Here is a 144179-nt window from a genome sequence, read left to right on the forward strand (position 1 = left end):
CCATCACAGTGAACATCAAGTCTGCATTAGATTTGATCCAAGTTAAATTATTGCAGCCTTATAAACTGGTGTTGCAGTTTGAATAAAGATTGATTTGAATTACCTCATAATTATAATGTAACTTTGACAAAAAATGTAATGCAGACTTGATTGACTGATGACTTCACTGTGATGGATTCCACAACTCAAGCAAGTGACTTCCTTTTCCTCCTTTCCTTCCTCTAAGTGTATTTTAGAGGCTTACCATATGTTTTTGATGTACAATGTTAATCTGAAAAGTAACTACTAATTCTACCTGTCAAATTAAGGTAGTAGAGTAAAAAGTACAGTATTTTCCTCTGATTTGTAGTGGAGTAGAATAATAAAAGCATAAAATGACCTAAAAATTGTACAGTACTTGAGTAAATGTACTTATTTTACCACTGCAGCTACGCAAGCTGTTACCTCAACAGAGTGATGTGGTCAATGTCAACGCATATAATGACTTTGCAGAGCTTTTCGCTGAACCCTCTTACACCATATGGTGACCTTCGCACACTATAGGCCTCTGAGGGATGGCAGAAATGCTGGGTTACACAGACACAGAGGACAACAGAGGTAAATATACATGCAGATGACGGTCCAGGGAAAAGTGCAGAGGATCTGGAGATGGTATGGCTTCAGCAAGAGTACATACAGGAGACGTGAAAGTTTTGTGCAGAATTTTAATGGGTTTATTATCTTCACTACCCTCAAGTGAGTAATAATGTGATATTAAAAAGGAAATAGGCATTTAATGCTGAACAAATGAGTCAGAGATACATGAAGTATAGTATATTATCACACATCCGAACCAAGAGGTTATATTGTCTGCTGCCAGTGGAAACAAGGCTGCTTCAAATGAAAACTCAGTTTTCACTCTCAGTAGACCAATTAAGTAGTAACGTATTCATTTCCACTAGTGCAGTCCTAATAAGAAATGCTAAGACCACAAATGCACATATGTGGTAGCTCTATGATTGGAATATAAGGACGTGAAACAAAAGGACAACCAGCTGGTGTATGAGACATAATGAAAATAAAATGTTAATATGAATTTTTCATGGAGGAATCTGTGTGACAATTGCATACGTGTGCATCTTCCGACTGCAATACATTATTCAACAAGAGCATGTGACTGGAGACCGGGAGTTTATTCTTACATTTCACTTGAGAGAAAAAGCCGAATTTGATGAAATCTATGAATAAAATAATGATATAATCATATATGAATAAGTCAAAGACGGAGTAATTTTCACGTTGAAATCCACAACTGGGATTAAGTTGCTCTAAGTGCTTCCAGGACAACACAGAAGGAAATCTATCCAAAGGAATACAAAATCCCTATATATACTGAGCAGGTTTCCCTGGTGAAAAAACCCCAAAATGAGTGCATTATATAAACCTGCAGAGAGCAGATGCAATATTAAAATAGAGATAAAACACAGATAAAGAGCTCTTAGCAATTAAACAGAAATCCTGATGTATAATAAAACTGAAAGCAATGACGGTAATTATCATTAAACAACACTGATGTTTATCACTTTTTGGTTTACCACATTTCTAATCATCATATATGGTTTCTTTCATTCTCATATTATTTCAATGGCTTTACTACCTGCAGGATTTTATTTGTATCTAACTGTAATTATATGATGGATCTGGGTGTATTTGTGGTTTCATTGCTATAAAAAGTATAAAACTGACAATTTCTCTAAAAGCAATTTTCTGTGTGTGTCTGTCTCTGTTGCACACTCGCACTCCAGCACTGCTACAATCTCCATTGTTCCTACCACCTGCATTTCTGTGGAAACACGTTAAAGGTCATTTTTAGCCCGAGCTTTTGGCAAAAATAGAAATTCTTAAATTGCACTGCTCAAGAGGTGCAACAGTCTTTCTCAGTCAAGTCAATGATAAATACCGCACATACAAAAACGTGTGCCCACTAATTATTAACAGAGACCTTCACATGCTTTTAGTTTAAGTGTTTACATCTGAGATCAGATCAGGACTGTTAATTTTACACCTGAACTTCAACAGAAAAGCTAAAATTATGTTTCTGTTCAGGTTGGAGTTTGTGCTAAAGTACATTCAAAGTGGGTATGTGATAACTGCAAACACCATCTATTTCTGTTGATCTGGTGACACCTGTGCTAACTTGTAGTTCATTTTAATAATGTTTTCTTAGAATTTTCAACGAAAACTGAACATGAGCCAGAAATCTAAAGTCTCCCGGAAACTTTAGCGAGTCTTTTGCAAATGATCGCTTACTCACGGTCTTCCAGGGCAGCAATATTTTATCATTTGAGACGTGTTTTACAAATAAGCATGCAAAAACAAGGTAAATTAGCTAAATTTGGCTAGTGTTTAGCATAAATTATTTTGTTATTGTAACGCTGAACATGAAGGTGTAGCTTGCACTAAAATATTAGCCAAATACAATTTACTTCTTAGTATGTTAAAGCATTTTACAATGTTTATTCATATATTTTTACTGTACATTAAAATCACATTTGGTCGCAGCCAGTGCAAAGTTTAAAGTGTGGACCACAGAATGATATGAAAAATAAACACTGCTAGTTAGCTATACTGTCAATTGTTACAGTGAAAAAAATGGCAGGTTATTGTTAAAAATATAAAAAAATATTACAAATAAATAATTACACACGAGATTTTCCACCACTACCAGCTAATACTGCATCTAATGTCTTTGAAAATAGAATATGTATATTAATATGTGCAACTACATCACAAAGCTTTAGCGGCAAAATTACTAGTGAATGTTGTTTTGTGTTTAACTAAAATTAACTGTACACATCTGCATCTAAAAGCCTTTTCAAAAGGAACTGGAAACTTAAAAGCATGAAGCAAGCAGTTCTGAGTATTTCTGGAAACTTCTGAGGTTTGACAGGCGAACATATTTTCGTAACATTCTCTGGGTTTAGAAGAGCGGCATATAAATCACGTTTTGTAGTGCTTGGGTCAGCGCCATGTCCAGCTGAGGTCTGCATGACCTCCAGTGTCTCCTGCACCTGTTTTCCACATCCCCTTGTGCATCGGCATCTCTTTATATATCCAAGTTCAAAATCAGTCTTCAGGCTATGATCCCCCCTCATCAAAGCAACGCACTTTGGCTCCATCTGCTTTTTGTGTGGTCGTTCTGTCAGTCTCCACATCTTTCTTTCTCTGCTCAGCCCTGTGATGTTTGTCTTACTGTTCAAACTAACCTCTCTTTCTCCCGGCTCCTCTTCCTGTCAGTCATTGCTCTTGGCAATGCGACCAGTCTTCCTCAGGACCGAGTTAAGTTCATTCAGCAGATTAGGCGGAATCATACTTTCCCCACCCTGAACAGGTCTCCTGCTGATGGTCTTAAAGCCGCTCTGAGGAGGAACGGGCAAAGCCATGGGCTGCAAGTGTCTGGATGGGGACGGGGAAGGGAAGCGTTCAGGCAGGAAAACATCCACAGAGGGTCCTCTGTGTGGGACTTCTGGGGCCTTGAGCATGTTGTTGTGCTTCAGGCAGTTGGCTGTGGTGTTTGTCTTGTGGTGGAGAGTGGCATCCTTGGTGGGCCTCGGGTTGCCATCATCAAGAGAAATCCTCCTGTCTGTCAGCTGTGGGCAAATATGGCAAATAAAGATGAATTGCATTAGACTGAATTCAAGTCAACTACAGACAGGGGCAACTGTACCACATGCTTCATGTTAGGAGAGTTCCTTGCACTCAAATGTGCATAGGAAATGTGGGAATAGTCATGATGGAATAAACTCTTTTCACTATTTAACATTATTTAACATTTAACATTTTAAAGCCAAACATAATGGCAGACACATCATATATTTACATATTATTTTTGTCATTGATTTCTCACCTGTTTGCTGGTCACAGCTCCCTCTCTGGAGGATTTGTGATCTGCAGCTTCTTTTGAGTTAACGGTCTTTGAACAGATGTCAGAACCATACTGAAGACACAAAGCCAACAGCAGAAATGAATAGTGCGCTAATAAATATATAAATAATATATATATTTGTGATCGATATTCAATGTGGACAAACAAAGACAGTTCATGTTGATTAATTTCCTTTTTTTCGCTTTAAGTTATGCATGTTTTGTACGGGTACGGACTGTACTTACCTTCTCCAGATGTCACAGTAAAGGGTAATACACATAAGCACACACTCATATAGACATGCTCACAGTAGATTAAGGGAACATGAAGTATCCAGTACTATTTCTTCATTCTTATTAGCAATTTCCATGAGGTTTCCAAAAAAGAACTACTAGCTGCTATCAGCGTACAGCATGTATAGGTTTAAATTTCTGCTTTTGGCCGGACTAACACGAGCATCTGTAAAGACGAGGGAAAGTCAGAGGGTGACGATCCTCTGTTCCATCTCAGCGGTCCGACTGTGTTCTGATCTCTGGCTAAACTTTCTCTTTAACAATGTCTCCCTTTATATCACTGTGACCCCCGGACCTATAGAACTGTCTCTCTTTAACAAATCCTTATTTCATCACTGCTCGGACCTGTCCTTGGACCTTTACACCCCCCCTTCCCCACAACCTTCCAACACTCACCACTACCATCCATTCCACCTTGCTTCAAAATTAGGTCCTCCATCGCTAGTTGCTATGGAAACTATCGGAGCACAATGCTGGCTAACAGGTAAGAGAAAGGAAACCAAGAACAGTGAAGTGCTCTCTGTCTACTTTCTCTCTGCCCTTCCCACAAGTCCTGTGTCCTTCCCACAAGCCCCTGCGTTGGAAGCTGACAATCCTGATATTTAGCGGATTTGGGAGGAGAATCCTAATATTTTTAGCCGGCTCCAGTCTGCTATAGATTTAGTTGTTGCAGAGCTAAGAGCTTCTCTAAAGAGCAGAGGAAAGTCACTGAGCCCACTGAAATAAACACCTTGAAACAACAGACAAAAATTGGCTTCCCCTTTAGATCAATCTCTCCCTGACAGCGTTGCCTTTTAGTTGCTAACCCAAACTAAGGCACTAAAAGGCTTTTACAGTAAGCACCTGTGATAAACAACACTGTGCTGCAGACAGGTTCCCATAAAGGAAGCCGAGTAGAGGGCTAATACTGATGTGCTGAGCATACAATACAGAGCTTTGAAATCTCAGGATACGGTTAAATCTTTCAGTTTAAGGTGAGAGGGATGTTCAAGTTATATCAATTTGCTTGGAAATGAGAAGAAAATAGACACATGCATTTAGTCTAATGAGGAAACAAGACAGTTATTTCACTAAGTAGGTATGAATGTGACAGTGAAAAGTAATGCAGAAAATATGACACATCCATGGCTGTTCTCCCTGTGTTTGCTTTGCCTTGCATTATTTATGTCATATGTGCTGTGTCAGCGGCTGACAACGACAACACTTAGCTGTATCTTGGGGCTAAGTACCACAATGTGATTGTTATGGTCGCCTTGACCTTATTCTCACAGCTTTTCCACATAAAATGATTTATGTTATTGCTGAGTGACCTCGAAAACTTTACAGTTCTTTCCCTGTTTATGTATTTCATCTACCTAACAGCACAATGGAAATGGATGATTGGGGGAAATATGATTTATCATATCTCCTTGTTCTGAGATATGGATTTTAAAAGATGATTTATTCCAGCCATAACAGACTGTATTTTTCATCCAAATAGGGAAGGGAAAAGGAGGGTGCGTCCGCAATGTGTATGACACATTCACTGATATTTCTTGGGTTGCAACAGAAACAGTGAAAAGGTTTATTAGAGAAAGGATACACCTACATCTGCTGCACTCCCAAAGTCAGTGCATGCTCTGCTCATTACATTGCTTCATCAAGCTTTTGCAAGAGTACATTCCTCACGTCTCTGCTGCAAGTCATCTTACCTTCATCCTGATGATGTCCGTCACCCAGCCGACCTGCGCCTCCCTGTTCTCGCAGCAGAAATGCCTGAGGAGGGAAGGCTCTGCCACATCAGTCACTGATTTCCACCTTGTTATTTTCACACTAATTTTAACCAGGTGACTGGATTTGGTGAGTCACAGCGCTGGACACAGTGTCTCCAAGGGGACAGTTCATTGATCACTGTAAATAGACTTGACGATAGGTGGGCTGGCTGCCTTACATAGAATTACATGAATCTGCATGGGTAAAGTATCCCTTTGCAGCAGTGATTAGTGCTGTAAACAACACTCTAGGATGATAGTTTAAATAACCTGTCACCTATTCAGTTTTGTACAGTATTCTGTTTGGTTTTGTTATGTACTGTACTGTACTATACTGTATGTTACTGTATCCTCAAGGCAAATGTATGACTTGTGAATTTGGGCTATATAAATAAAATAAAACTGACAATGTAGCAGGGTGTTTTTATCTTTGGCATTCACTGTAGCACCGAAGGCACTTGTCAAACAATAAATATTCCCTTATTCATTTCATTTTATCTTCTTTTCTGCTGTTTTTTTTACACCCAAATGACAGAAATTTTAAAAAGTGGCCCTGTGTCGGTGTCACATGGTTAACAAGAAAATGTAACTCAAAAAATGGCTACATCCAAGCTAACTAGCCTACAGTCATGCTAGCAGCTCTGTGAGGCTGTACTGTGCCATAGCGTTGCTAAATTAACATCAGCATGCTGACATGCTCACAATAGCTATGCTAACATGTGGATGTTTAACAAGTATGTGTTCACTTAGTTTTGCTAATCAGCACTAAACACACGTCAATCCTTCAAATAAATTAGATATTTCCGTCTGGACCAAAGCACAACCAACATAGATATCCCCATAGCCTAGTTGCTAGAATGGCTATTCTTTTGCGTGGTGTTGTTCCCTCAAAATTTATTGTCAGAAATATTCCCCTCCTATTCAGAGATGTCTCTAAATGAAATAAGTTTATCCTGATAACAGAAATGCAATGAGAGTAGCTTGCTTTTGTCAAGGAATTGCATTTGTCAACTTGCAAGGCAGCTCTTTATGTGTGACAGCAGATAATGGTTTAGAAAGGAGCTACAAATAGAGATTACATTAAAAAGAGAAAATCATTGTGTATTATTTCACTTCCTATGAGTCGACCAGAAAGCAGCCTCTCACCACCACTAATATATTTTAACTGCACTGATGGCCCCTCTACTAACCCACTTGGATCATTACAAAGTGCTTTAACTTCAACTTTTTAACTCTGTGCCACTTGATTCTTTCTGTTTTGGAGATATTTTAAGTGGAGAGGGTAAAAGTCACTCTCATCAATTATTGAACTGGAGAACTTCTGCACGGCACTCACCATTGCTGTTTATCAGTGTAGACAGTGAAGCCCCAGCTGTTAAATGAGAAGGACACGGGTCAGATTTTGTTTCCGCAAACTGTCCTGTACACCAACTTCACTTGAAGACAGAGGTTACGAGCATGTTTTTTTTTTCTGGAAGGACACATGGAATTTTTAAGTATCCAACTGCAGAACTAATCAACAATAAAACAAATTAAAAAAAGAAACTTGTTTGGGAAAGTATTGTTAAAGATAGCAGGAGGTCAAAATCTTTTCATTAAAATGCAAAGAGAAAAAACAAGTTCACTACAAATGCTAAGGTACTAAATAGCGGAATTAATTAAATGAATCAGTGCAGTTCCAGTCCACATGTTTATGCATGGGCAGACTTCAATATGCTCTCGGCCAAAGTGTAGAATACGCAGAGCATGCTGCTCACCTATTAGCCTTAAAGTACATTTTACTGGGAGAGATGCAAGAGATACTGAAACTACTAAAATGTGGAATAATTCTTATACCACAACAGAGTCTGCTGTATGTACATTAAATGATCACATAAGAATACAGTTAATTGTATGATGCTGCAAGCTAAATACAGAGATCTTCTTCCCACACACAAGCTTTCTGTATGCTTAAAAGAAGTTTATATACGTGCATATGTGTGTGTTTCAGTGTGAATTAACCTACACAGAGGCAGCACAAGGTGAAAAGACCACCCTCCTGGAAAATACACCTTCCCTAAAACCCTTCACAGCTATGGCTGAACAGGAGCAGAGAAGTGGGGGAAGAACAAAGTGAAAGAGGGGGCAGAGATAGAGAGCCCGCAGCCTGGAGCACCACTCCTGCGAGTTAAGGCAGCCGATCCAACCCTGCAGTAGGCCGCTCACAGATAGACCTCTGCCTAATGAGGTACTGGAGCGCTGCCTCTCCTAACCCTCTCACTATGACTCTCTCCGTTCTCCTCACCACTCTGTCTTTATTTCTTTATTCACCGTATCACTTCTCCCACAGCCCACTCAACAATATATCTATGATACCACACTATGATACCCCCCTCCCCCCACCCCCCACCCCCATTCTCTCTTCATCTCCCACTGCCTCTCTCTTATCCAGTTTTTCTCCCCTGAAGGACGGCGTAATGCAGACAATCGCTTGCCGGACTCATTTTTCACGCTTCCCCAGACTCCAAATTCCGGCGTGGGGAAAATTATGAGGAATTATAATAGGGTAATGTGGAATATAGGGTTTGGCTTCTCAAAAAAATATCCTCTTTGTTTGACCAACAAGAACTGCTGAGGGTTTGGCATGTGTCATAAATTATAATAATAGAAGATCGTTAAAATAAAACAGTGGAAGATTTTTTTTCTATCCGCAGAAGCAGAGTTTGATAATTTGTATTTGTTAAAGTGCAATTACATTTAATCAATTTCATTACAGTGAAAAATAAGATGGGGTCAGGAGTGGCTTGGGTATCTCCTGGTGACGCAAAACTTACTTGGAGGGAAGAGAAAGGGCAATATATCTTTGGGGAAAAATAGCTCACACACGAACTGTTGCGCACATGCACACAATTAAGGAAAAGCACACTCAGAAAGACAGTGGCAAAGCTAAATAATCACTAGTTCATCTTAATAACACACAGGGGTGGATTTGCTACGAATGTGCAGTGGTTGTTTTGGCACTAATGAGTCACGTTTGACCACATTCATTATGCAGCCACACTAAATTTTTGCACTGGGGAATGTGTTTATTGCATGGAGGGAATGGAAATTCACGCAAATGACCACTGTTGATTGGCCGCTGTGGCAGAGGTGGTCTGTGGTTTAACGTCTAATTTGTGCTTTAGACAAACACAAAAGAACATATATTTAACTTTGACTTCTTCACATATTATGGGTATAACACAGAGAGTGAAAGCTCAGTACCTATTTTGGAAATTTGAAGTTTTTCTTTCAGCCACATATCATAAGAAGACTATGACATGTAGATCAGTGGATGGCGTAACCTGATAAAAAAAAGCTAAAAGGGAGCGAGAGTTATTGCTACTGACAAAATACTGCCTCCATGTATGTATTTTATGCAAAACATGTAAAGAACCAACAAATATCTCCCTGAGAGACCTTTTTAATTTTAGTCGCTGACCTTCATGTTCAGCTTATCATTTACCACCTTTTTCTTTATTATAGCCTTCCGTCTGTGCATGTTGGTAAGTTTCCAACTACATCATGTTTGCTGGTTTCTTCTTTTTTTGCACTCCATTCTGTTTCCCAATTAATGGTCGGCAGTGCATTCAAATGAACTCCAATGCAGCTGTGGTCATTTATACCGACAGTATTAGTGAAAACTGACAACATGCAGCAATGCGAGACATGCGATGAAGATGGTAATGTGGGTAGCTTTAGTAAATCTACTGCAGAGATTTGAGTCCCTCTGTCATTCGAGTACATTCAGATTTAGGAAAAGACATTAGAGATTTAATGTGCGTGTTAGTGCAGTTTACCCAGTTGGAGGTTTGAGCTTTCTCTTCAGTCCCAGGTAACATTTCACAGAGCTGAGCTGGATCACTTTCTCTGCTTTAGTGCCCTGCAAAAGGAAACAAAAACAACCAACAATTGAATATTTTGCATGAATAAATTACTGAAGGAAAAAGCTAAGTAAGACACACACCAGTGCCAATATTTGATGTGTGCAGTGATGTAGTTGGGGGCAAGGAAGAACAACAGGCTTGCTCAGTTGTATTGCAAACGAGTTACGTTTTTAACAGCGAAAACGGCATCCCAAAATATGAGTGCAGAGGACGTTACGGACGCATCCTGGTACACAGCTCCATGAGCAGGAGAACGCAGCTCTCTCCGTCAATATAGCACACTCATTGCTTCAATTGACTACATTTACCATCAACACTGATTGGACATCCACATAAAATGTAAAATTTCCCTTTAACTCGATAAACCACAATAAAATAAAACACCAACAAACCAACTGTGCAGCATCGCAGCACGACAATCAATTTGAATCATTACTAACAAACCTCTTCTTCCAAACAACAAAGAACAAAGTAGAAGAGAACAAAGCCAACAAAATCAAAGTTAGAGCTTGCCTCTGACACCTACACATCACAATCCACCACCCATTCCCTGTTTCATACAACATAATCTGCGCTAAATACAGACCTGGCAGTAATTGCAGAGGCCAAAGAATATCAATTAAATTTCAGCTACACTAATTTCTTTTGCGTTTACGCAGTAATTAGCCACATTCTTATGCAACCTGATATTTAGAAAAGCTTTCAGTGAAAGCCCGCCCCCCCCACACACACAACACCACCTCTCACATTGCCAGAGTTACTGCACTTCCATCAATTATTAACACTTCTTCACACTCCTTTACGAATCCCATGTTTCAACTGCAGAAATGTGCTGAGAAGAAAAGCCCTCCAGGGAACTCGGGCCTGCTGGTCCTTTCTGAAGCACACACTGTGTTCGTCCTCTTTCGAAAAAGAGTGGGAAGTCCGCTGCCATCAGTGTGTTTTATTTTCCTCCTTAATTCAAAGATTTGGATCCCTGAGACGGACATGTCACCAGGGAGATGAAGCAGAGAGAGTTTGGGTGGAGTTCGGTCTATTTGGTTGCAGTTATGTAGGCTCCATTCTAACACGTTTTGTTTTTCTTAAGCAGCTCTATAACCTTTTGAATACCCTCGTGATACAAGGCACTCTCTGTTCACCCGATGCTTTAACTTTGCATGCACCCACAGTGGCAAGTGTTTACAGTAGATGTGGCAGTAGATTAAGCCGGAAATAAAAGTGTACTTACTTTGATATCTCTGTAGAGCAGCAGCTTCTCTGCACGCAGTACAACATATTTGTCCTGGAATTTGTGCCCCGACAGCAGTTTGGAGGATCCATCACTGAACTTCAGATAGTCGCCTTTTATAAACTGCCTTTGGTCTGCTGTAGAACACAATCATCACTGCAAATTTAAAAATCTTGGTCTTGGGACCAACGTAAAAAAGATTTGACGACGTAACCCTGGTTCTGTAAATTTATGATGGACATATCTGCAACTTTTTTTTATCAGATGTACCCCCACAGCCTGTCATATAATAACAAGTACCCCTTCACTGAAAACACTGGTCATGTTCTAATTGTGTTCATTTGAATTGATTTTAAACTGGATGTTTATTTAACAGTATTACTGTAACTGGTTAGGAACTACTGGTATACACTAAACAATATTTTTTTGTCAATCAACATAACATTTAAAAAAACAGTTGCAGTCCTACAATGAACAATGACATGTAACCCGTACACGTGCAAAACAGCACACATACTGCTTAAAAATGTGGCATTAAAAGACAATATTTTTAATGGTTTTGTACCATCGATTGCATACTGCACCTTTCCCATCAGCCACCCTTTTGGCCTCTGAAAACTTCTTTAAAACAAGAAAAGCAGAGCTGGGGCAGTCCAAGGTACTCCACTCCAGGACCTGCTCAAGGATCTTTTCACTGTGGTGCAATGGTCGCTCTGTTTAAAATAAAAAGACCTTGGGTTAGAGGGAGAGGCATGATTGGCAGATAAATCTGCTAGGAAATGGCAATGGTCAAACAAAAATGTCAACCACCAACAACAAAGCCATTCTGTCGTCTGGTCTTACACAAATTAAAACTGCATGAAACAAAATCACAACCTCATAAAATCCATGACTAATTCTAGTTAACCAAATAACAAAATTATGTTGTTGTTCTCCCCATTTTCATCACAGAGCATTTTAAATTATCCCCAGCATATCAGGACCTGATTATAAAAACACACTCATGTGCAAAATAGACCTATTATCTCCTCCTAATTGGTGAACAGGGTACATGCTATCAGCCAACAAAAAATGTAGATAATTTGTGTACCACCACCCCTGCTCTGGTGCCTCCATCTCTACACTCCCCTGTTTTTCATAACCAAAGGAGGTAAAAAGAGCCACAATGGCATAACTTATTCATAACAGTGGGCTTATCTTCTCTCTGGAATCTCTGCAGACCCAGGCCATGGAATTAGTTCCTCATTTCCCAACAAATATTAGCTCCCCTTTTCTGCCTATTGTCCTCGATAACAGTGTTTATCTGTAGCTATCCTCCAAAATGGTTAATTAACGCACTTTCCCTCCCTTCTTTATGGTTTTATGAGCAAAACCTGTCACGCTACCGCCTTCAAAATAGCTTGACTGTTTACTCTTCCACAGACATATTGTCTTGCCATGGAAAATATGCTGAACCGTCAGCAAATATATTCAGTATTCAACACACCTTCATTTTTAGAAGAGGACGGCGTGTCCTCTGTAACTTTGTGAGGAGAAAAACAAACATAAGAGCGCGGTGTAAACTCTCAGTGAACTGATTACAAGTGCACGGGGACCGCCAGCTAAGCAACTTCGCGACAAAGCTCAACTTTGACTTCCCCTTGCTCACCGCTTCCCGTGGTATGATCAAATGCGGGTGTGCGAGGCACGGGGTGCCATCAGTGCATATTAATGCGAGATGAGGTGGGTCAGCTCTCTAGGTCGCTCACGCAAGGAAAGATGAAGGTAATTTATGACATATGATGGTAAAGGATGATTAATTAATGTGCATATCATCAAATTGACGATGCTTGGCTAATTTCTCAGTGTGCCTCCATGTTCACGGACATGAGTTCATTAGAGAGATAGCATAATCTTCTAATCACAAGGTCCGTGGATGAGAGGAGGTGTGATCTTTGTGTGTGCCCTGGATGAGAGTAGCCATTTAAATGGTGATGTGGCGCATCAATCACTCATTTGATATGCTGTAGATGACAGTAGAGAGTTTAGACTTACTACTATGAGATGAGGGATGTGACAGTAACCTTTAATTTAACTTATAAAATAAGGTTCATATTTTACTCCAAAATCCTTTAAACTGGTCTACAGAAAACAGCTTCATTCAGTTAGTTAAATCATGCAGCAGGTACCTGTCATGGTACCATCTAATGATAAGAAAACAAATCTCCAAAATATTCAGTGTGTTTAAAACTGACAGGTCTTTCAGAAGTGCACATGCAATAGTAACTTTTTCCATAATCCACTGGAGTCAGGGCCACAGCTGATAGTAATTAAAGCGGACTGAGACTGGATTGATATATAGTTAGTTTAAATCAGAAACAGAAATGACAAGTACAACCACATTGGCAAAAGCAATCATTTTCAGAGAGATCAGTGTTTAGAAACATAACTGCATTTTTCAGGCTTTCGTGAGTTTAGCACATCAATTAAAGAATGACTTCTTGACTTTTCTGTCTGACAAAAAGGAAGAAACTGAAGATGCTCTTCCACTTGATTAAAATAAAATGCTTGTTTTGTTTTGCCTTTAAAACATATTTCTATTTCAATGGTGATTAAACTGCATCACAGTGCAGGAAGTTCCCTTGGTTTAAGTTGATAGAGGCACCTGTGGAGGGTCCAAGCATTAAGCATGAGAAGTGTGAAATGGGCTATAACAAATTACGTTTTAGTTGCAACAAGCAAATATTGGTGGAATTGAAAAGAAATGAAGAAACCCCAAAACACTGACAGTTAACATTTTGTTAAATCACATGCATTTTAAGCCTTTTTTGGACTGTGACTGTGGAGAGATCGGGAATAACATGCGGCAAAGATCTCCAACCACATGCAAACCAGGGACATTACGGTTCATGATCTGCACCTTCAATTCAATTCAATTCAATTTTATTTATATAGCGTCAAATCACAACAAAGTCATCTCATGACACTTTACCAAATAGAGCAGGTCTAGACCGACTCTTTATAATGTTATTACAGAGACCCAACAGTTCCCACCATGAGCAAGCACTTTGGCGACAGTGGCAAGGAAAAACTTCCTTTTAAGAGGCAGAAACCTCGAGCAGAACCAGACTCTAGGTGGGCGGTCATCTGCTTTCACCTTCTAATCCTAATGAACACTTTGCAGACACTTTAAGTTCAATGTGAAAACTTTTGTGTGCTATGTTGATATAGAACATCATGAAAGTAATGCAGCTAAGGCCCATACGGTTTGATTGAGACCTTTGCTGCATGTCATACCCCTGTTTTCAGGATGCTTTGTGATTTCAATAAATGTCATGTGGTGACTGGAGGGGAACTCTTTAACTGGGAAATCCTGCGTACCCAATTCTCCATTCTCAATGACTTCAAAGGTGGTCCATAGGTCGTCAGCATTAAAGGTGACGTTCTTCATACTCAGCGCAGTTTCTGCAAGCTCCGTGGGCCGCATGCTGGGAGAGACCTACCGCAAACACAACAAAGAAGGAGATACATACATACCTAGGCAAACAACAGAACGAATAAAAAAGAAACAATTGAACAAAGTAAGCACATCCTACATATAAAAGCTCAGATCACAAGCTCTCTGGATCGATATCACTGCCTTCAACCATCTCTCTCTCTGAAGAGCAATTCAACATTTCACATGTAACACTAACTGTACAGATATCTAACTTGAAGCTATGTACATTGTGCACTGATTAAATACTTGCTTCTTTGTCAAGTTATTAGCTGTACCTGAGCAGGACTGAACAAAGCAAATGTGCTACTCCACAGAGAGGGAGCAGAGTATTAAAGTCAAACTGCGCTGCTGAGCGCTCTTCTTTAACCCCATCCCTATTCTCGTGCTGCTGCAGACCTGTGAAAGGAGTCCGTAACCTACAGTGGCCTGCGCGCCTTGTAAAATGCAATTACTCACACAATTAAATCAGACGTTTCTTTGATTAGTTCGCTTTTGATTTATTTCCGTGGCGGTAATCCCATCAGGTTAAACCACAAATGTCTCAGCCCTATTCTATCAACCTCTCCACCTCTCTTTCTACCCACTCTCAGCCCTCATTCCTGCTTCACCTGCCTTCATCCCACACTCCCTCTTTCTTATTTCACCTTACCACCACGACCTATGGGAAAACAGGGCATACACTCACAGACTCACATGCTTGCTGAAAGTACAGATGCACATATTAACACACACACACACACACACACACACACACACACTTATACCTTGATTAAACAGCAGTTCTCTGGCTCTCTCTTTTCCAGGTACACCTCGAAGATCAAGTCCCCAGCTGGAGAGAACTGGGGAGGGAGAAAGAGAGGAATGAAAAAAACAGAGTGAGACAGAGATCAGTTGAATTACAAAAACAATGCAGGTGGATTAATTGGCTTTTCTTCTAAATTCTTCCTCCAGTGTGGCATGAATCTAAATGGAAAAAAGTGAGAGAAATGGTTAAAGGATTTGTGGAAACCAAAGGTGGTTTTCTGAGCTGGAGGCAAACTAAATCCCTGTAGCGTTAATGGAATGCAAACCCCGGCTAAATAAAGAGAACATGTGTGACAAGGTGGAAGCGTAGGTGTGCTGTCAGTTTAAAAGTGTTTTGAAAATACACCTAGAAACATGTTCAGGGGTTATTATGAGAACAGAAACTTAAATTAAAGCAGAGACGCCAAGAGAGAGAGATTGGTTCCCTGTAACATTTTTTATCCAATGTTAAAATCTTTACAAATTGTTGCTTTTCTTTAAATCAAATCTAAAATTATTAGGCTGCAACAACTTTGATTTAGTCATCTACTGTATGTCCATTCATTTCTGTTCAATCAATGTACACTAAACAAAATGTTAAAAGTTTAATACGCCATGAGTACCTGAATTTTCGAAAGCCTTAGGTGAGAATGTCGCTACCACTCTCATGTCTGTGCGTTAAATATGAACCTATAGGCAGGAGGCGATTAGCTTAGCCTAGCAGAAAGACTGTAAGTGGGGGGGAAACAGCTAGCTTGGCTTACGTATTAAACAAACTAGATTCAATGTGTCTCTACTAGCGTTAAGCTTTAGCAGTTTTAAGCTAACCTAAACTTTGGAAAAGGCATTTTTTTTAACTGCTTTAAGCTGTTTTCCCTACTTACAGTCTTTATAATCCCTTATTTCTTTCATTCTGTGAATTTGTAAATTTGTAAATTAGAGTTGTTTTTTAGTTTTAGTAGCTTTTTTACAACAGTCTTTATTGTTTTTATTTATTATATCTTGATTTTCGACTTTTGTCTCTATTACACTATCCTGTATGCTGCTGTAACAATGCAAATTTCCCCGCTGAGGGATTAATAAAGGATTATCTTATTTTATGTGACAGTAAAATAAATTAAGCTAAACTTACGCTAAACTTAAGCAAATCACATCCTTGCTGCAGCTCCATACTTAACGCAAGCACATGAAAGTGGTACCGATCCTCTCATTCTTTGCAAGAAATTGAATAAGTTAGCTAATAAATAAATAAATAAAAACAACTCTACTACTCATCCTTAGAATAGACTTAGACTGATTATGAGAGTAATACTTATTAGAAGTAGTGAAAAACATAAATCAGGATAACCCTCCGGGTGTTGTTTGAGTTTTTCACTTGAAGATAAATAGATGGAAAAAATATTTATTTTAACTAAATGTAACCTATCTTAAACTAAAAAGAAAACTTTTAAGTGGCCTTTCTGCCTGACATTCAGAGGCTCACATTCCCAGTAATATTGCTCTTGTCCAAATCATGGCACCTTTCCTCAGAGTTAGAAAAACAACTAAGTAAGCATGAAAAGGTTTCTTTTCCCCTTGGCTATCTGGAAATTACAGTTACTTTTTCCTTTGTTGTTTTAATGTGCAGGTGAACTGAGGTCCATTATTGGCTTGAGCTGGGAGAACTATCGCATGATAAGAGGGAGGAAGCCACTCCTGTGGCCCTGAAATGACATAGAAATTACAGTCCAATGGAGCGAAAGCTGTAGTTGTGAAAATGTCACGCACAGATACGGGGCCTTTTTGGTTGGCCAAGTACACTTTTCCTCCTTCCCTTTCATTGTTCTGTGGTGGAAGGAAGGCCAGGCACACTTTACAAACATTTTGTCGTATGAAAAAGTAAGACAGGAAATAAAGATGTTGAGAAGCAAGTAAACTGCAACAAAAAGAAGTGCTCAATGGTTTTTTAGGCAATGAATAACAAAAACAGTGATGTTCTATTTGAAATTAAGGCATCTAAGTTTTACCAAAGTCATACTCTCTCTGCACCTGCCCTGGCTGTAAATGCAAGTATTGATTTTAAAGTGCCACTTCTACTTACAAGGCATGACATTGCCTTGGACCTCATTATATCACTGATTTACTTACTCCCCCAGTCTAGCCATACTATCCTCTTGCAGGGCGCAGGCCTCCTTGTCATTCTCTGCCTTTAAAAGGAAACAGATGAGGTCAGACCCTTCACCTGTAGGGCCTGAGCCCTCTGAGACAAGCTTCCTGCAAATGTCAGAAGCACACATTCTCTTGGTATTCAAGTGCTGACCCAAGAGCCATTTGTTCAGCAACATCCTTAAATCCTACCTGTATTTTCCTCCCTGTTTGGCAACATTCATACTGTAGGCTGAATAGTTCAATCTTAATCTTTTGAGTGGAATGTTGGATGGATTCTCATGAAATATGGTACAGACGTTCATTCCCCCCTTGGGATGAATTGTAAGAACTTGGACTTTGACAACTTTTCATCTAGCTTCATCATCAGGTAAAAATTTGGTTTTTGACCAAAAACCTGCAAAACAGACAGCCTCGGCTGTACTTGTACAGTGTGTTTAGTGCAAATTAGCATGTCAGCATGCAAACACTGTGTGCTAAACATCAGCATGTTAGCATTGTCACTGTGAGCATATTAGAAAAAAACAGCTCAGACATTCCTGATTTTGTTGAGTAATTTGCCTCTACGTTTTCACGGCCATCCAGCACCATCTTCACTATTGGCTGTTATTGAAAATACAATGAATGCTGATAAGAAAATGTATTTTTGAAGAAAGCTACACTTTAAACCTTTCCAATAGTCTACTGAATAAAAAGCCACACAAGCACTTTTTATATAAACCTGAGCCACACACCACTAAAAACAAACTGCATGCATACAAAACAATCGCAAGTGCAGATTTTATTGGTCTGTGGGCAGGAAATTTCATATTTCTTTAAGTTGAGAGGTACTAGAAAGCAGCTCTGCATGGAATGGATGAGTATAATGGACATTTCAAGTTACAACTTTTAACTTTCACTTCACTTTAACTTCCAAATCGGTGGTGAAGTTGCCTAGCTTCAATTACTCTGGAGCTTGTGTTCAACTGCCCCTGCAGACATCACTGTAACGCCATGTCTAACTGGTCTCTACAACGAGGCCAGTGAGTGAAATGTTATCATGACTGATAGAAATGATTTGATGGTCCAAACTATGAAGATAAGACCAAGCGGTAACATTTTAATGACTTTAATCAATGTTTAACTTTCCTAAAATGTTAAATCATCCCTAAAATAAGCGGACCCATTATCTCAACAGAGAAATATTCGCCATGCTGACTTGTAATTACACTAAATGATTGTTCTTAATGAAAAATAGTGACTTTTCTATTTTTTCTGCCTTAGTTTTCTAGGTTAAAACCCTAAAACCCTAAAATCCATGTCCATAACCAAAATGTCGTCCCAATTTTCACCTCAGACAGCTTTATAATAGCACTGGCTTTCCACTGAGTAACCCTCCTGCCCCACAGCAGCAGACATGTTCTGAAAGCCTACGGACAAGGTGGAGAGATGGGGGGTGGGGGGCAGAAAGGAGCGGGCATAAACAACTTATTTCAGATTTCAACAACAGCAGCGGCATGTGATTTAATTTTTTCCCCAGTTATCTGAACCAAATGTTTTTCTGGGCTGAGGCATCCAGGCAGAAAGTACCTGCCGTAAAGGTTAACAGGAACAAAGCCCTTTTTCCTCACCCCACCCCCCTCCACATCGCCTTCATTTTTGCCAGAAAAACAGGAAACTTGTTCAAATGAATCCCTGATTTGAGAGACCCTGACGCATGCAGGCAAATCAATACGCGCACGCAAACAAGAACAGAACAGAACACCCGTTGGTGATTTCCATTAGGGTTTCTGCAGGTCGACTTACTGTGGTGTCCTTCTTGTCATTCCAGCGTGTGATGAAACTATTCTCTCTCTCCATCTGTTGCACCCGGTCTTCATTGACCTGTTGGAAACATCACAAAGACACACACACACACACACACACATCAATTCAAACTCAGCCAATGAGAAACTTTCTGATCACAGAAACTACACTTGAGAAACATTAAATTGCTTGATCGAATCATAAAACCATTTTTCGAAGGTAATATTAATTTCAGCACTTACAATACAATACATGGAAGACTAGGTAGACTAGTAAAGTATCATACGCAAACTGTAGAATTGGGCCGTTCAGTTAACACTTCTAAAACCAATTTTGAAGAAGGAAGCTGGCTGTGAGCGTTTGACACAGCTCAGTGCCAAGTGAATACTCTTTTCTTTCACAAAGCTCTGTGTGGGAAATGATATTTTTTATTCAAATTTTTTTTTTTAACATCATTATCATTTTCATAGAACAATTTGCTTTGTTCGAGTTATACGAATGGCAGAGAAGATTGGGGGAGCTGAAAAAAAAAAAAAAACTCACAAACTCGTCGTGTGTGTGTTTAGGCCTGATAATGGGTCCCGTCGACGACATCCAGCACAGAACTGGCGCTTTAATTAGCGAGATGTCTCACTCGTTTTATGTCACAGCTTGTGTATTCACTGCTATTGGGCTCATGATTGGTCGAGCTTAATGGCTATTTGTCATGCGAACGATGGCGTCCCGAACCGATTTGGAGTGAATGCTCCTCCTTTAACGTAAGAACAAGAGGGATCCAGGCGTTCTGCGGGGAATTAGCAGTCGCTCTGTGCTGTGCATCCCATAAGCCAGGCAGCTCTCCAAGGGTAACATTGATCCCACACCCCCGCCCATCCATGTATCAGCAAAGTCAAGCCTATTGTGGAGATTTGGCAACAACAGTTCTTCTCCCCAGATGGTTGAAGTACGAGAGTGGAAATGAAGTCATGCCTGCAGCTTGGTTTAGATATGCAATATGGTAATATGTGAACGCTTTAAATGTTAGAACTTTTTTTTCATCTGTCATTGATTGGAGAGTCTTCTGAAATCAAGCAGGCCGGCTACATTTGACTGCATGTACTACACCTTTCCTACAGTTGTTAGGAGCAGAAATATCTCATGGATGATTTGGTCAATAGAAAACACTTGCTGTTATACATTCTTCCAGTTTCTAGTTCTAAAGAACAGTAGAAGTATTATTCAGCCTGTGAAAACAGTTGTATAACGCCTTTGGTGGATCTGGAGGGAGCGAAAGACGATATAGAGTTGCACGATGGGAAATGTAGGAATCTGCGTTGAGATGGACCCATTCTGTCAGAAAATCTTAGCTTCTTCTGCATTAATTACGTTAACATTACTCTTTTTAATCAGTCTCCCATGAGTCCCCAAACGTCTTTAAACTGCAATAATAGATTGCTTCATTGTAACTTTAAACAGTTATTACAATAAAACTTTAGGATGTGAGAGAAATTATTATTCAAAAGGCAGCTATTTATTATTTAGAGTTGCTTAGAGTCCTTTCTTATTTAAAAGGATTGTATATTAGGACAATTTTTCCACCCTGAGCAGAACATTTTGAAATCTCATGTCCCAGGCCTCAGTGGCCAGATCACAGGCATCTAGATGTTGTTTACACTTTTTGTCAGACGAAACCAGTTTTTAATGATGGCACCATCAATAAAAACTCCTCAAGATTATTATCACAAGATACAATATGAGTATTAATAATCTGTAGTTTCTATTTCTATGCTGTTATATTCAATGAGCATCACATGAAGCATTTACAGCAGATGTACTTAACACATCTTTGTTTAATATATAATAGATGTGTTTAATATAAGAGCATACAAACAAAAACAAAAAAAAAGACTGCTCAGTCAAATGGAAATAAATATGATGTTTCTTTCTCTCTTTTTTTTATCATGAAGTTATATTTTTCTGCTATCAAAATGGCTCCTCATATATAGAACAAACTCAGATTTATAAGGCTGGCCTCATTTCGCCTCAAGCGAAAGATGTCCTGAACAAGGTTCCTTTGGTATTTTTTGCTCTAGGTGACCTGTTTTTTTTAATATCATGTCTGTGTTTTCTGGGTGCAGTTGTGTGCAGAGCACAGTCTGCAAAGACACTGGTTTCAATGTTTGACTGTTGATTGCTGAGCAGAGTAACATCTAACATCTCATTATGTAATGGGTGTTTGTGCCATAAAATTTGGATGTTATCTGAAGACCCGTATCATGTCACCATGCTCAGCTCAGCCCTTTGTCACCCTTCCTTATATGTCTCCCAATCAGTTCATCACCACCATCAACACTGTCAAAGGGCAAAAAACAAATGAATAAATAAATCATTTATTTACTCACGCTGAAGAGCGTAATGTAGTTGCTGATGAGGTCATGGACGACGCTAGTTTCCTGTGGGGTTTGTCCCCGAGTCTGGAACAAGCAGGAGGAGAAGACAGAGGCCAGTTTTTCGCTCGGCATGTGGTTGAGGTGGGAACACTGCTGAATCCTGAATCACACAAAGAAAACATGGTTAAAAGAACCCAAATGTACCTGCACACACACACACAGATCAACACAAACAGCTTCTATCTCTTGCTCACATCTCATAACGCTCTCAGTCTCTCATGCCCACACATACTGTACACTCTCACACACACACACAGATCAGTGAAATGTTAGGCCTCAGTCCAAATTCAGCAAAGGGCCAATTAAGTCTTCTCCAAACAATCTACATCATTAACATAATGCGGCTAAATCACAACCATCCACTGCATGTTTCTGAGGGAGCAATGTGTAATGTGAGGATCAGTGAAAGAGACATCAAGACAGCAGAGTGTTTGTATCTAAATGTAGCTAGAGGTGGAAGAACTAACAGACTTGAGGTGGGGGGAGAAGCTGTAGGACAGAATATGAGTTGTGATGCTAGTTTAATGCTGACACAGTGTTCGTGAATGTGTGCAAGTATTCATTCATTCATTCCAGAGCCGTTGAGTAGATTAAGGATATACCTGCATCCTGTAATGTATTACAAGAAGTAAAGCTGTTATCCAAAAGTGAAAAGACTGAATAATCATTAGCATTATAAGTAAATTACTGCCCTTTAGCCAAAAATAGCACAACTTGTGTCGTGGACTTCATCTGTGTGTTTGCTAATTGCCTGAGTTTTTAATAATGAGCCACTCGTTTGCAAAATGCCAACAAATGGTACAAACAATATGGGATGTATTCATTATTTTCAACCCGAGGACACAGTTGCTTCCGTGACAAAAACAAACAGTCGTTTCCTTTTCAGCTTGCAATTTGAGGGACCTGCCACCATATCCACTCCACATAGCGTACGGGTATCTGACTAAATCAGACTTGATTGGTCAGAAGAAAAGAAAAACACACACACACACACACACACACACACACACACACACACACACACACACACACACACACACACACACACACAACAGAGGGCAGAGTGGGTCATTAGCAGAGCAGAGGGGACAACAGGCTAATCAGCAGGTGACATATCGCAACCTGAGGGCCACTCAGAGCGCAGGACCTTTGAGCCTCCACACTTGTTACGTCTGTGATGCAGTGTGGCATCTGTAGAGCTACACCTCTTACATCAGTCCATGAGTCCAATCAAAAACATGATGAAGACAGGAGGTGTTTAACAATCTTGCTGCATAAAGTATCAAAGTAAAAGTTCTGGTTCTGGAGTAAAATGTCCCCTGTGACTGATGTCACAAGATAATTCTGAGGGGTGGTGAGATGATTAATGGCAGAAAGAAGAAGAAAAAACAAAGTTCTGATTCACAAACTGCTAAAGACTCACAGACATTTGGCATCTTCATGTCCTGTTTTTAAAGTTTTTTAACACTCTTGACCGCATGATTTTCCCCTTCAGGGATAAATAAACTTTATCCTGACAGCGACCTTGACCTTGAAATAGCCTCACTGGTGCAAGCTTAAAATGTGTCTACAGTTTGAAGCGTGTGTGTGTGTATACCTGTACAGATGTTGGAGCAGAGCATCAAGGGTTGACCTGTTTATCTTTGGCAAACTCTCAATGAAAGTGGAGTACTTCTTTACTCTCTGCCTCTCGTCCTTCTCATCTACAAAACCACACAGACGAGAGCTGCTGTAAAAATGGCAAATATAACAAACTATAAACTGAGACGTCACCGAGGACGCATGAGGGAAGTGAGGTCGTTCTGTACCAAATTACTGGAGAAGCAAATTTGAACTTTTTATATTTTTTCATCTGTGATGATGAAATAATGTCTCTACTGCCCAAAAATCTTGAATATCATAACGCTGCAAAGCAAAGACAGAGCATCTCACTAGAATATAATCATACTCCACATGACCTTTGTGTATCTATAGTTTCTGTATCTTTAACACAGACCGCTCACATACCCAGAGCTGTCACCCAGTATGGATAGAGCTCTTTGGTCAACAGTGCATCCTCTGCTTGGGCTAAGAAGCTCTTCAGGGTTTCTGTCACATCGTCCAGCTTGTGCTCCTTCTCCCTCAGCTTCACATTACGGGCATCCCGGGTGAACTCCTCCAGGAGCAGGGCCACTCGACCAGGGTCCCCCGGCCTCTGGTAGACCCCCTCCTGGCACAAACCTGTTTACAAAGCCAAAAAAAACAAGGGGATTGGTTCCTATACCCAAGACTTGTTCGGCTCATTACTTCATGACTTCTGCACACCCTCTAAAGTGTAGTGTCTGCAACAGCAAATGATGTATATGACGTGTATACTTATATAACTGAATACAATTATAGGGCAATAGCCAACCTTATGGATGCTAAGTTGTGGGATTTAACATCATTACATCAGCACATTTGAATCTAAATTGCAGGTGGAATAAAATACTGCATGGTACTGTATATTAACCTTCTGTTCCACTTCACAGTTTCAATCAGAGTTAACTTTCATGCCAGTTCCCCATGAGACTGCATACTACTAATAACGGTATGGTATAAGTCCCCTTTTGCATTTATCATGCATTGATTAAGCAACAGGCACTATGTAATACAGATTTTGTGTATGTGTGTATTTATATTTTGCAAATAACTTCGGGTTCCCACGGTAATAGAACATTTTCTATTTCTTTTAAAATACAGTGAAAAAGAGTGAAGAGATAATGTCATAGCATTATGCTAGACGACATGCAATTCTCATCACGGCGCAGCACACTGGATGAATCAGCTCCTCAAGGGGAAAATCATAATAGTAGTAAAGCAGAACTTTTCTCCAACATAAATATAATGTAACTCACCATATTGGGTGACAAAAGCAATGCAACTGTCAACTATAATAGGGACACCATTTTTAGTCAGCTGTTGGTCGCTGAGAGCCTTGCCATCTGTACCAGCAGCCAGCGTGATGGCAGAGTGCCACAGTGCAAAGTCCATCTTGTTAAAGCCGTGGATGTAAACTGTTCTATTAAAGACAGAGGGAGAGAAAAAAGTAATTATTAATGAAGTACAGCATGATATAATTTCCTGTACCAATATGATCTTTCATATCTATAAGATGTCTTTGGAAAAGCACTGCTAAGTCTTTTCAAAAACAACCAATAAGATTAAAGGAATCCAAAAGCGCATCTACAGAACACACATCTATAAACGACCACCACTTTCCCACGAGGTTTGATCAAAAACACACAAACGAAGAGCAATTAACAGAGTAAACAAAAAAGTCTGGTTGCACTACTCTAAAAGATGTAAGAAACGGTTGGCTTGTGTTGCGTGCCATCTCACCTCGTCTGCAGCAGGCAGTTTAGCAAGGCTTTAATTACCTCGGATGGTTACAGTAGGTAAAGTGCATTCGGACTAACAAGACAAAGGCTAAATCAAAGCTAACAGTGTTGCATAATGTATAGTGTTGTATCACAAATACGTTGCCAATTAGCACACCTTTTTTTTTCCAAAGACTCACATACCTTCTGCCCTCCACCATCAGCAGGACTTGGATCTTGTCCTCGCCCTCCGTGTGTGTGGAGACAGCTGGCAGGGGAGGAAAGGGCAACAAGTTGTTGGACATGCAGGCTCCAAAACTGTGTACATTCAAAGAGCAACATGCAAAGTAATGTGTTGGAGACAGTTTAGGTTTGACATTTGCAGTTGTTCAAACTCTGTCAAATGCATGAGCACTGAGAAGCTTTCGCCATGAAAACTTGAAAGCTGACACATTCATTACCCGTCACTGAAAGGTCTCCGTTCTCAGTATTCATTTTCATTTTTAAGTTGATCACTGATACACTGCACAACATATCTGACTCGTCTTTTCAAACGTGCATACAGTGGAAAGAAAAGTGAAGGAACAGTAGAGTAGTGGAAAATGCCAAATGCATCCAATCGGAGTTGATAGCATTTCCTTGTTATAAAGGAAAACATGAATATAGTTTTTGTGTCACTGACGGTGGTTTAAACAAGAGAGGGAAGTGGGGCATAAACACTAGTGTCAGTGGCCATCAAGCTTTACATAAGGTTGGTCTAAATGCAACCAAATCAGATAGCACTGAGGGAAGTATTTAACACACCGCCAGAAAAAAAAACAAAAAAACAGACAGAGTTTCTGTCATTCTTCATCTGTACAATCAATTTTAGAAAAACAGTGCATTATACAGAAAATCTGCGCTAAGGGACTCAAAAAGCTCTGCCATAATCTCTTCTGAGGTTTCAAACAGCTGCTTGGATCATGGCAACAATCACACACACAACAGAAAAGGTACAAAAAAGATAGGAGTCACAAATCTCCTAGCAACAACATCTGGCACTTTCATCACACTGAAGTTCCCACTGGTTGTGCTCAAATAATGGATATATATACACACAAAAGAAACCAGCAAAAATAGAAGTTTACCTAAATAAACAGTTGGCTTTTGGAGATTGATAGCAAGCTAAATAGTTACCTATACAATAAGTCATTATTAAAATTATTAAAATTATGTAAGATTTTGTAACGTAAGAGTTAGATGATATCACTCTTATGTCTGCACAGTAAATATGAAACTACTGCCAGCGGCCAGTTAGCTTAGCTTAAACCACAACATGATGTTTTTACACTTCGGTTTTTGTCCAGATTAAACAAACTAAATATAACCTGTTAATTAGTGAGCTTTAGAGTTGCTGGTAGGTGGATTTTATGGACAGAGTCAGGCTAGCTGTTTACCCCTGTTTGTAGTAAACAGCTAGCCCAGCTCTTTGTAATTAACTAAGCTAACCAGCTGCTAACTACATTGTATTTTGTTTGTTTAATCCAGACAATAACCAAAGTGTAAAAAGGACACGTTGTGGTTCCCAAATTTAAATTTGAATTATTGGAAGCAACAATCCTAGAGGCATAAAACTGTAAGAAATGCTATCACAATCATCACATCAGAAAAAAACAGTTCTTTCCATTTCCTCTACAATATCCCACAATATGCTCCTTTAGTAAACACATTGATTATTTGCACAAAAAGGAAATTTAATTGAATTGTTGGCACAAGTAAGAGGATTGGTAGAAATATTACATATAAAAGTGATATTTTGGCTAACAAGTCCTTTGTAAAGGCCTTTGTATGTTGAGTTAAACAGCAAAAACAATTTAATCCCCCAAAGTCTCTCAACAAATAATTTGCTTTTTATTTTCTTTGGATCAGAATGAAATACTGTGCCCTTGAAAATCTGCCAAACAAGAGAAGAAAGCAGAGAACTTCAGAGATTGATATTGACTTGAGAGAGGTTTATTAAAAGTGTTATCAGGTAAATGCAAAACACTTGTCATCGTTGTTTGAACAAACACACAGCAATCCTCTTTCATCCATCTTACAGCTCAGTGGGACATTTTTTATTACTTAATATGTTTGTGTGATAAGGAATAAGTGGATAAGAAGGTCCTGTAAGAGATTTTCATGATGTTTTTTCTCTCTAAAAATCAGGGTGATTTAGGGTGCTGGTGCAGATTTTAAGTGGGAGCATTAAGTGTTGTTTATTTTGACGGGTTTATACGATAACCTCATGATATTACAAGCCCTGTTGCCCACATTTGCAGAGACCTGAGTTTAACTTGCAGCAGCGGTTCCTCTGGCTTGAACCAAGTCTCCAATGAACACAACTTCCCGTGTTCATGGGAGGGAAGCAGTTGAGGGATCTCATATTTTAAAGCCAACATTGTTTACATCTAGGGCTACTTGAAAGGAGTTTTCAATATCATACACTTCTTAGCTACACTGGATTGGTTTTATTAACTTTAATGTGTTCCCTCTGTAGCTGTAGACTATCACAATAGGTAAAACGTATTAGTCTGATCAGAATTGGGTACTGGCAGTACCTCAGTTAGTATTAAGTTAACTTCCAAATTAACATGAATCATCATTAACAGTTCTGGCTCCTTCTGAACATGCTAGCTGTGATTGCTATATATCTTAAAAATGATTTAAAATCTAATTTTGCCTTTAAATGAACCTCAGTGTGGACACACTGAAATTTGACTACTAAATATGCTGGACTGCAGTCTTGTGCTGATGCCTATCTTAATTTTTAGATGATTGAGCAGAGCAGTGGGATTACATTTTTTTTCTCTATTTAGCCACAGCCTGAAGAGAAATCCACTGAGAAATGAGTTCAAAGTTAATATACTTATCTTGTTTGAAAACCATTCATTTCAGAAAGTTCTGGGTGGGAAGGCAGATTTGTGCACTGTGACAGGTTAATGATTATCCAACTGTATCTGTCATTCTCCACTCACTTAACTTTGGTTGTAGCTATTTGTGTGGCAGACATCTTGACACAAGATCAATCCTCTCTCAAGTAAACAGCTGAGCCCCCAAGAAGCCATTTTGAAAGGTAGTGCACTCTTTGGGGAACAAGGATTCTTTTTTTTGTATTTTACTTTTGAATTTATTTATTTATATACTACTTTTCAAAAAGAAAGTTACAAAGTGCTTCAGGGCCAAGACAAATTAATCAATAAAATAATTTGAACAATAAGCTAAACACAGTAAAACTTGTCACATAGAGAGGGTTGAGAAAAACAAAATAAACGACAGTCAGCGCAGTTAAGGATAAAATGAATCAAAGCTAAAGATTAGAGTAAGAAAACCCTTTAGTAGGTTTTAAGGAAAGATTTAGAAAGTGATCATAACTGCCTGAAGTCATAAAAAACCAAGAACAGACTGCAACACGCAGTTTGAAGTGCTGCATGTTGGAAAAAGAGTGCTTTTAATTGAAAAGTGTATTTATTAAATCCCTTGCTGCTACACAGGGGCACCTTTCATGCGGTGGTGTCACTGCAGAGAAAATAACAGTTAATCCCATGTCACAGACTGTGATTCCTAAAGGGATCCTTTCAATGCTCCAGAACCTTCCATCCCCTGACAAAACACAGTCCCTTCTGGCGCCGACGGCTCGCCGGCTGTGACAAATATGGTTTGAGAAAGCCAGGAATAAAATTGAGCACCGCTGCAGTTCTTTACCCCGCCCAAGGTGAGAAGATTGGGCGGCACTTTGGATTGGATTAAAAAGACCCGTTGATTCTCCCCTCCTTCTGTCCGCACATCACGGTGGCGCAATCGATCAATCTGCCAAAGTATCTGTGAACTTCCACTGTAAGCGGCAGCTTACCTCCACTGCCTATCCTTTAAATAACTGGTGTTTGCCAGAAATGTGGGGATATTGGCAACATTCCTGTTAGTGGGCAATGGAAAGAATGTTACCATGACACCATCTTCCTGTTAACATGTTTTCACAGCACAGCTCAGAGAAATGCAAATCCTATTGTGGCTGATCCTTGTTTCACGATGCATTATGTAATATTGACCTTTGCTGACCTCAAATGAACAGACCATCTCCTCAGATACAGGCCTGTGGCATCTTCTCACTCTCCTCCAGTCCCCTCAATGGAAGACTAAGCTAGCCAATTAGAGCAGAGATCCAACAGAAATGTGTAATGGTGTGAGAAGCTGAAATGTCCTCTGAAACATCCTTAAGTAGTTATAAATGCGAGTGGTAGGAGGATGTTGTGGATTGCTAGCTTTTTGGAAATTACACAGTACATCAACATGGTGAGACTGAATTTTAAAAAGCAAGAAATCTCAGCAAATTCATCACAGAGTTACTGCAATTGACCAGTGACACTATCAACCATGAATAGATGTGGTCATTTTGGGCGGTGAGATTTTAAAAAGTGATTTATCGCGTATTAAAAGCTCCACTGAAGCTATTTAATCAGGGACTGTTTGCTCGTGTAAACCGTGGCAATTTGGGAAAGAGCTGAGATGAATGTATTCAACAAGAATTAGTTTAAAAAATTGTTTTATTTTATGTATATATTAATGCGAGAGGTCAATCATGCTCAGCTGAGTACGGGCAGTACTTTCTCTGCAAAGTAAATTATTTTCAATGGAGCTGCCACCATCATTGGATTACTCGCAAAGTACCACATTGGCCTGAATATAGATATTATTTCTGAATATTACATTTAAAAAAGTGGGGACTGCACTACGTATGTTCAAGGACTACACATTCAAGTCTTCATAACAGCAGATTTTCTTTTTGAATGAGTGAGCTTGCTCCATTGACAGACTGCTGCATTATGGGCTATGGGTTATGCTGAAAGACAGGACTGTCTTATATCTGTTAAATTTGCTTTTGCTGTTTAACTTTGACACCCAATTTTGCACCCTTTGAAAACCGTCTTGACAGTGCCGAGCTTTGAGGGAATAGAGAGACTTGGACAGTTTAAAATGGAGGAAGCTATTATATGAGCTGTGTCATACCATCCAGTTTTACAAGGAATTGAACTTTGCTAACATATTCTCTGGTGTTAGCACAAGACTGCAAGGAGTCACCATGTCTCCAACCTCCCACCACTGAGAGATGGTGAGAAACAGAAAAATAATAATGCAAATATCCTTACTGAGCTCCTGTAGCTGCTTGAGTTGAAGGACTTCCTCCTCTCCCTCCACATCTCCTGAGCCGAAGTGCAGGGCAGAGCCTTCCAGCATAAACCAGCCTGTCCTCCAGTGGTACAGGTCATGGCCTTCTTTGTAATGCAACCTGCCAATCAACTCACTGTCTTTCTGCACGAGCCCCTCGACTTTAGACGGGACAAAGCACTGTGAGTCACACGCACAAACAGAGAGAGAACAGGCTCAGGTGAATTAAGGACTTTCACATTTCACAGCGTGAAACTTTTTACTGCCACCTCAAAACAAAACACAACAGGTTCTTGTAGGGATAAACCTTTGCTCAGTTTCTGCTCCTCGGCTGAATTATTTCCATTTAGTACACAAAGTACATTTGTTGCCATCCCGCCCGGCTCAGTCTGGCCATTGTTCTGTGATTCAAATTGAACTATGGAGGTGTGGAAGGCCTATGATACAGATGGAGAGACATATGGACTAATGCAGCTATACCTCCCACTATCTATGACTGGGCTGCCTTGGATTAAAGAGATAAAAAAGGGAATAAGGGACATTTTTATGTAGGGTGTTATTACAAGATGTTGTCAGCATGTGGGGGAAGAGATAGTAAGACCACTTGTCTCACTGAAAGAAGCACAGGCAGCGTGGGGCTCACTGAGGACAAAGTGTGCAGCTGTGTGTGTTGCAAAGTAGCAGAAAGTACCGGGTGGATGTGCTGTAGTTCTGTGGCACATTTCTTCTTTGTAACTTTAAGTGAAAAACAAACTTATAAAGGAGGGGAAAAAAAGTGTGTGTGTGTGTGTGTGTGTGTGTGTGTGTGCTGTATGCAAAGTGTGTCACCTTTGTTAGCGCCTGGATCCAGTCATGCTGTGTTTCCTGTGTTTCAGCTCCAACAATCAGTACTCGCTCTGTCTGCAGGTACAGCTCCACGGTAAACACAGCCCTGCCAGAGACACACACCTCACTATTAGATATCTGGAAAGTGTCCTCACAAACACACACACACACACGCACACACACACACAGGAAACAGGCAAAGAAACACTCAAATCTGTGTAAACTTGCAAACATTAAAACATACTTTAACCATACAAGGCAAGCCGGCAAATGAATGTATCATTGTGAATATGTATTATATATTAAATGTAAATATTTTTTGAAACATATTTTTATTTTTTTGTCTATTTATTTATACAGTAGCTTTGCTTACAGCATGCTATAATTAATGTGGTTCAGATATTCAGACTTGAAATTGTCATGCATGTGTTTCTACATGATGTGTGTCGGTCAGTAAGTAAGGAGCTTTCACTCTCCTGGGTACTGTATGGGTATGAAAAAAATATGTATGTGCGCATGAGGTTATACACACACCAAATATATAATCCTTAAAAAAAGAAAAAATGCACTCCCCTGCTCATTCATCCACAAGCACTTGCAGACAAAACCCTTGCTGTCGGAAGCAAAAAGGCAGCTATTAATCTTTGTTGTTCTTTCTCCTCCTGTCGTCTCTGCCTCCCCCCATCTCTCTCTCTCTCTCTGTCAAGGTACAGAGGTTAGAGTACCACTATCTTAATGGTTTGAACACACTGCCACGGCTCCTTCTCCATTGGAGGCTCTAAATGCTACAGCGCTGGGTGTTTAAGGTGGCGTGTCATGGGGGTCACGGCAGCACTGAGTTGCTCTCTTCTCACGTGTGTCAGGGGAACAGGCGAGACATAGGTGTTTGTGTGCCCTCACATGACCCCCCCCCCCCCTTCCCTTTGCCGGCAGGTGTGCAGGCGCTTGTTAGAGGGGCTCCCAGAGGGAGAGCAAGGGAGGGGTTACGGCGATGTGCTGGGCAAATGGTATCGTAAAGAAAGAACAGAGGGAGAAGACAGAGGTATAAAAGATGAGCGCTGCATGATGAGCGCCCCAGAGGGAGGGAGTAGCTGGGGAGAGGACGGAGCGAGGGAAAGTGAGCTAGACATAAAGAGGGTGCAACATGCAGCCATCATCACAATGAATGTGTCTGCGATGTGAAATGCTTTGTGTCTCCTATGATATCCTTCAATATAGATACTTGTTTCCTCTTGCTCTTGTTTTCCTTCTTTCCTTTCTTAATTATTTTATCCAGTATTACACTCCTGCTCTCTCTTCTAACATGTTCATAAGCACACAATAAACCAGGTTACTGGGAGAAGTCAGGTTAAGGCAGGAAATCATGAACTATAATAATCATTATGCTGATCATGTGAATGATCAGTGATCAGATTTCTACCTTACCTAATACTGTAATACTAAACCAAGCTGGCATATTTGAAGTGTATTAATGGCGAAAATGACATTATTAAATAAAAGGCAGACCATAAGTGATGCATCTCTGGTGAAAGAGCTCGGGGTACCACAGCAGAAAACTGAATTTACACCCAAAACCAGACAAAACAATGCGCACCAACACACCAAGGCAGCCATCCGGAGCGCCATCTTGATCTATCAATTAGCAACTAAGCCCTCCAAAAGTCTTTAAAAACTCAGATATTCTTCTTGGTATGTGTGAGAGGAGAAGGGAAAGAGAGTTACAGAGAGAGTGAAATGGTGCAAAAAAAAGCAGCCAAAAAGATATAACAGGAAAACAGCAGAAAGGTTTGTTTCCAAGGTTTTCAGTAGAATTTGAAGGTCAGAATTGACTTAGAAATATTCTTGTCGAAACAGGCGGATGAGTCAAAAATGTCCCTTGGAAACCTCAACTTATCATCAGCCAACACACTCCCTTTGCATTAATTCCTCACGAGTGGGTGTGTAATATTCATACAACTTTAGCAGACGTATGTGTCGGGACCGCGCTATAATTCACGGTGTCCTCTGACACGGTGAAATTACCCAAATGCTGTGTTTAATGGAAGCGACACCTACGGCCTCCTGCAGCTCGGCGATAGGCTGCTGGTGGGAGTGTGTCATCTGCATACGTTAATATTCATGAGCGCCAGACAGTCAAGAGGTGAGGCGTCCCCGCTCTCTCTGCGCGCCGGCATGCTGGGAACGCTGGAAGTTGCGAAGAAGCGAGAGGGAGTGAGGCAAAGTTTAATCTAGTGAAACGTACAGCCATTATGAGTGTTAGCGACAGAGAAATAATAGCCTTTCTGGGGGCGATGCCATGACCTGTAACTGGGATGTATGCGCCAAGCTAAAAGCGGCGCATGTCACTGCTGCTTTGCGCGCACATAATCACCATTGTAACCTGTCATGACTGTTTGTATGTGTCCAGCTCATTCGAAAGGTCATTGTTTTAGCCGGCCAGATGTGTTCCTAATGGCTGTATAAATAACATTTACAAATAAAAGCATTGTTCCCTCTTCATAACATCTGCTGTTGTCATTAAGGACCTGGCTTATGCTTTAATCATAAGCCATTATCAGACTGAAGCACACACACATGAACACACGTACAGTGTGGCCCAATGGGAGCGAGGAGCGGGTGAGCAAGGAAGGATCGAGACATCTGCTTCTTGTTTGTGTGCTTGTAACGCTTCCAGAAGAAATAAAGAAAAAGTTTATTGTCACAGCAACTTTTTTTTTTTAACTGAATCATAATCTGAGAGAGAGTGATAGGGGAGGTGGTAAAGTGAACGGAGGGAGGGCAGTTTGCCTGCATCGCCGCCAAAGCAAACAGGAAATATAGCACTCATAAAGCCCTGATGGGTTCTGTTAAATTGAATAATGCTCAAGTTAAGATTATGCTAATGAGACATATGACGAGGGAGAGAAACTATGCAGGAGCCTGTGTTTACACGTGTGTGTGTGTTTATGTTAAACAGATTGAAGCTCTGTAATATCAGAATTACATGTGCAGTAAATTGTAATTACGCCAACTAAAAGAAAAATAAATCATTTAAAAGGTGTTTTGAGTGTGTATGGCATGTGTGTCCTTAAAGCAGGATGAATTTATAAATTATGATTTCGCAGAGGGGGATGCAAATTAAGCATTCAAAATATGTATGTGTGTGTGGGGCATGTGTGTATGAGAGCACATTTGAATGCTGAGTGTAAATGAAAGCCCCATAACCTGCCTGAGCTGCTGTAAAGTCTGAATGATGTGTAAATTACAACTTAATGCACAGGATGTATATTAATATTAAATGTTATGTATTAATATTCATACTGTAATAACCATAGTAGTCCAATTTTGGTGATTTTTAACTTCAATTCTATATTAAACCATTTGATCCTTTAAAGCTTAGGCAAAGAAAATATTTTCAAAGTCAACTCCATGAAATTAAACAAACGTATCTACAAAGCTGCATTTATGTGTGTGTGTGTGTGTGTGTGTGTGTGTGTGTGTGTGTGTGTGTGTGTGTGTGTGTGTTCATACCCAGCTCCAGTCATCGTCTCTGTAGTGCTGACAGCCAGGCTAACCACCTCAGTGACGTCCACCCTGTTGATGGCCGACAGGCTTCGCTCGCTTTCATAGTAACTCAGAAAGCCGCCCTCCAAAGTACACCAACGGCGTGCCATGTCTGAAACATACACATGTACGCACAAACATACAGGTAAGATAGACCACATACACCGTAAACCAGTGAATTTGCTGCTTAGCTACTTAAACATATGTTGTTTTAGGTTGTTTGAGGACAGTCTCAACTTTGATGTGTCAACATTTCATTAGGATATGACTTGTATCCATTGGCCTCTAATCTTTTAATCTTAACTTCTTAATATTAAATGCAGATCTTAAAGAAAACACCATGTACCTTTACTGAACAGTGCCCCATGTGGTCACTAGGGGAAATTACACTATAATGGAACATTCAATTTCCCTTCTTTTCTTAAGATCCTCTTGAGTCAGTCATTTCATCATTATTAAGTGACCTAAATGAGAGCAAGTGGAGAGGGACCACAAACATGTTTCCTGTTGAGGCAGTGTGTGTTTACTTGTTTTTTGTAATAAAACCCATTCAATGTTCTGTGACATACTAAAATGTAGTGCAACATAAAGTCGCACAAATAGAGATGAGTCACACAGACAGCAGACACTGACTCAGTAATGTCAGTTACACTGCAGTATCTACTTAAAGTTTGCTTAAATTAGCCAACTTTATCCACTACACGCTACTGGTGATACTAGACCAAGTAAGGCTGCAGCAGCAAAACCCCATAGTGTAGTCAATTAAGCAAAAGTGCATTGTATTGCTTAGGAATTTAACCTTTTACTTTTCTTTCAAACGTTTTATAGTCCCACTTTAAGCACCATGTAGTTCAGTTTCAGTATGTGTACAGAGATTAGCAGTCTCCTTTACAAAATGCATCTCCAATATTGTATATTTTGTGAACTGATCTGGTGCATATTAAAGCAATTTATAGTCACTTTCTTTATGCACCCAGAACCCTCCAATATGTCTGCTGCCTCTATTGGATTACCACTGTAGAGCCTGCATTTGCATACTGATAAAATTTAACAAATTGGCTATTGTTTGTGGAGTCAGAAAAAGAAATTAATTAGAGCCTGCAATGTTAGTGATTGGTTTGTGAACAATTAGCACCACTCCAACCCTATTTAACACAGCTAATGACTCTGTACAAGCTAAGACAGCACTACCAAGAAATCGTTTAAAAGTTCGGAGATAAGACACTTTCACACATGGATGGATGTATGGAGATGTGGCAGTGTCATTGGCCTCTGCTTTTCTTCTTCTTCAAAAGGTGCAGTTAACTTAAAAAACAAGTTGTTTTTTATCCAAACCAGGCAGACATAAAGAGATCACACCACCTGAAGGCCAGGATTTCAAGCTAACATCCTTGCAGGATCGACACCCAAGATACAACGCTGGAGAAAAAAAGAACATCCACATTGTAATTAGTAAAAGCAGAGTCTAAAGACGACAGGCAGCAAAAGAAGTCTTGGCATGGAGCGAGGAATACAAACATCTCATTGTTGTAAACCAGAAGATTCAGTTTGTGTCCACAACAAAGTTTTAACTTTATGATTGCAATCAGATGACTTATGGAGTCATGAGGAGACAGCCCCTCTGTCCATTAGAGGACAACCAAGTCAAGCATACTGACTACTGGATGTGAGGGCACACACACACACACACACACACACACACACACACACACACACACACACACACACACACACACACACACACAGAATCAAAACAGTTAAGAGACTCCAAGTGCTGAGCAGATTTCAATCAACAAACATGATCTCAGTGGAAAAGCTGGAAAACACACAACATTGTCTTTCATGATTGTCTGACTGTGCGATTTACATAGCCAATGAGCATGAAGTTCATGAAAACATACCTAATTTTGGATTTTCAAAGTCACCGTGCCATCTGCTTTTTTGTTCCGCAACAAACACACACACAAACAGCCCCCCTCCCCACTGCACCCCCTGTCGCTTGCGACTCCAAAGTTTCCACTGTATTCGTCTCATGAATATGCTAATTATGCATTCCTCTGCCAACTGTGTGTGATGTTTCTGAAGGAACAGATATAGTTCCAATAAAAAAAGGAAGTGTCTACAACTGGCTGTTAAAAGAAAAAGGATGTGATAAGCATTGGAAAGGAGGATGTCAGTTTTGCTCTCTTCACCCCGGCACTGCCTCTCTGTATGGCTCTTTCTGACTTTTTCTTTGTCTTTTCTGTCTCAACAAAACTATTTGGACACGATTCTGGAAACAGCTTTAAAACTGCAAAACGACTAATATCTTGTTGCTTGGTGTGGCATTTAAAAAATACTGTTCGTCTGACCCCATTTTTCTCCGAGAAGAAAAAAATAATTCCAGCAGCTGAAGAATCATCATCATCTTTATCTGAAACCAACCGTGCATGGAGCAGTTTTGTGTGTGTGTGTGTGTGTGTGTGTGTGTGTGTGTGTGGGAGACAGAGAGAGTGACTGATTCTGGTATTTAAAGTCATTACCAATCCAGTCTATCTGATAGGACGCATTGTTGTCTTGGAGACAGAAACGATCGTGAGGCACTTCACTTCCGCAGCTAATGTGTCCCAGGATTGCTAAGATTCTGCAGAAAATGTCATGTCCATCATTTCCCACTGGAGAGAATTAAAGTTCTTGTTTCGTGCTATATTTTCCTGTAATTTCGCCTTTCTTCCCTCCGTCCCTCCTCTAATAGGCTAATAACTAAATGGCTTCATTTGTACCATCTGAAACCCTCACACAATCATCTTCTTAAAAGGGACACTTGATTTCCTAACTGAAGTCAATTGCTATCATAAGCTGCTAGAAAGCTGTAATGCCATTGATTCTCTAGACAATTTGCTTTATAATGGTTCCTGCAGTTGTAGAGGTTATTAGGGAGTCTAGGTTGTGTATGAACCGATGTACTGGCAAATACAAACAGGTTTTGTCTAGGGTAATGGTGCCCACAAGATAAATCTGAAGGGTCATTTCAGACCACACAAAATTCTATTTGTTTTATGCATGTCTTTAATCTTTGCTTTTTCTAGCCAAGCTAAGGGCATGGCTGTACAGACGGCAAAGTCGGTCAGTCAGTTGGTCTGGACTGAAATATCTCAACAATTATTGGATTGATTGCGAGGAAATTTTGTATAGACGTTCATGGTCCTTAGAGGATGAATCCTATGGACTTTGGTGATCCTGACTTTTCCTCTAACACCACCATGAGGTCGACATGTTTGATCTTTAGTGAAATATTTAGTAAAATTTGGTTCAAAAACAACTATTGGATGGATTGCCATGAAGTCCAGAGGATGACGCCAATTTTTTATTAAGCACAATCATCAGTGCAAAACTTAAATTTGTCCAATACTTTGATTTATCTATCTAACAGTTCTGAGAGGACCCAAGATGATAAACATATTTCTGCTACACAAAATTATGTCTCTTCTTCATTTCTCTTTTTTGTTGTACATTTCTGGATAATTTTATCTCTTTCGTCCTAAAATCATTAAAATTTAAAAAAAAAATCACTCTTTGATTGAACTTGTCACAGGCAGTAGACTTCCAGTGATGAGGGGTCGCAGGAGACATTTCTTCATTTTGAGGGTTCACAAGCCAAAACGGTTGGGAACCTCTGGTCAAGGGCATGTAAAATCCCAAAGGGTAGAGAACTTGAAATATGTATATGAGGGGACTTGAATGTCCTAATACATCAGAAATATTAATAGATCTCATTTTGATGTTGGCACATGTGGCATCCGGTCTCCTTGAACGGACAACGTCTGACAAAATCTTTTATCAAAAATGTTTTTAATTTCCTCTCAAGTCCAAGGAGAAAGACATTAAAAATCCCACTGTGAATCTGGGAGGCAAATTGCTACGGGATCCTGGGTCCAGAGAGTGTGAACACGTGAATCGACCATCCTGTTTCTGAAGAATTATCCTAATAATGCCCAGCACACCAGCGGGAACAGATACCCACATAAGGCCTTAACATGCTGAGGAAACCGAGGGTTGGGAAAGGAGAGGGATTAAAGGGGGGGGGGGGGGGGGGGGGGGGGGCAAAAGGTGTTGAGAGACTACACGTGTTTGACAAATGTAATTTCAGATACAGTTATCTCTTTTGAGTTTGAATTGTGAGTGAATATAAGGGATTTGGTAGATTCATGAAAAGACAGAAGAGGAATTAGACGTTTTCATGGAGGCCTGAAAGTAAAATAATAACTCAAACCAGACAGACAGTTGTACCGATATGACCCAAGATATAACACTTGCTAGTGTGGCTGCCATTTCAGTACCAGCAGTGTATAGTTGAATGAAACTGTTCAGCTATGTTAGAATTTGTGGTACAAGTTAGTTCCTAACACAGCAGTGAATGCCTTCGGATCCCTTCAAGATATTCCACCAGGAAACTGGCTTCATCAAAAACCTGCACATCACCGAATCGCAAGCATCCTTCTTTGTTTGTGGCTCAGCATTTCCTTTGCGAGTGGGATACCACTAGCTTCTACACAAGCTCCAGCGCAATGGGGGGAACAATAGTGCTTGATTTACAATCAAGCAGCTGCGTCCACTGCCAGCTGTTCCCCACACACACAGCAATGGCCCCGTGGCCCAGCCGTTCTCCACGGGAGTCCGCAACCAGCCGCCAGAGACAACGCTAGCGGAAGCCAACCGTGGTACATGCCTCCACCAGCTAAATTGGGCCAATTAGCTTGTACGCCAAGAGTGCTCCCCGCATAGCATTTTCCAGAGGAAATGTGGTATGTGGAATCTCTCTCTCTCTTTTTTTCTCCACCTCCTCTCTCACTTCAGCAATTTACAGAATTCACTAAATGCTCCAAGTATGCCAGACGAGCAGGTTGATTAGACTAATGAAGTCATCAATGCGGCAATTAAACTGTCTTATTGTTCATTGACTGAATGGACGCTACGGAAAAAACTGACTGTGTGTCAAGCTTTATTTTTAACTGCAGTCCTCCAGATTTACCCAATGTCCCCCTAAACTTTTTATCGACATTGCACAGACCCATTTCAGTATGCATCGAAAAAAGCAGGCCGTGCCCCTTTCCACTGAATCACCCTCGTCCCTCCCTCACTCTCCCACCTCTCCCCCTTCCGCCAATCTTCTGCCTATCTCACCATCAGACTAAAATATCTGTGATGAAGACATCTGCTGGACAGCTTGTCAGGGGGCTGGAAATGGAAATCGAGAAACTGAAGGGATCTGAACGATCTGTCTGTGCCAGAATTACAGCCCACTTCATTACAGGGAGGAATGGACAGATATGGCATAAGATAAAGAAAAAAAAACACTATCTGCCATGTATTTCTGGCCTAAGCAACAGCAGGACTCACTCATTTAGGCAAGCAGAGGCACGGTAATATGAGCAAAGATATTCTGGAAAGCATATTAGATTAAGACAAATAGTTTAAATAGGCTTTGTGTTCTCCTCATAAAATATAAAACTGAATAACATAAATGTGACTGCTTAGAAATTCCAATCATTTAACATCCTTTGAAAGCCAATTCTTAACATAAACCATAAAGAAGATTTGGTTTATTATCACAAACTTGACTCCAGCTTTGTAGATGCAAGTAATTGAATGTTCATATGGGCTCAGATTTGTGTCCTCAATAAAACCGTTAACATAATTCTCCTTCTCTCTCTATCTCCATCCCCCTCTCTCGTCTCTCCACAGCACCTCCCCTCCCTCGTCTCTCTCCGTCAGTTGTGACTTACTGTTGCGGGCAAAAACAGAGCGCAGCTGATGAGGAAAAGACCAAACTAATCAGAAATTAAGGGTGCCATTTCCCTGCTGCCACTCACCATTTCAGACAGTAACTGCCTACTGTCTCTCTTTTCCTCCCAAGCCTCTCATGAGCACACAGACACACACACAGACGCACACAAAGCATGTACACACTCCTTAATGTGGAAGTAGCATGAGTCACTCGTCTACCCATTTAGGGGGGAGACTTCATTTACGCTAGAATCAACTCTGTAAACTTGATATGGAGCGGAGCTCAACAGAACAGCTAATAAAGTGGTGCCACACTGGAGAATAAACCAGTTCAACCTTGATTTTAGCACAAATAAAACAAGGAATATTGTTTTTCTAAACCTAATTTATATTCCCAGCAGCATCTAGGCTAAACACGTTTTTCTGTTTTTGCTAAATGCTAAGCAGTGCAGTATTTTATTTCATTATGGTGGACTGGCACAATGATCTCCCATGCCACCTGTCAGGGCCATTACCAAAATTGCTAGCCAAATTAATTTATGTTGTACTCTGAATTTAGCTCCAATCAGTGGAAGCATGAAAGCCTATTGGAGTCGTCTCCAGACAAAAAAAAAGTTAAGATGCTGTGGCAGAGTGCTTTTATTAAGCCCTGAGAACAACCTATGAATTATTAAGAACTTGGGTGTATCTATAGACCATCAAACCATTAGCCTAGGAGCGAAAGGCATCCTGGAGTACATTCAAAAATACCTCATCCCTCCGTGCTCACAAAGTCCTGACAGCGCTTCCCCATGATTGAAGAAGTTGGAATGCATTGAGTTTTAAACCCAACCCCCCTGAATTTTTCAACAGCTGCAGCTGCAGTTAAAGCGCCATTAAAGCACAAAAGCCAAACTTGTACGGCTCTCCATAATAGATGAAATAAAACAAGGTATTTATCGGCCGAAATATTACGAGCACTTATCTGAGGGGAGACAACTCTGGAGTGGTGCGGTGTCTGTAAGTGGTACAGAACACACAACACTGACTAAAATGGATCTTGACAAAATGGACACCTGTAGTGTTACTCCATCTCAAGCAGGAGCTCACTGTACTGTAGGTGGAGCAACAAACCACACACAGCCAACAGCGTTCCTTTTCTACTTACTTTAACATGAGGGACTTATTTAAAGCTGCTCTAACAAATATCATTATATCCACACAATGGCTAAAATAACTTCTTGTAATGTAAAAAGCGTTGTTCATACTGATAATTATCACCCAACTCTCCAACTACTCAGCTCTATGGAGCGTTTTTGTGTTTTTTCAGCTCACGTTTTGGTTTTACTGCCCGCAACTTTACTGTTTTTGGTTCACTCTCATCAACATTGTTTCCAGTTGCAGCCAGCTGTTTTCAGCTCTGATGAACCTAGTGTCCACTACCTGACTAGCACTAAACAGCAAAGTTAGCGCCGAGCTGGTTGACATAGCGGAGCATTTAGCAGCTAATGAGCCAGATATTTCTCAGAGGAGCAGAAACCAAAAACAGAGATAAAATGACTGTGAATATTGGACAGGCAAGGGGGGCAGTAACATGACTCCAAATTAATGCCAGTGTTGCTCTGTATCTGCTGGATGTGAAAATAGGCAACTGTTTGCTGACATTGCTAAAAGCAGATTGGCAAGACCCAATCTGGGTAATCATATTTTAAAACAGGCATATTTAAAACCTGTCTGATCATCTCACCACTCATGTTTCTTGACCTACCTGACTTCATTGTAGTGAGGTCGCTATGTTCCCAGATCTCAGCAATTACTTTGGTGAGTACAATATTATCATAACCACCAGAAATGACGGCTAACCACTATGAAATTAAGACCAATTTTGCAATAGATTATAATTATCTTTAAGCAAATTAAATGGAAATGAATTCCATTTGTACATTTGATGAGAATTTCAATTGACACTGGTGAGAACCCCCCCATCTCCTCTAAGGGGCAATTTCCCAGACCTCAGCCCTGTTCATTAGCCAGCATGTACAACCACCAATGAGAGCAGAGCGTGTGTGGGTGTGGGGTGATGGAAATGGAGATGGATGTCTTGCCCAAGACATAGGAGATTCAGCTCATTCAAGTGGCAGGTACCTGCAAGCTGTCATCCCCACGCGGACACCTTCTTTCCCCCGCATTTCTCCTCCAACCCTCCCCACTCTCCACTCTGCTCATCCACCTTCTGAATAACCCCGTTCCCCAGGGGCAGCATCCAAAGCCGGCTCCTTCTCCTAATTACCCATGGGCCCCAAGAATCGCTCCAGCTGTTTGGAGAAGTGGGACCACTGCAGAGCAGGAGGTGCAGCAGCAGCCGAGGAGTTTGGGTGTGAAACGGAGCCTGATTAAAAGTTTTAAACTGCCTTGGAAGACAGAAGAGGGAGAATTCAGAAGTTTTGGAGGTAGCATCTCTCAGGTAGATTCAGATAGGATTTGTACCAAAATGATTTTATTTGTTTTTATTTAAATGTTTTTAACCTGGCCCTAATTCACCCTGTACTTCCGTAGTGCATTCACTGCTGGGTCGTCTAAGAACATCCTTCTGTCTGACAAGTATTCCCAGAGGAACGATGCAGAACGCATTTAAAACACAGATTCATTGATCGTTTTGACTGGACTGTTTGGTGTACGGATTAAACGATTGGCAGTTTGACAACTGACAGACTGACACTGATTGATCGATCAGCACTTAACTGGAGTAGACCTCTGACAAACCCGCAGTTTAAATTGCTTACAAATGGATTGATTGGCCCTGCTGGGGGTTTGCAAAACAGCATTTACGCTCACCATCTCTTCCGTGGCGGTCCAGCGTTGTCTTGGCGGGGCCAGAGGAGATGTAGAGGAAGCCGTCCATGAAGAGGGAAGCGTCAGACAAGGAGGTGTTCTCCGACCACTGCTCGAGTCTGGGGAAATCTACAAGGGGGGAGAGATACAGTAGATGAGCAAGGAAGCAGTGTTACTCAAATAATGTAATGGTGGCAGTGCACCATTGATCCCCAGTGAATCCTAGCATAGCGTCTAATGAAAACGCTTAAGCTGACCTTGATGGGTTAAGTCTCAGAGAGCTCAGAATGCTTAATTTGGAAAACAAAATTTTGTAGAATGATAATGCAATATCTTCACATCATCACAAGACTTCATTGAGAAACTCTAATCATCAACCATGGTAGTAAATCAAGTATGCAATCCCACATTGGCACTTTGTGGGACATATACACTATATTGCCAAAAGTATTCACTCACCCATCCAAATAATTGAAATCAGGTGTTCCAATCACTTCCATGGCCACAGGTGTATAAAATCATGCACCAAGGCATGCAGACTGTTTCTACAAACATTTGTGAAAGAATGGGTCGCTCTCAGGAGCTCAGTGAATTCCAGCGTGGTACTGTGATAGGATGCCACCTGTGCAACAAGTCCAGTCGTGAAATTTCCTCGCTCCTAAATATTCCACAGTCAACTGTCAGTGGTATTATAACAAGGTGGAAGCGATTGGGAACGACAGCAACTCAGCCACCAAGTGGTAGGCCACGTAAAATGACGGAGCGGGGTCAGCGGATGCTGAGGCGCATAGTGCGCAGAGGTCGCCAACTTTCTGCAGAGTCAATCGCTACAGACCTCCAAACTTCATGTGGCCTTCAGATTAGCAGAACAGTGCGTAGAGAGCTTCATGGAATGGGTTTCCATGGCCGAGCAGCTGCATCCAAGCCATACATCACCAAGTGCGATGCAAAGCGATGCAGTGGTGTAAAGCACACCGCCACTGGACTCTAGAGCAGTGGAGACGCTTTCTCTGGAGTGACGAATCGCGCTTCACCATCTGGCGATCTGATGGACGAGTCTGGGTTTGACGGTTGCCAGGAGAACGGTACTTGTCTGACTGCATTGTGCCAAGTGTAAAGTTTGATGGAGGGGGGATTATGGTGTGGGGTTGTTTTTCAGGAGCTGGGCTTGGCCCCTTAGTTCCAGTGAAAGGAACTGAATGCTTCAGCATACCAAGAGATTTTGGACAATTCCATGCTCCCAACTTTGTGGGAAAAGTTTGGGGATGGCCACTTCCTGTTCCAACATGACTGTGCACCAGTGCACAAAGCAAGGTCCATAAAGACATGGATGAGAGAGTTTGGTGTGGATGAACTTGACTGGCCTGCACAGAGTCCTGACCTCAACCCGATAGAACACCTTTGGGATGAATTAGAGCGGAGACTGAGAGCCAGGCCTTCTCGTCCAACATCAGTGTGTGACCTCACAAATGTGCTCGGGAAGAATGGTCAAAAATTCCCATAAACACACTCCTAAACCTTGTGGAAAGCCTTCCCAGAAGAGTTGAAGCTGTTATAGCTGCAAAGGGTGGACTGACGTCATATTAAACCCTATGGATTAAGAATGGGATGTCACTTAAATTCATATGCGAGTCAAGGCAGGTGAGCCAATACTTTTGGCAATATAGTGTATATATTATCTAGATATTATCGGTCAAGATGTCCAGCTTCCATCACATGTCGGTCATCGTCGTTATATCATACTATTGTCGGTTTGGATTTGGAACATGGGAATGTTTTCAGATCAAGATAGCGCTAATCCCAGATGTGATTCTATCTTTATATCCCACTCTTATTCACGTACAGTCCCTAAAAAGATTGGATTCATGACTCAATGATGGCATGCTTCCCCATTGCTGAAGCACCCTTGAGCAGGACACTGAATCCCTACCAGCTTCATGGTTGCTGTTCTTGAACCTGAGCTCTGACCTTTATGTGGGGAGCATTTCCCTGTGGGCATCAACGAAACTGCACAGTATTATCCATTTTTCTCACAAGCAGCATAAAACATGATTATACAAACTACTGTTTATTTAGTCTTGACTTTGTCACACGGTTGTTCTCTGGCAAAGTCAAAGATAAGGTGATCTGAGAGCATTTCAAGGCACAAACCTGCATGTACTGTATCTGTTAAAGATGAGGTTTCGCTCTTCATCTTTGTCCATTTAAATTAGAAGCCTTCCTCCCTCATTTTTCCCCCTTTTCTTCTAAACTCCCTCTACTCATCCTTTCCTGCTTGCTTTAAGAGCTCCCCACATTCAACCTTATCAAATTCAATTAGCTTCAATTCTGAGGTTCAATTTTCAGCCGGGGCCTTGGCAATATCTTACAGATTTTATCTTCACTACCTCCAGCTCTCTCATCAAGCAAGGTAAAACAACTTTAATTGAAACCACTTTTAATTGAAGCGACATTTCCACCCTTTACTGACACCCACCGATGCCTCATCTCAGGGCCGCGTATCATCCACAGAGAAAAACAATCAGTTAATTTGACAAGACAGCTTCCTCTGAATGTGTGTGGATTGTGTCAAACTAATTCATTGTGTTCACACGCACATGAATACTCTTTGAATTACAGTGAAAAAATATATTAACATATTATTGTAAAAAAAAAATGGAATAAAATGGACATCTTATATCACATGTAAGCATTTAAATGAAATGCTTTTTGAAGCCTAATCTTACTAAATGATGATGACATGAAAGTAAAACCCCATTATGAATAACTTTTGTCAACCGTCAGAGATGTTGCCATACTATTTACACTGTGGCATCTATCCCTTTAATATCTCTTGGTGAAGCTATTGTGGGCCAGTGAGCTGGACTGCTTTATGGTCATATTGTATTTCTAAATGATTTTTGCATCAATTATATCAGGTACCATTATTTTACAGATACTTAATTCAATGGATTAGTCAACAACAGTTTCACAACAATTTCTCACATGATTTTACAGAAAATGTATCATACTACTATATATATATATATACACACATATATATACATATACATACATATACATATATATATATATATATATCGAAGTAAGTACGTTTTTTAGTTTTGGTGCATGGAAAAATCTGACATCACCTTTTTAAAACACAGATCTGCCTACTTCAAACCAGTGAGAATAAATAATGAGTAATAATACATTAATATTTGACCCAATTGCTTATAGTTGGAAGCTGATTTAAAAAATGTTTTCAGGGCCTTTACAGACTAAGCATAAGCACTGTTGCACTGACATCAAAGGTTTTAAAGGTATAAAGCTGTTGAACCAGCAAAAACACCCATGAAGTATTCCAGCATTGTACTACGGTGCAACACTGCATCCCAGCTGTACTGGTGCAGAGAATTTACTCATCACTAGGCAGCGCAAGCAAGATTATTTGAGTGTAGTCAGTGTTGTTATGTAAAAATTTGTTTTCAGGATGGCATCTATTGATGAACTCATGAATGTTTTTGTCACACATGGACTGATCAAATCAGGGTAGGCTGGCTTTAAAAGTTCCTCATACCAACTCTGAACTTACACCTTCTTACTGGAACAAACTGTTAACCTAATTAAAGTTACAGACACTCATTCCTCTGAGGTTGTACTTACTGATATCTTTAGCACAACTTGTGAATGTGTTAATTAGTGTGACTCTTTGTGCGGCGACTGCTTTGTGTGACTGTCATGTTGTGACGTTGTAAAACAACTTGTTCTCAGGTCAGGTGGTAAAATTGATCTTGAACTCAACGAGAAATCATTAAATGACAATTGATTTCCAACATGGTTGGTAAATGAAAAAAACACCCAACAGTATCTGGCATGATGACAGTATTTTTATGCATTGTAGCCATTTCTAACAATGCAATATATTTTTGATGCAGAGCCAATCAGGAGCGGAGTGATGTAGCCCGGGTCACCTTAGTTAGCAACATCTGGGATGTAGCTTTGAATATAAAACTGAGAATGTGTCCGCCAATAGCAGCGACATAAATACAAGGAATCTGACAGAATTCAATCACCAAACTGCAGGGTCTATCACGCACGCACACACAATTTCCCAACCACTCAGGTTGAGAGAATGTAAATAAGCCAGTGGCTTGATGCTGTATCAGTTGTAACAAGGCTCTCTCTGTGAGCCTTCGAAACAGTCCCTGTGGGCCCCTAAAGCTGGACTCTGTTAAGATGGGACTGTGATGTCTGTGGGGGCGGCAGTTGAGAAGTCTGGCCTGTGCTGATTGGCTCAGTCCCCAGTGAAGGGAGGTGACATGACAGAGTGCTCAATTAGCCATCTGGTCGCCCACGGCAACGGTCACAAAGTGGTCCCCGACAAGCAGTGGACAGTGGGGTAATCAGAGGCAGCAGCTCGCGCACACACACAAAGATAGTGAAGCCACACACAGTAAATGATGGCACAAATGGCTCACATATGCAAGGCAAGCATAGATAATATGTAGAAGTTAGCTAAAGAGCAAAAAAATAGAGGCCAGAAGACTAAATTTAAAAGACAAAGTAATTCACATGATTATAGAAATGAAACGTATCTATTTATTGAGCTATTTATCCAGAGGCCACACACACATACACAAGCACTTTTTAGCCAAAAGCACTTCTCTTCAATTTTAAAACCATCCACACACACACACACACACACACACACACACACACACACGCACACACACACACACACACTCCAGCAGGGGAGAAACGCCTTAATTAAAAAAAACTCTGAGCAGCTGGTTGTGACCTCCTGACCCTCTAACAGTCCAGTGTTCAGCGTGTGTATTAGTTAAAAACATAAACAACGTCAACAAGGGCCGGAGAAACTGGCAGAGCCTTTGCGATGTTGCTAACAACAGTGTGGAATGGAGACCCAAGATGAATCAGGGCCTCTGATTTAGTGTTTGTGTATTTGTGTGTGTGCTGGTGTTCATCTTTTTATTATCCACACAGAAAGCCTGCTGGATAAATTTTTAATGTGCCGCGAGATTCAGAGATTCGAGGCGTCAGGGATGCTAGGGTGGCAACAATAAAACTTCTTTGCCTCCAAATCCGTGGTGTGTCATTTAAGAAGAAGCAGAATGATGTCAACAGTAAGAGGCATCGCTGTTAAGCTTGGTTTTACAGTACAATGGCCTCCTGGGTGGAATGAAGAGCCGCCATAAAACACAATTTACATGTTTACATTGCTCTGTTTACAGTTTAGGCATTAGCTAATGCCTTCATCCAGAGATTTACAGGGGGATAGCTGGCAGCGGTTCACTGTCTTGCTATTTAGTGCAGAAATCAAAATTGCAACTTTAAAGCCACTAGAATTTATATGAGTTTAGTTTTAGTTCTAATGGTATAAGTTTGTAGAAAAGTATGACAATAATGGCACTGCTTTCTTCCAGTGTCTGCATTGATACTATCACTGGGAGGCACCAAAGCATGGAATTCTACACATAGCTGCTTTAAAGCTGCATTAATTAATATCTTTTATTAACAATGGGTCAAATGAAAGGTGTCTTATAGTGACAAACTCCACAGAGAATTATCACCCAACTATGCAGTTCCCTTCAGCTATACTGAGCTTTTTAGCATCTTTCAGCTCATTGTTTTGGTTTACAGGCCCGCGGCTTTACTGTTTTAGTTCAAATTTGAAATGTCAATTAATCGAAAAAGGAACTGGTAGGTTTGTATTTTGTATGAACATATCCAGCGTGTCAGTGTATTGGTAGCAATGCCAAGTGGCGAGTGGAGCTCAGTTGTAAATGTTATGCACCTGCTGCATTTAAGAACCAATTACCAACTTGTCTTTGCAGTCCCACAGGCACCAGTGGCACCAGCACAGAGAGTGACCAATCCAAAGACTGAAAGTTGTTGTGTTAATAGACTGTGCTCGTCCAAACCGGTCCTCTGCGTCGTCCATTTAAGCCACAGACCTGGATGTTAAAGCAACGCTGGCAGCACCATCAGTGCTGTATACCTGCTAAATTAGCCAGCAAGATGTGGGCAATGGACACATTTTGGGATTTATAATGCTCATTTTGGTGAAAAGGGAATTTACATTTACAGTCAGTCCATGAGTTGATGCTTTTATCAAGAATGACTTCCAATTTAATGTAGAGGCTGTGTGCAGACACTGATTATTGAGGGAATTTCAAACCCACAACTGTCCACTTGCAGATTTGTGTACTTATCCACTGAGACTGGGTATTAGCATTCAAAAAAGTGGTACACTGATAAAAGTACAGTATCCACAGTATTTGGTGTCTGGTGTCATATCCATCACCATGCTCACAATGGCAAGTGACAGGACAGACACCGGTGACAGCACGGTTAGACATGAGTTCTGCCAAAACAGATCATCTTGAGAAATATTTGACGTTGGCAGTGTGTGTTCATTTTTAAAATTTTGCTTAACTGCTGCCAAGGGTGTTGTCTTTAACATTGTCTCTTTAGCACAACTTGTCACCAAAGGGAAATCACTTATTGCAAACGTTTTAGAATCTTATTGGGGTCCAGTGATGAAAACAAAACTTGAAGGAGGACCTCATACAATATACAGGTTTTTCATAGTTTACTTTTCATTTATGTGGCCTATGTAGCCTCTTGAGTGTAACGTATGGGAATACACTGGACACAAAAAATGATAAAGGAACCTAAAAATATACAAGAAATCACCGCAGTGGAAGCCTTTGACTATAAGGGATAGATCCATCATTGAAGCTGCCCTCGGGGGTTCCTAAAATGCAAAGAGACACTGCCTCGGAGAGCTGCCATTGGCTTTTTTTAATGGAATCTGGGATGGGGATATGTAAATGAACATGCTCCTACGGTATCTCAGGGTGCTTTGGGACGAGCAGGTGCGGGCGGGACAACGAGGTCCGTCGAGGCCCACACTCATGCACTCACAGATACGCAGAAAGAAGAAGCTAATGAAGTGGCAATGCTCTGCCATCAGTGGCTGTCCTGACAGTGGAGCTACAAATGAGCCGCTGTGGAGGGAAGGGACAGCGGAGAGGTTCTGGGAAAAGCAGGCAGACAGCTTTGTTTTGATGCACTATATCCAGGGGAAATGGAGGGCTTTCCTATTTTTATTTTTCACAAACTGGGAGCATGATTCATACTGCGAAGAGACGCAGCGGCAATGTTTTCTTCACACTATGAGATACTCCAATTTAGACTTTAGTGTCTGACGATTGTTTATTGCTGGCTTATTCCAGTCTCCCACCAGGGGGATAGTGAATTTGGTAGAGAACCATGTTTGTCATCATTTCATTCAATGTAGTTTCTGGTTTAAAGAGCCATGTTGTGGTTGAATGAAGGCCTGAAGTGCACCTTTGTAGTGGATGTGTTTATAAGATAAAATAAAAGGAGTTCTACTCACACAGCACACAGCCACATAATGCCAGCAGACAGTAGACACTGCAAACAAATTAAATACCTACTGTATATATATATATATATATATATATATATATATATATCTGTCCTCATGTTACCTCGGATGTCTGCATCCATTGTCTTGTCGGAACTCTAAAACAACTCTGAACCCTGTTTTGTCCTCGATATCGGCTGCAATCTGGCTCCTTTTATTCTTCCCTCTGTCAACACCACGCTATGCTGTCATATGGGTATTGAATTGTTCCCAGTTTCTGCCAGACATAACACTGCGCACAGCAACTGAAAAAGTTCGATTTCTGTTTAATCAAAATTCTTTTTCTGCAAACTCTGGGGGCTGAATGAACAAAAAAAGACAATGCAGATGCCACTGTGCACAGCTTTGTGTGATGCGACAATGTGTCCGGCAGTAGGAAAACGTCAAATAGGGAATTTGGACAGTGTTTTGTGCGGAGACTTAATCTTTTCAGCACACCATAATAGTCTATTTCTTCACAGTAGTGTCACAAATCATATTTATAGATAACCCTGCTAGAAACGATGGCCGTGTAACTCAGCCAGGTGATCGGTTCAAAAAACTTTGGTCACATGAGATCTAAGGAGCAGCACAGTCTGTGCTCTCAGCCTTTTATTTTTACTCCTCGACTGAATGTGTTGTCACCTGTACAGTAGTGTTGAAAGAACACACGCGCTGTAAATTACACATACTTTTGGGATCCGTCAACACACTATTAGGCCTCATAACATGCTGTACAAAAGTACGTCATGGCTGTGCATAGTGATACAAAGCTGTAGCTTCTACTGGGGGTTACAGAATATCGGCCATTTAATGATGATTCAGTCAAGTTTGGAAACAAATGCCAATCATGAAGCTGTGGGCATTAGGTTTGTGAATGAGTGCTGTCGGATTGATTGATATATTAATAAACATTGTCTTTAAACCTCATGTGAGGCCAGTATCACACAACCATATCACCAGACAGAACATTGATATGAGATAATTTTGCACCCCATATTATGTTAAATCATTGCAGGATCTGATCAGTTGTCAGTTTTGCACGTGTAAAGATATTTAGCCTGTGATGTAAACAAGATGCCATCTTTAATGTGGCATGTGACCCTGGGTTAACACCATGTGTCATTTTTAGGAGCAGCTTCCTTGTGGCCACTCTGCCATATAGTCCCAACTTGCCAAGTGCTGCACTGACTGTTGTCCCTGAGGCAAGATCTCCATTGCGGCCAAGGAACACTGTAGATCTGTCAGAGTGGCAGTTGGGTTCTTGGTAACCTCCCTGACCTAGGTCCTTGTTGCCTGCAGTAGTTGGTCTTTTTAGTTGGACATCTGTCTCTACAGGAAGAGTCTGGTTAGGTCCACATTTGTCTGTTTGTTAATGATGGAGCCCTACAACTTCCAGACACATAATGAGCATATAGAGACTGCCTGTATGCTACACATTTCAGATGGACAATACCACGCGCGAGAATGTGTGTGTCCATCTGTCAAGGTAGATGTGTGTCTTCTGGCACACCTCACCTCCAAGTAATGGCCATCACCATGGTGACCAGGTGACCCATGCTAGCAATTAGGAGTCCCTAACAGGCTCGGTGCCGGCGAGTGTGCACAGATGCAGCGCATACATTATGTAAAATACAGTCCCCGAGAAAGCCTCTCCGCGGCCGCAGCCGACGGCCTCTGTCGCTCCTTTAATCTAATACATTCTTATCATCAGCCCCGTGTGGAACCACACAAACAAAAACACACCCGTCATGAGGAAGCCACAGAACACAGCACATCTGTGCCGTGCCTCCGACGCCGGGAACATGAGGTGGGTAATACAAAGGAGAGTGAGGAAGAGAGAGAGAACTTTTTATTTAAAACGCCAGCTTCAAATTTGTGGGTTTTTCTGCCTTCATTTCCTATTCATGGCAGTGGAAAAAAAAACTCCCACTGTGCTTTTATAAACATGGCGGCACAGCGGTGAGTACGGGTTTTAAACATGATTGGCTTGTTAAAGTATAAAGACAATGGGCTGAATATATGTGGCGCCGGTGGTTGTAAAAGTCCAACTCGCACACCTAGTTTAAAGGCCGTTTCACAGATTTATGCGAGTGTGTCAGCTCTTTTTTTAAGTCTGACCAGGAGAATATATGAGCTATTCTGTTTCATGGCTACTTTCTGTGGTCCAGCATCTCACCTGGGTTGAGCACTGGCCATGAGAAAGTGTTCTAGCTGGAACTCTTTTTCCTTTTGTTATTGAATGAAAGAAAATAATTGTGGAAAAAATATACACTCAGATGTTCTGGACAAACACACGCTTTTCCAAAACCATAAAACCAAGAGCCAAACTCTAAGAAGTTGATTCAGCAGTGTGTTTGTCTGCTCTAATGTATTATGATACAATACTTACAGTACTGTACCATGATACGAGGGCTAACTAGCGCTATCCTGAAATAGAAGAACAGTGCTGATGTTTTATTTCCATGTCTTCTCCATGGATCATAAAGTGGTGAGGATGTTATCTTAACTCACAGAGTTAAAACACATAAACTAGCTAGCTACAGCTGATAAAATCTGGTAGCAACATTTGTCATTTCAGGTAACAAAACTGGCTAGAAAGTAAAAATCTGCTTCTGTGTGAAATCCCAGACCCTTTCTTTCAAAGGAATTTCAAGTTATGAACCTTGACGGGCAGCAACAGCAACTTAAGGGGGGACCCATTGGTGCTTACCAGAGAGTTTGTTCTGATGCAGGAATTCCATCTGTAGCCTCTGTCCAGCACGTTGGGCCAAAAGATACGGGGTGGAGAAGGTTGGATCCCCGGTGGCGCACATAACATCTGCCCCACTGAACACCAGCGCCATGGTCTGCAGAATGTCAGGCAACACCACAGCTGCACACAGTGCCTGTACGCACACAAAAGAGCACATGAGGAGATTCTCTGTACTGTGCCTTCGCTTGGTCTACTATGGGTCCCTTGAGGTCTCAACACCATTTATAAAATCCTTCAATAATGTATGTGTATGATAATACTGTATCTGTAACTTGTAACTCGGATTCTTAAGGCTGATTTTTAGTGGCCACAAATCTTATTCATGCAAGTGCACTTGTCACTTAAAGTTTCCAAGTGTGATAGACTAATAAAAGACAGAATAAGTGCAGTCGCGGCTCATTGCATTTCTGAGTAGCTTTCTATAGCTGGATTAATACCTTTAAAAATTTCACATCCCAGACAATGAACCAGTGACAATCCCTGGAAAAGTGAGTATGGTCTCACTTCCTTGTGTAGGAGGAGAAGCTTGATGTCGCTCCGTGTGTCTGTGTGTGCATGGCAGGTTGATAGAGGACAAAGAGTCTATAAAGCGGCGTCAGAAAACCATATAAAGTTTAGAATTGAGTTCCGCCCGCTGAGCTCAAAAGAGAAGTTAAAATAAGATCAAACTTTAATACTCCTTGTGGGAATCATTAAATCTCTAATCCCTGTGAAAAAAGGAATATAGCAAATAAGAACAGGACAAATGGGCCATATTAAATATAATGAAACTAACAATTTGGAAGAAGAGAAATGTGGGAATAAAGGCATGAATAACAATGAACTGAGCAAACAACCAACCAAACAACAGCAGAGCACACTAAGGAAGGGGAAATACATGGAGTGGATATACTGTTTGAAAGCATGCACACATCATGTATACAATATGAAACTGACAAATAAGACATGTAATACACAATATAACAATATGACAATTTAAAGAAATGAGGAATGTGAATACGCTTGTACTGCACACAATTTAATGATGATGTTAAGCATGGCATGTCTTGTAAAATATGCAATTATATCGTATGTAGAAGAAAACACACTGGGTTGTGTGTGTTACCTTTCAAGCACCACTATAATTTTATGTGACATATAACATACAAAATGCATTGAACTCTAAACTGCCAGGTATAAAATATATATTATAACCGTAATGTAAGAAATCTACGTTACAGTGTCCATAATCATACAGTATGTCAAACACATTATACAATGCTTAACAAATTTATTAGACCACCTGTCATAAAAATTAGAAAACACAAATATTTTAGAAATCTGTCAAAAACTTGTTTCAAACTAAAAATTGTATTGTTATTTATTAGGCAAATAACACACTGGAACAACTAAATAGTCCTTATTCACATATATTAACCAAAAATCTTAATATTTTGTATGACCTCCTTTGGTCCTGATAACAGCTTGCATTCTTGCAACCACAAAACAAATTTTTCTGTTCAGGAATGCAAGTGAATAACTGTAATTTGGCATCTCAATCAAAAAATAATAATGTGCTTTACTATTTTTTTCTGCTTTTTTGTAAAACACTAAATTTGAGAATTCATGGATAACAACAATAATTATATTTTAGCATTAAAGATATCATTTTGATTAAAGAGCTTGGCTTGCACATCCTGGTGGATTAACCATTACAGAAACATCAAATATTTTGGTAATCAGCAATACTGTTAATTTAGGGCAGCGGTGGCAAACACCTTACACTGGGTGGTGGTCTAATAAATTTGTTAAGCACTGTATGTTCATATACAAAGTAAGCGTATATCACCATTAGTCCCAATAACACTTGTTAAAGGAAAGCAATACTTCTGCTCATTCCTGTTTTAAACAAATGAGAAACTACAACAAAAAAAATGGTCTAATTTTCAACTTAAAGGGCATTTTCATAAAATAGAGACAGATTAATAAAAGAATATATACATCCTGACTTTTAAGCCCCTAAAATGAGTCAAGCTTAAAAATGCTGGATCCAACACTTTCCATAATGCTTCATTAGACCTTCTCTTTCCCTTTAAATTATCTTTCGATCTTCCATGCCCCCAGTTTATGGCGCAGGTTCTCTTTCAAATAAGTGTCAAGCCTAAATCACACCTAATTTTCTTAGACTTTAGAAAGCGCAGACAGAGCGACAGAAGATATCTATAACTGAGTAGTACTCTTCATGACAAATAAACAGACCCTTTTGTATTAAATACGTGGAGTCGCCCTTTAAGATTAAAAAAACTGCTGCCTGCCTGTTAAACAAACTTTTGCTCCTACAAACACATGATGTTGAACTCCTCCTTTAATGGGAGCAGAAAACCATACTTGTCTAGCCATGCCGACACGCTTTGTTGAAACTATTCACCTGTTTCAGACGGTGAGGCAGCTAAGAGAAGCAAGATAAAAGAGTCAGAAGAATATAGTCAGACCGAGGAAAATATATTCTCTCACTGTCTGTCTCTTCCTATCAGTCCAGTCAATTGATGTGACATTGTGCACGATGACCCGCAACAAAGTGGATCAACAGAGGAGTCGAGTGGCAAATAGCGGAATTTCAACGAGCAACCTCTCCTTTCATCGGACTTGGACCGAGTCAGTAAGCTGCATCGATCTGTCACAAACAAGCAAGATCCGTCTGAAAGTGAGGCACGGTGAGGCTGCGCATATACACACAGGCAAAGTACACACACAAACAAAGTACCTGTCAATATAACCTGCCCACCCACACAAAGGACCTGCACTGGGATAAAGAAATCTAAGTATGTGTGTGCTCCAAGGTCTCGCATTAATTTATTTCTATGTACACAGTTTCTGCAAAAAAGATATGATTAGTTTATTCACTTGCTGTCTTTGTCTTTGTCTCTCTCGCACTCACACACACACACACACTCACACACAAGACAGGGTCAGATTATGGCAAAATAGTCCCATGCAACCTGGCCTTATTCTGTATCGTCTCTGGAAATGACCTTCCGTGTCATAGCAATTACTGCAGCCACTAGAGGGTTTATGTGTGTCTGCGTGTGCGAGTGTGTGTGTAATGATATAAGAAGGTCCTTTGACACCCCCCCACCCGCTCTCTAGGTCATGTGGCCTGCGGAGACTCTGGTGGAGGTCACTGGGATATGAGCTTCTAATGGGGAACATGGGACTAAGAAACGGAGAGAGCGGGTTACAGAGAGGGCATGAAATGAGGAAGCCGGATGCAGAACGAAAACATCTTAACAGAATAAGCATTCATGCTTGAGATTATGTAAGAGACATATTGATGCAGGCAGGTATAAATCACTTCACTACCTTTTTATTCTTATTTCATTACTTGAATTGACACTTTAAACGGTAATTTATTGCATGTGCCGAGTGAGTTTCATGACCCCTGGGCCCATAAAACGTGTTCAAATGCCATCTCATGATCTTAAAATCGCATGAATGTCAATGAGGAAATTGCTAGTATTATTGTCTTTGTTCCAGAGAAGACTCCCACAGGAATAGGTTTTATATAGCTTTTATTTTTTTGTATTCATACTTATGTTACAGTAAGTAAGTGTGACATAGAACTGGAGCAACGTGTCCAATGAGATTAGACTCAGTGTCCTTGTTTATGTTAAAAATACATTTTTTGTATTTTGTTTTATAGGTTGCTTGTGATTTATTACTTTATGTTGAGATAAGTGGGACTGTTTTAAAGAGTTTGTATTATTTAAACACACATACACACATATGTTGAGTCACGGTGTGTATAATGGCTCTATGACACATTGATCCCTATCAAATCTGTTGAGCCCATTTATAAAAGCAGACCAGACAGAGAGAAAGCAAACACAACCACCCACTTGCACCTTTTTCCTTTCTCACTATCTTTCTCTCATGCACACACACACACACACACACACACACACACACACACACACACACACACACACACACACACACACACACACACACACACACACACACACACACACACACACACACACACACACACACTTCTCCGATGGCCAAACCCTTTTAGGCAGCCACACTCTCTGTGTCTGTCACACTTCCTCTCCTACACCACTCTGCAATAAAAACTGTAACAGCAAATTCACACATCCTTAGTGGAGCAGCACACATGTTCACACATATGTACACACCACACACTCCCAGACACACACGCAAAAGCCAGCAAAGCCGCAATAAAACCAACCCAAGCGTTTCTGTTGTGGATCCTAATCCACTTTTCCACTTAGCTAGCTAGTATATCTCTTCCTTACTTTCCCCTCTCATTCCCTCTTTCTCTCTACATTTCCATCCCTCTCTTTTCTCCTCGAGAAAACAATACAAGGAGGCTGATCTGCGTAAATGCTGACGCAGGTGGAAACTTGGCTGTTTGGAAGCTCAGTGCTTGGTGCTTTTAAGACCCTCCCTTTAAGAGGGAGCCAAAAAACAGGCGCTTTTTTTTGCCAGAGCAATAAACCCCAAACCACAAACTGGCAGAGAAGGCCTTAGCACCAACGTGCTTACACTTGAGATCGATGAGACTTCCCCTTTGGCATTCTTAGACTTATAGTGCAGTTTTACTGACGGTCAAAAGGTCAGGAAAATATGGGCTCTTTCAGGCACAGTGGATTTAGCCAACCGAGTATGCTATGCATCATGCTTCTTTGAAGTACAGATGAAGCTATTGTAGGTGCCCACTTATCACTGCATGGTTGGTGAACTTCTGCTGCACTTTGCTCCAACCTCAACAGAAAAACAGTTAGGTAACTAGATATATAAAAAACACATTCAAGATCTAAAACATTTATTTCTTGATGTGTTACTTCACACTATGCAGCTGGTAGGACATAACACTGCAAACTCTGGCAAATAACCTGGACAGCTAGTACATCTAAAGATATGCTGGTTGTTTTTTGCTAGGCATTTTTATGCTAGCTAAGACGGCTAGCCAGACATAACACTGCTAACTCTAACCTCAAAAACCTTGAAGCGTAGTCCTGAGCAGAGTGGTCGAATAACTTAATAACTGACTGAACGGGTGGATGAGCTCGTCCCTGTACTTCGGTGGCGTGCTGTGCCTGGAGCAGATGACCTGCTGGGGGCATGGCTGATTGCGGTGACTGTATAGCTGTGACATCACAACCTTACGGAAGTCCTGACGGTTCCTTTAAAAAGGCACAATTTCTGAATACGGGCTGTGTGCATTTCTCCATTGACTTGGGACCTTTAAGTACATATTATCAGAGCTTTAAAGCTAAATATGGCACAATTACAAAACACAACTAAATAAACTTTTCCAAAGGCCCCCACAACAGCAGATGATTTCCAGTCAGGTATACACATTGAATCTAATATTGGATAAATCCATTGTATTCTTATTCTCGATATGAAATGAGTACAACTTCCAGGTATAGAATGCAGCACTCAAAAATACAAAAATAACTTCTGGCACAAGTCAACAGGCTGATGTAGTCAGTGTGTTCGAGGCGACACTTAAAAATGCAGTCAATGAAACAGTAACCCTAACTTTAATGTTGAGGATAACTTGACAGGGCAGTGAGGGAGTCGGCAAGTTGTCAAGCTACTGTACTTGTACCACATCTGCTCTACTTGTTTACAGAGAAACGCAGAGAAAGGTGCATGCTGTTGTAGTAAATGAGCAAACAAGTTTGGCATATGGTTGGAAAGGTGCTTATAGCAAATGTAGAATCAAAGAAAATGTATTTTCTCCTCCTTAGTACTTGGCAAGAAGCGATATTCATTGGCCAGTAAAATAAGATAAGGACACCTCCTAAGTCTTAATGTATGAATAAAAACAAAAAATAGTGGCTCAATACCTCAAAACATAGTTTCTCTCTAACATCCATTTTGAGCATTACCTGGTTGAGCTCTTCCAGGTTATGGAAGCCCTCCAGGACCCTCCGGTACTTCCTCTCCCTGTACTTCCTGCGGATGAACGTGGCGCGCTGCTCCGTCGAGGCCCCGGCGTAGAGCTCCTCCTCCAAGGGAAGATTAGCAGCCCAGAAACTGTTAGCATTCTTGTTCCCCACCTCCAGGAAGAGCTGAGGGTTTAACAGACATAGAGAGGGGGACAAACACGGGTGAGAATAATTTGTAGAGCTATTAGTAGGATGTGAATTTAACATCTGCCACAGAATCGACGTATAGTTTGTCTTGGCAATTTAAGACTCAGCCTGTGTATAAACAGTATACAGTACATTTCTGTGTGAGTAAATGTACTCGTCTGAACAACCTATACATTGAACATTGGTTCAGTTTAATGAATAACTTTTTGTTTTTGTTTATTAGGTCTTCACTTTGTGTTTTACTTTAGTTTATAAGAGCTTTGAAGGAAAGCAAAAAAACAGTAGTTCATTTTAAGACACCGACTACCACAAATCCAGTTGAAGAAGTGTTGAAAATTGCAAAAGTGGTCAAATAGGAGTCATGTTAAACCCTTTTGACACTACATTGGATTATGTTGTGCAAAAGAAAAAATCACATCCAGTGAGAATCTATGTTGTTCTAAAAACAGCATAGTGTATGTACCTCCACTAGCGCATTGCTCCAGATACTGCAGTCCAACTTCAAGCTCCGCACTTTGGAAATACTTGGGCCAAGCGAGCGGTGCTGCCCTGGTACACAAAAAGACATAGACACCAACATGAGTTCACAGATACACAAACACAAAAAAAAAAATCACACAACAGTTGGGGTTATGAAAGCTTTCTCAATTAGATATATTCAGAAATGCACGGCTGTCAGGCTACGCTTTCAGTTCCTGAAAGGTTCACATGAAAAAAAACAAAAATTAAGATCTACATATATGCACAGAAATCACCACAGTGTGCACACTAACACACACCAACCTGTCAGCCATGGAATAAACAGGCAGTTACAAGACGGAGAAACAGAACATGACTGGAAGCTCATTCTCTCACTCACAACAGACATATTTAGTCCCCTCAGCACTCCTAATTGGAAATGAAAGCACAGAACGAGGGCCATTAATTGCTAATGAATCATGAGTAATTCATTGTGTTTGTGGGTCGGCCTGTTTATTTGGGTGAACGAGAGGCTTCTGGGGTTGCTTATGGCCAAAGACAGCGCATACATGCATAATACATCTGGCAGAAACACGCTGTATGTGTGAATGTGAATCATTGTCCTGTGTGTAAAGGCGGATAATTTTAGATTTAGATTTGGCATGATCTCATTATGGTCTTCTGTGCTCAAGTAGAGCAGCTGTGAATGAAAATGTGGGGCCATGAGCTGTGAAAAGGCTGTCTTGACACAAATCTAGATGCCGGAAATCATTTAATTATTTGTCACCTCAGAAATTAAAATTAGAAACTAGCCAGCAAATAATTTTTGATAACTAGTGATCATTATCGCAACCAGAATGTTATTCCTGAAGAAATTAGCACTCTCTACAGTTTAACAAAGATCTAGGAGCAATTGAGTCTGCTGGTTTAAACTGATTCAGTAGTTGGTTAAATGTTTTATAATAATTAAATGCTTCTGTCCATGTTGGTCTGTTCTCAGAGATACTGTATATGTTTTAGCTGAGCCCTGCGACTACATTTAGAGGGGATTTCCATCCTCCCCAAGGTTATCTTAAATACTTTGTGGGAAAAGTTCACATTGAAGTGTCAAGTGTGGATGCATCAGTGTGGTCAGATAGTCCCAAAAGTCACATTGAAAAGAGAGGAATGATCGCTGTCTTTGAAACCACATGGGTCCAGCTTGACAAATAAAGGCCAAAGAGCAAGATTCTGTCACTTTTGCCTGTGATGGAGTGAAAATATTTCACTCCAGGCGCCTGCTGCATTGCTACAGCCACACTCCATCCGCTGAGCCATACAGCACCACAGGACCATTTTCACTTGTGTCAGGGTAATGAAGCTGAAGAAAGTGTGCATGCGCACGTGCCACATGGTACATGGTGTGATCTTCCCGTATAAATAGCCTGTTGTAAATGTCTTCATCTTTTCGATGGAACCAAAACACCACACAAAAGGGCATTCCCATCACAGCAGCTCTCACAAAAAAATGTGTCCAACCCGCAAAGGATTTCAGCCCCAATTAAAAACTTTCCCAGCGACAGTTCATGGATCACATTTCCAACCCCCTGTACTTGTGTGCCATTTTCCCCTCACTCAATAACGAGTCAGAAGGAAACAAAGCAGAACAATGAGCACTGCATTTGTGGGTTACCATGGCAACTGTTGCCAGCAGACGTGTCCACAAGTTGCACAATGGTTTCAAAGAGTTTATTGCAATGATATGTGTGGAGAGGGGCATCCCAATCTTTGGTGTAATGTCATTTCCTCTGGTTGGTCGGGTTGTATAGTGGCAGAAAGGGCAAAGAGAAGGAACAAAAGAAACAATGTAGAAAGAGGGACAGCTTCATTTATTGGGGAAGTAAAGTTGAGGAATCTGGGTTTGACCAGTATATAGGGTCGGAACGAGGGCTTATGTCCTGGGTTAACCATCAAAGAGAAACACCTGGGGAACTGGAGTTAGCAGCTAACTGCTGCTCACAGGGGCTTGTAGTTTGAAAATGAAATGTAACGTAATGAAAACGTTCTATTTGCGTTCTCACTTTCTAATAGAAAGAGAAGAGAAAAATGGGAGTAAATGCAAATGAGCCGATCATAAATTTGTGTCTCTTAAAGTAATTAAAAAAAACAGACATGGTTATAGTGAAGAGTGTTTTTTTTCACCCAGGTGATGATTATGTTTTTGATCAGTTTCACCTGTTTTTGAATGTTCACAATAAACACTGATTATCTTTTTTTCATAAAAAACGGAAAATAACAATCCTTCAAGTCTGCGCAAACAAAAGACAAAATATGAATAGTCTGTAGCTCCACTTCAAAGAGTGAAGATACAGACGATTAAAATTCATTCCGTCTTGGAGCAAAAAGAGGAAAGCCAATGTGGGATCATTTTCACCATTAGCCTTCTCATTACTTTTTTCCCCTCTTTCTCTTGTTCAGCATTTCTCTTTATTGTCCATGACATGAGAGCGCTAATTAAAAGCGCGAGCAGTCATTGGTATTCCAAATGGACCACCGCCTAATTTAAGGAGAGCACAGTGTGAGGACAGCTTCCTCGTTGCTGATATTCACCCTCTCTCTCCCAGCGTGTCGACAAAATGTAATATTAAACACTCCTGCAAATGAAATCATTTAAGGGTGTTTGAAAAGGGATGTTGGATATCTGATGCGTACCAATTACATGGGCTTTGCAGAGGTGAGGTGAAGAATCGCATTAAAACTTATGACTCTGAGAGAAATCTCAGGCCTGGAGAAGATCTGGAAGGGGAAGAAAAGTGTATAGGAGCACGCAAGAGGGGGAAAAAAAACTACACACCAGCCAGACATCCCTCTACATCAAGCATGGCTGCAGCTTCTCTCTAATCATGTTTAGCGGGTCAAGAAGCAGTTTGGGATCCCCCAAGTTCTCGCCCGTGGCTTAATCTTTGTTGTCATTTCATCTGAGCCATCCAGCATTGCCAAATAGATTAGAGAGTCCAGAGGCCAGACGCCAACTCCCATAAGTGGCTTATCACCTGAGAACTAATTCCAAAAGAGCCTCTGGGTCAGAGTACATACTCACACAGACACAAACAGACCACAGGCCACACATACAGAGGAAGAATTGAGTGCTAACAAGCTTTTTTTTTACTTTAGCATGTTTTTGAGTCTTTTCACATCCTTTCTTTTGGTTTCTCTATATAAATGTTTTGCTATAACTTCAGAAAGAGTAAATAAAATTCATTAATATGAGCAAGATGTGTGTTTGGCTTGTGACTCTTTATAGCCAGGCAGTTGTTACGCATTCATGATCCTAAGTAAAATTCAAGTTAATCTCTCCAAGTAAGATGCAAAGATTCGAGATAAGGGTAAGGGTAGGGTAAAATAGTACTGTATAGACACATGGTTCAACTGACACCCTTACAATAATTATTATATTATATATTACTAGCATAATCTAGAGAGTCTAGTCAGTGCAAAGCAGATCAGCTGAATTTTTTAATTTTTTTTATTTATTTTTTTCACAGGCAAGCGCCGAATAAAATGTATATGTTAATACAAACATATATATGTATATAAGAATTAATGAATATTTACTTTAAATTCCCTTGGAAACCAAACACTGAACCTAATGCAATTAACTAAATCCTAACCAAAATAACAGTCTCAGAACTTTGTCTCTATTTCTTTCGTGTTTTTCCAGGAAACTTCAGGAAATTACAAACACACAAAGTTTCTTTCCTGTCTTGTTCATCATCGTGCAATTCTGGGGTTCCTACTCGCGGATGGGGAACCACTGCTTTTATCATATAAAAAGATGTTTTGACATGCTGCCTGCTTCCATTCACACAATGCTGTGTGTGGGCAGGTGTTCACATGTGGAGGGGCTGTTTATCAGAGTGCACTATATGTACAGTATATTGTTTTTCCGTGTGTGTGCCTACATCCACCAAGTGTGTGTGTGTGTCCCCTACCTGCACACTTCTTACAGATGACCACACCCAGATTGATAGACGCCCACTCCGGCTGCGGGGCGCGACAGTCGGCACAGCTCCTGTTGGCCTCGTTGAACCAGATCTTCTCTGCCACTTCATAGTCGGAGAGTGTCTCAGCGATCGATTCTTGGACTGCTTCAATCCACTCCTCCTTCTCCCGTTCTGACTCGGCGGTGAAGCTGCAACAATTGATTTTTTGCCCCCACCCCAACACATGCCTCACTGTTATTGATTTGATTTGAGAGAGCAATTAAACAGCATAGTATAGCTTGGCAGGGTTACGGGGGTGTGCAGTATTTGGAGTAGTTTTTGGGGGTTGCTGAGTGTGTATGCCTATGTGTGATTGCAATAGATTTGGTGAAATTGATAGGGGAGCGGGAAGAGGGGGTGTCGGGGCAGGTAAATCAATCTGTCTCACCTTGCACCACTAAAATCTGTAAAGTTCTAATGTAGTATACGTTTTCAGGATATTTCTACGTTAGACTCAAGAAAGTTGACAGATGGTGATTATGGTGAAAAGATTATAAACATAACACATTTACAGCTTGACTATACATTTAAAAATGCATGTTTAACACTCAGTCAACACACTTGTTCCACCAGGACACACATTAAGAGTCAATTTGAAAGTGAGCGACTGAAAAAACGTAAAGCACTGAGGTAAGCTTGGTAATAAAGGTGCAGATATAGACTAAAAGGTTTCATTTCAATACAGCAAAAGCATTGCCACATGAAGACAGTTTGGATTCTAACTGCATGAAGTGGTGGAAACCCCACTTGTTCAACAATTATAGAGGCTACTTAGTTTTAGTTGAAATTCGGATGGATTTTAAATATGAGAATACATCTTTACATGTAATGATCTTTTCTTTCTTCGAGCAGCTCTGCAGTCACAGCAATAATTTTCCTGTCTTCAGTCTGCACATGTGTTCATGTAGAAACCCAATGAGAAACCTAGTGACGTGTACAACAACCAAGAAATCAACTTTTCTCCAGGAGAAATCTAGCTGGAGGAACCAGGTTTCTCTAATCCTCTACCCCAATTAAGGAATTTAAGTTTCTCGTATTCATGTCATTTTACAAATCAGGTTATTGCAGAAAGCGGACTGTAACCCAAGAGCGTTCAGCACTCTGAATTATATTCTAGACACCAGTTTGGTGTGAAGGAACTTGACTGGCCTGCACAGAGCCCTGATCTTAACCCCGTCCAGCACCTTTGAGATGAACTGGAACGCCGACTGCGATCCAAGACTTATTGCCCGACATCAGTGCCTGACCTCACTCATGCTCTTGTGGCTGAACAGGAGCAAATTCCTGCAGCCTTCCCAGAAGAGTGGTGGCAGTAATGTCCACACATCTTTGGGAATAAAGTATATATTGGAAGAGCAGGTTTAAATCATGTCATCACATCTGCTTATTAAACTGATGCAATCAGCCACATTTAGAACACATAATTCATGTATATAATATACACCACACACACACACACACACACATACAGTACAGTAAGTACTTTTAAAGCTCCCAAATTGGACGTCTTTCAGTACAGTCACTCACCTGTCGCTCAATCCATCTATGTCTTACTCATTAGTTTTCCAGAATGAAGAGATCTTTTTGGAAACCACACACACACACACACACACACACACACAAGCACATACATGAGTGATGGGATATGTCTATCACTGTCTAACAAGTACTTATAAAGATACCTCGCAGGGACAGACAGCACAGGTTTCTGATGGAAAGGATGGTGTGAGTATTTTGAGGAAGTTGCTGAATGTACTGAGAAACTCAAAATTAGCTAAATGTCTCATAAGTGTATGTAACAAGCAGTCTGTGCGCATGTGTGAGCTTGTGCGACAGAGAATTGAGAGGAAAAGGAGAGAGACAGAGACTCCTAGCTTGACTGAAAGAAGCACTTAGAAAGGAGAAATGGGACCACTGGTCTCCATGGCAACCTGTGTAAAGTAAGACGGAAGATGAGGGGGAAGGAGACGATGGGAAGGGGGAGGCTTTTGCCCGGAGCAGAGGATGTGCACCGGGCCAGCCTCGCCCAAGTAACCCAGCAGAGATCGATAGGCTGATTGGGTTCAGCCATTCTGTGCCCACCGGTCTCTGCCCGGGGCCCGTCTAAAGACATGACTGCTCAAAACGTCTGCTGAACTACAACGTGGCCTCCAAAACCACAGAGGAGCAAAGGGAGGCAGGAGGCAGCGCCAGAGTATGTGGAGGTCCCCAAACCGCAGAGTTTTAGATGTCAAGTGAAGGCAGGTCTCAGGAGAGGCTGCAAAATAGACTACAGCTTTAAAAGACAACAGGTGGTAAAAAGGAAAATATGAAATAAAGAATTATAAAAGGAAATTTGAATTAAACACCTAAGATTATATCAAAGTAAACCTCAAAGAATTCCTCCAAACCACTGAAAAATGAACAGAAATGTAAGAGGAGTAGGAGTAAAATTACTATGTTTTACAAGCTAACAATAATTAAATTGTCTGATTATAAATTTAGATATAACTAAGCTGTTATGCAAGCAATGTTTTTCATTAAAATTACCACTTTCAAGTAATCTCATGTGTTGTTGAAACATGTCAATCACCGTCACAACCACAGGCTTCAGGCGCCATCATGTCTTCCCCTGCCACAAACTACAGCTCTCATGTTATTCCACGCTGCTCCCATGTAATGTGGAAAGTTATCAAAGCTGAAAGTAAACTAAAAGAACCCTATAATGCCAGCTGTATCATATTGTATCAAACAACTGAGTTACAACCTGTTATGTTACAGTAATTCATTCATTCTTTAAAGGAATAGTTTGACATATTTTGAAAAACACGTATTCACTTTCTTGTCATTACTTATATAAGACGATCAATACCACTCTCATGTCTTTCTGTTAAATATAAGCCAGGAGATGGTTAGCTTTGCTTAGCATAAAGAAACAAGGGCAAACAGCTAGCCTGGCTCTGTCCAAAGGTGAGGAAATCAGCCCAATCATTTCATGGCAGGAGGCAGTGACTTCCTGGAACCTTGTCAATGTGAGGATGACAGGCAACCAGCAGAGACTTCAGGAAGTCACTGCTCCCAGCCAAGAAATAGTCCACCACATAATAATATAATAAATGAGATAATAATAAATAAAATAATAATCCCCTGCAAAACCACAATTTTTATTTTTTACACTTTGTTTTTTGTACGGATTTAACAAACAAAATATAACGTGAGAGCCAGGCTAGCTGTTTCCCCTTGTTTCCAGTCTTTATGCTAAGCTAAGCCACTTATCTCCTGTAGCTTTCCGTTCTTCTCATCTAACTCTTGGCAAGAAAGTGAATAAGTGTATTTCCCGAAATGTCGAACTATTCCATTAAAAAAGCACATCTAAAATTCAAATTCAATTGGCCTACATGACCTTCATGGTCTGAGTTGGAAATACTGCTTTTGGACCTAATATCAGTCCCCACTCATGAAAATGTATTTTTTATAAAACGTCAAATGACAATTCAAATTGGGAAATCCAATTTTGATATGTGTATTACTCCCACTGGTGTCTTTTATCCTATTTGCTGTTTAAGGCATTTATGTTCTGTGACCCTACATACTACATGTGAGTGAGGAAATCAAATTTTTCTTCATGAATGATGAATGGGCATCCAGCTCCTTTTGCATGCATCCATAATGTACATAATGGTAAGAGAGTCAAATATAAAGTGGACATTTGTGTTGAAAATTATATGTTAAATTTCTTTGAAAATTCAGGTGACATGCCAACTAGTCATTCTCAGTTGCATTTATTACTGAGAGAACAAAGTGCTTTGATATGTGGATAATCAATACGGCCTCTATAAAGACCTTGTGAAATCAACAGATCACAGTGCGCTTCTAAAAATCGGCCACAAAAACAGTCCTGTACAGACCCTACACACAAGGTCAAATATATCTCAAAATGGGATTCCAATTTTGAATGCCAGTCACTGGCACCACTAAATAAATGTTGGCTTCACAGCGACAGCCAAAAGATAAAAAAGAAATGAGTTATTCCAATCCAAAGTTAAAGTTGGAAAACTATATAATATATATATAATATTTGCTTCACGGACAGGAGCGACCAGAAATTCTTTCAGGTTACATATGGGCATATAAGTAGTTTTAAGATGGACTTTTTAAAGATTTTTTTTTTTCGCTGCCACCTTGATACAATGGAGTTGTAAGTACCAGACAAAGAGAGAACAAACCAGACAACTGTGGATTTCCTTCAATGTGCCCTTGAGCTGGGCATTTATCTGCAGCTTTACTTTAGTAGAAGTGCTTTCTGATCCCAAAGTTTTTCTATTCTCCAAAGTTGAGTGTCTTTGCTCGGCAACATCTCCTCTCTGCCTCATTGTCATTCTCTCTACTCATAAAAGTCGTCTATTGCATCTACCACAGCAGTCTGAACGCTCTGTCCATTTAATGGCAGCAAAACAATGGAAAAGCCAAAGTGAGTCTCCACAGCTTAAAGTGATTAGATGAGTTTCTCACTAATCCCCACCTTGAGCAGGTAGGAGAACGCTCCCAGGGCTACCAATCGATTTGATCCACACACACACACACACACACACACACACACACACACACACACACACACACACACACACACACACACACACACACACACACACACACACACAGCCTTTCAGCAATCACCTCATCAAAACAATTCAGGAGACCTGAGCTCATTTTGATTCCACCTCTTTTTTTTGTTTCACACAAAATGGCAATTACGTCCAGCGTATTAACGAAGCTGCCAAACGATGGGACCATTAAGGGAGCTGACACAAACAGATCGATCGGACATACAACCGACAGGTAGAAGAATGAGGGGGGAAAACAAATCTTTACACAAGGCAACAGGCAAAAAAGGAAGGGGTAAAAAAAAAAATGAGGAGAAAATAGTGAACAAGCGCACAAAAACAAACAAGCCATGCTTTGTCCAGGCAGCTGTGACGGTTGTATTCTAAATGGGCTATTACAGCACAAACAAGTAGCACGCTCATTGATTGTAGGCCCTCAGGGACTGGAGTCACCTGAAAGACTTTGTGCCCTGCAGAGGCAGAGAAACCTGCATGAAGATCCCAGAAGAGATCTCACAAAAAGATTCAGGTCAATAATTACTGATTTTTGTACAGGACCCTGGTCTCATGTAGCATGTTTAATGCAGTGACCAATGAGTCTACGATGTGTGTGGTGAGAGACTTGACTGGAGAACACAGAGTGACGCCGAACTTATGAGAAGATTCTCTTTGCCTCATTAGAGCCGAGTCTTAACTTTGTGACACGCCTGCTCATTAGTTTCACAACAAAACATTTTGTAAAGGTTAAAAGTGTATAGGTTTGTTTTAGCTGACAATGAAAGTGAATTTCACTGAATAATTTAAAGTAACTAACTGAATTTGTAACTTTTATTTGTGACTTTCAGGTCACATTCATACCTGTAGTTCGGATAGGTGGCCCAGAATTTTTTTTTTCATATTTGTTGACAAGATTGTCCATACTGTATTTATGTTGGTCTATTCTGTACATGCATCTATCGTATGTCTGTCTGTCCTGGGAGAGGGATCCCTTCTCTGTTGCTCTTCCTGAGGTTTCTTCCATTTTTACACGTAAAGGTTTTTTTGGGGGAGTTTTTCCTTATCTGAATTGAGGCTCTATGGACATAGGGTGTCATGTTCACATGGACTTTACAGCACTTTACAAACAAACCAAGAGCTGCAAACATGAAGTCATGGACTGCCAGGTAACTCACTGACTGTCATCCTGCATCTTCAGTGTTTTGCGTGGAACTAACTACCGAACAACTACCCAATGAGCGGTTCTCACATGCTTAAATTTCTTTGTGTTTGAAGAAACTGAACACAAAGCAACTGATCCACAGATTTGAACCAGAGCCAACAAACTAAAGGTTTGAAAAGACCCTTAGTCACGGCCACAAATCCACCAAGCCAAACTGGAGGTGTGAAAGAACAACTGGGGCTTTGTTTGTGGCGTAAAAACAAAATGGACCAACCCGAGGATTTTATGAGATTCCTCTTTCCATAAACTTCAACTAAACCATCTGCTGATCGTGAATCGATCTTATAAGTGATCTGTATAAGCAGTTTGTGTCCATGATGCCATGTTGCGCTTGAGCTCTATTCGATGTACTTTGGCAGTTTCTCAGTAAGTAGTTCAGTCAAACGTAGCAGAACTAACAGGACTGGATCAAACAAACCAAACTACAGGTGTGAACGTGACCTTAGTGAAGATTATAGAACCTTTGAATCTCAACAATTACTTTGGTTCCAATTAGGTTCAAAATAATTAGCAAGAACTTTCATTTTTCTGTTGATAATTTGTTCACTTGACCTTTGTTGTTTATTTTTTAATAGCAATGCAGCTGATTTTAACTTTAAAATACATAGTGGTTTTATATTTGCACATTTAACTGAAAAGAAGGGGAAAATAGAAGGCAGTTAAGTTTTGAAAAAAGTTTTGTTATTTTAAAGCCTTGAGAGCATTCTGGTTTGAATTAATCCTACAGCTCTCCAGGTAAGAAGAAAAACCATAGTCATAAAAAAACATTAAGAAAAGGCCAATCTGATAGGACTATGTGAATATTCTTTCACCACACAAGTACCCTAAACTCTTAACGCACTGTGAGACTCTTAATACCTTACATGTGTAAGTGCAGATTAAACAAAATGCTTGCCCTCGCCTTTTAGCTGTGAATATGGACGCTTTAGGAGATATGATTATTGAGATTAGGACACAGTGTAGCAAGAGGCTTAGTGTATGTGAAGGGCATTTCCTCAACTATATGCTTAAAATGAGATGATAAGACAGTGAGATTTGTTTCAGGAAGGAATATGAATGAAGTTTTGACATCCTTTCTGCTTCCTCCAGCAAGATTTTAAACAAAGGTGGAGGTGTATTACAGTGGCAACCTGTTGAATACACCATTCTTAGGGGCCTGTAATCACGGAGAGATTCCTTCACATAGCATTCGTCTTTTAGATGATGAAAAAAGCAATAAGAAACAGAGTATCTGTCGAGGTAAGAGTTGTAAGATCAAACCGAAAGAGCGCACTTTTCTCTCTCTCATAGATACAAAGATACATCATACTTCACATGCAGTCTAGCATGAAGGGCTCTTTGTTGTGGGAGAAGGGGGCAAGAAAAGACTCAGATAAACATATACATGCATGCAAAGGTACACACTGCATACACATTTGAGTCCAGACTTACCAGAAGTTCTTGAAGGGAGTGTTGATTTCAAAGCCCCTGCGGTCCACGTCTCTTATATTAGCAGCAGTCAGTTCCACTTCAGCAATAGCCAGGCCCGCTTTATAGTCCTGCAAAAACAGGAAGTGAGAGATGGAGATCCGTAGATTTAATATGAATTAACTGTGAGGTTGTTACAGCAAAGCCACATCGAATCATCAACAATTAATGGCTTTGTTTTTTTCTCTCATTACGACAGTACTTTTATTATTTTGAACTTCGGAGAAAGCCAGGCTAGCTGTTCCCCCCATGCTAAACTAATGTAATGAACTCCTAGCTTCAGCTACAGACACACTGACACGATAGTGGTATCAATCTTCTAACTAACTCTTGGCAAGAAAGCAAATAAGTGTATTTCTCCCAAAATGTCGAACTATTCCTTTAAGTTAAATGTAAGACAAAACATGTTCTGGAAATTCTGGAGCAGTTTTACTCAAACTAAAACACTTTTTCATTCACCACCAGAAGCCATTTTGCTGACAACAGTGGGAAACAGCTAGCTATCTGAAGGTAGCAAAATCCACCAACAACAACATCTAAAGCTCACTAATTAACACTTCATATCTTATTTGTTCAATCAGTGCAAAACCCAAATTGTTGTTCTTACACTTTGGTTTTTGTAAGGATTAAACAAATGAGTTATAATGACTTAATTTTAGAGCTTTACAGGTGCTGATGGGAAGGTGTCGTTATCTTTGGACATAGCCAGGCTAGCTGTTTCCCCTTGTTTCCAGGCTTAATGCTAAGATAACCAGGAAATGGAAATGGTACTGGACGCTGAAAATAGTTTGTGACAGACCAATAACACAATGAACAGTCATCAGCTTTTTCTCCTTCTCACCAATGACGCACAAGCCAAATCTGTGCGAGCCGTGCGTGTGTGCCAGTGTTAAAGAGAAACAGAAAGTGTGTATACCTGCATGAAAAAGCAAAACCCTTGTGAGAGGCAAAGGTGCATCTGGGGAATCCAAACAACCCAAGCTTTCAGCCTCGATGTATTCTGAGGCCCATTTCAGAAATAGGGGTTAGATGCAGAGGCACAGTTTTCATAAGCTCCACTATAACTCTGCGTCACACCGCGCCCCTCCCTCCTCCACTTCACCCACAACACTCACAGCGGTTTAGACCATTTTCTATAGCCTTGAGCTCTAAGCTGAGACAGAAAAACAGACAAAGGAAGTGCACCTACACCCACACACATAGGCACAACATCAAAATAGAGCGTCCAAAATTACAATACAGAAAAACACACACTTTACTCCACAAACGTGAGTCAAAAGATGGGGGAGAGAAAGACAGCGAGAACATAAAGGAAGGGGAAAGAAAGGAGAAAGTATAAGCGAAAGAAGGTCTTGGTAATCCTTCCTGAGTGTGGGTGAGACGGGTGAGGGGTCAGCTGAGCAGTTGACAGAAAGAAAGTGAGAATGTGTGTGTGTAGAAAGAGCCAGAACAAAACAGGACCGGCGCCAACGCTCCTCAACAGCGATTTACAAAACGCCGCCTTAGCGAGCAGCGCTAAATGCTGCCATGCTGTGCCAGCTTTAAAGCATGTGTGTTTTCTGCGAACTAACTTCGCCAGCAAAACAATTTACACTAATTACACCAAACAAAGAGGAGAAAATGAATCGACACCATCTTTGTTGATTGGGCGCTTTTTGGGAATACATGGCCTAGCAGGGCAAAGACGCGTGTGTTTATGTATGTGCGTGAGAGCGCTGCCATGTCTCTTGCTGAATTCTTCAGCTAATTAGCTACAAACTTCTCAGCGCAGCCAAATTTTTGCAGATTGCAACACAAGGAGGAAGTCATTTAAATATTTGCATGCTACACGATTTCCAACCTGTCTTTCAGTATTGTGTGGGTTGGTTCAATTGGGGCTAATCTTCATTTGACCATCATTAGCCCCAATTAGACTACTTCAAACAAATTTAGAGGACTGTGGTGAAAAACTCAAGCAATTATCCTCCAGTTCTGCACAATGATATTGGGACAGGGCGAGTGGAATAAAAACACAGCAACAGGCTAGTATGGAGAAGTTAGACCCTACAGAGCATTTTGAGTAATTAAGACAGGGTGACACAAGAGATAGACAGAGAAAGATAAAGAAAAGAGAAGGCGCAAGAGAGCATGAGTGAGACTGAAGTGAATTTGCTGTATGGCCAGGTCCTAATTGAGCTAAAAGTTTTGACGTGAGGGCTCGAAAGCAGCAGGAACTTGTCTCCCTATCCTATCAATTATAACACCGTACAGTCATCGCTCTTTTAAATTCAGTATGTTCCGAGGTTTGAAGATGCATGACGCTCTAATGAGAGTGCGGGCATATATGGAGTTTAAGCTAATTCAAAGCTCATTCTCTCTAACCATTCAAGAATCTCAATGCAACGTGCAGCTGTAATTCAAACACAGATGGACAAACGGTTTACACGTATTACCATTAAATTACCCTCTTTCACACTATGGAGGAGGAAGGCGTCTGTAATGCAAGCGCAAATACATGCGTGAGGATTCCCGCCTGTCTGAATGTATGTGTGTGTGTCTGTGCTGAGAGGGCAAAGCAGTCACCTATACCTAATGACCCTCATCCCTCTCAGGCAGCCAATTAGAGCGCTGGGTGTTCGCGGCCGTCCAGCCCTCGCCACTCGTTACCTACCCAATATGTGCCGTGGCCTCCTGCCCTCTCCAATTAATTCACCAAGGATGGAGGGAAGGAGGGATGGGGAGAGGAAGGAAAGGCATTAGAGGTAAAAATAACTCACCCAATTACAACAGCCAAGGGGTAGGTGGCAATAATGGCGCTTATGGGGGGGAAAGGGCCCTCAGGCAAATGCTCGTACGCATGTGTGATTTTATGCTCTTTTTGTCCACATACCATATTACATAAAGCATTTCAAAGAACTTCATCTTAACATCAACTTAAAGAGTAAAAAAAAAATCTATTCAAATCAAGAAAACACAACAAAATTCCCGCAAAGTGTGTGAGAAAATGGATTTCTCTCACACATGAATAACCTTAACCTGGTAAGTGCTGCGCAAAGGCCCACTCTGAATATTCAAGCCATGCATCCAATTATAATTTCTTTCAAAGCTTTCCAACCTCTTATTGTGTGAGTCAGTCACTCCACAGCGCCGAGCTGCTTTAAAAGAAGTCAGACGAGCAAAGGCAGCCTCTAGTTCTATCTCCAATTCCATGTCCACTCAGCTGCTTAAGATGCTCTAAAAGCAAGCAGGCAAAGGCCGACTCGCGGAGATAGGTGGAGTTGAAAGAGCACACACTTGATGGAGGACAAAAGACTTATTTTAAACATCAGAGACAGAGACAGAGAGGCCAAGGACGGCGAGGAGCTATGGACGATCATAGAGGATCAAAAAGAGAAGCGGAAAAAGACAAATCATTTGGTTGAATATACGGAGACAAAAGCAACTTCAGTTAAGGCAAAAACAAAAATTTAAATTCTGAAAACATTTCTGAAAGTCATGTATTGAAGTGAGGAGAGGTTTTACACCGCGTTAGTCTGTCAGTCATTTGGCAGAAAATATTTCAGAAAACTTCACTGTGCATGTGGAACACACACTATAAAGACTTCATGAGTCTGACTGCTGCTTCAGTGTGAGGGTGGCTGAGTTGGTCAAGAGTAGGTTTAGCAAAACAAAAAGGTCCTGAGGTTGGGTTTCTAATCCCAAATGAGCCAATTTAGCACCAACCTGGCTGATTCAAAGCACGAATCACATGCTTGTTCAGATAAAACTTCTGATCCGATTTAATATTTACAGATGCACTAACCAATATTTTTTAGCCATGCTAGCAACATGGCTCTAGGGGTGGCAGCATCGGTCAGCCTGCCCACCACCAGACTGAAATATCTCAACAACATTTGGACGGATTGCCGTGAAATTCTGCACAGACCATGATGGTCAGCAGAGGATAATTCCTACTGACTCTGGCGATTCCCTGACTTTTCCTCTGCACTCACCACATACAGTAGTTCAACAAGAGTAGTTTAAATTAGCTGACTATCTTTTAGCTGTATCAGGTAGGCAAAAAAGAAACAAAACTCATTACAAGAGGAGGGCCTCGGTGAAACGAGACTCACTCTTGTGTCTCAAATTCGACAAAACGGACTTGCAGTCTCGGGATGATGTTAATTGTTACAAAGAAGATCTTGAGAAGCGCAAATGAGAAAGAGATTTAATTAAAGCGGAGATTAATTAAATCCTCAGTCTCGCTGTTATTGTATACTCAGAGTGCCTTTCTCACCAGAGAAGGCTCTACTGTATGTGGAACTTATGCTAAGTAGGAATTAAAGCGAGAGAAAAACATTTCCAGTGAGTGTTTTCGCTTCAACCGAGATTTCACCAGCATAACTGGGTTCGAATAAGCTAGTAGGAAGCTAAATTACATACAGGATGACAGCAAGAAAGATGATCATCCAACGATCAATCAGTCCTTCAGCTACCAGAGTGAACACGAACCAGAGAACACTTGTGATGTATGAGATGATAAGACGTGAAACAACTTACTCTGGTTGTACCCATCTGCCTATGCAACTCATGACACAGAGATCTCTCTCAGAGTAAACCTGTGTGTGTGTGTGTGACACACTTTGCACACTGTCTGACTTTCTTTACCTTGGTGTTTAAATGACCTTAAACACAGCTTCATCACAGGGCTTACGGTCCGTGAGAAATGGGGTAGGGGCGGTGAAGGAGGAGCTGGGAGGATGATGTTTCCAATAGCTCGTTCATCATGTTAGATTAAATACTCCACTCCACTGAACTTGAACGGGGCAACGGTCTACCTCCCTCCCTGCACTCCTGCTCTCCATCACACTCTCCTTTTTCTTACAAACCACCAACGCTCGTTTCTCACTCATGCGACCTCTGCACCGAAGCGCTCCCTCCATCCCTTTCACTTCATCTTTCCACTTCTATCTCTTTGTGCCCGTCTCTTATTCTCTTGCCTTTCAGTCGTTGTCTCCCTTCCTCTCCACAAAAATGCACAGCCGCTGCATTTATGCCGGGGATTTAGCTTGTAAGCTGAAATAATACAATTAATTTGCTCTCTCACTCTGATTCTCTCTTTCCCTCCGTTTCTCCTGCTGTCTCAGATCAAGGAAGTGGAAATGTGCTGACATGGAGTGATACCCAAAAGAGAATTCTAACAAAGATGTTTGTTCACGCTAATGAAGAAAATAATGAAAGGCAAACAACAAAACTAAAAGAGCGAGCAAAACGAAATGAGAACTAAGGAGGGATGGGGATGAGTCGAATGCGTGTAGCATTATCAAATATGCACACAAATACGTGTGAGGCACTTTAAGAAATAGTATCACTGCGTACGAGGTATCTTTCCATCTCAGATAAGATATCTTGCTGCAGGGACAGGAGTAGGCAGAGAACAGAGTCTCTGTACGTGAGCAGGGACTATCAGGGCTTAATTGGACTCACATCAAATAAGAAAGACTCTAGAGAAACTGTGAGTAAGAGAAAACTTATCTCTTCTTTATTCTCTCGTTAAGGGGAGATGTGAGTTATCAAAAAGAGTGAATTTGTCTGAAAGAATATATTGTAAATACACAATAATACTAACTAAGTCGGCTGCTTAAAGGACCCCACTGACTTTTTGGTCAAGTGTCAACAAGAAATGATCTCTGAAACGGATACAAAGCCCTATAAGTAAGCATGCTAATACTTTAGCAGTATGTAAGAGGGGAACTCCACTCATTATGCACATGAATATCAGTTTACTAGTCATGAGTATTTCTACTGCTACTACAAGTCAGACAAATGTACTTAAAGGAATAGTTCAACATTATGCCGAGTTACACAAGTACACAATCAATAACTACAGACTGCTTGAAATTGAAACAGGCTCAAACCTAAATATAAACCCAACATATCGATGTATGCATTCACCAAACAGCAAAGGCTGTTTACCATTCACCAATGAACTACAAACAACACTGAAAGACTAAAACACAATTACTGAATGGATGAATGGAAAGACAACTTTGCTAATCTTAGATGCTTGCCGCTAATCAAAAGAATCGTCCCAATTCCATCTGCTAATAAGGTTTTGCTTCCACTAACTATATATTATATAACAATAATATATTCACTATACATTCATTCTTTCCCCACATCTTTTCCAGATTGCTCTGCACTGGTCGTAATTGTATTTGAGTGTCTGATCAACAAAGTTTACAGCTGACTTGTAAGTAAGGTGGCTACACCCAGTCATTGCTTGTACCCACCAAATATAGAGTGCAGTATATCTCAGTGAAGCAGTTTTTTACACATATATATATATTTACTTACATTCCTTCCTTACAAATTCCATTACGCATTACGCATTCATGAGCATCTCTATATCTTTCATGAACATCTTCATCTCTGCCTCATCTGCTCTGAATAGGCTGTGATTATTATCTTCCTTTTAAACAGGAAGCTGTCATCCTGTAGAGAGGAAGTCCCGGCGGTGTTGGAAGTACCTGTTCTGTTTTGCAGAGCCTGACTTTACTCCCCGCCAGGGACACCAGCACTCTGCCTTTGTAACCGCGGAGCTCCAGCAAGCCTCGCTTGTTTGTGGAGGAGGGGTGGGGGAGGCTGTCGGAGCGCTTCTGGGAGCCGCAGGCGGGGGGGCGCGTGGCCGTCTGAAGAGTTTCCATCCACTCCTGGCGCTCCCCTGTGGACACGTGCATGAGTGAGAGACAGAAACAGAGAAAAAGAGAGGTGGATGGTGCATGTGGATACAAGTATGAGTGTGTGAAAGAGAGCAAAAGAGAAAGAAATCAAGAAAGGCCAGAAAGAGACAAAGAGAGATCAGGGCATCTTAAAGTCTTTGAATCATACTGTTAATTCATCATTTTTGCTTCCCTTCAGTGAGTTACACTGGCTTGTTGGCTGCTAAACCCCTGTTGCATACTGATACAGAAGATTCCAGTCTAAAAAGTAATTGAAACACAGGATGAGCTACAATTGGTGAAAATTAACTTAGCCCCTGGAAAAAGAATATCCTGCAAAGCTGAAAAGTGCCAAGTCTAGCACTAGAGATATAGATAGCTGCTACTCTGAGATATGCAAAGCCTCAGGCAAGATGTGAACGGGGTAATTTGAGTCAAACACACCACCTAATTAAAATATATAATTAAAAAAATATAGGTTCTAATTAGACGCAGCGACAGTTCTGTGAATCCACTATTTTGTCTCAACCTGGAGAACAAAAGAGCAAAGTCACAGGAAGGTGTGAAAATATTTCAAGGAGCAGTTTATTTCAGCTGTAAAGGAGTATCACTGTAATTTGATGTGACACAAGTGTCTTTAGAGCAACTGACTGTTCGCTATGTCCTGTCAAGCTTTAAGTTATCAGACGGCACATGTGCAGTTTACAATTATAATGACGGCAGATTTACCACTTGAAATTCGTAGTAATTTTTGAAACTATGGATCCTTGATTTCAGACAGACAGACAAAAGTTCTCATTTCAAGCCGTCAACCATCCTCACCAGGTAATGATGTAAAGGACATAAGACACAGCATTGTTCTTGTATTGCAGTGTAGAGCCAGTCAGTCCTAGGATTATAGTATGTAAAAGTTATGTAAATTAAAAGTACGTAAATAACCCTGTTTGGCTGCTTAGCTAACACATTTATTTCTAAACCATATGTTTTCATGTTTAACATTACAAGAGAAAAGGCTTTTAGGATGAAAACTAACTGATGAGTCCAGAAAAACGGTGTCAAGGGTAACAAATTGGACAGAGCTGCTAATGCTGGGGAAATATTACACAGTGGATAGGCTAGTTGTGACCCAGACTTTTCTTTTAAAGTGACCTGCAACCTCACAAATGAAGTCTTGGTCTTGGAAGTAACACTAGGTTACTACTGTAGGTACAAAGCTAGTTTGCCTGACTTGCTAACGTTTGCGGTTTACATTATAGGAGACTTAGATTTTTGCTCTGTTCTTGGTTTAAAGAAAGGCACCACCATCCAAACTTTTTCTATGCAGCGTATTACCACTACAGCCCCACATGTATGGATAAATCCAAACGTTGACTGGCCTGCGATGCCAATGGAGAATGCCTGTTCAGAGGATTGTCCTATAACTGGCACTTCAAAAATGATTTGTCCTTGGACAGGACACTGAATCTCCAACTTATTGTAAATCACCCTGGATTACCGCACAGCTAAATGGCTCAAGCGTAGCACAATGCATCATGTTCCATCCAGGGTTTACATTCAAACGATGTACACTCAAAAGACCTCTCAGATATCTCCCTCTACAAGTTTTCAAACGAACATAAAAGAAGACATGAAACTGGCGCTGTAAAGCCCATTCCCCTACCGCCCAAGACATTGTGCTATCAAAGCCAGCAAAGTGGAAACGCAAGAGATACCAGAGGATTGTAAACACTCAAGCGCACACACACACACATACACAGCACAGGTCCAAAGCAGCACCCACTGTGGTAACTGTTCAATACAAGAAAAAGACTAAGGAAAAGAAATCCAAAAACTCTGTAAACTGATATGAAAACTAGCAGTTGGGATGGACCTGTAAATCTGAGCACAGGCAACAACTCACCCTCTTTTCTAAAAAAGAAATCATAAGGGAACAACACTTTTAAAAAGAAAATGCACATCAATTCAAACCTGTGCGACTATCAACTCATCATCCAAAAACTAAAAAAACAATACCCCTGACAGAATGACACGTCTCTGAAATACACAAAGTGACACTCTCAGAACAACAGTGAACATTTGTGTGGTCAGAAGGGGTCATCACACCCCCTTTTTCAGGAAAATGTATTTTTGGATACCCATGAAGCAAACAACAAATGGATGGAGGATCTTGTGAATGTTCCCCAAAAAGAGAACTCCATGTCTGCACTTTCAAATGGTTCTTGTGTGTTTTATTAAAATGTTCAGGGCACAGAGGACAAGCCTTTCCTTGGCGTAATGACTCCTCAGTTTCCTTTTATTATCCATTATTATGCTTATTATGGGCCAGTTCTCTGCCAAAAGAGGAAAGACCTCCGACACACAAATCATGTCACTAAAATCAATGGTACTATTAGCTGTGTAGGCTAAGGAAGCATGAGGAAATGTTTGTGGGAGGTTAACAAATTATGCTGTTGAAGCATGCCAATTTAAGTATAGAGAGAATAATTGCTTTGTGATACCTTATTGATCTCTACAATGGAAAAATGTGTCTTTTCACTTTCTTTCCACAGCTGACATAGACAACAAAAAGGCCTGGAGCTGGTAGGGACCGAGTGTCTTGCTCAAAGCACCTCAGAGTGATGCAACAAAGAACTCCATGTACCGGACTGGTGAAAAGGGGATTCATTGGACATCTCATTACCTGGATGACTAAGATAAATGCACACATATTTAGCTTATAGCCAATGACATAAATAACTGGGAGTAAATATGACATCCTCCTCTTGCAATACTCCATTCCTTGTGTCCTTTTAAGCCAGCATCAATCACAGCTGCCACCACAGCACGATCCTGATCGAGTAAATCGTGTATGCACCAAGTTGGAAGTCAGCTTCACATCCTGGAAAAAAACACTCACACAGAATACAGTGATGGCTTAGGATGTCTTTCTTTTGTCAAACTGACCAGAGTATAAACATTTGCTATGATTACTTGTCTGGTTTTTAAGTATAATTAAGTCTTTTTCTACAAAAAATCAGCTGCAGGTGCTTCTGGTGGTCGTTACCAATTTTCTCCTAAACCACCTCCTACAACTGTGGAAATATATCAAGGAAAGAATAACCGAAGCAACAGCAATTAGAGCCAGAAATATGGCTTCATTATGTGTTTGTCAGCTACTCAAATGTCTCAAAACTCACATTTCATACCAACCAAACAATTAATCAAGAAAATAATCATCAGATTAATGAATAATGAAAATCATAGTTGCTACTACGCTTCACAGAGTGTCTACTCCTTTCGAGAGCAGGTGCTTGTTACTGGGCGGCTCATCATGCTGCTTCTAGCATTGATGTTATCTCTCTATTTGGGTCTGTTTGGGTTGACTGCATTTTGGATCCGGTCTAATTATCCTCAAGTCTACTTGGTTCAGGTCTGACTGTCTCTTCTTTTTTTTTTTTAAATAATTAACACAGCAGTTCAGACATTTCCATTGGGTAATTTCAGGGTGAAAATCTTAATCAGATACAAATATCAGCTGATATTCGAATGAAAACCATTGAGTATCGCTGTGCATGTGTGTTACCTGTATTATTTGAAGAGAACCTCTACTTTTTTTCTCCTTGCTGTCTAGTTCGACAGAGCCAACTGTGAGCTTGTGTTACCCTCAGAGTGACCTGCTGGTGTGTCCTCACAGCACTCTCCCTCTGCAGGGTGACAGAGGGAGGATGGCATTCTCAGCGACATGTCAATCATTTCGTGGCCACTGTCAGCCTGACATTGTCCTAAATTGACCTTAATTAGCCTCTTGACTCTGACTTTCTGACCCCCCGCAGCCTTCGCGCACATGTGCCTGTCTTTGACCTTGCATGCGAACACATCCACCAACGTCTCCACTTCTGAGGGAAAGTTTCTCCTACTCCTACACACACGCACTACCCCACCCTTAGCTCCCAAATACTGTATCCGCTGCCTGGTCCCAAACTCAGCCCTGGTCTGGCTACCCCCCCAGATTCTTATGAATTTACAAAGAGCTGGTATCAATAATGAATGGCCTACTCAATTATTGACTGCTCTTTACATCACTAGGCTTTACTGTTCCGTTCCCACCCTGCTTTCTGAGTTCCATTACCTGTCCTGAGCTCACTTATTTGCCTGTTCATTTATTCAGGGCCTTCCTACCTCCCTCCACTCTCCTCTTCGCCGAAGCTGTCAATCTGAGCACGGGAGGGAGGGCTGGAGCGAGGAAGGAGGTGGGAGGATTGAGAGGAACTCGAGAGGAGCAGCGAGACAGTGGCATGCCTATACGCCTGCGTGCGCAGCATATGTGCATCTGACTTGTGTGCCTGGATGTGTCTTGCATATGATTGAGTATATGTTTTTGTTTGTTTGTGCACACACAGTCTCGCACAGTCTATTGCGCTTGCCAAAATTATTTTCACTCAGTGTGCAAACATGCCCTCACCTCTGCATGCATATAAAAAGAATGCACAGCTCCTCTCCGCCACTAAAACCCGACAGCCACATCTAGCTTCATTGCCTGTTCAGGGATATATGTATAGCCGTGTGTTTGAAAGACTATTCCACTTTACTTTGGAGAGAGACGGGGAGAGCGGCAGATAACCCTCATTGAAAGTGGATGAGATGAGAGCCAGGTCCAGTCAGCGCTCAACAGAGAACTAAGAAGGCGCCTACGCAGTCTCCGTCAACAGGAAAAAATAAAATACACAAAGCAGAGGGATTGTGGCCATTTGCTTTGTTTTCTCTCATTTCAATCCTTCCACCGCAACATACATGCTCAACACAGAATTAAACATTTACATTACTCTTCAATGTTTAATCTACAGTATGTTCATCATATATTACTGTATTTTATATTGTTGGATGAATCTTACTTAAAATGTGAGCCTGGCCAACACATTGACATGGATAATAATGCAGACTAGAAAGATACTGTATCTTTGAGATTATTTAGATTCACGTTTATTTACAATTTAATTTAAAAGCTGCACTTGACTTTGTATACTGTGAAAGGTGTCACACTACAAGTGTCCACAGATAATTATCAGCAGATCCAACTCAGCCGGTGTTTCAGCGTCTTTCAGCCCATTGTTTTGGATTTACAGCTCACAACTTGTTGTGTTTTGGTTCAGTCTCACCACTCTCATCAACCGAAGCAGGCAGCTGTTTTCAGTAGAAAAAAAACTGTGAGCTACCTGCACAGCACAAACAAAGTTAGCAGCTAGCTACTGAATACAGTAGAGCTTTTAGCTGCTGAAGAGCCCGATATCTATCTGCAGACCAAAACAGAGCTAAAAGGAGAGTGAATATTGGACAAACACAATGAAAGAAAAATGTGTACTACAGTTTATACAACTTTCCTCCCACTCTATGTCCTCCTAAGTTTATATTTCTGCCATCATTCTCTCTGTGGCCTGTTCCCAGCCATTTTGTTGTTCCCCCTACTTATTCTCTACATCGCTCTCTAACTCTCTTTCCTGTCATCTCAAACAAAACCAACATGTGTTAGGAGCAGGCTTGTGGAGAGGCAAAAGCATCAGAATACAAATCATCGACATTTTTTTTTACACCATGAATCCCATCTTTTCTCTTGTAGCGTATTTGTCTGCATCCCCTCCACACCTCTCCTTCTTGTCCTGACCGTTTTCCATCACTCTCTGGCGTGTCTCTTCCTGCCAAACTCTGGCTTTCTTCTCCCCCATTGCTGCCACTATTCCCCGCATCACCCCCCTCATCTCTTTTCTTCCCTCCTTCTCTCCCCCTGCCTGCCTTCCTTCCTCCTTCCATCTCTCCTCTCTCAAGCTGACAGTACCTGAGGGAAGAGGCCACCTGCGGACCAAGTGGAGAATCAGCCGACAGCTGTGTGCACACTCTCTCCGGTGGCCTTCAATTATTCACTCACTTCTCCCTACTCCTTTCCCCCTCCCCATCTTCACTCTGCCCTTTTCATCTCTCCCTGCCATCTCTGCCTTTACCTCTCTGTTGCTTCTTCACACCGAGATTGCGTGTCTGCCTCTCTCCATCCCTGTTATTCCCTCGTTTAAGCCCTTCCTTCCCTCGTTTCTCCCATCCCCTTCTTCTAATGTCCCTCCTGGATGCCTTTAACACTCTCGCACACTCCTCTGACCATCACTCCACTATTTTCTCCCCCCCTCTCTCCCCAACTGCATCAGCCCAGCAGCTCCTTACCTCCACTTCACTAACCAACTCCTTCTTTCCCACTGTCTCCTCATGTCTCCCTCTTTCTCATGTGTTTCCCCTAAGATTGATGACTCTCCGCCACAAGGCGAGTGGGCCTGTTTAAAGATGCATGAGGTGATGAGGCCAAGTTTTCTCCTCCTCCTCCTCCTCCTCTCTCTCTTTCTCTCTCTCTTGTCCTCTCCATCTCTCTTCCCGACCCTGTCTTTCTGACGGCAGCAGCCACCTCTGCGAGAAGCTTCCCACCGATCCCAGGCGGTCAGAGGCCACCTCCAAAAATCAGACAGCCTCCTCCCCTCCTAGCTCTTGTCAGGACGGCTGAGTGTGACGTATGACGATCAGCTAGCAGACAGTGTGATAAATGACACCGCAGAGGACCCGCGACTCATAAACGGACAAAAAAAGCTGGCAGTCATCGATATGATGATGCACTGAATCGACAGGGAGAGGAGGGAGGATCGCTCAGTGCTCAGTGTGGTGAAAATAGATGAAAAAAAATTTAAAGGGAAAGTTGTTGGCTACATTGCTTTTTTATAAACCAGGGTGATGCAAAATTGTATGAAACTGATGTTTTTTAGCTGATCTATAATTGATAAATAGCATTATTCCACCAAGCATTATACACTTAAGCAGTATCATAACAACAGTGGTTGCTGACCAACACACAACCAAGAAAAAAGGCCTTCATTCACATGCATGTATTGTGTTTGCTATAAACTGTGAGATTATTTAGTGTCTAAAACAATGTAGTAGAAGAATCACGTACAGTAGTTTAAGGTGTAGTTACGAGTACTTGAGAGTGCAATTATGTAGTTAGTTAGTACTACAGGCATAGATTTTTAGCTTGTATCCAATTCATCCACTGCTGTCTAGAAGGGCTGTTTTTGGCTGAAATGGTGGTGCAAACACTCAATACTCTGGTATAGAAGTAAAAGTAAGGGTAAAGCTGAAAGCTGTAATTGATTTATATTTTGGCAGCTTTGGGGCAGCAAACAAAAGCTATAAAAACGCACTATTAACACTTTATAAAGTTTTCTAACTCAACACTAGGCAATAAACAACCAGCTGAACTTATCAAGAGCAATGAGCAGATGCTCTATACAAATGATGAATAGGTCAACTATTGACTATTATATTCCTAGCTCAACAGATGTCAATAACTTGCATTGAGGTCTCAATGATCTGGTCGATAAAGATCCCTCTACCATGTTCTCAAATATTCACACTGTGCCACACAATGAGTCAAAGGTTTCTCGACGCCATAACCACGCAGAGATCCAATCTCACTTGTCCACGTGAATCAAAGGGCGGCCAGCATCTGACCCCAGAAACAGACCCTCTATTAGTGAATGAGCAGTTTGACCTGCGCCACCTAATAGACTGCCATCAAGCAGGCAGGAGGTAAGGAGCGGAAAGTGTCTCTTTCCCCTCTCATTAAGGCCGACACAGACAAAGCTTCCAGCTGAAAGACGATAAGACGAGACAACTCTTACTCCGTTTTGGCTGATAGAGGGATGAGGAGAGGAAGGAAGAATGAGACTATTAAAAAGGACAGTTCCTGGGAGATTTGAGAATTTGTTCATTTTTTAAACACACTCCCTTTAGATTGACTTAATAACATAGGTTCAGACAGGGACATGAAGTCATTACTGCCACCAAGATCTCCCTAAGCACCATAGTACACACCCATACCCCTGCCTCCCAGACTGGAAGCAGTGAGAAACAACTAGCCTGCTCTCTCCAAAGTAAAAAAAAAAAAAAATAGTTGGCAGTTTTAAATCTGTTGTTTACATGTTAATATGTACATGCTGAACAAACAAGCTTTAACATGTTAATTAGTTAGTTTTAGAGATGTTTGGTGTATTTTTTAACTTTGGACAGAGCCAGGCTAACCGTGTCAGTACAGTCTTCTTCCAGTCTTTACAGTCAGCACGTCCTGAATCCAGCTCTGTATTTAACACGCAACATTAGATTAAACAGAGATCGTAACAGAGGCTGAAACAAACAAGATATAACGTGTTAATTAGTAAGCTTTAGATCTAGGCTAGCTGTTTGCAGGCTTAATGCTAAACCAGGCAAACCGACTGCTGGCAGTCGCTTCATATTCGCCACACAGACATGACAGTGATATCAATCAAGAAGAGAGAAAGCAAACAAGTGTCTTTCCTAAAATGTCAGATTGAGCACAGTCACTGTGCCCAGTTGTTGTTTGTTAGCTAATGCTTTAGCAAGTGACTCCCGCTAAAACCACAAACTTTCAAAATATAACATGTTAATTACTGATCTTTCCAGATTATGGGAGCTGTACTTTTTTTTAATCAGACAGAGTCAAGAGAGTTTTAGCTTACCTCCATTTTTTATGCTAAGCTAGGCTAAACACCCCATCTCTGTACACAGACATGAGACTGATCTTCTCATATAAAGAAAGAAAATTTCCCAAAACGTAGAACTATTTCTTTACATATAGGTCTCTTGCAAATCGATTTCGAGTGATGTAAGAAATGGCAGAGAGAAAACTGCATGTGAAAAAAAGAGACAAAAATAGAGAAAGCACAAGATTACAACATGGGCATTTAGAGAGAGTGAGGTAAGAATGAGAGAGATGAGAACGAGACAAACGGAAAGGGAGGGGGGAGAGGGAACAGGACAGACAGAGGCAGAGAAACGAGGGAGAACGAGAGAGAAAAACAAGGCCAGACAGGGAATCAGACGGTCATAGCGACAGAGGCAGGCTGGTAAGCAGAGAGAACAGAAAGCAAAATGCAGAACAAAAAAAAAAAAAGCAAAGGATGCACTTGTTGTACCTTCTCTTTCAGCCCTGAATATGAAGGTCCGAAGGGTGGTGACTACCTCAAACTTGTTGTCCCCCAGTCCTCGCACCTGTCTGATAGCACTGGCCAGGATCATACCTTTGGAGTACATCTCCTAAACAGAGAGACAGACAGATGAGAGTGCTGCCAAAAACACACAAACCATATACTAAGGTATATAAACACAAACAGAAAAATGTGCAGCTTCACGCATGCTAATAATGTTATGGAATTGTTGCTTATTCCCGTCATCTGCATCCGTAGACCCGCAATTACTGTGTTCCAGCGCATTGTTTGCATCAATAGATGAGTTATTCTGAGTTGTATTACCGTCGGCTAGGATCGCATTCAATTTGAAACGCCACTGATAAACATCCACATCAAGCTAGAGCCATAACCCATCAATACAGCATCAAATTTATTTGCAGAAATAGCTTCCCTGTTCCCTTTCAAACAGTAACTTTGATAAACGGCACAGAGCTCTAGGACAAGAAGCATTTAAAGCTGCTGCAGGAATACAAACAGGAAACTCATACTATACGTTTTCATATGGGCTGCATACTGTTAAGCATTAACATAAATAACTCACGTTATAGACTTGAAATATGTGTTATTTGAACTACAGGTGCAGGAAGCGGCCAAAGTGAAGAGCATGGCACTAAAGAAGCCCAAATACAAGAATAACACACAGAGTCATTTTGGGTGTTAGGAGACATCATAAAACAAATCTACAAGCTGAAAACAAACTTCTCAAAAGAGACAGGCACGCTGTACTGGGGGGATTTGGGTAAAGCACAGGAAGTGCTTGTTAGGTAAAGTGGGATCGGGCTGTGTGTGTGTATATTTTCATTACCCATGTTTCCTCCCAGCAGCTCTAGTGGAGGCATCCAAATAAGGAGGATGTTGCACTGGAGGTTTCATGACCCTCTTTACAGCCTCCCTTGACAATGGCAATTAAAGTACTGGGTCATTGTCAATATGAAAAGGAGACAGAAGGAGCAAAAAAAAAAAAAGAAAAGAAAAAAAAAGAAAAGAAATCAAACGTCAATATTATCACTTCTAAAGAAGCAAGGACAGAATGGTACCGCCATCAAATCAGTATTCACACCATGATGTGGTGAGTATAATAGAGAAATGCCCTTAAAGTAGTTGGAAAAAGCTGGAACATCTCAGATTGTAAAAGAGTGAACTGGAGGACAGTACATTACGCCTCTGTAGCGGCGTGAAAATCACTGGGTTATAAAAAAGGGGAAAAAAAGGGGGTCGTTGCAGACATTGCATTATTCATGTCGATAATGTCATTATCATTGCAAAGTATGAAAAAAGAAAAACAGACATGTCTCTCTTTTCTCTCGGCGCTCTTCAACTGGCCTGACCTGAATTTTGATTCTCTGCAGTCCTGTGCACAACATAATGGCTTGTGGTGATCGCCACACACAATACTGTACATTTGCTCTACTGTACCCGAAGACACAGAGTGCGAAGTAAGCAAAGGAAGAGTGAACCAAGGAAGAAAAGGAAGTGAACTTCTGACTCCCTCTCGCCATTCTTAATTAAGCCGGTGACCTTGCCATCCACAAAAGCCTATTTCTAGAGACCATACAGCCAAAAATACACCAGCCGGCACAGTCAGTTATGGAGAGCGGGGGGCGGAGGGAAGGATGGATGGAGGGAGCATGAAAATCTAAAAAGAAAAAAAAAAGAGGTTTGTGTGAAAGGCCAAGGAGAGGACTGAGAGGAAGAAAATAGAATGAGCATGGAGAGATACAATGGGAAAGAAGATAAAAACAAAAGGGAAGAGGCCACAGAGGCAATACATATTCAAGAAGAAAAAGCAGCTGGGGCAGAGGAAGGGTAGGCGTGTGGGAAAAAGACTGACATGTAGAAATGAAGATGCCTAAGAGGGTCAGGGAGGGGTCCTTCTCATATTAAAGCAGGATGTTAACAATGGCAATAAGTGGCTCAACCTAATTACCGACAACCAGCCTTGTGCATTTCTCTCCCCAGGAGTTTCACACCAATATCTCCCTCTTTCTCTCTCTAAATTTAGACAGAAGTTAAAGGAAGGTGAGGAAAGGAGAAACTAAGTGTGTGTGTGTGTGTGTGTGTGTGTGTGTGTGTGTGTGTGTGTGTGTGTGTGTGTGGATGAATTAGCTTGGTGGCTGTGTGCTGATAATTATACCCCAAGTATGGGTTAACGGTAATTAATTGTTTTAATTCTGCTTTCGGGGTCATGAAGGAGAGAGTTGTTTAACTGCGAGTTGTGCATCTGTAAATACTCTGACGGCAGAGTCACCGGAGAGACGATGAAAAACAAGCGGTCAGTGTGAAGACGGTGGATTCAGACACAACGCCACGCATTGCAGCCGCCCACACACACACACACACACACACACACGTGTAGTGTTTATAGACTAATCTCAAGAGGACGGACTGCCAAGGATGCAATGAGGCCTAACTATCTCTTCTTTCTCCAATAACAAACACACCTGACTGGCCTCCCTCTGCCAGAGATCTCCTCCACACTCATTTCCCCTCACTCCGACCTCCTCCCTTCACCTCCCTCCCTCACTCCCACGTTCTCTCATTCTCGCCGTGCCCAGATCACTACCTCTCATTCTACCCTCCCAACATTTGTCAACCTATGTCATTTTCCAATGTAATTTCTTTTGTGTTTTTTTTGTGGAACTGCCCATCCAGCGTCTCTTTTCTTTTCAAAAACAACCCGGTAAACTTCAGGAAACAATTAAGGCAGAGCAATGGAGCTAAAGCCTACAATAATGGAGGCACCGTGGAGGGAGGAGGGTAAAGAGGGTGGAAAGAGTTTTACCACCAGCATGGAGTTAAGGTTCTGGCATCTCCACAGCAGTGGGTTTTTTTAAATGGAGGCATGAGGACACCAGCTGGTTGTAGCAGAAAACTGCACCTTTGAGAAAATGCTTGTGGGCAACAATATATCCTCACAGTACTCCCTGTTCCACCAAGTGGGGAGCCTTAAGGATTTTAAAGATGTTGCTTCCGGCACAGAGCTGTTTTGAGGCAGGTCTAAGTTAAATAACAAGTCTTCATAAAGTTAGTCAGTTGCACAACTTTCAGGTCTCTTGTCATTTCAACCCTTTGTCAATATGTTTTTTTACATAATAATTGAAGTCTGATAATCAAATACTGAAACCTGGTACAGTCTTATTTATCAGTCTTATTTGTTCTTTATTGTTACAGGATTTTATGAGATCAATAATTGTGACTTTTGGCTTCTCAAGTCACGTCTTTAGGGATTTTGGATTGGCTCAAGTCCAAGTAGGAGGTTTAGTGTTAAGCTTAAACCTGCACCATTTGATATTTGGGGGGGAAACCAAAACAATGAGCTGAAAGAAGCTAAAAAACTTAGCATAGTTGGATGACTATTCTCTGTGGGTTCGCCACTAAAAGCACCATCTTACACTTTACACATAGTCATTTAATACTTTGTTAATTAAAAAAATATTGATAATTGCAGCTTTGAGGAAAAATGTTGAAACCAAGCCTAAATAAAAGAAAATGACAGAAGAAACACTTGTGCGTTACAGTAAGCGTCAGACATCTTGGGAAGACACAGGAGGGTGAAAGCAGAGGAGCTTTCAGGCTTGGCGAGAGAGAGAGCTTTGCAGCGTCAGACAGATAGACAATCAGGCAGACTGATACACTCAGACTGATCCCCGATCCTAAAACCTCATCTCCCCTTTGGCCTTCTATTCAGCCCCCCCCCCCCCCCTCTATCCTCTCATCCCTTCATCCCTTCCAGCCATCCTCCTCCCTTCCTCCCCTCACTACCCTGAAGCCAGGCTTTGGACTGTTTTCACAAACACACTCACACATGCACACAGACACACAAGACACCACATCGGGACCCTAAAGACTACATCTCAGGACCAAAGCGGTCTCCCAAGTCAATCCCGGTGTTGACGAAATCAGGCGAAAGGAGTGATTGATGAGACAGCTCGGATACAACGCTGCAGAGAGGGAGAAGTGAGACCGAGGATCTCGCTACTCTCCCACGCCACCTCCGCTACCCCGATGATGACATCACCGCGGCCAGAGACCTTCAAGCTGCGACTGTGATTAAGTGCGATTAGTTCTGTCTGGGGCTGACAGATCCCAGAGGATTTTAAACTACAAAAGAATTTTTGGGAGTGTTGAAAGTTTTAGAAAGAGAACAAGCATGAGAATGTTTCAGTGAGTAGGCATTTTTTATTATTGTATACGGATGGTAAAGATTGTACATGATAAACTGATTAAACCAAACTATGTGATTTTTACGATTTGAGACAAAAGGCCAAAAGAGTCCAAACGGATTTGAATCTCGTGCTCCTGAGCTGTCTCCAATGCTACGACAGTTTTCAAACATGCTTGATTTTATGGTAGCCCAAAACAAGATGCGTTTGTAGTCAGTGTTGTTAGTTTGTTAGTGACATTCTTGCTCGATTTGGCAACTTTTACGACCCATTTATCAACTTCTTTAAAAAACAAACAAAAACAGCCTTTACCGACAAATTTAGCGACTTTATGAGCAGACCTCAGGATGAATTGATTATGACTTTGTAACTTTGAAATAAATTTGTGGATCAACTGACTTTGACTCTAGCGCCATCATCTGGTTAACATTTTAAAGTAAGACGTTACAGCACTTTGAATTTACTTCATATTTGTAAGGATGTGTTGTTTCCTTTTTTTCTTTTTACATAGTCTCACTTTAATGTGTTCAATACTTTGGTTTATGAGCAAATATCTGTAAAACTGGCCTTGTTATCCTCCTCAGCTGCATGTTAATGTTAGCAATGCAAACATGCTGAACTAAAATGGTTAACATGGTAAACACCAGTATGTTAGCATTGTCATTGTGGACATTTTGTTACAGTAGCTCGGTGACGTTAGCATTTACCTCAAATGCGTACAGCTCCAGGTTTTGATGTATACATGTGATTATTATAGCAGCGTATTATGTAGAACGTAAATCAATATGTGATGACATCTTAAATATCTAAATTATACTATCTAGCGATATTCAGCAACTGTTGGGCTTTAGCTACTTTCCACTGAAAATAGTTAGCAAAACTGCTTCTAGTTGGAGCCCCTGGGACATAGAAGATGAATAGTAGTGCAATGACAATGCAACAAGTCACTGGGGACGGGGAAGGAGGGAGGCAGCAAATTATCCCACGGAGTGACGGCTTGGTTCTTTTTGTTGGATACTGCGCTTATTCGCTCGAGTCCTTGACTCTCCAAATGGAATAATCCTATAATCAATAGACCTGGTCTGAGATCAACTGTGTAGGTTTTGCACCCCTATGTCAACATGACAACAATATAGGATGAAAAATGACTTGTAATGTGAGCAGTACAGCAATTTGTAGTATGTACTGGGTGTAACAGCACACACATACATGTATCTGCACTGTGAGGGAAAGCACGACACCAACTCGTATTTCACTTTCTGACATAAAGTGGTGCTGAGAGACTTCCTGTCTGTCCATGCAATCTTGTTCTGCCCCCGCGCTCACCCTGTGGAGGTGGCACTGGGTGGCACGCGGGGTGGTACGGGGCCTCAGCTGGCTGCACAAAGCAGGGATGACAGAGAGATTGTACTCGACCTCTCCGCTCACCCGAAACATGATGAAGCCCTCTGCTTTCTCAGAGGGGAGAGTCACATTGGCAGGATGACTTTAAAAAGACTAAACAACAATCCCTATTCCCTCTCACACACACACACATACAAAGGCAAACTTTCATCTTTCCAAAACCTGCCGTGCCTACGCCGACAGTGACACAGAGTGTAAAGTGCTGACTCGCTGGCCTCCCTGCCGATTCCAGCTCTGCTGGCGACGGAGCGTGTCCTGATAAATAAAGCAACAAATGCAATGGAACGAGAAAACGAGGGGAAAGAGAGAGAGACAGAGGGAGCGAGCGAGCATGGAGGGCTATAATTAGTAAGTGATTAACGAGCAGGCTTCAGACAGGTCCCACATCATTGATTGTGATGTTGTGCAATGCTGCTGCAGCGAAAAGGAGCTGGCCCTGGGAAGGGGCACTGAGGTCACGCTCACACACACACACACACACACACACACACACACAGAAATGTGTTTGTTCTTAGTGCAGGATACATCCAACGGTCATTAGCAAGAACATGAAGGTAAAAGCACATTATGTCAGATAGGTTATGGCCGCATGAGACTCACTTGAGAACATTTCATACAGTAAAAGTCTTTTTTTAAATACCAGGATTCATGCAAGTTTTAGCTCCTCAAATACAATAAAGGTACATTAGAAATAAATAAAGTACATTTCTGCTTTCAACAGTTTTAGTTTTTAAATGTATTTTTTCTTCCTTTCCAGGAAACCAAACCTGTTCAGTATAATGAAATGTAGAGTTGGGTAATTGATCACAATAAAGAGTACAATTCAGTGTTACATCATTGTTGCGTGACAGTGCTGTTTAAGAGCAGATTGATTTGCAAAGTCTGCTCTGCATTACCTCTAGGGCTGGGCATCGAACCTCAATACTGTTTGACTACTGACTAAAACGTGTCTGTAGCATTAAGTATTGAAGAGTAAAGTTGGCATTGAGTGCTTAATCAGATACTTGTTTTCTACTCTTTGAAGTACTCTTTAAATTTGAAACATTTTAAACATCACCCAGCCTTAGTAACCTCACAACAATGATATAATGTTCGAAAAAAATCAATGCCGACTTGATATGTACTGGATTACATAACTCTAATTAATGGAAGCCAATGCAAAAATACACACAAAATTCGAACACTTTTTTTGGTTTGCAAAAAAAGGCACTTGTAATGTAAAGTGTAGTGGTTTGAAGCAAAGGGGTTAAAAAGTGCAAAATCACAGGTATGGTCATTAAAAATCTAAATTTCAAGCATTCAGTCATCTTATTTGTTTGGCTCAATTGATAACGGCTGTTGTCTTCATTCAAAGGGTGCAGTTGCAAATGTTGGTGCAATCCAAAACGTTTGTGACATAAAAACAACAGTGTCCAGACTAAACAGGAGGTGGTTAAACTGCCATCTTGCCTGCATCTTTGTCTGCCTTCTCTCCAGTGTCTGCTTTTTCGACTCTCATACTCTCACCCCACCCTCTTTCGCCCCCACCATCCTTCCCTCTCTCTGACGATAGGGCAGGCAATGCTAAGCGAAATTTCAAACTCAGCTGTCAGACAGAAGGAGAATGAAGAGAGGTGCAGTGAGGGAGAAATGCTGAGGGAGGCAAAAAGAGAGGAGAGTCTTCCTCTCCCTCCCCTCTCCCTCTTTCTTTCCCGGGAAACTGGTCAGGTGCCAACATCAATGTACTTTGCTGTATGGCTGGGCGGGCACAGAGAGTGCTGGCCTGTCATGCATGGCGTAATGTCGCTCTGTCCTTGCCCCCATTCTTTACCCTGCCAAGCTAATGATGATGATGATGACAATGAGAAGGTGGAGGAGGAGAAAGAGAAAGGAACACTTAGAACTTGGCTCAACCGCTCGTGGTATATTTTTCTGTAATGGAGCGATGGAGTTGTCATCGCCAGCGTGCACGTGGAGGATGTGGGTGTGTCAGCAGGAAGTGGGAGGAGAGAAGGGATGTGTAGACATGCGAAAGGTTTCAGGCTTTAGAACTAGCGTGTACGAGTGCATGTGTATTTCTCTCACTCACCTTGTCACTGTTGTAGTAGGCCAGACTCTCGCCATCAAATCTCACCCACCTCCTTTGAAAAACACAATTTCTGCAACGAGAAGAAGAGGTGCAAATTCAATCCATCTGGCTCATTTAAGCAAACAAAACCATCAAGACGGTGGGCCAGTAACTAAATCTGCTCTTAACAGGTACTCATATTTCATCAAGAGTGCCATTGATTCATTAATGTCAAGAGTTGTATCAACAGCTGTCAATTAGCATAATCAAAACAAATGGCCACTTTTCGATTTGAATATTCAACAGCCCCAAGGGCAGCTTGCCAAACGTATGCATATCAGGTAGTGAAGGAGAATATAAAATGGAAGTTAATGATTGATAGCTCTGGTTTTGAGCAACAGTGACGCATGTGGCACCAAGAGACTTTGGAAAGAAAATGCAGTTTTGCCAGAAAAAAACTCATGAAAGCCTCTCAATACTACAAGGTTAGCCCCAATTTCCTCTCCTTTCCTTTCAATGGTGCTATGCATTATGGATGGCTTCAGGCTTCTGTATCTAATACCACTTGTCAGTTTTAAATGGTCATCAAAGACAGAAGACACACAGAAAACAGTGCAGAATATAAAGGGTCTGCAAAGAAACAGGAAACAGTGGCTGGCTGTGGTACTGGCTGTGCTTGCCATTTGACAGGAAATGGCATGAGGCACATCTTGGTTAGTTGGGCTGAAAGGTTTTGAAAAGGAGAACATGTGCTGATCTTCATAGGGGATGAATATTAATTACGTTCACCATTCAATGTGGAGCTGCAGTAAAACATGAGGACTTCAAGTAGACTAATTTATCATCACATCAGATAAAGAAGAATTTCTGATGTCTGATAATCTGAACTGAGTCTCTAATCACAAACATAATCTTCAGCAGGACTGTAACCTACCCTTGAGGCGAAAGTTTGTCTAGCCAACCCACTCTGAGCATCTGATGTTTGGGAGCTCCATAGAAGCATGCGTATGGAGAAATATCAGGCAGTGCATTTCTGGTCGCATCCCAAAGAGTGTCCACAGGCTCCGAGTAGAGGTCACACTCCACCATGATTAAAGACCCATCCTTAGGGCCAGAAGCAGCTGGAGCCTCAGGGGTCACTGCAAAACTTTGGTCCAAAGCGGCTCGCAGCAAAATGCTGGCACACTCGTCCACTGTTGAGTATTCGTCTTTGAAGGGGTCTGGGATAGTTGGAGCAGTAGGAGCAGTATCCTTGGACTCTTTCCATTTAGGCATCTTTTTTCTGTAGGAGCATGGATGACGTTAAAGGAACAGTTTGACCATTTGGGAAAAGTCAGATGAGAAGATATCACCACGTCTGTACTTAAGTATGTAGTTAGAGCCAGGAGGCGATTATCTTAGCTTGGCAAAACACCTGGGAGCAGGGAGAACCAACTAGCCTGACTCTGTCCGAAATTCAAAAATTCACCTGCCAGAACCTTTTAAGCTCATCATTATCCATACATAAAATGTCAAAAGGACATGTTTTATTTTGTATTTTACGTTTGGGTATGCATTAAACTAACACCGTGGTAATTTTGAGGTGCTAGTAGGTTTATTTTTTAACTTTGGACACAGCCAAGCTAGCCGTTTCCCCCCGCCTCCAGTCATTATGCTGAGCAAAGCTAATGGCCTCCTGACTCCAGCTCATGAAAGTGGTATTGATCACATCTAACTGCCGGCATGAAAGTGAATAAGCGGTTTTAATGTTTAATTATTGCCCAAAAGTCACCCTGACTACTCTCTTATATTTATGATTTACAATGCAGAAAAATTGCATCTATATTGTGGCTACATCTTTTTAAGCCACAAATCTGCATCTGAATATTCAGCGTGGTGCTGAATCAGACTAACTTGAAAATATGCACGTACAAAAGTTGAATAATTCTGTGGCTAGAGCTCAATGAGTTTGCAACCAGATTAACATGTGGCTGTTTCTTCTTTCAGCTGCAAACATGATAAAATCTGATCAATTTATTCAATGTGCTACATTGAGAATAGTAACCACCAAAACTTAATCAATGGTCAGTAGTTCTCTTCCTCAGCATCTGAATGTGGTGAGTGTGGGACCGCAGTATTACATCAGCATACCATACCTCTGCTTCTTCTGTTTCATCTTGTCCTTAAAACCCTTCTGTAACCCTCCTTTAGCGCAATGGTCCTATAAAGCACCAAAGAGATTAGAATCAGATGAAAAGAAAGTGTCCATCTTTCAGTCAGACACTGTTATCATGTTGGTGCACTAAGCTATGTTAACTTTAGTGGCTAGGTGACATTTCTATTAACCTCAGGGGGCAAACTGAAACAAGCACATTTTCCACTCTGCTATGTGTCCATGGTGACAACACTAACACTGAGAGGGAAGTTTGGTGTGCAGACTGTGGCTGAAACACAGCTGATAGTGTTGAAGATCTGAGAAATGTCTGTTCCTCTTTGGTAAGCTGCAACTCACTGTCCACACATGGGAGTGTACACTGTCTTACCGGAGTGCTTTCAGGGTTGTTGTACAGGAACATTTCTCCGTAGGGAGCAATGGGCGTCAAGGTTCTTTGAAGTGGAGCTAAAAAGGACACAGAGACACCACAATAGTGGTTTTGTCATGGCATTGAAACTTGCAGAACACAGAGCGAAGGCCTAAACATGGTGCATGAAAGAAAGGAGCTTAACAGGATTGTTCCCGTTAAATTCTAAGTCACGCAGATGTTATAGTGCCCTTTGATTAAACAAACTCATTGATCTGAATAAATGTGCCAATCCTTGATCCATGTAAGCAGTAAACCAATTAAATTTTGTTTTAGCATGCCTATCTCTCTGCCTCGGCCTTTTCCTTGCCCAACTGGGAGTATGATCCTCCTTAGTCTGTCTCAAACAGACTGAGTCTCTGCCAAGGCCATTTCTCCATCTCAGGCTCCTGCAGGGACCGTGGTCGGTGGTCGAATGAAGCGAAGACGAAGAAGAAGAGCGACTCTGGCCAGACACTATTAGTCTGGAGACCCGGGGCCACCCTGCGTGGGCCACTGCCTGTCACTGTGAAAAATGACACCACCCTCTCCTGAGGATTGTGAGGGCCAGAAGACGCCGCCACGGGGCTAGACACACACATAGACACTGGTGGAGGAGCAGATATGCACGCAGACGGTGGCGTACAAAGATCGAAACACCCTCAGACACATTAAGATGCCTTAAGACAAGCACAGACATAAAAGGATGGACAGTCAAATAAGTACACACACACACACTTACGGCGATACAGATGTGAATGTACTACTTTTTAAAGCTTTGCAGACACACTTCCAAACAATGCAGGCGATTACAGGAGGACACAAAGGGCATGTAATGGGCTTTATGAAGGGGTCAGTTTACTTGATGATAGAATCCACTCCAACACAGCCGCCCTCTCGACGGACAGGCTTGGTGGGCAGATAGCGACCATCAATCATCATCTATCAGCCGACCTTCAGGCCACTCGCGATTCTCTCCGAGGGCCCACCGGACGCTACTGTACTCAATTCCTGTCTGATTCAGTCTATTCTTCCCTCGCTGGCTCTGTTGCCGGCTTCTGCCTTTGTTTCTCTCAGTCGGCCACGCTGCTTCTTTATCAGCTCCTGACCAGACTCTCTCTCAAGTCGCAGTCTGGGAAGCGACCTAGATGCCGCCATCAGTTCGGAGTTAGTGAGGAGATTGATTTTGTTCTGAATGAAGCCTCTGTTCTTTTAAGTCCGGGAGTTACAGGTCAGTCTGTTATTATCACTCCTCTTGTGCCACACTGAGCATGGAGGACGCACAACTGCCACCATCTGAATTCAAATGAGTCACCAGACAAGTTATTATTTCAGTCACTGCTTCCCTGAATTTACTAGTAAATAGTCCAAGAATAATACAAGTCAAGAGTGTTTTTTCTTTACTTTTATTGCTATTTTGTATTACATTTATCACGTTACCACAGTTGATGTTACTATATTTTTTATTTTATTTAAGAAAATACAAACTTGAGCAAATACTAAAAGTAATCTAAAGTAATATAAAATTCCCATCAGCCTCAGCTGTACTTTCTGTTTAGTGCTAACTAGCTAATCTTAGCATGCTAAGATGGTGAACATAATGTTCCTGCTTAACATTTGCATTTTAGCACTGCCATTGTGATGATGTTAGCATGCTATTGTTAGCATTTACCACAGACTCACAGAGCCATCATAATCGATTACCCTAGCAATTATTTATGTGATGAATTGTCTGACCAACAGTCCCCAATTCACAATAATATTAAAACAAGAGAAATGGCAAATTCTCATATCAGAAAAGCTAAAGTTTGGTTAATTAATATTCTATCAGGACAGAAAAGGACATAGATATACATATCTTATATGTATGGCCATGATTTGCATGTTACATCTTGCTCATTTAGAAGCCAAAATCCTTCGTTGCATAGTTGAAAACTGGTGTTTCTTCCACTTCTGGCTATTGAAGTTGGCAGATTCAGAAATATTCAGGGCAGTTTGTGTGAGCTGTGTGATTTTGGAAGAAGTGGAAAGGGACTACCATTTTTTTCTTTTGTATTATACATACTATGATGATTTAAGAGTGTAAAATTTCAATGAAATAATATTCTGGTGTTGTCTCAACATGGTTTATTCAATTAGTGTTTATTCTCATTTCTCCAGTATAATAAAGTTTTTTAATTGATTTATGAATTTTGTTGTTGGCATGACGGTGTGGAAATCTAAATGTGAAAATGCACAGGCAGATTTCTAGATCCAGCGAGTGTGCAGGCTGGGCGTAGCTATAAGCATGGCACAATAATAAAAACTTGAATAGTTCAGCAGTTGTTCATACTGCCTCTTGTTCGTTCTGAAGTGTAACTGGGCACTAAAAATAAAGTCCTGCTGTTAGTGTAATGTGTGTTCACCAAGTTCATGCCTGTCAACACCACAGCACTGTCACAGAAACAAATACCCCACACACTTACAGAGTTTAAAAAGGGAAGTGCATTAAACAGACCGGAGTATGTGTGCTTCATGATCAAAGGCCTTAAAATGTAGACCTACAACTGCAATTATACCTATTTTTTTAATCATCAAATAATTCGCCTAGTCTGATGTGTGGCTGCAGAGCTGCTGAGGAAGCGCTAGACAGACAAGTGTTTTCTCAATGACATTTTTCTTGTGAATGAAACTTATTTTTAAGATGAGGTGTCAGGGTGTTAATTAATATTCCGACAGTCTCCAATAGCGAGTTTTGATTGAATACAGTCATTCTGTGAGACGACACTGCGCATTTTTTTCCCCCAAGTTTTGGATCTCATCTCGGAATAAACTCTTCAAATATGCTCGGGTAAAATAATATGTCAAATAACGCCTTGCTAGACCTTGCTGTGAAGGGAGATTTAGCTTGCTAGGCGAGCTCCCCGTTTCCCTGCTCTGGGACCGTCTTGGCTCCCTCTCTTCCTCTGTCTCTCAGCCTGTTTTGCATCCATCTCCTCTTCCTTCCTCCCAAACCACTTCACTGTCTTGCCTTTCACTCTAGTCTCACTCCCTGTCTTGTTCCATACAGAGAAAAAGTTGGAAAAACAAGGCCTACCAAGAGACTGCTGCAGTAAAGGAACACGGAACAAGGAAGGATGTGGAAGCCCCAAAAAGAAAAAAAAAAGCAGCGTGAGGGGAGATTACGTGTAGAAAACGGACAGAAAACTGTTGATATTCTGCAGATGACTGCAAGAGAAAATGTCACAATGTGGTCAGATATGCTTGGAAGGTGTTTAACACACATTCATGCAGACTGTCGTCACAGAAAAGCGTCATATGATCCTGAGAGAACGCGTCTACCTCAGCCCAGAAAGCAGCTCACGTAGTGTCTCGTCAGAAGAGACACGAGGGTCGACTAAGCCCAGTAAATCCAGCAAGGGAGGAGGAAAAATTCAAAACATATTTGTACTGGTTGTACTACAAGCCTGTGTGTTGTTAGCAAAGTTAAACAAATTCTAAAAAACTTTGGAGAGCCAGGCGACAGGAATACACACTAGGGTCTCGCTGAGGGACAAGATGTGAGAGAGCATATTCCCTGTGAGATGTGCGCTTGAAACGGGGGCGACGCTGTTTCCCGCGACACAGCCACCGAACACCCCCACCCCACCCCACCCACGCACTACCCTCATCTCCTCTCCCTTCTTTCATCCGGGCAAACAACAGCATCGCTGACTCTACTGCCGAATGAAATATTCATGGCAGAGATGAAGCGGATGCAGCTGAAAGACTGTGTACCTTTCTGTATGCTGTTTGCACCGGTGGGACCCTCTGAGCCCGTTAGGTGTTCAGGGCTGGTTGTTTGCGCCGGTGGTGCGCTCCTGAGGAGGAAGCAAAATCAGTGGATTAGAACTACCAATACAGCACGTGGGAAAAACAGGTAGCATCATTTAGACGTAAAGACCTACACAATAGAGATGAGGAACTCTGAAAGTTAGTTTTGCAGTTCTAAAGTTTGACAATGTGTAGTATGAGGGGTGTTTATATACGTGGAATGCAGAATTGAATATAAAATTAGAGGCCTCAGGTTCTCCATCACTATGTATCTGAGTGTAAAGAGAGAAAGTCTTGTTTTCATATTCATTCATGTCATGGTAGTGTGCAAATTCATTTCTCCAGGTGCTTTTCACCTTGTTCTTAACTTGTTTGATTAGTTCTCAAAAACTTTCCTCAAGTCAAACTTTATGCTTTAAGGAATAGTTCAACATTTGCTTTCTTGCTGAGAGTTAGGTGAGAAGATTGATCCACTCTCACTACTGGACAGTAAATACGAAGCTACCGCCAGCAGCCGGTTAGCTTAGCAGAAAGACTGGGGGAACAGCTCGCCTGGTTTCATTTATTTTAAAAATCCTGTAAAATAAAAGTTGGACGTTTTGGGAAATACGCTTATTCACTTTTTTGTCAAGAGTTAGATGAGAAGATCAGGTCTCATGTTTGTTGAGCTACCAACAGCTTAACAAAATCTGCCTATTAACACCCCTAAAGCTCACAAATCAACAAGTTACATCTTGCTTATTTTAAACAAAAACCAAAGCATAACATGCCCTCCTCCACCACCACTCTCTCTGTCCATACAGTCAATTTGAAGCTACCACCAGCAGCAATTAGCTTAGCTTACCAAAACGGCTAGCCTGATAGACATTTATACTTTGTTTGTCCTATATCTGTTTATATGTGCTTTGATGTTACTTTGTCTGCTCTTTGTAATGTATAACATCATAACTTGCCCAGGGAATGCAGATGAAAATTAGATTGTTGGCTAAATCTGACAGGTTTACATCATCTTGATGTTAACTGATGTGTGTTGTCCATGATAAATAAATAATAAAGGAAAGTACAGTAATTTTTTTTTGTGCAGATTGAACAAATTCATAAATTTGTTTCTTATGGACAGAACCAGGATGGCTGTTTCGCCCTGTTTCCAGTCTTTATGCTACAGTAAGCTAAGTTAAGCGGCTGCTGGAGATAGCTTCATATTTACAGTATAGACCTGAGAGTGGTATCAATTTTCTAAACAAACTCTCAGTCAAGTGAATAAGCACAGTTCCCAAAATGTTGAACTAAGTACCTGTCTTGAAGTGGCAGCATGGTCTGATTGGGGATTTTAGGGACAGGCCGGTGCCTTAGCCGGTAGGAACGAGTGAACCGTGGACCTCCAGGAACCTTAAAACTGGACTGTGCCTCATAGATGGAGTTTTCCACCATTTCACCACAAAAACCCCCATGGTCTTCAGTGAGCGCTGAGTGCAGGACTTCAGCAGGACAGGGGATGGACTCAGTGCTGGACATCTCCCAGTCTGAGGGCATTTCAGAAATGGAGAAGGACTCACAGCTGCTGCTGCTGCTGCTGCTGCTGCTGCAAGAGGACATGGATGGAGGGATGTAGGTGTGTTCAGACATGGATGTTTGGATGTTCTGGGGATTGCGTGGGGTCGGTTGAGGCGGGCGGAGGTATCTGCTCTCTGGGACATCCTCAGTTTCTGTTCCAAGTCCTACTCCCGGAGGCAAAGTTTGTCTCCCCTCCATATCATACTCTGTGCTCTCCTTTGGCTGAGAGTGATGACATGAAGTGCCCCTCTTTTTATCCTTGAGGAAGATGTGTCTCGGGTGTGGCACAGGCTTTCGGCGCCTCCCGTTCTCTATCCCTTCCTCTTCCTCATCCTCTTCCTCTCCACCGCTCTGCTGCTTCACCCCTAGTGCTTCCAAACTCCGGAGGATGCGCCTACGATGACCTGTTGGAAGCACTTTAAGCTCCAGGAGGTGCTCATCTGTGAGGTCTTTGCAGTCTTCCAGTGCTTGATAGCCTCCTTGCTGGAAACATGAGGTATACTGGGACAGACGGAGGGTCGACAGCCACTCCACGATCTCTTGGGTAGGCTCTGGAGGCTCCAACATGATGCAGTAGTCTCACCTCTGCCACATCAGGAAGAACTTCAGAAGATGTCGTAGTCCAGCTTTAAACTATAGACACAAAAATGCTGTAAGAGGCTGCAAGTGCTGTTACACAGAATTTAATCTTTGCATGACTCTCTTAAAGTATTTATTGAAAACATCGCTTAGGCTCTAACGATGCATGTATTTTTCTACATGCCAAAATGTGGATATTGATTTTGTCTTAGAGGCAAGCTCTGCAGGTGGAAATTTAATGGTTGAATTTTACCTATAAATATCACTTTGGCGATATTATTAGACTCTAGCTGTGGAAGCATGACCAAAGTGAAAAAAGGTTGTGGTTTTGATTTCAGTCACTGTGACAGGCAAAGAGACATGCCAGCAAACAAAACCAAACTTAAATTTGCAACACTCCTGGATGAAATAGCAGGAAGCAGCAATAGCTATGAGGAAATAGCATGCACATCATAGCGTGGCTCTATGGTGAGGTTTTGGTAAGAGACTTACCTTCTTAAGCTCTGACATAATTAATGGAATAATACATAAATTCAATTTCTGCAGAAAGGCCAACTGACATCTTTGTCCTTTCTTTGCAGCACTTACCACAGCAGAGTTTAAAAATCCAAGCTTTACATCACAGCTCAGTGGCCTGGCAACAATAACCCTGCTCATGGAAAGATATTGTTAAATGTCTGTCCCCGGATGCTTTCACACAAAGTCCAAGCACCGATGAATTGTGTGGCAAACCTGCTCTCTAACTGTCTATCTCTGTCTCTCTCTCTCTCACACACACACACACACACACACTTTAAACTCACAGGAAGATCATCATCCACATCTTGCCATGTCCACTTCTCTTTTGGGTTGCAAACCTACAGTACACAGGGGACGTGAAGCGTTACTTCTGCTTTCAAGTAAACACGATCTTGTGGCATACGCATGTGTATACATTGAGTGCTTAATATGCAAGCAGCTCATAGTAGGAACACGAACAGAAAATGACCTTTATATTCTATAACCTGGTGAGAATATAGCATGTCTTCCCCTCTCGTGTATTTTTACACAACAATCTGATATGATAGTTGTGTAAAAACTGAAGAGGCCTTCTCTTCATCTTCTGCGCACGAACACCTCGCCATAGCTGCTACATTTTTAGCACTGAGCACACACATAGGGGCCAAATTAGTCCATTCGTCCAAGTCACAGCTCCACACATGACTGTATTGAGCCCTCACAACTGAGGCCCTATACAGTCTATCAGACCTGCCCAGCTGTGTACTGCAGTGTTAACATGCAGGGACCTGTATTGGCTCACGGCCAGCGCAGGCACACGCCAAAGCTTGCTCGCACATTTGACCTGGCCTGCTCCACATCTCTGCCTTTTTAGCACCTAAACACCCACTCACACAATGTGCACACACATACGAAACGTCACACCACAGAGCCCACACATTCAGCAAACATTATTAACGGCTGGATATATGAGGTTTGATCCACAGCTACTGGCCGGTGTGGAAGCCCACAGTGTGTGTAGATCAATAGCAGAGGGCAAAAACAGAACTTGACAAGATAAACAGCTTGCCCATGCCACATAGGTATGAGAACATATGAATCAAGATACAACTGGAGGCGACAAACACAAGCTCATAAAGAATATACACAACTCACTGGCATACAATAGGCAATTTATTATAGCAAGATGTTGTTTTCTCTACAAAACTGAAATCGTGGCTGCCAGCACAGGAGAGGTGTGTGCCGTTACACCCAGTAAGTTAGGCAGTGCCTTCTACAACACCTCAGGTACAAGGGGTGAGTCACAGCACGCACACCAACACACACACACCTACCTCACATACTTCTGCATTCCCCTCAGCCAACCAGCTTTGAACAAAGTCCAATTTGCGTCCCCTTCCTGGTTTATGAAAAAAGAAAATACCTGCTTTGCAATGTGTACTCCCTGTTTGAATATTGTAAACTCAACCACAATATTAAGTGTTTCGAGGATACTGTCACACAGGCATGTCATTATTAAAGAATGTCGTTTAAAAATGTAGTGAAACCATTTTTTTTTAAAGCTTTCACTTCACAAATTGTGCTCAGTTGTTTGGGCAGAAGTGTGTTCTCATTGAAAGCAGACAGAAACAACACCAGTGAGGTTCGCACGTGTGACTTACCTACTGGAAAAAAAAGATATTGCACCACTTTGAATATAATGTAACTGACGCCAATTAAAGTTTTAGTGGCGCAGTTTTACTTCACCTTCTTATTACACCTGTTTTAATGTGCCTAAATTACCGGTACGTGATACAAAGCTCTTCCAGCTCTGACGCATTAAAAAAAAAAGCGACTTTATTTCAGCCTCGAGCCCACTTTAGTCGGCTTTTTGATAAGTAAACACAACGCTTGAAGTCACGGTGTTGACGTAACACGTTGCCGTGCGTCCGGTTGTTGGGAAGGCTTAACTTACCTGCGGGTTAAGAACGGGAGGAAACCTCGGGCATCATGCGCACAGCCTTCGCGCTCTCGCCGTGTCCAGTTTCTATCACGTAAAAACGCCGCACACAGTCTCTGTTGGCTGTCGCGAGTCCTCACAGCGTGCTTTCAGACACTCGTCTGTTTCCGTCCGCTGCCCGTTCAGCCGCTGAGAGGCACTACACGCCCATTTCAGCAGCGGTGCGAGTTGCACAAGTGCTGTCCTCACCTTACTTTCAGTTGTTCTCCCTAAAAGCTCCGAAGCTGCACACTGTAATACTTCACTTACTGTTGTTGTTGTTGTTGTTGCAAGTTGTCAGAGAGGTCAGTCTCTTTGGTTCCAAGTAAGCCTGTTCTTTTCTACAATAAAAAGTGTGCTTGCATGCGATAAACAGCAAAGTGGAGGCACTTGTGATGTTTTGCTGGGAACACTTGCATGTCCCAGCTTGATCCCAAGCCCCCTGGCTACACATTCAACACAGACAGGAATGCAGCAGGCAGCCTGGTACACTTAATGAAGCGAGTCCTCAGGAATACAGTAACATGTTATGTTTCTTTATTCGTCATCTATCATTATTTATAATGTTAGATTAGTTTTAATGGGGCGGTAGAATGCAGTACAACTTTGAATGTAGACTGTGTATTCTGTATAACATTTGGCAGTGATGCACAAAAACACTAAGATTATTTAATTAATCTTAATTAGCAATTTAATTATTGACAAACTTGAACTTAAGTTTCAAGTTTAAGTTTGTTATTCAAACTGTTAAAAAGTTTAAATAAAATAGAATTTCTAACATAAATAACATTTCTTATATTAGATAAAACATAAAAGCTTTCTTCAACAGTTCACCCCCACTATCATTAATATAACATTGTATTTTATGTTATATTTGTAATTAAATATTTTATTGTGTATTTCCTCCACCACTGACGGACATTATTACTGCTAATAAAATAAAAAGTGATAAAATAAGTAATAAAATATCAGGGTACAGTCTGCAGAATCCGCCACATGATGGTGACAGAGTGCTGCAGTACACTGTAATGTCACAGCAAAAATAGGCCTCTCTCACTGAAGACATGTTGACGTGTCACAGTGGGAAATAACAAAATGAATGATGGCTGAATTCCATTTGGATGCTTCAGTTTCAGGGTCCTGGTATTGTGCATCCCGACTCACACTGTCACAGCGCCATGTCTTACTGGGACACTTGAATAGAACAGAGACGTTATTAATGTTATTAGTACCAGCGGTGCTTTACTGACTATGACAAATCAAAATGTCTGCCGTGAAAAAGACCTATAGAGACCACATAAATAAAGATATTCAACCAAAATGGTTTATAATTTAGAATAATAATAATAATCAAATAGATTTGCATATTTTCTGGTAAATATACTGATTTTTAAGTGGTCTTATTTGCCTGTTGTGATCATCTAAATCCAACTACAGTAATGCAATTCTCCATGTGATTTAACTTCGACTTAGACTGACCTTTTGTCAATCCATCCATTTTCTAAACTCATGTCCTGTTTACCTAAGTGCATTTACTCAAACACTTCTTGCACTTTAGTATTTTCATTTTAAACTACTTTTTACTGCTACTTTTCAGAGGTTAACACTGTACTTTTTACTCCACAATATTTCTTTAAAACTCACAGCTGCTAATTACTTTTACATGCAAAACTTTTACTTAAGTGACATATTTTATATTTTCAATGCAGGACTTTTACATGTAATGCCGCATTGTTAGACAATTGTATTACTTAAGTAAACAATCTGATTACTTGCTCTACCACAAATGTCTTTTGTGGAAATTCCACAGGAAACCCACAAAATGACACTCCACACAGTGTCTATATACATATGCCTTCAAGTGCCATTTCCGGTATTAAAATAAAAACAGTATGCAAAATTCATCACTGAGTAACTTCCTGATGTTTCTTTTGAATGATTCAGGAGTGGGTGATGTTAAAGAGCTGACGTCTTCTACTGTCTGGACATACAAGTAGTAAAATGAGTGACAGAAGAATAGAAGAGAGGGATGAGATGTCTGGAGGACAGCACTCTGTCTTCCTGTGAATCTTTTGCTCTGTGGCTCCTCTTTTGTCCCCACCTGCCACGCCTCCAGGGTCGCCTTGGCAACATGTTTTACTGCTGGCAGCCATATAAATACAGCATTGGCTCCTAAACTAGGAAAACTGTGCACAGTAACAGTCAATGCCAAGGACACAGCGAAAAAGGGGGCTTCAGCTTCAAATATAAAAGGAGGTACACAAGGGAATGGATGTATTTTTTGTGAATATTTGATATTATTCACTAAAATTTCATTAAAGGAGTGAATTGCTTTTGCCATATGCAACACAGGCTGAAAAAAAGGGCACAAAACAGGACAAATTAGATCGATTTTCAGCACAGCATGGATGCAAATCGGCATGTGAATAAGGAGATGGATGAAGCTGAGTCTCTTCATGGCAGGAGGAGGGAGGACAGTCTCCTCAATGCGTTGACTGAAACTATTCGGGGGCTTGAAGCTGTCAGACGCTGCAGAGATCATCATAATGGAACGGTGGGTGGGAAGAGATGCACAGGAGAAGAACCAGGTAGAGGCGGAGGAGAGGGAATACAGAGAGGGAGCGAAGAAGGGATGCTCAGTCCAGAAGACGGCGTGAAGGGAAATGAAGAGAGAGGAGGAAATGTTTATGAAGAGCGGGAGGAGAAAGAGTGCAAGCAGAAAGTTCTAGGAGTGCTGAGGGAGCTGAGTGTTTTCCATTCAGACAGAGTGACAGCGTGGAGAGAAGTTCTCAGAGACTGTGCCCACATGGTCGCCAAGTCTCCACCAGGGGGCAGTGATCAGCAACATCCATCTACAACAAGTATGTGAGTCGGCATCACTGATGCATGTCTTTCTCAGCCTTTTTGAGAAGGTATAAGGAACTAGAAAATGCTAAGTTTTGCTAAATGTGCAGTTGAAACATTTGAAACTGTTCTATATTAACATGTTGAGTCTTAGGAGCCTTTGAAATGACATGGGAGTAAAAGCAAAAGTTGAAGCTGTTAAAGTGTCGGCTAATTATTAGCAGGAAAGTGAGTTGAAGTGTCAAAGTATGTAGAAATACTATATATTATACTAGTGTGTAAAATGCAACTACACTTTTTTGAATCAGCAGTTGTGTGGTAGTCTTTTAAGAAACTAAAATTAGCCCTCAAAAAATGCAGTTTGTGAAGTAAAAGTTATATTTTATTGTTGTTATTTACAACACAATTGCCTGTGTTCTATATGTGTTTTGTTTCAGATACAGAATTTAAAGTCACACCTTGTTCAGATTCAATCAGTGATACTTTTCTGAGTGTTGGGGAGGACATAAAAAACATTACGGACAAACTGAACACAATCATAACTAAGCTGGACGAAGAAATCCTCAAATTATGTGCAGATGAGGCCTCAACTGTGGATGCATCACTTCAAGAGACCAGAGATCCTCAAGCATCAGAGCAACCTGAAGATGAAAACTATCACCTGAACTCCCAGGATCCCCTTGAATTTGACCCTGGGCATGAACAGGACGTTAAAGATGGAGACGATCAAAGTCATGCAATGCCATCACTAGACACTGAACAAACATCAGGCTCCAGATTCAGCAGTTCTGACTGCAGCGATGTGGAAGAGACAGGGAAAGAAATAGCGGTCAAAGGTCAAGGGAGTGATAATGAGGACCAGACAGATTTCCTGGAGGAGACAAATGACAAGGGCAAAGAGGAGACAAAGATAGAATGGATCACAGTAGGGTACGTTTACAAAGTCATCACCTTTACCACCTCAACATAGAGTTTCCCCCTGTTGTTTCCCTTTAAGACAGTCAAAATCATTTAGTGAAATATTAAAACCCAAGAGTTTGTGTTTTTTATGGCTACATCATTCCATCATAATTCTAGCTGTCTTGTGCATCATTTTATACCCATTTTCTCAATATTCAGCCAGTGATAGTTGTCCTTATCTGGGACATGGGGCCAGCTTGCAAGTCTGGACATGATTTGACCCCCCCCCCCCTTCATTTCTCCTGCTCACTGATACAGAAGCAAACTCTCTGCAATGGTTTATCACGAGGTGCACGCGTTTTGACCACCTGGCCTCCCCATGGCCGGCTATTTCACACAGTTTGCTGTCAGGTCAATGCTCACATTTGTATAAAAGCCAAACAAATCAGGAATATTCAGATCAGTGGGAGAAGCAAAGTCTGGGAGAAGCTGATATGGAAATGTGTGTGCTCCAGCATTTCAGAAATGTTTAAGATGGTAGCTTAAAGATGATAATAATTATGACGACAATATTTCTACTACTCAAGAGCAAAGATAAACACTGTCATATTAATGATGCAGGGAGCAAAATGTGCAATTTGAAGCCGTTCTTCAGTTTTTCAGTTTGTTCTTTAAAATCTCATCTGTCCATCATGAGCTTTGTATATGTGTCTATTACTAAATCTATTCCAAAATGATTTCTAGGCTCACTGGTCAACAGGAGGATGGCCATTCAGATGTACCAGACGCATGCTTTATCAGAGCACCCACGGGTGCGGCTGAAGTCCTGACATGTGAGGTGGCCGACACCCTGAGCTGCCTGATGGTGACTGGCTCGGAGGAGCTGGTCAGCAGAGTGATCAGGGTCCAAATTCAGGACGGAGCGAAATTCCACTTCCCCGTGATCGTGGTTGTGCCTTTCTGCGCACGTTACCGTGGCAACTACAGGGATGTTTCTGTGAAGATAGTTGATGGGGAGAGGAGGGCAAGCTACGTCACTCCTGTAACAGCAGAGGGCACGTATGGAGGGCAGAGGGTAAAGTGCTCTTTTACTTACAGTATGTTTTAAAGACACTAACTTTTATTTCATTGTCTGAAATGCCTGAGATACATTAGCCCTTTTTCAAGACAGAACCACCCATTGTTTGAGAGTTTGAGAGTGGGCATGATTTCTGGAAAAAGCTATACATTTGTTTTTGTGCATCCAGGGTTCGTTTTAATTGGTAAAATGATGACTGCAGTTTTGAGGTCGGTAATAGCTTGATTTAGACAAGGGCCGACTGCATAGATAATTGTATCATCTGCATAAAAACGAATTTATATTGTTTATAAAAGAATAGAACAGGTGCTAATATAGAGCCCTGTGGTGCACCTTTTCTGATCTTTAGGACTTTGAATTTGCAATTATCAACATAAACAGTGTTATGTCTGAAATCTCTGAACCAAGCTAGTACATCTTTCTGAAACCAATTAGCTTTAATCTATGTAAAAACAGAAGCAAATGCAGCTCCACAATGTTGCTCAAGGGAAGCAATAACAACTGACACTGCTGTAATTGTACTGTGTCCTGACCTAAAGTCAGATTGAACATCAGGGAGAATATTGTTTACTGTCAGAAACTGTTATTTATGAGTTTATAAATTATTCAAATACGTTGACCAAAATAGATTATTTCATTTTTGCTTTGTTTGTCTTTGCCAGGGCTCATTTGCAGAGGTGAGGGTGTACTCCCTGGGCTTGTTTGCAGTAGTTTCCTGTCTAAAAAGAGAAAATTACACAGTTCCCACAAAGGGTTTGTCACTCAAATTACCCATGGACCCCCGAATAAGTCTGAACTACCTCCCAGGATCCTTCACTGCTCCAGTAATGGCACAAACCATGGTATGGAGATGATGATTTGATCACTATCCATCTGTTCCCCAATTTACTTTTAATGCAAGCATGCTATAACAACAATCATAGGTTTACTCAACTGATTTGTTGTGTACTGAGGGCTGTTTGGGATTGAGAAGTGGGTAAAAACATCTTTGTAAATCTGAGATCCAGCCTTGGAGAAAGTAGGAAAAAAATGAGGTAAAAACAGAGACACGGTAATGGAAAGAGGGACATAAAAAGCAAGCTAGAGAAGAAGAAACAGATACAGTGCATCCGGAAAGTATTCACGGCGCTTCACTTTTTCCACATTTTGTTATGTTACACCCTTATTCCAAAATGGATTAAATTAATTTTTTTCCTCAAAATTCTACACACAACACCCCATAATGACAATGTGAAAAAAGTTTTTTTGAAATTTTTGCAAATTTATTAAAAATAAAAAACTAAGAAATCACATGTACATAAGTATTCACAGCCTTTGCCATAAAGCTCAAAATTGAGCTCAGGTGCATCCTGTTTCCACTGATCATCCTTGAGATGTTTCTGCAGCTTAATTGGAGTCCACCTGTGGTAAATTCAGTTGATTGGACATGATTTGGAAAGGCACACACCTGTCTATATAAGGTCCCACAGTTGACAGTGCATGTCAGAGCACAAACCAAGCATGAAGTCAAAGGAATTGTCTGTAGACCTCCGAGACAGGATTGTCTCGAGGCACAAATCTGGGGAAGGTTACAGAAAAATTTCTGCTGCTTTGAAGGTCCCAATGAGCACAGTGGCCTCCATCATCCGTAAGTGGAAGAAGTTCGGAACCACCAGGACTCTTCCTAGAGCTGGCCGGCCATCTAAACTGAGTAATCGGGGGAGAAGGGCCTTAGTCAGGGAGGTGACCAAGAACCCGATGGTCACTCTGTCAGAGCTCCAGAGTTCCTCTGTGGAGAGAGGAGAACCTTCCAGAAGGACAACCATCTCTGCAGCAATCCACCAATCAGGCCTGTATGGTAGAGTGGCCAGACGGAAGCCACTCCTTAGTAAAAGGCACATAGCAGCCCGCCTGGAGTTTGCCAAAAGGCACCTGAAGGACTCTCAGACCATGAGAAACAAAATTCTCTGGTCTGATGAGACAAAGATTGAACTCTTTGGTGTGAATGCCAGGCGTCACGTTTGGAGGAAACCAGGCACCGCTCATCACCAGGCCAATACCATCCCTACAGTGAAGCATGGTGGTGGCAGCATCATGCTGTGGGGATGTTTTTCAGCGGCAGGAACTGGGAGACTAGTCAGGATAGAGGGAAAGATGAATGCAGCAAAGTACAGAGACATCCTGGATGAAAACCTGCTCCAGAGCGCTCTTGACCTCAGACTGGGGCGACGGTTTATCTTTCAGCAGGACAACGACCCTAAGCACACAGCCAAGATATCAAAGGAGTGGCTTCAGGACAACTCTGTGAATGTCCTTGAGTGGCCCAGCCAGAGCCCAGACTTGAATCCGATTGAACATCTCTGGAGAGATCTGAAAATGGCTGTGCACCGACGCTTCCCATCCAACCTGATGGAGCTTGAGAGGTGCTGCAAAGAGGAATGGGTGAAACTGCCCAAAGATAGGTGTGCCAAGCTTGTGGCATCATATTCAAAAAGACTTGAGGCTGTAATTGCTGCCAAAGGTGCATCAACAAAGTATTGAGCAAAGGCTGTGAATACTTATGTACATGTGATTTCTCAGGTTTTTTATTTTTAATAAATTTGCAAAAATCTCAAATAAACTTTTTTCACGTTGTCATTATGGGGTGTTGTGTGTAGAATTTTGAGGAAAAAAATGAATTTAATCCATTTTGGTATAAGGCTGCAACATAACAAAATGTGGAAAAAGTGAAGCGCTGTGAATACTTTCCGGATGCACTGTAGACTGCTTATAATTCACAGACTGGAGTTTTCACAGATGTTTGCTGTGAGGTAGAAAAATAAACAGCTGTGGCTGATATTTGAATTGACTTCCGAGTCCAGTCGTCTGTCAACTAACTTCACCACAGCAGTTTGTCGCTTGATCTTACGTCAAAAAACAACAGCTCCCCCTCTGCATGTCCCTCTTTGATAAACAGCATGCTGTCGGCAAAACAAAAGTGTGGAGGCAAAAAAAAAAACAGATTTCCATATCACACAGCACCTCCGTCCAAACTGCTGCCTAAATAATGCAGAACAGCTGTTTTCCTCATCTGCCTCAGATCCAGCCCCTAGATGCAGTCCTCCTGGCGGCCGTCAAGTCCAGGAGTGATGCCTATCACTCGGCAGTGTCTACAAGCCCACTACTCTACCTCATCCACCCATCCTCTCAGCCCCTGAGAAGACCCCTCACCCTGACCCTTCCCTGTCCCCCGAACCCTGAAAAGAGGAGGCACGCTAGGGGACAAGGGGAGGAGCAAGACCACCAAACTAGTGCCTCTCCACCATGGGATCAACCTGCTTCCCACAGAAGGAGGTGAGTTCAGTGTGGCCTCTTTGGCAATCCCCTGACTTTTCCTTTAGCGCCACCATGAGGTTGTGGTTTTCAGTGAAACATCTCAACAACTATTGAATGGATTTCCATTAAATTTGGTACAGACATTCACGTCCCCCATTGGGATGAATTGTAGTAACTTTGACTTCATCTAGCGCCATCATCAGGTCACATTGCACCTGTTTAACATCAACATGTTAGCGTCGTCATTGTGAACATGTTATTACATTAATGCTAGCATAGCTGTAGACTCTTCGTCTTGTTATAAAGATGTCTTGTTTTTAATGTTTCTGTCAGGATCCTGGGTGCCTCTGTGAAGTCTAAGGAGATCTCCAATGAGCTGCTGATTGTTCTGGGTTCAAGAGACAGACAGTGGAGCATCCTGGACAAAGTCACAGTCAGGAACCAGCAAAACGGACTGGTGTCCTTTGAGCTGACAGAGAACTTTGACAGGTTTGAAACATAATGTCTTCTTCTCTTAAAATCATTATTCATTCAAGTTCAAATGGCTGAAAAAACATAAACAGAAAAACATAATTCAAGAAGGATGCGCGCACACAGTACTAGCCCACTAAATCATACACAATCAAAATAAGAGACTGTGTACACTTGAAAGCAAATGAGGGAAAGTGTGTTTACGTTGTTTCTTAGAAATATTAGTGGAGGGAGATGATTTTATGGGGGTGGCTCTATGACATTTGATTATGTCCTTTATCAAACACAGATCAGATAGAAGTTTTAGAGCTTGGCTGGAGTGCATCAGGTTTTCCTACAGTTTTATGGCAACAGGAGCACAGATATACAGAACATATTTAGAGCCAAGATCACATAGTGCTCTGTGGATAGATATTAGAATGGTAGATTCAATTTTAAAGCTAACAAGGAGCCACAGCGGGGAGGCAAGAGAAAAGGTAATATGGTCTTCTGATCTTGTTGGAAGCCTTGCTGCAGAGGACCAGCCGGAGGCTGCAAAAAGAGACTTGGGTGAAAATAGTGAGAGTTATAGAAAATTAGATGTGAAAGCCTGGATTATTTTCTCCAGGTTGGATACAGACGAAAAGGTCCTCATTTTAGAAATTATTCAGAGTTGAATCACAGCCATTTTATTTTCTCTTTTTTTGTCAGCAAACCTCAGTGCTGAGTCCATTATCTCTCTGAACATTGTATATAGTTGAACTTGCATGGATCTTGAGTACGATAGCAAGGAAAGTAGAGTTTCCATTCATCATCCAGCATTTAGTTACCTCAATACAGTCAGGACAGGATGTTTTAGGTATTGTGAAATCTGTTATCTATTTGGATCTTTAAGTATCTAAACATCTACCATGAAGATACCAAATCATTCTATGCTACTGTGTTGCACGTCTTTATCGGTCTCAAAAATAAGACTCAAAAAAGACAAACTGCTGGTTATAACAAAATGGGCCATTTAAAAATCTTTATTACGAGTGTATTTATGACTGCAGCACTCAGAGGATATGGTGCTGTACCTTCCAGCCAAAACAGATCACAGCACAAACTGCAATATGAGGCAGAAACATCCAAAGAAGGACTACAGACAGCGCAGACAAGAACAAGGTCAGACCCGTAGGCTCATTTGTAGCATGATTTATGGCAGATTCAGTGCTGCTTTGTCGAGTTTGTCCACCCAGTAGAAGAAAAATCTGAAAAAATACAATATTTGATCAAAAGAAGACCTTTAACAATATCCTACAAATACATGAGCTGTGTTGTGATGCCAAACTGTAATAATCCTCTCTCTTACCACATCTCCTTGTGCCCGTGCCTTGCTGCTAAAGTCGATCAACCACTGCAGTGGATTTGAAGGATTGTAGCTTCTCAGCTTGCTGCTGTTGTTCCCTATGAACAGCATCAGAATGGGCTGGCTGCTCACACCACAAATGAGGATGTAATAAATCCTGCATCTGACCACAGAACAGGAAATACTCTCAGGCATCACTGACAAATTGAAATGAAGCCAAAATAGTTTTCCTTTGACTGTGTACCTTTTCGCTGAGATGCAGTTTGCGGAGGTCGACTCCGGGTTTGTCGGCTTCTCTGGGGACACAGCAAACCAGCATAAAACCTTGAAATCAGGAGTTCCTTGCAATGTTGTTCTTATCATATCAAGGAGGCTGTTGAAACTGGAACACACATAGAGGCCAGTAAACAATGTTTGATGAAAACAGGACTGGAAGTTTCCCAAAAAAATGAATGAACATTCTTTGTTTATGAGAGTAGGGATGAGTAACTCTCTTCAACACCTGTCAGTGAAATGCAGCCTCTCTAGTTTTGGTTTTGATATGGAGTTAGCCTGCAAGATACAGAAAAAAACATTACTAAATAATTACAATGACAATGACATTTTGACAAGAAGCGTGTGTTGTTCTTTAGTTGAACAGTTTCAGGTTTCTCACAACATGTATTTGGTATCGCAGGCCCATCAGCCCGATGAGAGTGTTTGACAGGCGCAGCAGGTTAGCAGGGTGCTGGGCCGTCCTGACAGCCACATCTACACACTGACTACCAGCAGTGACTGTCACCAGGAGTCCTCCCACCACATAGAGGAGGTGGAAAACATTGCCCCTGGCCACAGACAGAGAGAGAAGCTGAAAATTAGGGAGTGTGGATTTGCATATTTGAATACAACAGTTCTTTTTTTTTGAAAATCACAGATCCTTACTTGTGGACAATTAGCTCTGGTGGAAACTTCAACATGAAGGGGTTTGTAATGGAACAACTCTGGCGCTGGAGATGCTAGAATAGGAAACATTACCGCTTTAGAATAATTTGAGATACTTATATTACATGTTTGAGATATTTAAGGTTGGTTTTACTCCTCCCACATATTGTTTTCTATTTTCAGTGGAACTCGCAGCACTGGCACCTTCAAGAGCAGGAGGTGCTTATGGAAGCCTAACAAAGCTGTTTTTGTTACCTCTCACAAAATACAAAGACAAAACCTATTTTGTACTTTGTTTTTTGTAAGGGACCATGTACAATTATAAACAAACATGTTGCCATTTGATGTATTGTACCAGAGTCATCTTAAAGCTAATTAAATCACACACACAATAACAGAAAAACACTGTGCAAACAGGACAGTACACATTCAGTAATGTGCACAGCCGTACAGACATCTAGAAGTACTCACCACTCATACAACTACTTCTCCACCTCTCCGGGGGTTTATGCCTTCATGTTCAGTCTAAAGGCACAGCACGATAAGAAAAGACACGTGGAACACCACAGCTAACCAGACTTAGAGCGAGCTTTTCTCTACATAAGGGGTTTAAGAAAGGCAGTATGGATAAAGGGGGGCCTAAATGCTTTCAATTCCAGGCTGTAGCATTTCTATGTCAGAACAGAAGTACATGGTAAAAATGTTAAGTAATCTCTAAAGTCATAGGCATAGATTGCCTTTCTGTTTTAAGTCTAAAATATTCAATTATGAATATTAGATCTAGTTGTAAATTGTGAACTGTTCCTTTAATAAGGATGGATTCTCGTTATTTCTCTCCTGTGCTGGAAGTCTCTTCGTCTTTCTTATCTAAAACAGACTCCTCAGGGAATAATAAAGGTACAGTGGGTAATATGAATTCTTTATTCTGTCTTTAAGTGTATTAAGTCTGTATTCAGGCCATAGACGGTATATGAAGAGGCCCACGATCTCTTCCCTCTATTCAATGACAATCTAATCTCTCCGCTGAGCTTCTTTACTTTGCTTCTGTCTCTGACTGTCTGCTTCACCTGTCCCTCCCCTCAGACTGCTGGTGGTGCGTCTCCTCTCTCCGCTGCAGCCCTGCCACCTCACCTGCCTGGCAGAGGAGCTGGAGGAGTCGGTCTGCCGCCACGCAGTCACCGTCGTCCTCCAGCGTAGACGGGACGAGCCTCACGCCGTCCTGGTGGCTGCTCTGCCCAGCAGGGACCTCGGCTGGGAGCTGTCCAAACTGCGAGCCCAGGGCTACGGCGGCCTCCCGGAGACCTCGTCGGAGATCTCCTTGTGTGAGGGAGACCAGCTTCTCCTCCGTTTCAGTGGCAACATCACCTCCACAGGTTGGGTGTTGAGGTTGACTTACTGACTAAAAAAGTCCCATATCGTAAGAAAAACTGATAAAAGAAACTAGAAGCTCATAATGTGAGGACTACTTGTACCACCTTTCTCCTGATTGGCCATTGCTATGAGTCTGATGGCCTGTCAACATAATGGCTGATTTTGGTTCAGTTTGTTGGGGTGACAACATCCTGTCAGGGTTCAGTCTGATGAAAGATATGTGTTGAAATATTAAGTAATGAACAAGCTACAGGTAACTAATCACAGGAGTTTGTATGTCCATGTTTGACAATAGGAACTCGAAACAGCCAACACAATGTCCCACACGAGCAAATCACCTTCCACAGTCAGCAGAAGAATCACCTCTTGGTGCATCTAGCGGAAGTGGACCCATTTGGGAACTACAGCTCGCCCCACTACAAGGGCACGGCCATGTTTTATAAGGTCACCAGAGGTCAGCTGGAATGGCGAGGTGACAGACCAGTCCCAACGGAGACGAAGCTCCTGGGAGATCCCGTCTGTAAGCTGTCTCTGACTTTACCCAAGGTGCAGAAGCACTCGCAAGCAATTCCACATTACATTTAAAAAGTTGACCTTCACAATAAAAGACTGTTCTGACTTTTTACTCTGTTTCATTTCAGAAAGTGAGAACCATTAATCGGCCCATCATAGCTCGGGTGAAGTTATGCGAGGAGACAGGTGGGTGGCATTTTCTGCTTTAATATGTTTTTATCTATCGTTTGTTCCTTCAGGGTGAAGTGTTGCATTGCTGTGGTGCTGAAAATTTCAACCTGTAAATGGCAAATGGCCTCATTTTGAAATACTATTATTCTACTTTTTCATAATTTGAGGGCAGCAACCTGCTTTGTTTTGTCTTGTCTCAAGATTTCAGAGTAGTTTTTAAACATTTAAAGGCTGAATGATTTTCTCAGGTTACATCTCCATAATGACTACTTTTACCTTTGATAGTACATTTGTAATTTAAAATTAACAAAGTATTTAGTTTTACACCACTGAAGAGTTTGGTTATACGTAAAGTGTTACAGTTGAACACAATTTTCACCCAGTGCTAAAAATAAAATCTTCCCAGATTCAAATGTTCCCAAACAAGCTGTTAGTGTTGAAAATATAAATAACTTCACTTTAAAGCAAATTCTCTCCCTTCATCTCTTGCCGACCATCCAGACTCCCTGTCAGACTCTCTTCTTCTCTGGCTGTCCGGGGAGCTTTCAGAGGAGGAGGTAGCCCTTCTGGTTCTCTCCCTGCGTCTCCGTCGTAGCGCCGCCCAGCTGGTGAAGCTCCGGGCTGGGGACAGCCTGTCCACCCAAGCCTTCCATGTCCTGGCCATGTGGAGGAGGGGGCTGCCCGCTGCCACACACCAACCCAAGATCTCTCAGCTGGCTCACTGCTTAGCCAAGAGCGGCAGGTCGGACCTGGCCAGAGAGCTGCTGCTGCGACAGGCTGCAGCCACCAGGCAGGGCTCGCTGAAACAAGGAAGCTTAAAAAGTAAAAATCACACTGCTTTTTAATTGCTGCTTTTAGTCAGAGCATGTGTGCCTGCAAATGAGTTGGCGGTAGTGTTCTGTTTGATCCACAAGGGGTCAGCATTGGACTGTGAGATGCCGGACTCTCTTCCAGACTTGAGTCGATTATGTTGATGATTTATGACTAAGCCAACCAAGTGATTTTTATCGGTCTGAAGACTTAATATTATCCAGTTAAAAAGAAATATCTGAAATTAATTAATCACATTTTGTAAAGCAAATGTCTTTTTCTCTGCTTTCTTGTCCTGTCAATAGTTTAATGACCCCTTATATTTGCCTTGTGACCCCTTGGAGGGGGTCCCAAATCCCAGGCTGGGAACCAGTGGTGAGGGCAAAAATAGCTGCAGGTCACCACATAAGACACTGAGTGAGACATTCAGACAATCAAGGTCAAGCATTACAAAGTATATTTAGTTTAGCCATTTGTAATTGACACATATTATGTGTTATAATGCAATAAATCTCAACAATCTCAATCTCAAGCAGAGAGAATTATCTGCAGCCACGACTTGAGAATTAAATAAGAAAACAAATGTCGTTACATATAGTTTCTTGTATGTAGTGAAGATACCTGAACACACACTGTACATGTTAGCCTGTATGTGTTACCACACTTTACAACTTACTTTTTTTCAGGTTATTTTTACATTTAAACTTTTAATGGAAGCATTAATCTCTGACAGCGCCTTCACATTCTGACTTTATTTTGTAGTTTGTCTCCACAGACAGGTAGGTGATTTACATGACCAGTCAGCCATCGCTTCTCCCGGTGTAAACAAACGCTGACACTGAGCTGTGACCTCTTTTCAGCTCCCTGACACCTTCTGACATCTTTAAGACTTGACAGTGTCTGGTGACGATAACTGATTGGACAACAAAGGCTTGCTTCACAGCATAATAAGGCACATTTATGTTTTTGATGAGATTTGGAAAAACTTGGAAGATGTATATATTATTTGTGTATTTGTAATATTTTTATAGGTATGCCTTTAAAATAAAAAATGCCGATGTTCACAAATCCTCTGCATATTTTAATGTGTGTAAACTCTAAAGTGTTCATTTAGTAGCCATTATAAATATATCACATTATCTTTACCATCGCATGGAGTTTTCCCTAGTTGTCATGGAACTGACGATTCGCTAAAACCCTCCCTCGAACAGTGACCGTCAAATCATAGCTTGGCAACCGTAGGCATGTCGAACCTGTCAAGCTTTACATTTCATTTGGAGGATGGTATCTTTTTTTAGCATTTCAAAAAACAAAAACACAAGTGCACACGTGGATTAAACAGTGTGTCTGCTCTAATGTTAGCTGCAATCTTTAGCTGCTGGAGTTTGAGGATGTTGACTTTTTGCCTGGATCATGCAGTTTTACTCTTCAAGCACGATATCATGTAACTGTTAACCATCAAGCACCAACTCCATCTGATGATGAAGATCGTGTGAGAAGATGCAGCTACTACATGGACCTTGTGGTGAGATTCTCTCAACTATCCTGTTCCATCTAAAAATCCCATTTGAAGTGGGTTTATATAGCGCTACGGTGAATCCCTCCTATAACTAAACTGTGGGCGTCACAAGTGTGCTCCGTCTTTTTAATGACATTCACCGGGTTTTCTTTCTCATCCGTCTTCAGAGCCTCACGCTCCAGCTGCGTGACATTCTGCAGGCCCTGAGCTGAAACAAGGGGTAATGATAGATGCCATGTGTCCAGGTGGGGGGTAGGGGGACACCCCGTAGAGACAGAGGAGACCACCCAGTGCTGCAAACTGGGGAGACGGTTAATGAAGTATGAAATGGTAACAGGTGTAGCTGATGGATTAAACAGGATGATCGCTCCTGCTCCTTCTGTGTCACTTACTGACAAAAACTGTCTCCTCTATTCATTAACCTTTCCTCTCCCCTTTATTCCTGCCCTTCTATTGTTCCTCTGCTCCACACTTAGGTGGAAGTATTGCTCTCATATTTCTCTTTCAAACGCTTTGCAATCCTTCTTTGCTATAATCCCCCCACTTTTCTTCCCTCTTCCCCTTCGGTGTGATTCTAAAGGACACGTGTGGCATCGCTAGCAGGAGAGTTTTGTGCTTCGAGTGTGTGTGTGTGTGTGTGTGTGTGTGTGCCAGAGGGGGGTATCATTAGTGTGGCACAGGGCCATCAAACATGCACACACACATTGAGGGCTTCGCTAGAGGTAAATGTCACAGAGGGGGCTCCCACAGCGCCAGGAAATCGTTTCCTCTCTCATTTTGTCCCCCTTCTCTCCTCCTCTACATTATTGAAAAGGCCACGCAGCATGACACTCTGGGAGGTTGCCCGTCGTCCGGTGGGGGAGGATACAGAGGTCTGATGAGGTGAAGAATTCCCACGGAGTGCCAGCATAAAGAGATTCTGATTAAACTCTCATCTGTTTCATCATTCATTTCATCATCTTCTTCTTATTCTTTGTTCGGAGCGCTCTGACTTTTTTTTTCTCTTCTTCGCAGGAATCCTCGCTGCCTTGATCAGTCGCTGCTCTCACACTTTTTTGAGCTGTCAAGGTAAAACAGTCGGCTGTGATTGAGATGGATGAACATATTCACTGTCACAGCTCATCTTGAGAGTATTCAGAGCGTAGCGTTCTCACATGAAAACCTGAGATTTGCTGTTAAATTGCCTGTTAGCATAAAAGTGTCGGAAGGCCAAATTAGTTGTCTGAGTCTATCCGTTTGCTGTATGGCTGATTATTTTTGATTCAAGGCTGATTTAATTACCCAGGCTCTTGTTTACTCATTTAGGCAATCATACACACCATACTGCCTCACAGTCATTTACATCTAAGCACAGCCGAATCCTCGTTAAGATTAAATGTTAAGATGCCGGAAAAAAACAGATCACATATACTGTTTATTGGTTGCAGTCTCTAAGCAACACAGTCAAAATTATGCCTACACATAAAAAGATTTCATATGATCAACAAATACTGCAAATTACTTTCTTAACTTCTATTCTTCCACATACAGTAAATATGAAGCTGCAGCTAGCAGCCACTTAGCATAATTTAGGACACAGACAGGAAGTTACTGCACACAACCAAGAAATACTCTTAGCACACGACTCCCTGTAAAAGTGCAAGTTGTTGTTTTTACACTTTTGTGTTAAGTGTTAATGGATGAGCTTTAGACGAGCTGGTAGTACGCAGATATGTTACCTTTGGACAGAGACCGGCTAGCTGTTTCCCCCTGCTTCCAGTCTTTGTGCTAAGCTAAGCTAACTGGCTGACAGCAAATAAGCGTATTTCTTTAATAATAATTTAGTTTGCACATTTACTTTTACTTCACTTTATTCTAATAGCGAGAGTCATTTTATACCTGAAGCAATTCAGGTTTAGCAAGAACATCATATACTGTGATGAAAGAAAAAAATACTTTATATGTACCGAAGGTTAAAAAAAACAAACAGATGTAGAGCCAACAAATCTGTTTCAAATCAGAATAGACATGTATTTCAAAATGTATCCCGGAACACCCGATGGTCCTGTGGGTGATCCGGGTCACTGTGCGACGCTGAACCCTGTGATGAGTGAAAAATGGAGACAGCTCCTGTGTGGCTGCCCATTCATACCAAAACAAGGATGGATCAAATCTCAGGGGTGATTCTCTGACTCACACCCTTGCCCTTACTCCATCCCACTAGTGTGTGTGTGTGTGTGTGTGTGTGTGGGAGGCAAATAGATAGAGAGCGAGTCCTCTCAGGTGTACTGCTCAGTGGCCCATGACAAACTCTTCATTTGTCCCTCATTTCAGCGGCAGACAGGGCAGCTGGGCTGAGTGTCGGTGGCCTGAAATGGCCCAGAGTTTCCGTCGCGAAGAGCAGACCCTGAATCACATTCAGTGTTTTTATATTAACAATGAATACATGGTAAATGGTAAATGATCTCGCTTATATAACGCTTTTCAAGTCTCATTTGAGTCTCATTCACACACATTCACACACCAATGGCGACCGAGCTGCCGTGCAAGGTGCTGGTCTCCATCGGGAGCAACTTAGGGTTCAGTGTCTTGCTCAATAACATGACTACTATCAACTACGGAGCATCATAGCGATTCTCCAATCATTGTTTTGGTTTCACGGCTGTGACTTTACTGTCTTGATTCACTTTCACTGCTCTCACAGTGAAAAGAGACAGATATTTCCCTCAGGAGTTGGTGGAAACCAAAACAGAGCTAAAAGAGAGTGAATGTTGAACATTCATCACTCCAAATAAATACTAAAGTTCCTCTGTGTCTGCTGGATGCGTAAAAAGATCAATTCTTATGGTTTTAAGTGCAGAAATAGTCACTAAGAAGTTTCAAAATTATCTGTTAAATTCAGGCCTCTGTCATTTAGAGGACGGCATGAAATATAAAAGTGGAATATAGTTTCTGCAGATGGCCTGTTTACAACTGAGAGAAATCAATAAACCCCTAAAACTAATTTCACTACATCATGGAAGATGTTTAAGCTTTTCTATTTGCTCCTTTATTTAAAAAACTCTCCTATCTGAGGAAGTTACTCCAGAGCGTAGTTGTTAGCTAGTGTTAAGTGAGGTCATCTTTACTTGTTAGCTAACAAACTAGTTTTTGAAGTATAAGACTTTTTCTTGGTAATTTTGACCACAGTGTCAGGCGAGCTGGGCAAACTGACAGCTGTCACATAACTACAACAGCAGCGCCATCCTTTTTAGAGTCAAAACTAATCTAAAATCTGCTCATGCAGCAGCATAACACAACAGAGACTGAATGGCGCTGAGCATTAGAGCTTGGGACCAAGATATAAAGGACATTGTTGAGGATTTTGTACAATGCCAAGCTCATTGGATGTGGTTTTTAAAGATAAGCCAGTGCTTTTTCAAGGGAATTTGGGGTTTCTGATTGGCCACTGTGCCAACCTGTTTGAGCCAAATTCTAGCTGAGTTGCTGTCGACTTTGTTTTTGATCAGATACTGGCAAAGCTGGCAGCCCCATTAATATAAACATGAAATACATTTTGTGATGTGGTTCGAAATCCTGCAACAGCGTGCAGCTTTGTGTCTGATGTGTTGTTCTTCTGACCCATGAAAAACCGAAATTTTTTAGTTTTCCTTTTGGGTTGGTCCACGACTTTAAAGTGTACGCTCACATGCACACAAAGCAATAATCACACAGATGTGATACCAACAATGTCCATGTCCTTGCTGACCATTTCCTGATGGAATTAAATTGGTATTGTTTACTCTAGAAATCCTCCAGGAGAGGGTGAGATGTTGTGAGATGGAGCAGGAGAGAAAAAAGGTGAAAAAAGGTTGGGATGATGGAGGGAGAAACGGAGGGAGCAGCAGCAGCAAGGGTGAAGAGGTGTCAGAGGAGTGACGGAGGAAGGAATAAACAGGAGCGAGGGGATGAGAAAAGGAGCAGAGCGGACGAGAAGGTGCGACATGATGGGAGAGGGTGGAACGTGAGGGGAGGGGAAGGTGTAACAACAGAGCGTGTGTCCACTGGTGTGTGAAACCGGCCTGACATCTGGAGTGTGTGTGTGTGTTTGTGTGTATGCAAGCGTGATCGCAAGGCGGGGAGAGTCACGGAGACTGGCTCGATTTCTCCTTCACACACAAAAAAACACAAACACCTCTAGTTTGGCTGAGAGGATCTTTTCAGGGTTGGAAGGTCAAAAAGACTACATTGCTCGGCCTCCCATGACAGTTATGTTTCACGCATACAGAGCACTGTGCACACACAAACACACACAACACTTAAACTACACAATGCCTTCCCATTTCTGATTTTTTACAGAAACTTGTTGCGTCATCTGTCTTATTGGATTCATCTTTTTCATCTTCCCTACTCAGAGAAGAAAGGAGTCATTTTGCTCTGTCACACTAATGCTCCGGTGTCTGTGGCGGTTTTAAGCTGACAAACCCTGCAGCTCCAGACACTTTGCTTTAATTTGGGTGCAAAACTCAATACCTCATTTGATATAACTGTCAGACTACCTATCCTGAACTATGACATTTATTGAATTGGTTACAGAAATTCCTACATTTCTTGAGTTTCCTGCTCAGAAAGCTTCTTATCTCTTTTCATTGCTAAAAGCCATGGATGGACACTCAAGCTGGCAACTTATATAGCGTATAAACGGACTTAAGAATTGATTTGCAACTCATTGTCTTAAGTAATTATCATACTAAAGATTGCTAAGATACTGCTAACATCTCCACACAAGCAAAGCTGTTGTTGACTTTTCTAACCCTTTTCTTATTCCTAGACATTATTCCCCCGTCTGTGTGAATGAATGATTTAAAACACACTGGTGGCTCTGTTTCATAGGATGTTTACATGTTGTAATTATTGATACCTCTGGATTCTGGGACTCAGGAATGATTCCAGGGTTTTTCTAAAGACCAGATTGGGTTCATAATAACAAATATCCTTAAGTATGTACACTTCCTAATAAAATCATGTTATGCAGCATCAGTATGTTCATTCCCAAGCCAATCATAACCTTTGTGTAAAGTATATATACCCTGCATGTTCATCTTTCAGTATGTCCCCTCCCTACCACCTCTAGTAATGAAGAGTTCACCTGGCTTCACATCAAGTTCATTTCACCCACGTTCTGCAGATTCATCCATTATGAAATGTCAATGTTTTGCCACTGCTAGGGTTTACAATAATTTATCCCGTGCCATAAATAAATAATTCTGCAGTTACTCTGTATTATCTCGTTGCTGTCTCCACATTGAAACTTGAGTTGTTATGTACTGTTGCTACGCAGACCAAAGTACGCCTGAGAATATCCCAAAGGACAAATCGTCCAGCACGGCGCTGTTGAGTGAGGTAATTATTCTCTGTGAGTTTGTCACTACTATTGACCCCTTTCACATTATATGTTGTCATTTGATCCACTCTTTATGTAAATATCCCTCAACAGATGGTTTAAAGCTGCTACAATAAATATGTTTTGTGTATAGACATGAAGAACCATACGTCCTTTTTAAGGAGACAAAATCACTGAGTAGCAGAAGGGAGAGACAGAAAATGAGAATGTTGTTGACGTGAGAATGAAGACATTTCTCTGTCTGATGCCCTCTGATCCCTTTTCTTCATGTCTCTGTCTCTGTGTCTCCCCTAGCTTTCACCTGTCCATCATTAACTGATGTCCCAGTTATGTCCCATGAGCCAGGGCGGGCATTTCTGCATGCTGAGAGGTGCTGATCACACACCTGCACGCGATACACAGTACATTGCAACAAGTTTAGTCTTATTGGCCTTTGACTCTTTTGGATGAATCTTCAGAGATGTTATTGAAAGGAAATACTGCATATGACTTAAAAATGGAGGAAACTGTCTCCCTTCATGCAGGAATGTTTCACAATCCAAAAACAAGATTTGAAAGCCTCAGAGCTAGAGTAGATGGCAGATGATGTTTTTAGCAGTGTGGAGGTCTCACAGGTCCCTCTTATGTTTAACAACCAGCCGCCCTCTCTCATCTCACTAATTCCACTCATCCTCCTTAGATGCCGCAATGCAGATGACCCTCGCAGTCAAGTTGTCTCATTTCCTTCAACATGTGGCCCCTGACATGGAGATGATGTAAAAGCATTACGGTTTCTGAAAAGATTGGATTTCTAAAAAACTCCCTTCCGTCACGATCATATTGTTCCACTTTAAAGTTGATGTGTAATCTTAATATTTATTTTCCCCCATTGATTTTAGACTTTAGACCTGTAAACACACTGCAGATATTGCTTTGGTCAGCTGTAGATACAGTGTAGACATGCACACACTCACATTTAAAATCAGTTAAGTGCATAGTGTAAGCAGATACCTTTGACGGTATGTTTACCGTTATTGTGTTGCTGACCCTGGTGGCATGACACACTATGATGCACATCCTCCTGTGACAGGAGAGAAAAAGAGAGAATAACAAAAGATCACCATCACAATGTGAGACAAACATGCCACACTTCTCTCAGCAGACAATAATTTTTACCATTTTTTCTCCAACAACTGGAGGCAATAATGTGGCTTCCTGGTCACAGTGCAATACATCCAAACATCAAAATGGGTTTGACCATGTTTAGAAAAGCTATATTCTCGTTGTACTGCAACATGGGGCCCCAGTGTTTGACTACATAAGCAATGTTTATGCATTTGTTCCTTGGCAGTGGTCACCAACCGTTTCCACTTCTCATGGCCAAGATCTAGCATTAAATGGTAAATGGTAAATTCTTTGTGTTAGCCAAAAGACTTCCTTCTGACGCAGCCTTTCTTTTGTCTGTGAATTTGGTGAAGGGCAACTGTTGGGTCTTCAACGCCGACTTCAACTTGGCCACTTTGCTGGAGCACCGAGCGCTTTTTGGTAGAACGTCGTCTTTGAATTTTGGGTGGTCTGTGGTCTGTGGTGAGATGGCGCTCCAGGTTACCTTTGTTTTTTCCAGAGCAGTAGCTTGGTGACAAAGATCAACAAGATTGCGACCAACGGGTTGTGGACCCATGCTCTATGGCAAAGTAGAGTGTTACGCAGCTACGGATATTTTAGCAGCAGTCCATTTAAAATCCTGGGTTCATTCTGCCCAGGGCACTCGTTTCATATAGCCATTTACATAACATGAGCATCTTGTGAGTCTCTCCACTGAACAACAGCCTGCCTGGTTGGCTGACCTCTCCCTGGCCTCTGATCTTTACGGCTTGGCCAGCACTCAGCACAGCGGTTGCAAAGAGAGATGAAACAAGCCTGCAAATATTCACAGTCGGTGCTGCTGATAGACACGTGGCCATGAAATGTTGAGTGCCTATATAGTCTGCACTAGAGCTAGGTATATCTGCTGTGTTCCACAGAGGGCAACTGTACAGCATAGCTTTAAGCATCTCAGCAAAATGTTAAAGCCAAGAGTCATTTTCAAAACTGCGAAAACAAGCCTAATTTTCTTGGGCCAGCATTTATGTCTGACCAAATTCAGTTTATTGTAATGAAACCACAATAAAATTGCTCTCAGAGATGTCTCTAAATATTCATCACCATGCCACAGAGCTTCCAGCACCAAGGACATGTGAATTAATTTTGCTGTGCCACTTTAAAATCAAATATAGTGAAGTCAATTTTATTTACAGCTGAGAATCTCAGACTTTTCCAAGAGGGCTTCACACAACACCGTGCATCTTTCAACCCACGATTCAGATGAGGAAAAGACTATTCAAAGAGAAAACTGAGGAAGAGCGAATGAGGAGGAACCCTTCTACCGGTACAGAAAGTCAATATAGGTGTCGTATACACAAAAAGACAGAAGCAGCAGTAGTAGAATCACAATATGAAGAAACACAGTGAATATATTAAGTTAATAAAGTTCACGCAAACAAAGTTCATGGAAAAGTTTGACATTTTGGGAAATACGCTTCTTGCCGAGAGTTAGATGAGAACATTGACACCACTCTCGTGTTTGTGCGTTCAGTGTGGAGCTAGAGCCAGAAGCTTTTAGCATAGCTTACCATAAAGACCAGAAGCAGGGGGAAACAGCTAGCCTAGCTAAAGCTAAACAAATTAGCACATGTCACTCTTTGCAAGAAAGAGAATAAAACTATTTCTTTAAATGAATTTTAAGTGTGATAGTGTCGATGTTCAGGCAGAGTTTATGGTGTAACCAGGCAAAACCAGCAAACGTGTTAGCAAAGCAGCTTTTACGTAGCCACAGATTTAACACATTTGCTTGGTAATTTCCCTCCTCCATTTTGGGTGGAAATGAAAATGATGCCTAACTCTAATTATTATGGTGGTGGTAATCGGTTACATGCTCATAAGGGTTAAATAATCGATGCTATTTTGTGTGTGTGCTCACGCATGGTGCAGGCAAACCGATGTGCATGTGTGTGTGTGTGTGTTTGTTAGACTAAATGCCACAGTTGAGATGTTAATAGCTGCGGGCTACCGCGCAGCAAGCATAGTAGTAGTAACAGTAAATATTCACATCATAATCATCTTAATGAGCAGTGGCACCAGAGCAATTTGGAAGTGCTGTAAGGTCTCTCTCTCCTTCGGTCTGATTATCCAACACTTTCACTTTTCATGCTTTTTTTTGTGTGTGTGTCCAGTCCCTTGCTCTGCCAAATGCCTTTCATTTCTCTTCTCTTAAGAGCATCAAAGTGGTCTTTACATTTGAGAAAACGGTGTGAGAATACACATCATATATCTTGGACAGACAGAGACAGAAATCCATGAGCAAACACACACACACACACACACACACACACTCACACACACATCTAGCCTGGTGATCATGAGCAAACATGAAAGGAAATGAAGCATGTTGTGTTATCTCAAGGTCAAAGCCACCACATTATCATAATCTTCAGCCCCTGTGTGTTTGTCTGTGTATGTGTGCGTGTGTTTACATACTGTTATTCAGATTCATTTCAGATTCATTTGACCAGTAATCTTGCAACAACGGCAAACACATACAGCAGCAGCTAGTCTGTTATTAAGGCTGACTGGTTGTTTCATCTCAACTTCACTTCCAGTCTGCTTTTCGTCACTGCAGCGGCAGGTTGGGATTCAGGATGATTAAACAGGTTTATTTTTACATGAAAACACTCCCTTGTAAGGCGTTAAAAGACTATTCTGATTCAATCTGACTTGGATCTTGTTTCTGTGGGTTTAGTCATCATTTATATCCGTTATGACACACGTGAGAACATGCAAGAAACTGCTGAGATCACAGGGATGCTGCAACTTTGCAAAGAGAGTCGAAAAATGGAAAGAAACACAAGCAGTCAGCTGGTGTAAGGGTTAAGAGTTAAGGTGCTGACTATGAACCAGACCTGTCTGTTTCCAGTCCAGTTGTTCCCCATCTCACTCTGCCATCGTTTCCTGTAATCTACAACTACTTACAACTGTGGACTGTGTAATAGTATCATAAAATGGCCAAAATGCATGAATTAAAAAAATTCTGTTGAAATGAGGGATTATTGTCGACTTTTTGTGCGCGCTCACTTTTAGATTTACACAGTGGTAGATAATCTGGTTTATAACAATGTTCTCAGAACACAGCAATTACTTTAGTGAGAACAATGTTGTCATAATTGATGGAAATCATGGCCAAACCTGTAAAAACTAAATAGAGCTGCAACTACCAGTCCACGATTTCCTAAAGCCCATGCCGATGTCTTCAAATTACTGTTATTGTCAAAAACACAAAGATTTTCTTATTTGCCATCACATAAGACAAAGAAAAGAAACACACTCATACAATTTGATTAATTGACAAAAAAAATCTCTACGCCAGAATGAACCTACAACATTCTTTATATCTGCTTCACTTCCCTCATGATGCAGTACAGGACACTTCCATGAAGCTACAGCCATCACTTTAATAATAGAAGTTCACAGAAAAGTTGTTGAGCTTCACAGCCTTGTCTTCAATGGTTCTGAACAGACAAAATTGCAGAGATTTTCCAAGAAAATGAACCCAACGCCCTTTAGAAGTGTCTCCATTATGGCTCGATAGTGTACTCAGTAACCCCAGAATCTCTCAATTAAATATCCTCTCACAGTCCAAGAAAATGGAGCCGCTCCAAAGAAAAAGTCTCCTATCATTTCCTTCCCATGTGCTTCTGCAACATGCAAACAAATGACACCAAACCCGAGGCACAACTGATGGAGATTAGACGAGAAGTACTGTATGTGTGGATTCTGTCCTACAGCTGTGAAGCCATAAATAAATAGACCAGACAGTGAAAGAGTTAAAGGGATTTCTTCCTGAAGTCAGCCAGATGGATGATCAAGTTAACTGGCTTGATTGAGAAAAGTCATGTCTGCTTAGTGTCTCCTATAAGCACAGACATATGCTTCCTCATCTGCAATTGGCAGTGGTTACTATCCTGTGTGTGTGTGTGTGTGTGTTTGCATACAGTATGAGTGTGTGTCAACAGTACACGTAGTAGCATGTTTGCTCATGTGCGAGTATTGCATTTGTAATCACACAGACTGTATTGGTGTATGTGTGTGTATATTTGTGCATATGTAAGTGTGATCTGGGGTGTTTGAGAGTTTGTGTGTGTGTGTGTGTGTGTGTGTGTGTGTGTGTGTGTGTGTGAGAGACGGATGGAAAGTGGATGTGTGTTTCTGTACGTGCATGTGTGTGTGTGTGTGTGTGTGTGTGCCTGCTTTCTGCCAGCACCATTTGGCATTTCTCAAACAGCTGTCAGCTTCAGCCAAAGTGTTTCAGCTGACTGATCCTTAAACTGGGCCAATAAGTTCCCACACAAAACCCCACACTCCCTGCGCATGGACACTTTGGGTATATTGCTGCATCTATCTCAACACATCACTCTCCATGCTGCCATCCATTACTCTCTCTAACCATCCACACTTTCCCCACTCTGCTCCTGTTTTTTTCTACCTTTCTCTCCTCTCCCACTTTGTATTTTGCTTTTAGACTGCTCAGTTATGTGAAATATTTCTTGTGAAATAATTCTGTAGAACTTTTCATGACAGCAAACCTAGTTTTTGGTGTTATTTATGGCCAGCATTTTTTCAGAAATGGGCATGAAATGTATTTACATTCAGTAATTACTTCCCTATATAGTAGTTTTAATTGTTAGTGGCAGAGTCCGCCATTCCCGCACGTAGTGCAGTAGACAGAAAATAGTTCCTACATGAAACTGCTCACAACAAGGTTTCATAGGTCATGGTTTCAGGAAAGAGATTGCTGTTGAGTTTTTCAAATGTATTTTTTGGGCGTTTTGTGCATCATTGTGCGATTTTGTTTCATTACATTTATATTATATAACGCAGACATCTATACGACTGAGATCTCCAAAATTCGACAACTCACACCGAAACAATCTAGATGGATAAATATAAATAAATATATTTATAGGTAAAAGGTAAAATATCTATTTTTGATTTGGGGGTGAACTGTCCCTTCAAGGATTACAACTTTAATGTGGACCCAAAATAAATAAATCAAATTAATATTTCTGGTAACTTGATGTAAGAATTTCATTCTTTTAGGCAACAATTTGTCTGTGATTTGTGTTTTTCCACATTTCCAGTGTGTGCAACTGTATGAATGGTGTATGAGCATGTATGGGAATCTACAGTACACATGCCCATGCCTTTGAATCTTTGAAAGAGTGTGTGTGTGTGTGTGTGTGTGTGTGTGTGTGTGTGTGTGTGTCAGTGCTGGAGGCGAGAAGCATGACGGAGCTGAACCATACAGCATCTCCTCTGGTCCCACCCCCTGCCCTCCAACTACCCCCAAGGACGGCCAGCCCATTACAGTAATTAACTAGAGAGGGGGTTGATGGGATGGAAAGAAAGAAAAAAAGAAAGAAAGAAAGAAAGAAAGAAAGAAAGAAAAAGGGTTGAGATAGAGAAGGAGGTATGAGAGCTAGAGAAAGTGGTTTTGAGTGAGAGAGGAAAGAGAGATGGAGGTTAGGTTTGGGAGAGAGACAGTGGGGGGGGGGGGGGGGGGGCTTTTTCTGCAGAGGCAGCAAGTGGGTGGGGGCTGTTGCCTTCCTGCCTGCCGTTAATCCCTGAGTGACTTTCACTGCGTACAGTAAGCAGTGCAGCGCAGGCCAGAGCCCCCGCAAATTAATCTAGCAAAGAGCCTGGGATGTGGCCGCACTGAACCCCCCGTTTTACAACCCCACCCCCTCCCCCCCTGCTTAAAGACTTGGGAAAAAGGGAGGGAGGCCTGTGGGAGGAAAAGGAAGAGAGAGAGAGAGAGAGAGAAAGCGAGAGAGAGGGAGATAAGCTGCTGCTGTATTGTCCAGTGAGTGGAGGAAAAATGTGGAGGATAGAAGGCAAAGGGGACAAATGAGCGGAGGAGGGAATGGCAGGAGTGGTTGAGTAAGAAAGGGGGGGGAGGGAGAGGGAGAGGGGGGAGAGATAAGGAAGACAGTGGACTATTTAAAGCGCAGCAAAAGATGACCGTGTGCCCTCGCTCCAGTGACATCATCAGGGACATGGTGATGTCACTGACTGTGGGGTGCTTTTCTGTCGCTCTGTCATGATGTCATTGTCCTCCAGCTTTAGCCTAACATCATTACAAACAGACGTGGGCGTTGCATCTTAAAAAGGTCCTGTGTGATTCACTTCTTGTGAATTTGCCTCATGATGTTTTCCATATACATGTGGTTGAAGTTCATATTATATATTTCTTAAAGGAATAGTTCAGTTTTGGGAAATATGCTTATTTGCTGTTTTTAAAAGTGAGATAAGAAGACAGATATCAGTCTCATGTCTGTGTGCAAAGCAGGAGTCATGTTGATCTTAGCTTAGCATGAAGACTGGAGGCAGGGGAAGACAGCTAGCCTAGCTCTGTCTGCACCATTAACTTTAAAGCTTGCTTTTTTAAGAGATGCTTGTTTAGTAACGACAATTTGTAGGCTCTGGAGCTACACCCCTGTTTCTAGTCTTTATGCTAAGCTAGGCTAAACACGTCCTGACTCTAGCTCCATCACATTACTCTAAACTCTAAATAAATCTTCTAAACTATAATCCTGTGTGTGCTCTTATTATATGACAAACATATATGTATATAAAAATCCCTTTCTTCTCTCTGCCTCTAAAACATTAAAATGTTTTTGATGACTCACCTTGAATTTGGGGATCTATACCTCTCACAGTGCCATTGTTTAAAGCAGACATTTTTGACCACTTGGGGGCAGCACAACAAGCTGTAAACACAACATTTCTTTATATACAAATATAGTTTGCGGCACAAACATGAGCTTGATTGCAAGGTTCTTGTCTTAGGAAATAAGTGTTGAACTATCCCTTTATCCCTCTGCTGGTCCTCAGCTGATAGGCAGCACCAGCTCCTCTAGTTAACATGATGCTTGAGTGTCCAATTTAAAAAAAAAAAAGCCTAAATGGAAGATATTAATCAGTAGTTTAGGGAGCTGAGCCAACCAGAGCAGGTTGTTGTCTGAAAATCTGAATTCTCATAGAAATAACCCTTTGATAATTTTGTTAACTGGGGTGCATTTCATCTATATCATGTACTTGAATCACAATGAGTCTGAATCTGGCTCATGACCTTTATCACATGCCATCCTCTCTCTCTCGCTCTCTCTCTCTCTCTCTCTCTCTCTCTCACTTTTTTTCCCTTTACTCTTCACTGTTTAACAGAGCAGCTCACATGGAAGAAATCTACAAGAAAAAAGAGACTTATTAGCTGTTATTCTGATGATTGCACCTTGACCGTGACAGCTTGCTGCACTGGCCTTGATGAAAATAAAAGCTTTGTACAGTGTGATGGTGGCTGCCACAAGGTTGCATCTTTTGAGGAATGAGGCAGCGGCTGCAGAGCTTTGTAGCCGCATCAGCTCACTAAAAAGAGAGTGGGTGGTGCTTTCTAAGACGGAGTTTAGCTTAATCCTCATCCTCTACTCTTCTTCTGCTGCTGCTGCTGCCTCCAGGGTGTCCAGGCAGAACCGGCCCATTTTTTTCCACCCCTCACCAGTTTGTTTATCCTACCTGCAGCCTCCATTTTAGTGTCAGCAAAGAACGGCCACAACTAATTGATTAGAGCTACACTGTACAGAGATGGGAGAACTCACCCATCTATCCTCTCATTCTTTTCTCTCCTCACACTCTTTTTTCCCCCAATTCCCCTCCTCTTTTGTCACAAATCTTTGTCCCATTCACTTCCATTACCAACCACATTTTTTTGTCTCCCTCCAATCTCCCCAATCAGCTCATATATCTTTATCTGTGGCAGCTGCTAGTCTTCCTCATGGGGAGCACAATAACCAACCACCATATTGTTACGGCCAACCGAGGAACAATGATGAACGATGATAATACCAAACAACCTCCCCAATATCCTCTTTCATTTAGTAAGCTGCCCCGAGGCCAACAGGCGCTTATTGAGCTCCGTTCTACAGCGTTTAGCCTCGGGGGCCCGCACGCCTCGCCTGCAGTGGGGCTTGATTGACCTGATATCTCAAGAAGATGCCCGGCAGTTCTCTCATTTGCGACCGCTGCTCGTTTTGCGCTCGTGCTGATTGCCGGACCGAGCGCAGCGGGGGTGAGCGAGGGGTCGGTGTTTGTTTTATCCGACCATGAGAGCAAATGTGGGAGTGCCGTGAGCCGGACGAATCAGCGGAAAAATCACATCGAGAAAATCATGCGCCCCACATCTCAACTTCACACACACAGACACAGCTCACAGCTGCCTGTAGGCTCATGTTATCAGACGTGAAACTGTGCACATGTAAGAGATAGGCTAGCCCGGAGCGAAGAGTGCACTGACCGAAAGAAAATATCTCCAGCACCATCACACCCATGCCAAATTGTGTTTCCTCTCCTGCTACCTCTTGTTTTTCTCTTCCATTCACTTTATTCTTTCAATGTTTTAATCCTACAAACTCCAAAACACAATTTTTTTCATGTTTTAATTAATGCGATTAATAACCTCTATGAGAAACAAACTTGCTTTTGCAAAACTTTCCTGGTATCAAGCTAAGTTGAAATGCAAATCTGAAAATTACTTTGATAATCATGGCCGTTTAAAGACTCTGAAAATAAGTAGATGTCATTTGATGATCAAGGTGTTGGAGTGAGAACGCTATTGTAAAAATGTTCTTCAGACTTGGAAAGAAGTCTACACTCCACTATAGTGCAATTTCCTGTCCCTGTGTGAACAAAATAGTGGTTTATTTCCTAAAAAGCATTTAAAGGTGTTAAAGAATTAGCTTTACATCTTCAAACAAGGAGAGTAAACATGTTCTTGTACAGTGCTAAATGACAAGGTTATACATTGAAAAAGAAAAATACAAGGCCAAGATAATCATTACAAAACAAAAGTCGAATGCAGTGCCATTCAGTTCCACTGAAAACCTTTTGTTTCTCTCACAGCTACTACTTTATGTCAATGCACACATAATCAATAATGCACTTAACTAAGTAAAAGAGAGTTAAAATCCCTTCTCACAGCTGTGCTGACCATCTCTCAATATTCTTGCAATAACCATGACCTTTTAGCTTGTTTTCACTTTCCTTTATTGTTTTCTGGGTCTAGGAAAAAGAAAAAACTGTCAGATGGCTCCACTGTTCCATAAGGTTACATTTTGAATAGGCTGAATTCATGCACTCATTAAACAGACAAACAAAAAACCTCAAGGGCAAAAGGGAATTATTTACACATTGGCCTAAATGAATATGTAGTTCTCTCTTTGTGGTGTTGTTTATCCAGGACTGTCGAGTCAAAACAGAATAACTTTTTAAGCTAATAGACTTTTTCCTTATTATTTGCCATAAAACAGATTTCAGCACCTGACAGCTAAGAAAATGATTTATACAGGAAATAATTCAAATGCAAATGGTGTGTTTTGAAAGTCATAATGTCAGATCTTCCTCGCTAAAATGTGATTCTTCGGACGACAAACATTACTAGCTTTACCAAATCTCTTAAAGCAAAAGTTCAACATTTTGGGAAATTGAGGAAATATTGGAAAATATTATTTTCTTTCTTGTAGGGGGAAATGGCTAGCCTGGCTCTGGCCAAAGGAAAACAATCCGTCTACCAGCATGTCTAACCCCCCATAAAACCACAATGTGTCATTTTTACACTTCGAGTTTGGTACGGATTCAACAAACAAGATATAACGGGCTAATTAGTGAGCTTTAGAGGTGCTGGTCGGTGGATTTTGTACCTTTGGACTGCTGCTCCTTTGGAGAGTGGTATTGATCTTCTCATCTAACTCTCAGCAAGAAAGCAAATAAAAGTTTTTCACATGTCGAACTACTCTTGTTTTTGCTTTGCCAAGTCAATACAGCAATACAGATCTACAACGTATTGTGTAGGAAATGAAGCAGCGTGTATATGTTGTCCTGTAGTCAACATCATCAGTGCATTGAACTCATTGAGTCGACCTGGATCACCTTGAACAACCTAAACTGTAATTGCAAAGACCAAGACTCAAGTCCATTTTGACAGCTGTCAATGGCTTTGTACAACAGAGTGGCATTACACAATAACTGAGGACCAGGTGTCAACAGTTCCACCCGAGTTCCCCCAGCAAGCACTCAAGACTAATTACACCTGAAAATTGTCTCCACAGAACCGATTAGCCACCACTGACACCACTTGAAGCGTCCGGTGTCACTGGGTCGAAACTGTAGCCAATCACAAACCATGAACTATTATTATGAAAGTCATGAACATATATAATCAAATATTCAACAAAATATCCTGTCGAAGAGGTTTTCTGAGTGTTTTTCTGGTAGCAGGAAGGTGCATAGTGGGGGGAGCTGGATAAATGGGTGATGTGGAGAAGAAAGAAAGAGGCCCTGGATGGGTTTGTGTGCTCTAATTGGCTCCTCTGGCTTTCACCTTCACAGGTCATGGAGTCTGAGCAGAGTGTAGTGGTGTGGATGGCCGAGGCCAAAAGGTGATATGTTACTCTGTGTGCTCTGCGCCTGTGTGTCTGTTCGTATCCGCGGCTATGACTTTGTGCATGTGTGAGTGTGTGCACACGAGCGATTTTCTTTTATTGAACTCCAAGGTTTTGGTTTTTCCACTGTTCTGATAAAAGTGGGAGTATGAGAGGAAAACAAAACAAATGGAAGCGAGAAGGAAGGGGAAAAAAAGCTCCGTAATTTGCTGGCTGCTCTACTAATTGAGCTACCACAGCACTTCCCAAGAGGCTGGTCGGCTAGGAGACTGGATGGATTGATACGAATGCACGCTCACACACAAATACAGGAAAAAGAGAGAGGCGCACACACACACACACACACACACACACACACACAGAAAGGAAATGCCTCAGACAAGCTTTCATCTGTTGTTTTCTTCGACAAATTCGATTAAGTTGTGCACAGGCAAAACAGAAGGGATGGTGGCCGGCTCTTAAAAGCTTCAAGAAAGCCAGCAGCGCCTCACCGAGTGCTGTTTTATTAGTCCACAAAGATGCATCTCAATGAGATTTCCTTCGCTGTCTGTGAGACGTTTATTTCTTATGTTTGACGGGTTTTTCTGTGCATTTCAAATGGGGGTGTTGTGTGTAAACTGGTCCCCAACATCAAAGGACCTCGAGGCAAAGAATGACTTCAAAAAGGTTACGACATGCACCCACACTCACTATCTCCTGCTTCTGCCTGAACACTGTGGCAGTGTGCAGGAATTAGTCAAATACTAAAACCACTGAAGAGAGCATGAGAGAGAGAGAGAGAGACAGAGAGAGAGAGACCTCAAGCTTTACGCAAGCAAATAAATCTCTGTATTGTTGTTATTAATCCTGTGTCAAACAGGAAAGCTCCGGCATCATCTGGAGAGGCAAATAGGCGCTTTTCCGTCGCAGCTTTGCATCTCAATGCGGACGATCCCCACACACACAGCGCCCCTCAGATTAGCACATCATTTAGGATTTTTAATGACACCCTAAGGCGCTACCATACTTTTTCTTATGATGATGAGGCACATATTTTATCTCTGCCCATATACAGTCCGCCCACATGAAATAATGGATGTTTTAATGCTGTAAATGTGGGTTTGCTTTACATTAGGTGGTGTCCTAATTGTCCAAACTACTCGTCCATAATGTCCTGATCTGAATGATGTGAACAAAACCAAGTTAGAACCGTGAATTTCATGTTAGCAGTAGTTTTTTGAATGCTGACCTCTAATAGCAAGTACTGTAGTGGAGAAAGACAGATTAAAGAAATGCTGAATGAGAGCTTGCATCGAGTTACAGAAGCTAACAGAGGCTAACAGAGGCTAGCAGCTAGCCCGGACGTGTCGCCATGACTTTGGCTCTCTTTAGCCCAGGGTGCTAATTAAGACAGTGGACGTAAAATCACAGTTGAGACTCGTGGAAAGCTGCCACACTTTTTTGCATGATGAACACTTATATGTCTTACCATTTAGACTGGGTCCACATGAAATAAGCAGATGTTTTAATGCTGTGAATGTGTTTTTACAGAAGGAGGCAGCCAAAATGTCCTAATAGAGATTCAATTTGACCTGGGACTTTTAAACCTTTTCTCTTTCTCCTGTCACGTTTCTCCTGGCATCCAGCTAAAGAGGCATTTAAACTAGCAAAACCCTCATTTTGGAAGCACTAAAGCCCCATTCTTCTTTGATCAGACAGTGAAAAGGGCCGTCTGTCAGGAATGTTTTTGCTCACGATTCAACCACTTCTTAATCTCTCCTCCTACATGAATCCAGCAGAGTGTTATTGGTTTTACAGAAATAATGAAAAAAAAAACCTCATCAGCATTAAATTATTGTCTCACATTCTTGGGCTAATTTAGCTTTTAGCCACTAGCATGAATAGCCCAGGATGCTAATTAACAATGTGGAAAAGCAAGCTCCCACACATTTGCAGAGCTTAATCTCTGACTTAATTCCTCCAATTGAACAAATTGCTTGTCCAACGGTTTTTCATATGAGCAGATTAGCAAACAGTCAATGAGGCACTGCGCTATTAGCCACAACAATGTACTGTGTGTTGCTTGATTGGAGAACATTAAGTTGGCTGGCAAACAGTTCAAGACGTAATTAACACAACTACCGGCCGGCAATTCATTCCTGAATTAGCAGAAATGAAACGGAGCTCGCCAGACATTCAATAACAGACGGGACGGTGAAATATTACAGCCTGACAAAATAACTGAGTTGACCTTTAATCTAGCATCCCCACATGATTATCCTGCTTCATAACTGGCCAATTCACTCCTTTGGTCTCCATCATACATCATTACATTTAACCCAAATTGATAATGCTACATGCAGTGCACTAGGCTGATGACACGAGCGTAGAAAAACAAACATCAGTGCAGTTATAGTAATAGCTTTTTATTACTCATTTCAAATATTTAAGCTATGAGGCACCATTACCTTCCCCCCCACAGGGTTGTGAATGACATTTTATACTGTCTGAGCATCATTTGGGGAAAATAATATGAGTTTAACAAAGCCCAGGGGCCTTCTCAGACTATATTTGTGATGACAGCTAGGCCTCGAGGCTCACAGTGGAAGTATTTCCCTGGAGGATGCTGGCAAACAGGAATGCTAACAAGCCAGGCCAGCACCATGTGATGGATTCTCCCCCAAATGTATTCTGTTCACTTGATTTTTAAACCAGATTTTCACTCTCACTGATTCCTTTAATTAACCAGAAAAATATGATGAAGAAACAACAGCACTGGCTTGATGAAGTAGAAAGAAAACTATATTATTTCTTGTTTGCCATGAAATTCATGGGCGTCCCAGAAGTCCATGTATGTTTCTCACATACATTTTGGGGCAAATGTCCATTGCTTGAATTCACAAACAGGCATAATTAGCGAGCTCTGCTGTGCCTTGTTCTCCAGCTGAACTGTGCATTTTTCTCCAGCAGCACAAACAAGGACCATCTAATCATAGTCTCCTATGATGGGTGCACTGCGTCTAGAGGAAGTGCCTTTAACCCATAAAAACCCAGACCCTTTTCCCCTCAAAGGACAATTATGGGGAATACACCACAGACCAAGTGGACCACACTGAAGACATTTCTGATGGGGTTTTTTTGTACTACCTCTTAATGTCAAACATCTGTGATGGTACATATACGTTACATTGGGCGTTTATGGTAAATTTACTTGTTTTATTGTTTTATATTAATTTGTTCAAGAAACATGGTCAAAACAGGTTGACTGTATACAGGACACACTATTAAAGCATTAGAATCATTAAATGGGTTTTAACTTACCTTTAGTATCCAAATACAGGCTTTTTGAAATTAGTTGCTTCCTTCACTTGTGTTTACATGTCACATATATGTGTCTCTTAGGGACTTAATGAGTTAAGATCAAGCACAAAGCTGTATAAGAAAGATTCTGGGGCCTTTGAAGTGTGTGTTACACTGATGTCACCATGTGTTCTTATGGGTTAAGCAATTAACAAGTGTAAACAAGTCAGATTGGCACATGTCAGAGGCAGCACCCTGTAGTGTGGCAGCTGTAGCAAGGGACTGAAATCTCTGGCAGGGTATGTATATGTTTGTGTTCATTTGCATGCATGCATATTTCCATGAGTTTTTTTTCTTCTACATTCTTCTACAAGAAATGAAACCTCTCATGAAATGGTTGAAATGAAAACATATATGACAGCTTGGTTGTACTTTAATGGATGACTATGATGATGACGTCAGTAAGTAACAGAACAACTTCCCAGGACGGTATGACAGCACCCACTGTGACTTCACAGGATGTGGAGACATTTTTAGTTCACAGCTGGAAGGCCGGCTAATTTTGAAGCAACATCTCAAAACAAATAGTGCATTAGTCACTCGTTTCGTGTCAGTGTACTGGCTCCAAATGAAGTCATCAATTCGAGTCTTAATGTCCTGGTTTCTTGCTCAAGTTGTGTGTGTGTGTAGATATTGATTTAACTGTCCAAAAACACTGGGACAGCACTATGTAAATTCTGTCTCAAGGTAGATTTTCTCTTTGAGCCCAATGCTGAGATTGTGGAGGGATGTGATTCAGACCAATGAAAAGAGACATTGCCACCAGTCCTATTCATCATGAACATAATGAACAATATTAATAAAGTTGACGTTAGGATGCAACATGTGGGACTTCCACGTGTAACTGTGTGAAAATAGTTTTAATGATACATTGTGAAGACAAAAGAGGATATTTGTCTTCCAAAAAGACCCATGAGTGTTTTCAGATGTGCCACTTCTATGGTTAAAGTAGCTATAATTCATAATTTTCATATTAACAAGGGATGACTACTTGTGTGTGAACAGGGTCATCTTTCTAGCGTCAATCAGCTAATTGCTCTGGCTTTTAAGGCGCGCAACCTTTTTGGTCCACTCTCACTGTTCTCATCGGCCTTCGCCACCTCGCACTCGCAACAGTTGTCATTCGCAAGGCCATAGGAGGTCACTTGTGAAGAAAAGGTAAACAGACCAAACAACCAGTCATTTTTTCTAGTTGGATTAGGAAAAACTCATTTGGAATTCTTAGCATTAAATAATTAAATAAGTTAAAGCAGCTTCAAGCAGATTTAAAGCCCTGTGGTCATTAATACAATTAATTATGGCAATCTGGCATAGCTATCCTTTACTGCTACTCGAGGTTTATATGAAATGTGTGCTGAGATCTGCTGGCGTCACGCTGGGCGTCAAGTTCTATCTATAAGACTCTTGATTCTCTCATCCTCTTAATTTTTTTCCCACGATGCAGCTTTTCATCATTCTTCCATCAGCGCACATGCGCTACCCTCAGCAACAGGATTCATATTAAAATTATATCACTTTCCATTCCGGACAGAAGGAATTTGTCAAGATGGCTGCCGTACCGAACCCGTGGGAGCCATTAGGGGCTTGTGTTCAAAGTCAAAGTGATTAAAGGATGCTTTGTTGGACACATAAAAGGGAGCGGGAGTGAGAGAGAAAGAACGGGAAAGAAAATTAGATGTTCTCGTTATGTCCTGCTCATCAACAGCACGCTGCCTTCAGAGCTCCCTGTGTCTCTCATGTCGATGGCAGACTGTTTGGATTCATGTGTGAAGCTCCACTGTCAGCTAACCGCTGATTAATTAATTACAGTCATCAAGGTGATGTAGTTAATGGATGTTAAAACATCACAATCAAAACAGATGTTCATGTCCGCTGTGGTACAGAGGGCTTTGAGAGCTTCAGTGTGTGTTGCTATGGTTGCTTTCACACAGTGTCATGTGATTCCCATATCCCAACAACAATTGGATGGATTGCCATGAAAGTTTGTACATACATCCATGGACCCCAGAGGAAGACGCCTGCTGAGTTTGGCTATCCTCTGACTTTTCGTCTAGCGTCATCACCAGGTCAAAGTTTTGACTAATGAAACTCCCATCTCCCTCTCAGTTGCTCTTCGTGTTTAGTGCTAATTAGCAACTGTTAGCATGCCCACACACTCAACTAAGTTCGTGAATGTAAACATCTGCATATTAGCATTGTCAATGTGAGCATGTTAGCATTTAGCTCAAAGCACTCCTGTGCCTAAGTACAGCCTCACAGAGCTGCTAGCATGCGTTTTTTGAGGTTGGCAATGGCAATCAATTACACTCGCTACACTTTATGTATGTTAAGTCCTGTAAGTAGGTAGTTTGTGCGAGTAGCCTCAGTACGTAGTGTTAATTAGTGTACCTGGATGTAAAAGTCAAACTTCTAGTGCTACCTGTGCTTTTACTGACTACAAATACACCATGAAATTCATAAAGAAAGACATAATTTACCGTCAGTGAAAATAGTGTAAAAAGAGAGTGGAAGGTTATGGGTTCATTTAAAAACAAAGCAGAATGAGACAACAAAATTCAATTGGATGCCAGTTGGTGTGACATATTGCGCCAAATGAAAGCCATGCATACCCTCTGTCTCAGATCAGTAAGCAGAGATGAAGTACGGGTCTCTGCTGCGCCAATTTAGAGCCCAGTTGCGTCCCCCACCCACACATCTTCTCAGTATCCCCGAGTTTATGATCTCACTGCCTTGAGTTGAAGAGGAAAGCCTGCAATCTTCTAACTCAGAGGATGTGTGTGATCTGTTTTAAATGTGTGTGGGAACTATATATATATATATATATATATATATATATATATATATATATATATATCCACGTGAGAATATGTATATTGTTTTGTGAATGTATGCGTGTGTGTGTGTGTACTGTATATGGAGCAAAGTCACATTGCAGTATTTCAGCGAGAGCGTGTGTTGATATATTGGCTTTGCCAAAGAATCCCCAGTGATCAAGTCCAATTCAGCAGCCCTGCCCTAATAAGCTCTGCACATCAAGGCTTTTCTCCCGTTTCCCCCTCCGCCTCAGTCCCTCACTCTCATCCTTCCTCCTGCTTTTCCTTTGACTGCCACCCATTAGCCAACCCAGACCACACAATAGAACCCAATCACATCTGGCAATTTAAATTAGCCCTACTTTCTCTCTCCGTCTCT

At 41.4% G+C, this 144179-nt stretch overlaps 2 protein-coding genes across 2 annotated transcripts; one reads left to right on the forward strand and one right to left on the reverse strand.

Moving 5' to 3' along the window:
- Positions 1-2500: 2500 nt before the first annotated feature.
- On the reverse strand, positions 2501-103015 carry arap2 (ArfGAP with RhoGAP domain, ankyrin repeat and PH domain 2). The gene is made up of 32 exons (XM_070929618.1): positions 102189-103015; positions 100859-100941; positions 97085-97161; positions 96698-96762; positions 95497-95844; positions 94584-94653; positions 86895-87015; positions 77704-77897; positions 71180-71286; positions 63896-64095; positions 59929-60014; positions 59259-59441; positions 53317-53491; positions 43172-43297; positions 34559-34703; positions 31052-31154; positions 30205-30403; positions 25244-25307; positions 24578-24741; positions 23709-23921; positions 23299-23404; positions 21654-21801; positions 19273-19350; positions 15324-15398; positions 14442-14559; positions 11666-11794; positions 11082-11218; positions 9767-9849; positions 7285-7320; positions 5889-5952; positions 3887-3976; positions 2501-3629 (listed from the first exon to the last, which is right to left on the reverse strand). The coding sequence occupies exons 1-32, from the start codon at positions 103013-103015 to the stop codon at positions 3273-3275; spliced, it is 4971 nt and encodes a 1656-aa protein (XP_070785719.1). The 3' UTR covers positions 2501-3272.
- A 4892-nt stretch (positions 103016-107907) lies between these two features.
- dthd1 (death domain containing 1) lies at positions 107908-119238 on the forward strand. Its single transcript, XM_070930141.1, has 10 exons — positions 107908-108364; positions 108785-109277; positions 109992-110322; positions 110988-111167; positions 113384-113637; positions 113953-114108; positions 117422-117711; positions 118005-118255; positions 118351-118408; positions 118895-119238. Exons 1-10 carry the CDS (start codon positions 107908-107910, stop codon positions 119236-119238), a joined length of 2814 nt encoding a protein of 937 aa, XP_070786242.1.
- Positions 119239-144179: the final 24941 nt, after the last annotated feature.

Source organism: Enoplosus armatus, chromosome 23, assembly GCF_043641665.1.
Source record: "Enoplosus armatus isolate fEnoArm2 chromosome 23, fEnoArm2.hap1, whole genome shotgun sequence".
Taxonomy (NCBI): domain Eukaryota; kingdom Metazoa; phylum Chordata; class Actinopteri; order Centrarchiformes; family Enoplosidae; genus Enoplosus; species Enoplosus armatus.

Coding starts and splice junctions, on each gene's coding strand:
- dthd1 (XM_070930141.1), top strand. CDS start 107,908: ATGGATGCAAATCGGCATGTGAATAAGGAGATGGATGAAGCTGAGTCT. Junction 108,365..108,784: donor GCAACATCCATCTACAACAA/GTATGTGAGTCG, acceptor GTTTTGTTTCAG/ATACAGAATTTAAAGTCACA. Junction 118,409..118,894: donor GAAGTTATGCGAGGAGACAG/GTGGGTGGCATT, acceptor CCGACCATCCAG/ACTCCCTGTCAGACTCTCTT.
- arap2 (XM_070929618.1), bottom strand. CDS start 103,015: ATGTTGGAGCCTCCAGAGCCTACCCAAGAGATCGTGGAGTGGCTGTCG. Junction 96,763..97,084: donor ACAACCCTGAAAGCACTCCG/GTAAGACAGTGT, acceptor GGTGCTTTATAG/GACCATTGCGCTAAAGGAGG. Junction 7,321..9,766: donor AAGCTCAAACCTCCAACTGG/GTAAACTGCACT, acceptor CTCATTTAACAG/CTGGGGCTTCACTGTCTACA.